We start from the raw sequence: 126,032 nt of genomic DNA on the forward strand, positions 1-126,032 counted from the left end.
TTTCTGATCATTATTGCTTGTAACAGTAGGCATGGGGCTTCCTAATTGTCCTGATGAGGCACGTTCTCTGCAGAAACTGGATATGACTGAACCATGTTTGCCATGGGGGCCTGTGAGGCCCCCCTCCCATGTTTCCCGACTGTATCAGGTTGCCTTGTCTATCTCTTGTAGACCTGCATTCATTCGTCCAATGTCTGCCTTTTCCACATCTTCTACATAAACCTGAAGGCTGAGTCCTCCTATTTCTGTTATTTCTAGAAGATGCATTATTATTATTATTTCTGAAAGATGCATTATTATTATTATTATTATTTCTGAAAATCCGTTGTCTACAATTCCTTTTCATGTGACCCATTTTGCCACAATTAAAACATTTGGTATTCTGGTGTCTCCTTTTACCATTGGAAATTGCTTCTTCTACCCATGCTTCAGTGCCATAATCAAATGTATCAACATTGAGTGTATGCAAGACCCATTCTTCCAAAGGCGCTGATCTGAGCTTTAAAGGCCCCAAAATCCTTTTGCATTCCACATTTGCATTTTCATAAGCCAAAGACTCAATCATTATACATCTTGCTTCTGGGTCAGATATCCCTATTTGTACAGCCTTAGTTAATCTTTGTAAAAAGTCACTAAAGGGTTCTCTCTGACCCGGTTTAACTCTGACAAATGATTCCATTCTCTGTCCTGGGTCTTGTACCCTGTCCCAAGCCCTTAAGGCTGCTGTAGTACACATGGAGAGTGTGTTTTCATCCAAATTAGCTTGTTCCTGAGGATCGGAAAAGGGCCCTTCACCTAGAATTTTATCTAGGGAAATGTCAATTCCCTTTGCTTTTTCCTGCTGTTCTAAGAGTCTAGCCTCTTGCCTGAATAAGCATTTCCATTTCAATTGCGGTCCACTCTCGAATACCGCAGAGCTCAGCTGGAGCCAGTCCGAGGGGGTTGCTCTGCTTGTCGTGGCCCAAGATCTTAGCATCTCTTTAAGAAAAGAGGCTTGCATCCCAAAAGTCATGACAGCCTGTTTAATTTCCTTGAGGTCATTGATATGGACAGGCTCCCATGTATCCTCCTTGATGACCCTAGGGTTTTTGGAACCAATCATCTTCTCTGTTGTTATTACTGGAAAGGCAGGTAGAGCTGTAGGTAGAGCTTTGTGGAAATTGTCCCGGAGAGACTTACCCACAGATGTAGTTAAAATTTGCCTTTCTACCCTTTCCTCTTCTTCATCAGAATTTAGAAATTCCTCAATCTTTTCAATTCTATTCACCATTGCCTTCTGCAATGTCTGAATCTCCTGTCCAGAATTATGTTCCAAAGCCTTCATTGAGGATTCTAAAGTATGAAGTTTGTCCGTTAGAGATAACATCTCATCTTTGGACATAATTTTTATGGCATAAACTGTGCCTTCTTGTATCGACAATCTTTCCGTCAATCTGTCATAAGCTTTAGACAAAATCTGATTGTCACATTCAGCAGTTTTGATTCTCTCAGTTAATGTTTCATTTCCTACAGAAAGGGACTGAATCTTATGGTCCAGATCAGCTGTTCCCTCTTCCATAGTAATGAATTTCTCCTTAATATCAGCCACTAATGTTTCAGTTCCTACAGAAAGGGACTGAACCTTACGATCCAGATCAGCTGTTCCCTCTTCCATAGTAATGAATTTCTCCTTAACATCAGCCTTGAGAACTTCAAACTGATTCTCGAGAAGATTGTTATCAGCCTGGAGAACTTCAAACTGATTCTCGAGAAGATTGTTATCAGTCTGGAGAACTTCAAACTGATTCTTGAGAAGATTGTTATCAGCCTGGAGAACTTCAAACTGATTCTTGAGAAGATTGTTATCAGCCTGGAGAACTTCAAACTGATTCTTGAGAAGATTGTTATCATTCTCAATTGTTTTTAAGCGTTCAATCTCTGCCTTAAGAATTCTGGATTCATCTCGTAAAGACTTTATCATATTTCTATTATCAAACCATTTGGTGCCAATGAAAACTACGAATCCCAGAAGGATCCATAGATGTGGGGTGATAGACACCTCTTGTAAAATCTCCCACATGGTACAATTAAAAAAACTGTTAAATTCTTGAACAGTAATGTGTTCAGACATTTTATTTATAAAAGAAATTTTTTTTTACCTGCAATGATCGGTTCCTGCCAGTGGTGGTTTCTGTGTTTTTTGGAGCCTGTCCTAGAACTAGCTCTTGTAGACCAGGCTGGCCTCGAACTCACAGAGATCCGCCTGTCTCTGCCTTCCAAGTGCTGGGATTAAAGGCGTGCACTACCACGGCCTGAAAGGCCTCAAACTCACAGAGATCCGCCTGCCTCTGCCTCCCAAGTGCTGGGATTAAAGGCGTGCACTACCACTGCCTGGCCGGCCTCAAACTCACAGAGATCTGCCTGCCCTTGCCTCCCAAGTGCTGGTATCAAAAGCGTGCGCCACCACTGCCCGGCCAAGTCACTTTATATCAGCAAAATCTGATGCTGTGGCAGCTTTTGTTGCAAAACCGCAGGTACTTGAGCTTCTGCTAATTCAGGCAGTGGGGTTCCGCTGCAAAACTTAGCCAAGGCAGGCAGAATGGGCCTGTGTAGCTGAGTATGTCTAGGACTCGGCACTGGGGCCGGAGTCACGAACTGAAAAACAGCACCCGGGAGCGTGCTGTGTTAGCTAGCAGGCTATGCGCTTGAGTCGGGGGCAAAACAGCCCAACGTTGGCCGCCAAAATGTAGTGGCGTAAACGAATGCAGACAGATTGTAAAGATATATACAGTTTTAATGTAGAAATAGACTTACAGAACCACGGTTCCCATGGAGACCAGGAAAGCAGAAGAGACGGCTGGGAGCATGCTCGCCCAATTTATAGGCAGACATTAGCCCGAGGTAAACACGCCCCCCAAGGGGCGGGACTGATCCCTACACATGGACAGGTGTATTCAGGGTAGATGGTGGTGGTGAGAGCTGTCACTGTTTTCTTAACTCCAGAAACTTAGAAGTTATAACTCTAAAAGTCTTGAAGTCCAGTAAATATATGGATTTTTTATTATATTCTTTCTTTCTTTCTTTCTTTCTTTCTTTCTTTCTTTCTTTTTGTTACAAGGCCTGACTTTTAGCTCTACCTGGCCTGGGACTTGATTTGTGTAGACAAGGATGTCCTTCAACTCACAGAATTCCCCCTGTCCATGTCTCCAAAGTGTTGGGATCAGAGGTGTGTGTATTGCTGTTCTCAGTTTATGGATGCTTTTACTAGGGTATAAAAAACGAGAGCTTCCACACATTTAGTAACTTAAAAAACATTGATGGATTAGGTTCAGTCCCAGCTCCAGCATTAAAAGAGAAAGCTCAGTTTAAATACATCTCAGAAGGAAGTCAAAAATAGAACCAAAAGTATTGATTCTGAAGTGATTTTCTAGCATAAACTTAGTGTTGATGAGATTGTTACTTATCTCTGTCTTTGTTGCTTCATTCTTTCCATCGCCAAACTTAGAGTCATAACCTGCTCAGTCCATACATGTCATGACCAATGTCTAAAGCCCTTTTGGGAATTCCTTTTTTTGTTTTGACAATCATAATATTTATTTACTCATAAGTGGCTTTTAGACATAAAGCAAATAAAACCAACCTACAGGCCACAACCCCAGATAAACTAGACCACAAAGAGGACCCTAAGAGAGACATACATGGATATACATAGGAAGGAGAAAAAGACAAGATCTCCAGAGTAAATTGAGAGTGTGTGAGGTCATGGGAAAAGATAGAAGTGGAGAGGGGAGGAAGAAATGGGAGTGGAGAAAAATGTATAGCTCAATAAAAAACTTAAAAAAATAAAACCTAAAAAATAAATCCGTCTGAATTAAATTTCTTAGACATCACAGGGAAAATCTATTGAGATGTTTTCAGTCCATGAACTTCCTCAGCTTCCATAGCAATCTCTCAGACGTGGGTCTGCAGGGTTTGCTGCCAAATCTTCTTTCTATTTATTTATTTATATATCTATTTATTTAACCATTCAATTATTTACAATTCCTTCCCTTCTCCCAATCCCCTCCCACTCCCCCATACCCTCTCTTTCCTCTCCAGCTCTGCTTGAAGGAGGGCCTGGAATCCTGCCCTGTGGGATGTCCAAGGCCCTCCCCCCTACATCCAGGCCTAGGGAGCTGGGCATCCATATAGACTAGGGTCCCAAAATGCCATAACATTCCATCAAAACAAGTCCCAGTACCTTTATCAATGGCTTCTCAGTCCGCCCCCATTGTCAGCCCCAATCAGAGAGTTTAGTTTGATCACATGCTCATTCAGACCCAGTCCAGCTGGTTTTGGTGAGCTCCCATTAGAGCAGGCACACTGCCTCAGTTGGTGGATCAACCCCTCGCGGTCCTAACTTCCTTGCTCATCTTCTCCCCCCTTTCAATTGGACCTTGGGAGCTCAGTCCTTGCTCTGATGAGGGTCTCTGTCTCTCTCCATCCATAGCTGGACGAAGATTTTATGGTGATATTAGAGATAATCATCAACGTGATAGTGGGACAAGGACAATTCAGGCACGCTCTCCTATGCTGTCCAAGCATCTATCTGGGGACATCCCCGTGGACAGCTGGAATCCCCTCTAGAGCCAAGTCTCTTGCCAACCCTAAAATGGATCCCTTATTGTAGGTAATCCTTGAGACTTGGACTCACTTCTTTTTTTTCTCAGTTGGTAATTTTTTTTAAATCTGAGACATCTGTCAAAGAAGCCTCTAAGGTCTTGCACATGCCAGGAAAACCCTGCACTATCCATCCATATACCCTGCCAAGCTTTGTTAGCATTTGATTACAAGTAGGAGAGCAGCGAATGGCTGCTTAATTTAATGAACATGAGTGTATCCATGGGTTGAATGCATTAGATATTGGGAATCTTTTGCATTGAAACAACTATCCTAGTAGTAAGACACACATGCCTGTCTTAAAGTTTGAGTTAACTGAAAGGTCATTTGTGTTTCAAAAATGTACAAGTAGGAGAAGAGTGGTTTATATACTAAAAGCCTGGTCTGTGACTGGATTGAAAATGTTGTGAAGAACTGTGGGCGGCGTTCCCGCCTGGATCCCGGCTAGCTTACCCCTGAAATAATTATACGGAATCTGTATTCTTTTAAACACTGCTTGGCCCATTAGTTCTAGCCTCTTATTGGCTAATTCTCACATCTTGATTAACCCATTTCTAATAATCTGTGTAGCACCACGAGCTGGTGGCTTACCAGGGAGATTCTGAACTTGCGTCTGCCTCAGAGAGGAGAATCATGGCAACTGCCTTCCTTGGCTTCTTTCTCCCAGCATTCTGTCTGTCTACTCCGCCTACCTAATTTTCTGTTGTATTAAAGGACAAGGCAGTTTCTTTATTAACCAATGAAATCAACACAAAACAGAAGACTCTCCCACATCATGAAAAGATCACTTGAAGCTTGAGTTGTGTCCTTTCTTTTATGCTTAGAAAATTCTGTGCAATAACTGCATATTCTCCCTCCTACGTTCTATTTATTTATATAAAAGCCTTGGAGACCCTGCTTATTCAGCCATGTAATCTTATCTTTAGAAACTCCTCTTCCAGGATTATTGATGGAATTTGTATAGCACAAGCTCTCACTTTTACTTGTGTGTGTGTGTACGTGTGTCTGTGTTTGCATGTGTTTGTGTGTGTCTCGAAAACAAAAAAAAATAACAACAAATAAAAAAACAAAGGATTCACCTCACTGAGCAGGTTTTATATTCATACCAAAGTTCATGGTAAACCTTCATCTCTCTATCTCATGTTCCTGTTATTTATTTTAGTTTGTTTTTTCAAAACAGTTTTTCTCTGTGTAACAGCCCTGGCTATCCTGCTGTAAATAGCTATCTCTGGCCTCAATCTTAGGAGGCCCCATCGCTGTGCTCCTTGCACCTTGGGACCTCCCCCAGTAGGGTCAAGATAGCCCCACATACCTTGACACTTCCCAATGAGGAGGATCAAGATAGCCACCAAACCTTGACCCCTCCCCAGAGGAGGTCAGGACCCCTTAAGCAGTCTAGTTAACTGCTCCCTGAAAAGTGTCTTCGTGGTCCTGTGATCACGTTGGCGGCTTTCTGGCTCCCATCCGGGCCACCCAAGAGCACAGGAGTCCTTTTAAACCTGGATATGTTTTAATTAGGCATTTTTTGATTTGGCATTTTTGTGTCGACAGTGAGAAAATATTTCTAACACATGCAACTGGAATTGTAGGTCATACTGGCCTTGAATGCACATAAAAACGTCTGCCTTTGACTCTGCAGTGTTGGGTTTAAAGTTGTGAGTCACCATGCCTCGCTTTCCAGTGTTCTGTTTAGAGATAAATAATTCTAGTGTTTTACCCAGAAGTCCCAGAAGTATGAGCTTGTACCTTGCATTTTTCTGTGCGTTTCTGTCGTAAAATTAAGAGAATCGTTGCTCTTTCCTTCCTTACTGTCAAAGGGGTGAGCTCCTTTCTGTACCCCACCTTATCACTTCCTGTCTCGACCTCTCAAGCACTGGGATTAAAGTTGTGGATTAAACGCGAGGAATGCTGGGAGTAAAGGCATGGGCGGGGCCACAAGGAGGTATTAAATCCCAGAAGCTAGGCCTTTCCCGGAGAACAGAAATCTTGCTTAGTCGTCTTGAAGCTTGTCAAGGCTTTTTGTCATGATGGAAAGTTGTAGCAATGTTTGGGAGACCACCGAGATGCGAGAAACCCGGAGAAGAACTGTCTGGCAGGCCAGACAAAAGGAGACTCTGATAGCAGCTTTCTCAAGGAACCCTTACCCAACATTCAGGGAAAGAGAGGAACTTGCCAGGCAAATGGGGCTGCCTGAGTCCCGTGTCCGGGTGTGGTTTCAGAACCACCGCAGTCGCACAGGGTTGGTGAGGTCTCTGCAGAGACCTGAAGAGCATGTTGTGATGGCAGAAGCTAGAAGCACACTCACAGGTCGCACAAGGCCCCGCACACAAATCAGCTCGTTCCAGTTGACGATCCTGCACCAAGCTTTCGAGAAGGACCCATTTCCGAAACTTGCTGCCAGGGAGGACCTTGCCAGAAGGACCGGTTTACCTGAAGACACTATCCACATATGGTTCCAGAACAGAAGAGCCCGCCACCATGTTGGTGGCAGGGGCAGAGTTCGAGGACAACACTCTCAGGCATCATCTGTGCTGAAGGGACGAATGTGTGACAGTGAGACTGGGCTTGCCCAGGACAGCATGATTCCCGAAGGGAGCCTGTTTACTCTGGCTGCTGCAGGAGGTGGGGACATCCACCAGTCTGTGACCCACACCACCTCAACAAGTTCCTCCAGAGTCTCATTGCCTGCAGCACCACAGACCTCTGAAGCAGACCACCCAGAGCTCCAGGAAGACGCATGGAACATGTGCCCTGAGGAATTAATCCACAGAGTGCTGACAGAAATCACAGATAACCAGCTGGCATTCGCCACTCTGGACCCTGATGACCAAGGGGAGGAGAGAGACGAAACACCTGAGTACCTTCTGGAGGAAGAGGAATATCAGAAACTGCTGAATCTGTTGAAGAATTAATAAACTCATCTTGCCTGGAGGCCAAGCCCTTTAGAGAAACCAGCTACTGGGGACGATATGATCCCCGATTTGTGTATGATGGCCATTGAGAGAAATGTTCCGGCTGTAAAACATAGCTCCCTTGACTCCCCAACTGCGCAAATCTTCAGTAAGGCATGGAAGACTTCTAGGTTGCGTGTGTAACCTTTCAGAGAGCCCCAGGATTAGGAAATTCCCTGGAAGGTGTCTTCATGAGGCTAGAGTGAAATTTCACCTGTGATAGTTCAGCTGCATGCCGGACTGAGTAAAACCTCAACAGACACCAAACCAGGAGTCTGCCTGACCTGAATTCCACAAGATCTCTCAGGGAAACATTTCAGTTCTAGACTGCTTAGGCCACTACAGATTGCTGAGGAGGAGAAAGTCACTCTCACATGGGAAGTAAGGTCCTCTTTGCTTCTCAATACCTAGTGTTGACATCTGAACTCACAAACAAGTCATTCCGTAGGAATAATCAACTTCATATCGATAAACAACAATCATGGGATCGCTAAAACAACACTGTTAAATGAAGAAACTTCGGCAGACATCACCATCCTTGCCTTCAAGCTCTGCTACGGAGTTAAAGTAATAAAAAGAGCTTTGTACTGGCATTAAAAACAGAGAGGTTGGAGCCGGGCATTGGTTGTACACGCCTTTAATCCCAGCACTTGGGAGGCAGAGGCAGGCTGATCTCTGTGAGTTTGAGACCCGCCTGGTCTACAAGAGCTAGTTTCAGGACCAGCTCCAAAGACGCAGAAAAACCCAGTCTCGAAAAACCAAAAAAAAAAAACCCAAAACAAACAAACAAACAAAAAAAACCAGAGAGGTTGACCAATGGAATCAAATAGAAACCCCAGATATTAACTTATACACCGATGAATACCTGCTTTATGACAAAATGTTAAAATTTTACAATGGAAAAAAGAAAATCAAATGGTTCTGCCGTAACTGAATGTCAACATGTAGAATAATGAAAATAGATCTATATCTATCCCCATGCACAAAAGTCAAGGCCAAACAAATTAAAGACCTCGGTATAAATCTAGCCACACTGAACCTGATAGAAAAGAATGTGGGAAGTAGCCGTCAATGCACTGGTGCAGGAGAGAACGTCCTAAGTATAACCCCAGTAGCACAGATACTGAGAGCAACAATAAATAGATGGAATCTCCAGAAACTGCGAAGCTTCTGTAAAGCAAAGGACACACTCAATAAGACAAAAAGCAGCCTATTGAATATAGTAATACAGGACAATAAAATTCCACTGTCATTCAATGACAACATAAAGATTAATTCATTTTTGTAATTTTGTGCCTTTTCTTTTGTTGGCTGTTTGCTGTTGTCATTTGGGTGTGTGTGTGTGTGTGTGTGTGTGTGTGTGCATGTATGCTTCTCTCTCTCTCTCTCTCTCTCTCTCTCTCTCTCTGTGTGTGTGTGTGTGTGTGTGTGTGACTATGCTTGGAAACAAATCTCAGAAGGAGCTTACTAGGTAGATCATCCTGTGCTGGAACACAAGGCTCCACCTGCCTCTGTGAAGCATGATTAATGAAGGCCCAGAGACTGATATTGGGGTTCAACCCGAAGACCAGAAAAATAAGCTGAGAGGCCCTGGCTCTTGCCATGACTTCAGTCTGAAAATGATGATCCTAACTCCAGGAATCTGAGAGTGAGATCTAGTGAAGTCTCTGAGCTTTAATTAATCTTGCATCTATTTGCGCCGAAAGTTAGGGGCATGAGTTTATGAAAAATTCATTTCTCTGAGGCTTTTTATCCACCAGCCCAGGTCAGAGCTGGGATTGGAATTCCAGCTCTAGGAACTGGGGCACAAACCTGACCATGTGGGTTCAGGAAAGGCACTAGTGCTCCCTGGTTTGCTTCCTCTCCTGTGGTGACTATCCTTGCTGCCACACCACAGGGTACCCACACAGCTTTCCCAGGACTTCATCAGCCTTCCTGTGGCTCCAGCCATCCACTACTTGCCTCCAGCCTCATGTCTCACACATGTTTACCTCAGCTTCCCCATCCCTGCAACTCATGTACAACTGCATCACAGTTGCTATGACCAGCATCTCTTCAACAAAAGTCTGCTTAGCTTGGTTGGTTTTGAGTTCTGCTTAGAAAATGTGCAGGTTTTTTTTTTGGACCACATCATTATTGCAACTTAAAAGTCTCACCTAAACTAGAACATTAACAGAAGGAAGTCATTTGCTAACTATTTTTCTTTTTTTTTTTGCAATTTGTAATTCACGTGTGAGATACTCACAGATGATATCCCCATGCAAGAATTCAATAACCTTTTCATTTTTATTGTAGATGGAAACATGTGTGATCTGCTTGGGATTTGTACATTCTTAGCCATAACTGTTATCAGCTTGATAATTCCTATTGTATCTTGTTGAGGAACAATTCTATATTCTGTCAATTAGGTTTTAAATAAATGCTGATTGGCCGGTAGCCAGGCAGCAAGTTTAGGCAGGAAAACCAGACAGGAAGTAGAGGTGGCGCAATGAACACAGGAGTATTCTGGGAAGAAGGAAGCTCTTTCCCCTGTCCTGTCCAGACCATGGGAGAAGCAAGATGTGACCTGCCCCGCTGAAAAGGGTACTGAGACATGTGGCTAACATAGATAAAAATAATGTGTTAATATATGTTCTAAGAAGTCTGAGCTAATGGTCAATCGGTTTACAGCTTATGGAGACCTCTGGATGGTTTTCTTTGGGACTTGCTGGCTGTGGGAACTTGGCAGGACAGAAAGTCCCACAAGCAGGCCATCATGTTACAGAATGGTGCCACCATGCGGACAACTGCATCCACATAAAACCTCAGAGAGCTTGGTAAGTAATTCTGGGCAGAAAAGAATAGATTAAGCATGGCTTCTTGGTAGCAGCAGTTTCTCGGATCTGCTCTGCTTGCTACAGGCAAGCAAGTGCTTTAATTTAAGAGAGGCTTCCGTGTGGGTCTCTGTCTCCGTCTCCTTTCATCGCCTGATGAAGGTTAATATTCCTGAGGATGCCTATGTGTTTGTCTTTGGATTCACTTTATTTAGCTTCTCTAGGAACATGAATTATAGGCTCAATGTCCTTTATTTATGTCTAGAAACCAAATATGAGTGAGTACATCCCATGTTCCTCTTTTTGGGTCTGGCTTACCTCACTCAGGATAGTGTTTTCTATTTCCATCCATTTGTATGCAAAATTCAAGAAGTCCTTGTTTTTTACTGCTGAGTAATACTCTAATATGTATATATTCCATACTTTCTTCATCCATTCTTCCGTTGAAGGGCATCTAGGTAGCACACGGGAGCACCGGACAGAAATCTCAAGGTCCAAATCAGGAGCAGAAGGAGACGGAGCACGAGCAAGGAACTCAGGACCACGAGGGGTGCACCCACACACTAAGACAATGGGGATGTTCTATTGGGATCTCACCAAGGCCAGCTGGCCTAGGTCTGAAAAAGCATGGGATAAATCCGGACTAGCTGAACATAGCGGACAATGAGGAATACTGAGATTTCAAGAACAATTGCAGTGGGTTTTTGATCCTACTGCACGTACTGGCTTTGTGGGAGCCTAGGCAGTTTGAATGCTCACCTTACGAGACCTGGATAGAGGTGGGCAGTCCTTGGGCTTCCCACAGGTCAGGGAACCCTGATTGCTCTTCGAGCAGATGAGGGGGGGGGGAATTGATCGGGGGAGGGGGAGGGAAATGGGAAGCGGTTGTGGGGACGCGGCAGAAATCCTTAATAAATAAATAAATTAAAAAAAAATTTAAGAGAGGCTTCCTGACTCAGCTTTAGCTGCAAAACCCTCAGGTCTTTAAGAGTTCTTGCCAAGAAGCACTGAAAAGTTGTCAATAAAAGCTGACTGCATGCCTTGTGGTTTTCAGCGATAGCAGGAAAAAAGCTGCTCCGTTTTTCAGTGCTGGCTTTCTAGGCCATCCGGCCAGGGCAAATGACTTTTTCAGGCAGGTGGTCCTACTATGGAGCATTGATTATGGTTTCTGAGTGCACTTCTGCAGTTTGCTTGCTGGCAGTGTTATTGAATCACTGTAGAGTGCGGGCAGTGAATGTGGCTGTGGCTGGTACCTCCACCAAGAGCCTGGAATTTCAGAAAGCTAAGGAATGGGCTGGATCCAAGCATCAAGGCCACAACTTAATTCTAGCCATAGTGCTTAGCAAATTCAAGACACGTGTGCTCAGAAAAAGAGAGAGAGATATACAGTAAAGAGAAATTCAAAGATGAAGTAAACCTCTAAATGTTGTAAAAATATATGTTTTAGAATATATGTGTGTTAAAAATATGTGCAGGCTAAAGGTTGAAGTCCTTAAAATAAAAAAAGATAGAAAGAGAGAGGAGTTGGGTGTGGTGGTACACAGCTTTAATCCCAATGCTTGGGAGGCAGAGGTAGACAGATCTCTGTGAGTTCAAGGTGTGGTAGCACACACCTTTAATCCCAGCACATGAGGCAGAGGCAGGTGGATCTCTGTGAGTTCAAAGACAGCCTGGTCTACAGAGTGAGGTCCACGCCAGAGATACACAGAAACCCTGTCTCAAAAAGCCAAAAGTTAAAAAGAACAGAAATAGAGGTTGGTGTAGGAGGGTCTTCTGTTTATGTGTTACTCTCATTTGTTAAATAAAGAAGCTGCCTTGGCCTTTTGATAGGCCAGCCCTTAGGTGGGTGGAGTAGACAGAACAGAATGCTGGGAGAAAGAAAGCAGAGTCAGGAAGACGCCATGGGTCTTCTTTCTGAGAAGGATGCTGGTTAGACTCATGCCAGTAAGCCATGCTCAAGTGGTGATACAGATTATTAGAAATGGATTGAATAATTCAATATGTGAGAGTTAGCCAATAAGAAGGTAGAACTTGTTATTTTCTTAGTCATTCTGACATGGGAAAGAAATTGGAAAGTATTGCTAATTTCATTTAATAATTGTTACATTCTCAGCCGGGCAGTGGTGGCGCACTCCTTTAATCCCAGCACTCGGGAGGCAGATGCAGGCGGATCTCTTTGAGTTCGAGACCAACCTGGTCTACAAGAGCTAGTTACAGGACAGGCTCCAAAACCTCAGAGAAACCCTGTCTCGAAAAACCAAAAAAAAAAAAAAAAAAAATAAAAAAAAAATAAATAATTCTCAGACTTATTTATATCATCTTTTGAGATTTCTGTTTTGGTTTAGAACCCAGTTTTAATGACAGTGGGCATTTTTGTTTTTGTTTGTTTGTTTGTTTATCTGTTTGGATGTATAGCTTTTTAGTTCTAGGTATGTTCCAGAATCTCTTTTACATGTTAAGCTGGTAATGTTATTTTACTAATGTTAAACTTTGTCTTTTTTCAGACGTTATTAGACTCTTATGTGTGAATGACATGTAGTTTTATAATGTCACATTTATCACTACTTCATCGTAAATGCTATGGATCTTCTCCTTTCCCAACTGTAAACTGTTTGTTTGTCCTGTCTTTATAAGAGAATATTGTAAAAACCAACCTTCATTTCTTTGTATTTTCCTCACAATTAATTTATCTTTTGTAACCTAAGCTAATGCATAGCTGATTTTAATTAACTTCTTCCAGAATAATTGCTAAATACAGTATAAAATATACAAAGTCGTGCAATGACGTTTGTAGTACTGTCTGTTATTGATATCATGTTTGCTCACTTTGGATTAAGGACTAAGCTTTGTGAAATTATTTTAAAATTTCTTAACAGTATTGCTCAACCTTTTTTTTTCCCGGATGCTCCTTGAGCTGTTCAGTAAGAGAAACAGAATAAAGATTTTGTTAGGGACAGACAGACACAAGACACAAAGATAATTCAATAAGACAGTCTTCAGGAAGGCATAGATTCAGATTCATACAAAAGACAGATGGAATAAAATGAATGACACCAGGTGAGTGAATTAGACTATTTAGACTTTATTTTTGCAGACCTGGAGGTCAAACCGAGGGCCTGGCACAGGGTAGACATGCACTCTACTGCTGAGCTGTGCCCTCAGGGCCAGCCTCTTTCATCTGAACAGCTGTTTAGCCTCTGTAAGCCACCATTGCTTTACCTGCAAGCACAACCATGTTTACCTTGCATTTCTCTATGAGGACTAGGTATTATACATTGACCTCAGATGGAAAGGCCCTGGCATGGACAGGTGTTTTCAGGGTAGATGGTGGTGGTGAGAGCTGTCACTGTTTTCTTAACTCTAGAAACACAGAAGTTATAACTCTAAAAGTCTTGAAGTCCGGTAAATATATGGATTTTTTATTATATTTATTCTTTCTTTCTTTCTTTCTTTGTTTCTTCCTTTGTTTCTTTCTTTGTTTCTTCCTTTCTTTCTTTCTTTTTGTTACAAGGCCTTACTTTTAGCTCTACCTGGCCTGGGACTTGATTTGTGTAGACAAGGATGTCCTTCAACTCACAGAATTCCCCCGTCCATGTCTCCAAAGTGGTGGGATCAGAGGCGTGTGTATTGCCGTTCTCAGTTTATGGATGCTTTTACTGGGGTCTAAAAAACGAGACCTTCCACACATTTAGTAACTTAAAAAACATTGATGGATTAGGTTCAGTCCCAGCTCCAGCATTAAAAGAGAAAGCTCAGTTTAAATACATCTCAGAAGGAAGTCAAAAATAGAACCAAAAGTATTGATTCTGAAGTGATTTTCTAGCATAAACTTAGTGTTGATGAGATTGTTACTTATCTCTGTCTTTGTTGCTTCATTCTTTCCATCTCCAAACTTAGAGTCATAACCTGCTCAGTCCATACATGTCATGACCAATGTCTAAAGCCCTTTTGGAAATTCTTTTTTTTTTGTTTTCACAATCATAATATTTATTTACTCATAAGTGGCTTTTAGACATAAAGCAAATAAAACCAACCTACAGGCCACAACCCCAGATAAACTAGACCACAAAGAGGACCCTAAGAGAGACATACATGGATATACATAGGAAGGAGAAAAAGACAAGATCTCCAGAGTAAATTGAGAGTGTGTGAGGTCATGGGAAAAGATAGAAGTGGAGAGGGGAGGAAGAAATGGGAGTGGAGAAAAATGTATAGCTCAATAAAAAACTTAAAAAAATAAAACCTAAAAAATAAATCCGTCTGAATTAAATTTCTTAGACATCACAGGGAAAATCTATTGAGATGTTTTCAGTCCATGAACTTCCTCAGCTTCCATAGCAATCTCTCAGACGTGGGTCTGCAGGGTTTGCTGCCAAATCTTCTTTCTATTTATTTATTTATTTATTTATCTATCTATTTATCTATTTATTTAACCATTCAATTATTTACAATTCCTTCCCTTCTCCCAATCCCCTTCCGCTCCCCCATACCCCCTCTTTCCTCTCCAGCCCTGCTTGAAGGAGGGCCTGGAATCCTGCCCTGTTGTATGTCCAAGGCCCTCCCCCTTACATCCAGGCCTAGGGAGCTGGGCATCCATATAGACTAGGGTCCCCAAATGCCATAACATCCCGTCAAAACAAGTCCCAGTACCTTTATCAATGGCTTCTCAGTCCGCCCCCATTGTCAGCCACAATCAGAGAGTTTAGTTTGATCACATGCTCATTCAGACCCGGTCCAGCTGGTTTTGGTGAGCTCCCATTAGAGCAGGCACACTGCCTCAGTTGGTGGATCAACCCCTTGCGGTCCTAACTTCCTTGCTCATCTTCTCCCTCCTTTCAATTGGACCTCGGGAGCTCAGTCCTTGCTCTGATGAGGGTCTCTGTCCCTATCTCCATCCATCGCTGGACGAAGATTTTATGGTGATATTAGAGATAATCATCAACGTGATAGTGGGACAAGGACAGTTCAGGCACGCTCTCCTATGCTGTCCAAGCATCTATCTGGGGACATCCCCGTGGACAGCTGGAATCCCCTCTAGAGCCAAGTCTCTTGCCAACCCTAAAATGGATCCCTTACTGTAGGTAATCCTTGAGACTTGGACTCACTTCTTTTTTTTCTCAGTTGGTAATTTTTTTTTTTTAGTCTGAGACATCTGTCAAAGAAGCCTCTAAGGTCTTGCACATGCCAGGAAAACCCTTCACTATCCATCCATATCCCCTGCCAAGCGTTGTTAGCATTTGATTACAAGTAGGAGAGCAGCGAATGGCTGCTTAATTTAATGAACATGAGTGTATCCATGGGTTGAATGCATTAGATATTGGGAATCTTTTGCATTGAAACAACTATCCTAGTAGTAAGACACACATGCCTGTCTTAAAGTTTGAGTTAACTGAAAGGTCATTTGTGTTTCAAAAATGTACAAGTAGGAGAAGAGTGGTTTATATACTAAAAGCCTGGTCTGTGACTGGATTGAAAATGTTGTGAAGAACTGTGGGCGGCGTTCCCGCCTGGATCCCGGGTAGCTTACCCCTGAAATAATTATACGGAATCTGTATTCTTTTAAACACTGCTTGGCCCATTAGTTCTAGCCTCTTATTGGCTAATTCTCACATCTTGATTAACCCATTTCTAATAATCTGTGTAGCACCACAAGCTAGTGGCTTACCAGGGAGATTCTGAACTTGCGTCTGCCTCAGAGAGGAGAATCATGGCGACTGCCTTACCTGGCTTCTTTCTCCCAGCATTCTGTCTGTCTACTCTGTCTACCTAATTTTCTGTCGTATTAAAGGCCAAGGCAGTTTCTTTATTAACCAATGAAATCAACATAAAACAGAAGACTCTCCCACATCATGAAAAGATCACTTGAAGCTTGAGTTGTGTCCTTTCTTTTATGCTTAGAAAATTCTGTGCAATAACTGCATATTCTCCCTCTTACATTCTATTTATTTATATAAAAGCCTTGGAGACCCTGCTTATGCAGCCATGTAATCTTATCTTTAGAAACTCCTCTTCCAGGATTATTGATGGAATTTGTATAGCACAAGCTCTCGCTTGTACTTGTGTGTGTGTACGTGTGTGTGTCTGTGTTTGTGTGTGTCTCGAAAACAAAAAAAATAACAGCAAATAAAAAAAAAAAACAAACGATTCACCTCACTGACCAGGTTTTATATTCATACCAAAGTTCTTGGTAAACCTTCTTCTCTCTATCTCATGTTCCTGTTATTTATTTTATTTTGTTTTTTTAAAACAGTTTTTCTCTGTGTGACAGCCCTGGCTATCCTGCTGTAAATAGCCATCTCTGGCCTCAATCTTAGGAGGCCCCATTGCTGTGCTCCTTGCACCTTGGTACCTCCCCCAGTAGGGTCAAGATAGTCCCGCATACCTTGACACCTCCCAATGAGGAGGGTCAAGATAGCCATCAAACCTTGACTCCACCCTAGAGGAAGGTCAAGATAGCCATCAAACCTTGACCCCTCCCCAGAGGAGGTCAGGACCCCTTAAGCAGTCTAATTAACTGTTCCCTGAAAAGTGTCTTCGTGGTCCTGTGATCACGTTGGCGGCTTTCTGGCTCCCATCCGGGCTACCCGAGAGCCCAGGAGTCCTATTAAACCTGGATATGTTTTAATTAGGCATTTTTTGATTTGGCACTTTTGTGTCGACAGCGAGAAACTATTTCTAACACATGCAACTGGAATTGTAGGTCACACTGGCCTTGAATGCACATGAAAACGTCTGCCTCTGACTCTGCAGTGTTGGCTTTAAAGTTGTGAGTCACCATGGCTCGCTTTCCAGGGTTCAGTTTAGAGATAAATAATTCTAGTGTTTTACCCAGAAGTCCCAGAAGTATGAGCTTGTACCTTGCATTTTTCTGTTCGTTTCTGTCGTAAAATTAACAGAATCGTTGCTCTTTGCTTCCTTACTGTCAAAGGGGTGAGCTCCTTTCTGTACCCCACCTTATCACTTCCTGTCTGGACCACTCAAGCACTGGGATTAAAGTTGTGGATTAAACGCGAGGAATGCTGGGAGTAAAGGCATGGGCGGGGCCACAAGGAGGTATTAAATCCCAGAAGCTAGGCCTTTCCCGGAGAACAGAAATCTTGCTTAGTCGTCTTGAAGCTTGTCAAGGCTTTTTGTCATGATGGAAAATTGTAGCAATGTTTGGGAGACCACCGAGATGCGAGAAACCCGGAGAAGAACTGTCTGGCAGGCCAGACAAAAGGAGACTCTGATAGCAGCTTTCTCAAGGAACCCTTACCCAACATTCAGGGAAAGAGAGGAACTTGCCAGGCAAATGGGGCTGCCTGAGTCCCGTGTCCGGGTGTGGTTTCAGAACCACCGCAGTCGCACAGGGTTGGTGAGGTCTCTGCAGAGACCTGAAGAGCATGTTGTGAAGGCAGAAGCTGGAAGCACACTCACAGGTCGCACAAGGCCCCGCACACAAATCAGCACCTTCCAGTTGACTATCCTGCACCAATCTATCGAGAAGGACCCATTCCCGAAACTTGCTGCCAGGGAGGACCTTGCCAGAAGGACCGGTTTACCTGAAGACACTATCCACATATGGTTCCAGAACAGAAGAGCCCGCCACCATGTTGGTGGCAGGGGCAGAGTTCGAGGACAACACTCTCAGGCATCATCTGTGCTGAAGGGACGAATGTGTGACAGTGAGACTGGGCTTGCCCAGGACAGCTTGCTTCCCCAAGAGAGCCTGTTTACTCTGGCTGCTGCAGGAGGTGGGGACATCCACCAGTCTGTGACCCACACCACCTCAACAAGTTCCTCCAGAGTCTCATTGCCTGCAGCACCACAGACCTCTGAAGCAGACCACCCAGAGCTCCAGGAAGACGCATGGAACATGTGCCCTGAGGAGTTTATGCACAGAGTGCTGACTGAAATCACAGATAACCAGTTGGCATTCGCCACTCTGGACCCTGATGACCAAGGGGAGGAGAGAGACGAAACACCTGAGTACCTACTGGAGGAAGAGGAATATCAGAAACTGCTGGATCTGTTGAAGAATTAATAAACTCATCTTGCCTGGAGGCCAAGACCTTTAGAGAAACTACCTACTAGGGATGATATGATCCCCGATTTGTGTATGATGGCCATTGAGAGAAATGTTCCGGCTGTAAAACATAGCTCCCTTGACTCCCCAACTGTGCAAATCTTCAGTAAGGCATGGAAGACTTCTAGGATGCGTGTGTAACCTTTCAGAGAGCCCCAGGATGAGGAAATTCCCTGGAAGTGTCTTCTTGAGACTAGAGTGAAATTTCACCTGTGATAGCTCAGCTGCATGCCAGACTGAGTAAAACCTCAACAGACACCAAACCAGGAGTCTGCCTGACGTGAATTCCACACAATCTCTCAGGGAAACATTTCAGTTCTAGACTGCTTAGGCCACTACATGATGCTCAGGAGGAGAAAGTCACTCTCACATGGGAAGTAACCACTTCTTTGCTTCTCAATACCTAGTGTTGATATCTGAACTCACGACAGAGGCGCAGCGGCGGCGGCGCCAGACGCACAGAGGCGCAGCGGCGGCGGCGCCAGACGCACAGAGGCGCAGCGGCGGCGGCGCCAGACGCACAGAGGCGCAGCGGCGGCGGCGCCAGACGCACAGAGGCGCAGCGGCGGCGGCGCCAGAGGCACAGAGGCGCAGCGGCGGCGGCGCCAGACGCACAGAGGCGCAGCGGCGGCGGCGCCAGACGCACAGAGGCGCAGCGGCGGCGGCGCCAGACGCACAGAGGCGCAGCGGCGGCGGCGCCAGACGCACAGAGGCGCAGCGGCGGCGGCGCCAGACGCACAGAGGCGCAGCGGCGGCGGCGCCAGACGCACAGAGGCGCAGCGGCCGCAGCGGCGGCGGCGCCAGACGCGGCGCAGCGGCGGCGGCGCCAGACGCACAGAGGCGCAGCGGCGGCGGCGCCAGACGCGGCTGAGCGGTGGCCAGACCCAAGCAGCTGGGACAGGCTGCAATAAGGAGAGCAGATCGCCCTACTACAATTGAATCAAAGAGGTAGGCCTTTGGTTGGCCAGGTCACTGGCACAAGGGGAGCCTGGTCCTGTCCTGAAGATCCTTCGGAGGGGTGAGAGGGTTCTTGGCCTGCAGCAGGAACCACAAAAGAGAGTGAGGGCATTTTGTAAGCGGAGCCCTTGGCCAGCAGGGAAACCTGATCCGGTTTCTAAAGGATCCATTGGATAGGATCAATAGGAGGAGATGGGCAGGCGCCAAGGCAAGAACTCACCCAATAATCCGAAAAACAACATGAAAACATCAGAACCCAATGATCTTACAACAGAAGTATTTGAACAACCTAACACAGAAGAAGTGGAAAAAATCGACTTTATGAAGATAATAGAGTCCCTTAAACAACATGTAAAAAATGCCCTTATAGAAATGGATGAGAAGTACAACAAAAAGTTTGAAGAAATGAGTAAATACGTACATGATACCCTGGGAAACCAAGAAAAAACCATCAAACAGGTAATGGAAACAGTTCAAGAATTGAAAACTGAAATGAAGGCAAAGAAGAAAATACAAACTGAGGACCAGCTGGATATGGAAAATCTAGGCCAACGAGCTGAGTCTACAGAAACAAGCATAATCAATAGAATCCAAGAGCTAGAAGAAAGACTCTCAGATGCTGAGGACACCATAGAGAAAATAAACGAACAGATCAAAGAAAACAGCAAAGCCAACAAATTCTCAACACAAAACATTCAGGAACTATGGGACACAATAAAAAAACCAAACCTAAGAATAATAGGAATAGAAGAAGGAGAAGAGTCACAGCTCAAAGGCTCAGAAAATATTTTCAACAAAATTATGGAAGAAAACTTTCCCAACTTAAAGAAAGATATTCATTTAAATATTCAAGAAGCATACAGAACACCAAACAGACTGGATCAAAGAAAAACATCTCCTCGCCATATAATAATCAAAACACAAAATATACAGGTTAAAGAAAAAATATTAAGAGCTGCAAAAGAAAAAGGGCAAGTAACTTATAAAGGTAAACCGATCAGACTTACACCTGACTTCTCGATGGAAACTATGAAAGCCAGAAGGTCCTGGATAGAGGTTCTGCAGAAGCTAAGAGACCATGGATGCAAACCCAGACTACTATACCCAGCCAAGCTATCGTTCACTATCAACGGAGAAAACAAGACATTCCAGGATAAGAACAAATTTAAACAATACGTAGCCACTAATCCGGCCCTACAGAAAGTAATAGAAGGAAAATCGAAACCCCAGGAATCCAACACTGCCAAAACTGCCTACAATAACCCAGGCATCTAATGACCCTTCACGAGCACATCTCAAAGAAAGGAGACACACAATCTCTACTACCAAAAGCAATAAGAATAACCGGAGTAAACAACCACTGGTCATTAATATCACTTAATATTAATGGGCTCAATTCACCTATAAAAAGGCACAGGCTAAAAGATTGGATACGAAAACAGGATCCAACATTCTGCTGTTTGCAAGAAACACATCTCAACCACAAAGACAGGCACCTACTCAGAGTAAAGGGTTGGGAAAAGGTGTTTCAAGCAAATGGTCCTAAGAAAAAAGCAGGTGTGGCCATACTAATTTCTAACAAAACTGACTTCAAACTAAAATCAATCAGAAGAGACCGAGACGGTCACTTTATACTCATAACAGGAACAATTCATCAGGAGGAGGTCTCAATCCTGAATATATACGCCCCCAATATAAAAGCACCTACTTATGTAAAAGAAATATTACTAGAACTCAAGGCAGACATCAAACCACACACACTAGTAGTAGGAGACTTCAACACACCTCTCTCTCCAAGGGACAGGTCAATCAGACAGAAACCTAATAGAGAATTAAGAGAATTATTGGAGGTAATGAAGCAAATGGACTTAACAGACATCTATAGAACATTCCACCCAAATAGGAAAGAATATACCTTCTTCTCTGCAGCTCATGGAACCTTCTCAAAAATTGACCACATACTCGGAAACAAAGGAAACCTCCACAGATACAAAAAAATCTCAGTGTCCACCTGTGTCTTATCAGATCATCACGGATTAAAGTTAGAAGGCAACAACCACGCTGCCCCCAAAAAACCGACAAACTCATGGAAACTGAACAGTCAACTACTGAACCACGCCTGGGTCAAGGAAGAAATCAAGAAAGAAATTAAAGTCTTCCTTGAATTTAATGAAAATAAAGGGACAACATACTCAAACCTATGGGACACAATGAAAGCAGTGCTAAGAGGAAAGTTCATAGCACTAAGTGCCCACTTAAAGAAAACGGAGAATGCATACATTGGGGACTTAAAAACACACCTGAAAGCTCTAGAAAAAAAAGAAGCAGACGCGCCCAGGAGAAGTAGAAGACTGGAAATAATAAAACTGAGGGCTGAAATCAACAAAATAGAAACACAGAAAACAGTCCAAAGAATCAATGAAACAAAAAGCTGGTTCTTGGAGAAAATCAACAAGATCGACAAACCCCTATCCAAACTAATTAAACGACAGAGAGAGAACACGCAAATAAATAAGATCAGAAATGAAAAGGGGGACATAACCACAGACACAGAGGAAATTCAGAGAATCATTAGATCTTACTACAAAAGCCTGTATGCCACAAAACTGGAAAATACAAAAGAAATGGACATTTTTTTAAATAAGTATCATATACCAAAGCTAAACCAAGACCAGGTGAATGATCTAAATAGACCGGTTTCTCGCGAAGAATTAGAAATGGTTATCAAAAATCTCCCTTCGAAAAAAAGCCCAGGACCAGATGGTTTCAATGCAGAATTCTACCAGAACTTCCAAGAAGAATTAATACCTATACTCCTTAAGGTATTTCACAATATAGAATCAGAAGAGTCATTGCCAAATTCCTTTTATGAAGCTACAGTTACCCTGATACCAAAACCACAAAAAGACCCAACCAAGAAAGAGAATTACAGACCGATCTCACTCATGAACATCGACGCAAAAATCTTCAATAAAATAATGGCAAACCGAATCCAAGAACACATAAGAAAAATTATCCATTATGATCAAGTAGGCTTCATCCCAGAGATGCAGGGCTGGTTCAACATACGCAAATCTATCAATGTAATCCACCATATAAATAAACTGAAAGAAAAAAACCATATGATCATTTCACTAGATGCGGAAAAAGCATTCGACAAAATTCAACACCCCTTTATGATAAAGGTCTTGGAGAGAATAGGGATACAAGGGTCCTACCTAAATATAATAAAAGCTATTTACAGCAAGCCAACAGCTAACATTAAATTGAACGGAGAAAAACTCAAAGCCATCCCACTAAAATCAGGAACACGACAAGGATGTCCACTCTCGCCATACCTCTTCAATATAGTGCTTGAAATTCTAGCAATAGCAATAAGACAACATAAGGAGATCAAGGGGATTCGTATTGGAAAGGAAGAAGTTAAGCTTTCGTTATTTGCAGATGATATGATAGTGTACATAAGCGACCCCAAAAATTCTACCAAAGAACTCCTACAGCTGATAAACAGCTTTAGTAACGTGGCAGGATACAAGATCAACTCCAAAAAATCAGTTGCCTTCCTATACACCAAGGATAAGGAAGCAGAGAGGGAAATCAGAGAAGCATCACCTTTCACGATAGCCACAAATAGCATAAAATACCTTGGGGTAACCCTGACCAAGGAAGTGAAAGATCTACTTGACAAGAACTATAAGTCTTTGAAGAAAGAAATTGAAGAAGACACCAGAAAATGGAAAGACCTCCCTTGCTCTTGGATTGGGAGGACCAACATAGTAAAAATGGCAATTCTACCAAAAGCAATCTATAGATTCAATGCAATCCCCATCAAAATCCCATCAAAATTCTTCACAGATCTGGAGAAGACAATAATCAACTTTATATGGAAAAACAAAAAACCCATGATATCTGAACTCACAAACAAGTCATCCTGTAGGAATAATCAACTTCATATCGAAAAACAACTATCATGGGATAGTTAAAACAACACTGTAGAATGAAGGAACTTCGACAGACATCATCATCCTTGACTTCAAGCTCTGCTACGGAGTTAGAGTAATAAAAAGAGCTTTGTACTGGCATTAAAAACAGAGAGGTTGGAGCCGGGCGGTGGTGGCACACGCCTTTAATGCCAGCACTTGGGAGGCAGAGGCAGGCGGATCTCTGTGAGTTTGAGACCCGCCTGGTCTACAAGAGCTAGTTTAAGGACAGGCTCCAAAGACGCAGAAAAACCCAGTCTAGAAATACCAAAGTAAAATAGAAAAAAACCAAAAAAAAAAAAAACCAAACCAAAAAAACCAAAACAAACAAACAAAAAAAAAACAGAGAGGTTGACCAATGGAATCAAATAGATACCGCAGATATTAATTTACACACGTATGAATACCTGCTTTATGACAAAAAGCTAAAATTATACAATGGAAAAAAGAAAAACAAATGGTGTTGCCATAACTGAATGTCAACATGTAGAATAATGAAAATAGATCTATAACTATCCCCATGCACAAAAGTCAAGGCCAAACAAGTTATAGACCTCGGTATAAATCTAGCCACACTGAACCTGATGGAAGAGAAAGTGGGAAGTAGCCTTCAATGCACTGGTGCAGGAGAGAACGTCCTAAATATAACCCCAGTAGCACAGATACTGAGAGCGACAATAAATACATGGAATCTCCAGAAACTGAGAAGTTTCTGTAAAGCAAAGGACACACTCAATAAGACAAAAAAGCAGCCTATTGAATGTAGTAATACAGAACAATAAAATTCCACTGTCATTCAATGACAACATAAAGTTTAATATATTTTTGTAGTTTTGTGCCTTTTCTTTTGGTTGACTGTTTGCTGTTGTTAATTGGGTATGTGTGTGTGTGCATGTGCGCTTCTGTCTCTCTCTCTCTCTTTCTCTCTCTCTCTCTCTGTGTGTGTGTGTGTGTGTGTGTGTGTGTGTCTGTGACTATGCTTGGAATCAAATCTCAGAAGGAGCTTACTAGGTAGATCATCCTGGGCTGGAACACAAGGCTCCACCTGCCTCTGTGAAGCATGATTAATGAAAGCTCAGAGACTGATATTTGGGTTCAACCCGAAGACCGGAAAAATAAGCTGCTAGGCCCTGGCTCTTGCCATGACCTCAGTCTGAAAATGATGATCCTAACTCCAGGAATCTGAGAGTGAGATCTAGTGAAGTCTCTGAGCTTTAATTAATCTTGCTTCTATTTGCGCCGAAAGTTAGGGGCATGAGTTTATGAAAAAATCATTTCTCCGAGGCTTTTTATCCACCAGCCCAGGTCAGAGCTGGGATTGGAATTCCAGCTCTAGGAACTGGGGCACAAACCTGACCATGTGGGTTCAGGAAAGGCACTAGTGCTCCCTGGTTTGCTTCCTCTCCTGTGGTGACTATCCTTGCTGCCACACCACAGGGTACCCACACAGCTTTCCCAGGACTTCATCAGCCTTCCTGTGGCTCCAGCCATGCACTACTTGCCTCCAGCCTCATGTCTCACACATGTTTACCTCAGCTTCCCCATCCCTGCAACTCATGTACAACTGCATCACAGTTGCTATGACCAGCATCTCTTCAACAAAAGTCCGCTTAGCTTGGTTGGTTGTGAGTTCTGCTTAGAAAATTTGCAGGTTTTTTTTGGACCACATCATTATTGCAACTTAAAAGTCTCACCTAAACTAGAACATTAACAGAAGTAAGTCATCTGCTAACTAATTTTTTTTTTTTGCAATTTCTAAATCACTTCTGAGATACTCACAGATGATATCCCCATGCAAGAATTCAATAACCTTTTCATTTTTATTGTAGATGGAGACATGTGTGATCTGCCTGGGATTTGTACATTCTTAGCCATAGCTGTTATCAGCTTGATAATTCCTATTGTATCTTGTTGAGGAACAATTCTATATTCTGTCAATTAGGTTTTAAATAAATGTTGATTGGCTGGTAGCCAGGCAGGAAGTATAGGCAGGAAAACCAGACAGGAAGTAGAGGTGGTGCAATGAACACAGGAGTATTCTGGGAAGAAGGAAGCTCTTTCCCCTGTCCTGTCCAGACCATGGGAGAAGCAAGATGTGACCTGCCCCACTGAAAAGGGTACTGAGACATGTGGCTAACATAGATAAAAATAATGTGTTAATATAAGTTCTAAGAAGTAATACGAAGTCTGAGCTAATGGGTCAATCGGTTTACAGCTTATGGAGACCTCTGGATGATTTTCTTTGGGACTTGCTGGCTGTGGAAACTTGGCAGGACAGGAAGTCCCACAAGCAGACCCTCATGTTACAGAATGGAGCCTCCATGTGAACAACTGCATCCACATAAAGCCTCAGAGAGCTTGGTAAGTAATTCTGGGTAGAAAAGAATAGAATAAGCATGGCTTCTTGGTAGCAGCAGTTTCTCGGATCTGCTCTGCTTGCTACAGGCAAGCAAGTGCTCTAATTTAAGAGAGGCTTCCTCTTTTTAGCTGCAAAACCCTCAGGTCTTTTAGAGGTCTTGCCAAGAAACACTGAAAAGGTATTGATAAAAGCTGACTGCATGCCTTGTGGTTTTCAGCGATAGCAGAAAAAAGCTGCTCCATTTTTAAGTGGTGTCTTTCTAGGCCGTCTGGCCAGGGCGAATGACTTTTTCAGGCAGGCGGTCCTACTACGGAGCGTTGATTATGGTTTCTGACTGCATTTCTGCAGTTTGCTTGCTGGCAGGGTCATTGAAACACTGTAGAGTGGTGGCAGTGAATGTGGCTGTGGCTGGTACCTCCACCAAGAGCCTGGAATTTCAGAAAGCTAAGGAATGGGCTGGATCCAAGCATCAAGGCCACAACTTTAATCCTAGCCATAGTGCTTTGCAAATTCAAGACTCGTGTGGTCAGAAAAAGAGAGATATACAGTAAAGAGAAATTCAAAGATGAAGTAAACCTCTAAATGTTGTAAAAATATATGTTTTAGAATATATGTGTGTTAAAAATATGTGCAGGCTAAAGGTTGAAGTCCTTAAAATAAAAAAGATAGAAAGTGCCCAGCACTTGAGGCAGAGGCAGTTGGATCTCTGTGAGTTCAAAGACAGCCTGGTCTACAGAGTGAGGTCCACGACAGAGATACACAGAAACCCTGTCTCAAAAAGCCAAAAATTAAAAAGAACAGAAATAGACATTGGTGTAGGAGGGTTTTCTGTTTATGTGTTACTTTCATTTGTTAAATAAAGAAGCTGCCTTGTGTAAACCTCCTGAAAACACATCAAGAATGCATTCTTAATTACTGGGTGTTCTTCTCTACCTATCCCCACAATTTATATATAGTTTTCGTTGACACCTTTTTGTCTAAGAAAAACATCACCTTCCTAGATAAGGACGGAGGTGGGAGGTCCTAGGTCTTACCACAGGGCAGAAAACCCTGACTGGTCTTTGGACTGGAGAGGGAGGGGGAAAGGAGTGGGGGGAGGGGGAGAAGGGTGGGAGGAGGGGGCGTAGGGTGGGAGGAGGCGGAGGGAAATGGGAGGCTGGGAGGAGGTGGAAACTTGTTTTTTTTTTTCTCCTTTTCTCAATAAAAAAACATAATGCAAAAAAAAAAAAAGAAAAACATTGTTCCTCACATTAGAAACCTCATTGGAATTATGGTAAGCACAATATCTTCTTTTGATTTGAATCAGCATATATAAGTCAATATAACTATATCATAACATACTGTGATAATACAACATGCTTAGTGGAAAAAAAATCTAGTGTTAATGTATTTTTAACTCTACTCTTTTTATTGAAGGAAACCACAAATTTCTGTAGTTCTCTCTAAATCTCAAAGTCCTAAATAAATGCATTTTCATATGAACAATAACAGGTAAACATAGTTTTAGCAATGTGAGACTTAAAGTTTTCCAAACACTTCTCAGCCCAGGTTGTCAAGCAGGATCTGATGCTAACTAAAGAAATTACTTTCAGTTTTGTTTCATTCCACAACATCCACTTGTGAACTTTGACACTAAAAACCAGGTGAATACCATGATCCGCTTATTAGGATTTTTATCTACAGTTGAATTCAGCTTTCTTTCCCCCATTTCTGCTTTGCCTTGGTTGAGTATTATAGGGTAATATAGCCCAAGCTCTCAGCGCATAACTTGACAGCTGAGTAGATCACTTGAACTAAACACGGGAGAAACAGCATTTTCATCTCTCCCATATCCATGAACATCTGTGTAATCTAGCCAGGAGTAAATACATTCTTGATTCCTGAGACTGTGCAGACGGTTAGTGTGATTTTTCTCAGGTGAATTGTGTTTGATGATACTTTTAATGCAAATCCTGAAGAGCGATTCCAGGCGATCAAGGGATACAAGCTTTTCCGTCAGTAGAAGCTCAGAAGAGATGGCTGCTTCTGCAGTAAGTACGTCTCTGCTCAGCAGTTATGCCCAATTTCTATTATCCAATTTATTAACCTATATTGCACATCTTTACCTCTTGGTTCTCATAGTCCTGCCTAAGAAGTTTATCTCTGGTGAAATTTCTTGGCTGTAGTTCTTGTGAGAGTTATGGCTGAGTCTTTAAATGTATATGGTTTACACAGCGTGGAGTTCCCTCCATTTTTTTTCTTGCCTGCTAATTATTATCTTGACTTGTATTCTGAATGAAATGATGATGTTCATCATTGAGGATTTCCTTGTAATAGATGAATGTTGTAACTTGCTAATGTTCATTTCCTCCGGAGATCATTTCATATTTTCATAGAAAGACAGAAAATAAAAAATTAAAAATGAAAAGAGAGGAAATGCAAATGTATGGCATGACCTCCATCTGATAGTTTAGCTGGTTTACTGGCTTATTAAATTGCACATACAATTGTTGAATGATGTGGGTCAAAAAATCCCATGCTAACTACAATATAGTCCAGTTATGTCTTCTTTATTTATGGGGCAAATTCGTGAAACAGAAACTAGAATTCCAACCTCAGTTTTGTAGTGTGAGAACCACAGAGAGAGAGAGCAAACCTTGCACAGGCAGGCCTTTTTCTCTGGGTACCCAAAATATCATTCCCTAGCCTCGGCTCACCTCTTAAAGATCATTGGCTGACAGAGATTCCCCATCATACAATCACATGGAAGACTTTAGCAAGAATAACCCATTCACTTACAAAAAGAAGTATTAAAATGGCATATTATAGAAAGCAAAAGTACACAAACAGAATTCTACTTGACAATCTAGAATGTGGCAGATATATCTAGCTTCTACTTATATAAAACTGATGCTGTATCATTCAGTTTATTGTCTCCTTGCTTTCTTTCTTGGACAGTGACTATCACAACAATAATGCTGTGACTGTTTTTGAAAACCTGTAATCAATTAATCTTACTGTATTGATGTTGACTTCATTCACCTGTGTTTGGTTCTCTGTGACAATGTTTACCATTTCAGACATATTTTTTTTTGGTTTTTGTATTCTTGCATTCATATACAGTGTTTTATTCTGTAGCCAAAATATTTTGGATTCAGCAATAATTATTTTGAAGCATTGGCAAGTGATGTGTATAAAGTACAATATATTATTCAGGAACTAAAGTTTTCCCTAATGATTTTAATGTGTAGCCTAGAATTGGAAACTACCTTGCATGGTATCTCCCAACATTTTCTCCCATAAACACAATTGTTTCCTTGGGAAGCTTTCAGAAAAATAGGCATGCATTTATACCTTTCTATTTATTTATTTTTCCTTTTATGGAAAATAGATGTCATTCTCACATAATAGTTCCTTAATATTGTTTTCTCCCACTCCACTACAAAGTTTTCACAGCATCCTATAGAAATATCAAATATAATGCTGTAGAATTAACCAGAGCATAAAATTAAAAAGACATAAACAAAAGGTCGTAAATTAGGAAATGAAGAAGTCAATCTGCCCTGTGTTGGAGAAAATGTCATTCACTTTAAGACCAGAGCTCTCCACCAGAATAAATAACACTAAAGCTCACAAAATAATCAAAGGGCTAGAGGTGATATGATAATCAAAAAGGTACAACAAGCACGTGGTTCATAGACACAAATTCAGGCAAACCACTAATACAAATAAAATGAAAATAGTAAAAATAGATGACTCTTTTCAATCTTGCATCAAAGGATGTGATAGAGTGAAGAGACAGTTTCAGGGTTAACAGAAAATATTTACAAACTGTATATCACAAGAGTTAATGTCTAGAGCACAAATAAAAACACTTCCAATGAAATAACAAAAAGACAAGTAAAAATGAGCAAATACTTGTATAAATGTTTATCCAAAGGTAAGCCAATGGCTAATAAACATATGGAAAAAGCTGCCCAATGTTACCTATCTTGGAGAAATGAACTCAAAAGTGCAACGAAATATGACTCTGCATCTATTAGAATGACTATGACAGAATTCTATGAGATTTTTAAACAAGACAATACAATCTTCAAATTGTTCCTATTAAGAGAAAGAGAAGGAATATTGAAAATTCATTTTATAAGACCATATTAACCCTGAGTAACTTACTGTGATGTAGTCCTCATACTTTTCTGTTCTTGAAGCAGTGATGGAACCCTGTACTTTTAGGGGTGAGTAAGTTTTGGATGAAACCTGATCTAAGCCATGGATGAGTAACCCAATCTACTGCCATCACTTTCCTTTATTAATTTGCCCACAGTGTTTTTAGCACTTTTTCAGGTCTTAAAAGTCAATCTCTATCCAGTTACCACACACGGTTGTCAGATCTTCCATGGTCTTTCTCACTGATCTAATTGAACCCAATTGACATAAGAATCTCTTCATCCTTCTTGGGTATAGCAGTTCTACCTCTTACTCCACACCTGACATGGGGCAAATATTCAGTTGACAACAGTGTAGTCATGCCTTGTGTCATCGTTATAACTCATGTTTCTCCAGCCACTGGCTTGTACAACAATGATTTGCCATGAGGGTAGAGGCTCTTGACTGATGATTCACAGTATCATTGTCTGGAACTGGAATGAAATATCTTCTTCCCACTCTCATACCTTATTTCAGCCTGTGAATTTACAGCTGAAATTTGTCCTGGTTCATTTGGTCTGCCATGCTTCCTCACACAGATTTTTAGTATAGATTGTAATTTAGAGTATGTCTTTCAGAATAATGCTAATCAAGAACAAACCAAGTTTTATGATGATCTTATGTATTCTTAAAATACATAAGGAACTTTGTACCTGGGCACTTGATAAAACATCTTCTTTCATGACAGGAAATCTTGACATTTGAGGATGTGTCAATAGACTTCTCTCAAGATGAGTGGGATTGTCTGGACTTTTCTCAGAGGGCTTTGTACAGAGATGTCATGTTGGAGACCTACAGTAATATGGTCTCTGTGGGTGAGACTTTTCTTTTATGATTCCTTTTTAATCATAATTGTTTCATACAAGTATATTTTAAAACTATGCCTGAATTGTTTCCCTGACTTTGACATGGTGATTTAATAAAAATCTTGGAGTTCATCATGTCGAACTCAATAGTATCTGTAACTTTATTTTGTCAATATTTTTCTGATTCCTGGGGTTGACACTGATCATTCAAACTTTTATGATATGTTTTACTTTCAGACACATCAAATATTATATAGATTTTTAATTTATGACTCATTAGATTCAATAGAAATCTCAAAAAGAACTCTGGGTATAGAATATTAATAAAAATGATTTTGAATATTTTGAAATATTAGAAGAGAACATTTAGGAAATTATTTACTGAATTTTATACTATTTGTCTTCTTATGTAACCACTATGGCATTGTATTAGAAACTCGTGCATTTTACAATTATCCCATGATAAGGTCATATGTATGTTTCAACATGCAGGTATTTCAATGTCAAAACCAAACCTGATCAGTTGTCTTGAACAGAGCAAAGAGCCCTGGAATGTGAACATTAGAGAACAAGAAGGCAATGAACAAGGTAAGCTAGAAGGAAGCATTGGCACTTGTGGGAATCCCAAGACTTGGAGAAATTCACCAATGCAGTGGGGTTTGCAAAGATCTTTAATGAAAATGATATAAAAATTCACATAGGAAATTATCACAAAATATTTTCTAAGTCTTCTTCACATAAAAATGTAAAATTTAACTTTGAATAGTTAACTCAAATTATGGTCCAAAGAGAAAGAAAGATGCTTTGTTGCCATATTCTTGACTGTCATCAGGCTTTGAAATGAACGAAACTGAAAGGAAAAAAATCACATTAAAATAAAACTTCACAGTATATGAAAGAGTATTTCTCTGTACCACTGCAAACCTTCTTGAATGCTCTCATGATAGTATTACATGGTTTTTTTTGTTGTGTAAAATCACACGAAATCAGAAAATATAACTTTTTTAGTGGTACTCATTTTGGAAGATGGCAATATTCTTTGTTTGTTTTAAATTCTACAGAATTTAAGTGTAACATTATCTATATCTGTAAAAGAATACATTTTGAATCATTAATTGTTTAGAGAGATACATATTATTAATTTATTTTAAAATTATCTAGAATTTCTTAATATTAAAATTTATAATATGTTAATTTGCATATAAAACTTGTGTATTCTCTTGTTTTCCTTTGTGATTTATTCTGCAGTTCATTTTCTTTGGAGAAGAAAATTTGTGTATATATAATATATTATTTGCAATACTTGTATTAATTATTTTACAATATCCTACAATATCATTTGATCACATTCAATCCTGAAACACCTCCTACATAACATTTATTATTGTTCTGTCCTGAATGAGCTCTGCACGTTCTAGGGAACAGGTTTGATATAAATATTCTATTTTGATCTGATGTTTTAATTGATTTTTATTGAGCTCTACATTTTTTCTGCTCTCCTTCTTTTTTCCTCTCCTATCCCAACCCATCTCAAGGTCCCCATACTCCCAATTTACTCAGGAGATTTCGTCTTTTTCTACTTCCCATGTAGATTAGAATGTTTTCTTATTTTCTGTACCATGACAACTTGTGGGTCACCTTTTAGATGTAAAGTTCTATGAGAAGCTATAGAAATGAAGTCTTAGAGATGCAAGATTTTGTGTAAAAACAATTAGACATCATGCATAATTTTGATACTACTTTCAAGCATTAGAATTGTGGTAGTTGGTATTACTTGCTATCTTTCAACAATTCTTCTTCAATTAGCATGAATACTGTTCATACCATTCTACAAAGTAAAAGCAGCAGATCACTGTGAAATTCTTTTTATAAGGAGAGTGACACTGATACCTGAACCACTTATATGCTCAAAAAGTACATGAATGATATGACAAGTTCCTCATGAACATATATACAAAAATCCTCAATAAAATATTAGAAAACTGAATCTATGAACACATCAAAATATCATTTACCATAGGATTTAAACAAAACATACAGGGGTGGATCAACATATGAGAACCAATGAATGTAATCTACCAGATAAAATAACTAAAAATCACATTTTAGATGTTCATCACCTGAGATGTAGAAAAGCCTTTGAGAAATATCAACCACCCTTCTTGATAAAAGTCCTGGAAAAACTAGTGAAATGGGATGAACTTCAAAATAAAAGATGCAATTTATAGCAATCCTGTTATTTTTTGATATTCATTGTATTATTTTATTGTTATTCTTTACATGCCTATTTGTTTCTAAAGAAATGACAGAGAGTGGTTAAATTCAGACCTGATTGAATATGGGGAGATCCATAGGAAATTTGAGGGAAGAAAAGTCATAATTAGAATGTATTTTATGAAACCATCTATTTTATATGTAAGAAAAAGAGAAAAATATGATTACAATGATATGATCAATATTTTAGTATTTCTGATGTCTGAAAAGTGGTATAAATGGTTGTCTGAGAACCAGTTAGTAATAATTGTTTCCTGCTGTTCATGTCTTCTTTCTTTATTAATTAATAATCTGTCTTCTTTAAATATTATTCTGTTTGGTTACGTCAAGTGTTTGAAGAGATGAGATTTTTCTATAAAAATACAATTTCATAACAAATATTATTTTTTATACTTGGACTTTGTAATAGTTACTTTTCAATTGCTGTCATAAAACACCATGATAAAGACAATGCACAGAAAAAAGATCAATGCTGATGAATCAGAAGGAGTAGTTTACAGGGAGCTGGAACAGCAGTGAGAGGTCCCATATAGAAGTACCATATGAAGCAGAGTCCTTATTAGTGGCAGCAGAAGGCTTTAGTGATCTCAAATCAAGACTCTAGGAATGTAGACTTTCCATTAAGTTGATACCTCTTATTCCTACCCATAAATATACACCATCTTCAGGCCATGTATTCAGATGTCTGAATATATGGGGTCATTTTACTCAAAACAGTATAGTCTTATTTATTATTCTGAAAATTATGTTTGAAAAGCTTGAGGTAATATAATTTCAACCCTGCCATTTTATATATTCCTTATTCTTTCTTTCTTTCTTCCTTTCTTTCTTTTTTATTAAAAATTTCTGCCTCCTCCCCACCTCCCATGTCCTCCCCCCTCCCCCCACTCCTCTCCCCTTCCCTCTCCAGTCCAAAGAGCAGTCAGGGTTCCCTGCCCTGTGGGAAGTCCAAGGTCCTTCCCATTCCATCCAGGTTTAGGAAGGTGAGCATCAAGGTAATATATTTTCAATCCTGCCACTTTATTTATTCTTTAGTGTATGTTATGAAAGATGTTATATCATTTGCCTTGAGAATATTGTTTCATAAGAATAAATAATAATCATGAGATTTTTATGCCACATAGTATAATTAAATATTTCCTATTTTCCAGGTCTATATTCCCATCAAACACAAGACCTATTTGCACAGGAGAATACACAGGATTCAGTCCTGAAGCTGGTATCTGGAATATCGGTAAGTTTTAACCTAGAAACCTTGTACTTAAGAATATTTTAAAACTTTGGTGATTGTAGGGATAAGTCCTGCCCCTTAGGGGGCGTGTTCGCCTCGGGCTAATGTCTGCCTATAAATTTGGCGAGCATGCTCTGAGCTGTCTCTTCTGCTTTCCTGGTCTCCGCGGGAACGGTGGTTCTGTAAGTCTATTTCTACATTAAAACTATATATATTTTTACAATCTGTCTGCATTCGTTTATGCCGCTACATTTTGGCGTCCAACGTCTGGCTATTTTGCCCCCGACTCAAGCGGGTAGCCCGCTAGCTAACACAGCAAGCTCCCAGGTGCTGTTTTACAGTTCATGACTCCGGCCCCAGTGCCAAGTCCGAGGCATACTCGGCTACACAGGCCCATTCTGCCTGCCTTGGCTAAGTTTTGCAGTGGAACCCCACTGCCTGAATTAGCAGAAGCTCAAGTACCTGCGGTTTTGCAACAAAAGCTGCCACAGCGTCAGATTTGGTCTGATACGAAGTGACTTGGCCAGGCAGTGGTGGCACACGCTTTTGATACCAGCACTTGGGAGGCAAGGGCAGGCGGATCTCTGTGAGTTTGAGACCGGCCAGGCAGTGGTAGTGCACGCCTTTAATCCCAGCACTTGGGAGGCAGAGACAGGCGGATCTCTGTGAGTTCGAGGCCAGCCTGGTCTACAAGAGCTAGTTCTAGGACAGGCTCCAAAAACACAGAAACCACCACTGGCAGGAACCGATCATTGCAGGTAAAATTTTTTCTTTTATAAATAAAATGTCTGAACACATTACTGTTCAAGAATTTAACAGTTTTTTTTTAATTGTACCATGTGGGCGATTTTACAAGAGGTGTCTATCACCCCACATCTATGGATCCTTCTGGGATTCATAGTTTTCATTGGCACCAAATGGTTTGATAATAGAAATATGATAAAGTCTTTACGAGATGAATCCAGGATTCTTAAGGCAGAGATTGAACGCTTAAAAACAATTGAGAATGATAACAATCTTCTCAAGAATCAGTTTGAAGTTCTCCAGGCTGATGTTAAGGAGAAATTCATTACTATGGAAGAGGGAACAGCTGATCTGGATCGTAAGGTTCAGTCCCTTTCTGTAGGAACTGAAACATTAGTGGCTGATATTAAGAAGAAATTCATTACTATGGAAGAGGGAACAGCTGATCTGGACCATAAGATTCAGTCCCTTTCTGTAGGAAATTGATGGAGGAAGGTCATTGGCTAATAAAGGCACTGCCCTGGCCCATTTGATTGGTTAGAAGATAGGTGGGAAGAGAAAACAGAATAGGACGCTGGGAGGAAGAGGAAGTGAGCGCAGAGACTCCACAGCTCTCTCGGGAGCAGATGCCTCAGAGAGAGACGCCATGCCCCGCTCCCGGGATGAAGCTCCGACCCAGGATGGACTAGGCTGGAATCTCCCCGGTAAGCGCACCTTGGGGTGCTACATACAGGTGATTAGAGGTGGGCTAAATTAATATGTGAGAATTAGCCTAGAAGTGAATGGGCCACCCCAGCCGCCTGCTAGTTTATGGCCGAAATAACAACACAGAAACTGTATTCATTTAATTACTGCTTGGCCCTTTAGCTCTAGCACTTACAGGCTAATTCTCACATCCCGATCAACCCATCTCTAATAATCTGTGAGAACCGGTCTTACCAGGAAAGTTCAGCATGTCTAACCTGGCGGCTTGCTTCATGGCATCTGCTCAGGCATCTGCTCCCAGGAGGAGAGCAGAGCTGTGGAGTCTGAGCTCACTTCCTCTTCCTCCCGGTATTTTGTTCTGTTTACTCCTCCCACCTATCCTCTAACCAATAAAATGGGCCAGGACAGTGCCTTTATTAGCCAATGACCTTCCTCCATCAGGAAATGAAACATTAACTGAGAGAATCAAAACTGCTGAATGTGACAATCGGATTTTGTCTAAAGCTTATGACAGATTGACGGAAAGATTGTCGATACAAGAAGGCACGGTTTATGCCATAAAAATTATGTCCAAAGATGAGATGTTATCTCTAACGGACAAACTTCATACTTTAGAATCCTCAATGAAGGCTTTGGAACATAATTCTGGACAGGAGATTCAGACATTGCAGAAGGCAATGGTGAATAGAATTGAAAAGATTGAGGAATTTCTAAATTCTGATGAAGAAGAGCAAAGGGTAGAAAGGCAAATTTTAACTACATCTGTGGGTAAATCTCTCCGGGACAATTTCCACAAAGCTCTACCTACAGCTCTACCTGCCTTTCCAGTAATAACAACAGAGAAGGTGATTGGTTCCAGAAACCCTAGGGTCATCAAGGAGGATACATGGGAACCTGTCCGTATGAATGACCTCAAGGAAATTAAACAGGCTGTCATGACTTTTGGAATGCAAGCCTCTTTTGTTAAAGAGATGCTAAGATCTTGGGCCACGACAAGCAGAGCAACCCCCTCGGACTGGCTCCAGCTGAGCTCTGCAGTACTTGAGAGTGGACCGCAATTGAAAAGGCAATGCTTATTCAGGCAAGAGGCTAGACTCTTAGAACAGCAGGAAAAAGCAAAGGGAATTGACATTTCCCTAGATAAAATTCTAGGTAAAGGGCTCTTTTCCGACCCTCAGGAACAAGCTAATTTGGATGAAAACACACTCTCCATGTGTACTACATCAGCCTTAAGGGCTTGGGACAGGGTACAAGACCCAGGACAGAGAATGGAATCATTTGTCAGTGTTAAACAGGGTCAGAGAGAACCCTTTAGTGACTTTTTACAAAGATTAACTAAGGCTGTACAAATAGGGATATCTGACCCAGAAGCAAGACGTATAATGATTGAGTCTTTGGCTTATGAAAATGCAAATGTGGAATGCAAAAGGATTTTAGGGCCTTTAAAGCTCAGATCAGTGCCTTTGGAAGAATGGGTCTTGCATACACTCAATGTTGATACATTTGAATATGGCACTGAAGCATGGGTAGAAGAAGCAATTTCCAATGGTAAAAGGAGACACCAGAATACCAAATGTTTTATTTTTTTTATTATTATTATTTTTTTTTTGGTTTTTCGAGACAGGGTTTCTCTGTGGCTTTGGAGCCTGTCTTGGAACTAGCTCTTGTAGACCAGGCTGGTCTCGAACTCACAGAGATCCACCTGCCTCTGCCTCCCAAGTGCTGGGATTAAAGGCGTGCACCACCACCGCCCGGCAATTTTTATTTCAAATGTTTTAATTGTGGCAAAATGGGTCATATGAAAAGGAATTGTAGACAGCGGATTTTCAGAAATAATAATAATAATAATAATAATGATGATGCATCGTTCAGAAATAATAATAATAATAATGATGCATCTTCTAGAAATAACAGAAATAGGAGGACTCAGCCTTCAGGTTTATGTAGAAGATGTGGAAAAAGCAGACATTGGACGAATGAATGCAGGTCTACAAGAGATAGACAAGGCAACCTGATATAGTCAGGAAACGTGAGAGGGGGGGCCTCACAGGCCCCCATGGCAAACATGGTTCAGTCATATCCAGTTTCTGCAGAGAACGTGCCTCATCAGGACAATTAGGAAGCCCCATGCCTACTGTTACAAGCAATAATGATCAGAAAGATAAGTGACGTGTGTTTTGGCAAACTTCTATAAATGATCAAAGACCTAAACTGAGAGTGTGTGTAAATGGCATTTTTATTACTGGCCTGCTGGACACAGGTGCTGATGTAAGTATCATTACCCCAGAATCTTGGCATCCGTATTGGCCTCTTCAGAATGTAAATGTTCAGCTCCTGGGAATTGGAACCCTATCTCGAGTAAGGCAGAGCACGAGATGGGTTGAATGTATAGGGCCAGAGGGACAAATAGCAAAATTAAAGCCATATGTAGCCAATATCGCAATGAATTTATGGGGTCGTGACCTATTACAACAATGGAATACCGAAATTAACATTCCTGCTAAATCTAGAGCCTATATTTCTGAGAATAATATTAAAAGATATTATAAACGGAGAAAACCGGCCATTCGGGCTGTGCAAGAACAAGCAATTGATGTCCCTTCAGAGATACCAAGAGCCTTGCCTCTAAAATGGTTGACTGAGAAACCAATATGGACAAAGCAATGGCCTTTAGCTGAGGAAAAGTTACAGGCTTTAGAACAGCTGGTACAAGAACAATTAGATGCTGGGCATATAGAAGAATCTACCAGCCCTTGGAATTCTCCTGTATTTGTGGTTAAGAAAAAATCAGGTAAATGGAGAATGGTGACAGATCTCAGGGCCATCAACAAGGTTATTCAACCTATGGGCCCTCTGCAATCTGGAATTCCTTTGTCCTCTTTATTACCAAAAGGATGGCCTCTCATAGTTATTGATTTAAAGGATTGTTTTTTCGCTATACCTTTGCAAAAAGAAGATAGAGAAAAAATTGCCTTCACAGTGCCTGCTTATAACAGTTCTCAACCTTCGAGGAGGTACCACTGGACTGTTCTCCCCCAGGGTATGTTAAATAGCCCCTCCCTGTGCCAATATTTTGTGAACCAACCATTGCAAATAATACGCAAGAAATTTCCCAAATCTATAGTATACCATTACATGGACGACATCTTGTTATCCGATTCAAACATGGATACCTTGAACAGACTGTTTGAAGAAATAAAGATACTTTTACCTAAATGGGGATTGCAAATCGCTCCTGAAAAGATTCAGAAGGGAGATTCTGTTAATTATTTAGGTTATAAAATAGGTTTGCAAAATATTAAGACACAAAAAGCACAAATTAGGAGAGATTGACTACGGACTCTTAATGACTTTCAAAGACTGTTAGGAGACATTTCCAGTCTACGACCAGCTATTGGAATAACACCTGATCTAATAATTCATTTGAACAAAACCTTGGATGGTGATAAAGATTTAAACAGTCCCAGAGAATTAACAGCTGAAGCAGAAAAGGAACTGACAATGATTGAGGAAAAATTACAACAGGCACATGTGGACAGGGATGAATGTTTAGCAAAGCTTTTGTTCTCAATATTGTTTGTTATATTTATTATTTGTTGTTATTGTAGGTAGTTGTATTTGGTTTAGTTCTGTCTTATTTAGACTAAAAGGGGAGATGTAGGGATAAGTCCCGCCCCTTAGGGGGCGTGTTCGCCTCGGGCTAATGTCTGCCTATAAATTTGGCGAGCATGCTCCGAGCTGTCTCTTCTGCTTTCCTGGTCTCCGCGGGAACAGTGGTTCTGTAAGTCTATTTCTACATTAAAACTATATATATTTTTACAATCTGTCTGCATTCGTTTACGCCACTACAGGTGATGAGAGTAAAAAGAAAGGTTTATGTTATACTTGAAATAATTTTTACTCACCAGCCATCCTGGATAAATTTGCCAAAATAGGTCAGGAATCTCTAACTTATTTTGGATGTTGTCACATTAGATCTCATACATTTACAGAAGTTTCTTTTCTAAACAAATGCACTTAAAGCCTTAATATATGTTTTTTTTATCTGCAAAGAAAGTTGAAAAATCTGAAAACTGAATGATACGTGTTATATCAAGCATTCTCTAGATTTCCCACAAATATTAATTACAGTTGTGACATAGTAAGCAATTTAGATCCACATGAGAAGGTTTTTCTCAATAAAACCAGACTGAAAATACAGCATAGATAGCTGTTTTAGTTGGGAAAATTCTTACACAGGTACTGATGCTATCAAGCTGTTTTCTAAGAGTTTTAGGAAGAATAGGTACCAGAACCCTCAGTTGACCGAAAAAAATGCCAAAAACACTACATCACAGTACATATTTTCTCAGTATTTAAATACATAGTAGAAGGGTATTATTCCTGAGAAGTGTACAGAGACTTTTTATTATAACACACACCATTTTTTTGTTCCAGTATGACCAGAAACAAGAGAAGCATTATATAAACAATCAAAATGAAGAGAGACAATGCAACTATAAGGAGTGTGGGAAGAGCTTCAACAGATATACCTGCCTCACTAGTTATAAGAGAATTAATTCCAAAGAGAAGGCATATAAATTTGAAAACTGTGATAAATCATTTTCTTATCATGCAAGTCCTCAAGCTCTCCAAAGAATCCCTTTTGGTGACAAACCTTACAGTTGTAAAGAATGTGGGAATTCCTTTGCCAGTGTCTCAACAGTGAAAAAACATCACAGAATCCATACTGGTGAGAAACCTTACAGATGTCAAGAATGTGGCAAATCTTTTACTCGTCATGCACATCTTCAAGATCACCACAGGATCCACACTGGTGAGAAACCTTACAGATGTCAAGAATGTGGCAAGTCCTTTAGCCATGCCTCAACACTTCACAGACATCACAGACTTCATACTGGTGAGAAACCTTACAGATGTCAAGAATGTGGCAAGTCCTTTACTTGTGGTGCAAATCTTCAAACTCACCAAAGAATTCACACTGGTGAGAAACCTTACAGATGTCAAGAATGTGGCAAGTCATTTACTCGTCTTGCAAATCTTCAAGCTCACCACAGACTTCATACTGGTGAGAAACCTTACAGATGTCATGAATGTGGCAAGTCCTTTAGCCATGCCTCAACACTTCACAGACATCACAGAGTTCATACTGGTGAAAAACCTTACAGATGTCAAGAATGTGGCAAGTCCTTTACTTGTCGTGCAAATCTTCAAACTCACCACAGAATTCATACTGGTGAGAAACCTTACAAATGTCAAGAATGTGGCAAGTCCTTTAACCAGGTGTCAAGTCTTTACAAACATTGCAGAATCCATACTGTTGAGAAACCTTACAGATGTCAAGAATGTGGCAAGTCCTTTAACGATGTCTCAACATTTTCCAGACATCACAGTATCCATATTGGTGAGAAACTTTACACATGTCAGGAATGTGGCAAGTCCTTTACTACATGCTCAAGTCTTAGAAGGCATCAGAAAATTCATGTAATGCGCACACTTCTTAAAAGTTCTTAGTTTAACTCACACTAATACAGTTTACCTGTCCTGATATACTGAACAAATTATTTCAAAGACTCAAATCCTTAAATTACTTTCAAAGCTTAGTCAGTAATTATCTGGCACTACAGTTCTAATAAATTTAAAAACATTGTGTCCAGGTTTAAATATTAGAATCATGAAACATTCATAATAAATTTAATTAATTATGCACTATTTTGGGAGATGTAACCATTCAAATATAAAATATTATCAATAAGTAAATATCTGCAGTAGGAATGAATTAAGCAATAACATTCCTTGACTGTATATCAAGGTAATGTGTTAAAGAACCAGACAAAATCACACTATTCCAAATTTTGATGCATATTTTAGTTCTTGGAATATGGTTGTTTAGGTAATGTGATTATATTCTACATAAACATTATTTTCCTGTAATTATTTGTGATTTCATATAAATAACTGCTCATTTTTAACTTCATGTATTTTCCTTCTTTGCAATAAAAATGTTAAATATTTTAGACATTTTTCATCTTTTTGTTTTGATAGTTTTAACTTTAATTGCATGATAACATTAATGTGAGCTGTTCTGTAGATAATAGTAACAATATCAATATGTCATAACAGAGAAGTATATTTTTCCTGGGACATGTATATACTGTGAACATGTATTACTGTGCTGACATAATAGGAAGTAAATGGACAAAAGCTAAGTAGGAGATATATTCAGGTCTTGCAAGTAGATAGTGGAAGTAGGAGGAGGAATTGGGGACGGCATGTTGCCACTAGAAATGGAGGAAGCTGGATGTGTGGTAGGTTTTAGAACAAAGCATAAAAATACATGGATTAATTAAACTTATGAGAGCTAGTTGGAAAGGAACCTGGAATTTTGATCTGGCTTGCCCTTGCTCAGTTCTCATGAATCACTGAGTTCCTAATTACACATTTCTCAGTGTGTGCTGAAAACAGTGCTTCTTTATAGTCCTACATCACCTTTGACTCTTTACATCTCTCATAATTCTGTTCTGAACTATCCTTTCAATTGCAGGGAGGGGATGATATTGAAAGGACACTTAAAGCTGAACATATTCTTATTGTCTGAACTATGACTGCAGGTGGGTCTCTCTTTTAGCAGTAAACATATGCAGGTAATTTCTGTGATGGAGGCTTAGCAATGCAGTAGTTGGTGGTAAAAGATAAGAAATGAGGAATAATTTTAAGCCTTAAGCTTGTAGCAGAATAATAGTAGCAGGTGGCACTTTCTAACTTTGGTAATTCTTCTAGAACAAACATGAATTCTCCTCAAATAATTGTACAAACTAGAAGCAGAAGGAACAGTGTGACATTCTTTTCATGAGAACACTTACCTTAATACCTAAGCCACATAAAATTTAGCAAAAAGTGATTGATATAACACTTTTAGATTTTGAGGCAATTCCACATTGATTTCATTCCGCATCATCAAAATGTTAACTCTCTAATATTTGAATAAATTATTATCTTTTCTTCAGATATACATCAATATTTGTGATCCTTTATCAATATTGTTATTTTTCTTAGTCATTCTGATATGGGGAAGAGATTTCAAAGGATAATTAATTTGCATTTCTCTGATTGCTAAGCTTGTTGAACTTTAGAAAATACCTCTCAAACAGATTTATAATTTTTTGAGATTTCTGTTTAGGTTTATGTCTAGTTTTAATGCTAGTGTCATTTTTGTTTTTGTTTGCTTCTTTGATACTCTCTCTGTTTTGGTGTATAATCATATAGTTCTAGGTATGTTCTACAATCAATATCAGATGTTAGCTTGTAATGTTGTTTTCCTAATCTTAACACAGTCACTTTTTTTGAAAATTAGTAATCTGCTATCTATGAATGGCAGTTAATTTTATGAAGTCTTATTTGTCACTACTTGGTCTTAAACACTATGATCTAAGGATCTTTGCAAGAAAGTTCTCTCCTTTGCTTACTGTGAACTCCGTGATTATTCTGTCTTTATAAGAGAACATTGTAAAAACCAACTTTACTTTCTTTGAATGTTTTACATCATTAAATTATTTTTGTAAACTAAGCTAATGCATACATGAGATTTAAATTAACCTCTTCGACAATAAATGCTAAATACAGTAGAGAGATAAAACATGATATGCAATGGTGTTTTTAGTACTGACTGTTATTGGTAGTGTCAAGGGGGTTCATTGACAAGTGCTTGTGAAATTATTTAACGACTTCAAGACAGTATCCCCAAACCTTTCCCTTCTCATGCTCCTTGTTCTGATGTTCCTTGTTTTCTTCAATAAAATGACAGAATAACGACCTTGATGAGGACAAATACATTGACAGGCACAACGACAATTTTATAAGACAACCTTCAGGAAGGCATAGATTAAGACTCACATAAAGGACAGATATTATAAAATGGATGACATCAGGTCAGGGAATTAGACTATTTAAATCTGGGGTTGCTACTGGCCAAAGGACAAAAGGGAGAAGAGATTACCTGTTTTGGTCTATAACATACCAATACTTGAGTCTGAGTATAGTATTAATATATTTAAACTGGAATATTTTGGTGTCCTATGTGAGGATTCTCAATTTCAATAAATATTTCTAGTAAAGATAAGGCATCTCCATAGAAGAGAGTTTGGCAAGAAAGTATGAGCCAGAATTTGAGGGTTAATATATCGAAATCTTCTTTAAGATATGACATGCATTCATACATCCACTTCCGCATGTTGCTGCAAATATGTATATATATGTAATTATGTATATATATACATGGGATTATAAAAAATAAATAAAAACTACAACAATTAGTATCTTACAGGCTGTTGCCCTGAACTGATCACTAGCTAACAGTTAATCTTAAAAATCACCTGCATCTTTCAAGCTTGTGCAGATATTTTGCAAGCCTACTGAAAACACATTAAAAAAATTATTTTTAGCTACTTGGTGTCTTTCGTTACCTGTCCCAACATCTTTCACATATAGCTTTTCTTTGTCACTTATGTTTAAGTAAAAAGATGGTTCCTAAAAATAGAATCCTCATGGGAATTATGATATGCACAATATATACTCTTGATACATATCAGAATATATGGATTCATATGAATGGATCAAAACATACAGTGAAAATATTCTACAAACATAATGAATAAAATCTAGTGGTGATGTGTTTTGTACTCTACTGCTTCCATTAAAAAAGCCAAAAAATTCTATAGTTCATTCTAAATCTCAAAGTCCCAAAAACTGCATTATAAGATGGACAATAAGTGGTTTAGATACATTTTACAATGTGAGAGTTAATGTTTCCCAAACCCTTCTAAGTGTAGACTGTTAATTAGGGACCCAACACAAACTGTTGAAATTACTTTTACTTGTGCTTCATTCCTCAGCTTCTATTTATTATTCTAAGAAGGAACCGCCACGTCTTTGTGAACTTTGGCACTAAAAATCATGTGCATTTTGTGATCAGCTTTATAGGATTTTGATCTACAGTTGAGTTCAGCTTTCATTGCCAATTTCTGCTTTGCCATTGTTGAGTAGAACAGGCCAGTATAGTCCAAACTCTCATTGAATATCATGTCTGCTGAGCAGACTGCTTCATCTCAGCAAGGGAGATTTCATGAGTATTTTTATAACTAAGACAGGAGAGGATATTCTACTGATTTTGAGATTCTGCAGATGGTGCATTTGCTTTTAGCATGTTAATGATGTTTGATGATAATTTTAATATAAATTGGACAGAGATATGCCGGAACTACAAGGGCATATGATTTGACCACTTCCTCTATATCAATTCACATAGTTCTTGACATTCTAGATATAGCAATAAAACAACAAAAGGAGATCAAAGGAATTCAAATTGAAAAGGGAGAAGTCAAAGTTTCGTTATTTGTAGAATATATGATAGTATATATAAGTGACTCCAAAAACTCTACCAGAGAACTAATACAGCTGATAAACACCTTTAGTAATGTGGTGGTATACAAGATCAACTCAATAAAATTCAGTAGCCCCCAATATACAAATGATAAAGGAATAACAAGGTGAATCCTGAGAAAAACATATAGATCCACTTGGAAAGTCAAAATAGACAATATTGCCTGACAAAATTGGTAAAATAGGGGTGGTGAGAATAGAAATAGTGGAAAGGGAAGAAAAAGGAGAAGGTGAGGGATGAGGTTCACTTTAGGGAAAGAGATATTGGAGATGGAGAAAGGACGGAGATGAGAGCAAGGAAAGAAATATTTTGATTGAGGGAGTCATTATGGTGTTAGCAAAACACTTGGTTGTGGAGAAATTCCCAGGAATCCACAAGGATTAATACAGCTAAGACACTAAGCAGTAGATAAGAGGGTGCCCAAACTGACCTTGCTATGTAGTTAGACTAATGAATACTTTAAATATCAACATCGAGCCTTCATCCAGCAACTGATGCCAACAGAGGCTGAGACCAGCACCAGAGCATGGGAATGATCTGCCAAACTCCATTTGAAGAGTGGGACGAATGAGAATTGGAGCAAAGAGGTCAAGACCATGATGGGTTCACCCACTGAAATAATCTGCCTGAGCTAATGGGAGCTCACCAACAACAGCCAGACTGTGAAGGAGAAGTATAGGACCAAACTAGACCCTCCGAATCTGGTTGACAGTGGCATGGCTAAGGCAGACTGAGTGGCCACTGACAGTGACATCAGGAATTATACCTACAGCTTTTACTGGCATTTTGGGATCCTATTCTCTTTGGAATGATACCGTGCTCATCCTGGACATAGTAGGGAGGGCCTTGTACTTTCCCCAAAGATATGTGCCTCACCCTTTCAGAGGAATGGATGGGGGTGGATAAGGGGAGCAAGTGGAAAAAATGGGAGGAGAGTAGGAAGTGAGAAAAAATGAAGAAAGATAGTTTGTTTTCTTTCTTAATAAGAAAAAATTAAAAATAAATAAATAAAATGAAAAAAGAGAGGAAAGGGCAATGTATGGCTGACCTCCACCTGACAGTTATGCTGCTTTCCTAGCTTATGAAAATACATATTCAATCCCATGGAATACTTTGCCTTTTCATAACACATTCACTTGTTCAAAATAGAATTAGAAATGGCATACCATGTAAACAGAAACTACATATGTAGAATGCTACTTCATGATCTAGAATGCAGCCTATACACGTGGCTTTTACTTAGCATAAAACTGATGCTGTTTCATTCAGATTATCGGTTCCTTACTTCTTTTTCATGGACAATGACTCCCAGTTTCCTCTGTTCTACCATTGAATTCTATATATCCTCCTAAATGTCCACTTATTTCAGTCTTCCCTCCACATAACTCTCTGTCTTCTTCCCTTCCTCCCTCACATGATCTATCAGTTTCATCTGTTCTGCCATAGAATTTTATATTTCCTCCTAAATGCCCACTTATTTAAGTCTTCCCTCCACATAACTCTCTGTCTCCTTCCCTTCCTCCCTCACATGATCCCTTCTGTTCCTATCCACCCATAAATTATACTCATTTTCCATTCCCAGAAGATGTGCCCATCAGTACTAGAATTCTGCACTTCATTTAACCTCTCTGGGTCTGTGTATTAGAGTTGGGTTATCCTTTACTAAATAGGTAATATCTACTCATAAGTGAATAAATATCATATGTCTTTCTAGGCTTGAGGTGCATTGCACAGGATAATGTTTTTGTTCCACCCATTTTTCTACACATATCATGATGGCTTTTTAAAAACATCTGTGTAAATGTACCATGTGGAAAGGTGCTTAAAAGAAATTCCACACTAGCATAGAATTGACAAATAGATGGTTATTTATTTAGGGGTAGACTCACAAATCAGAATTCTTTGCTTGAACAGAGATCAGAAACTGAATCCTGTAACCAGAAAAAGAGACTGGATGCATGCTCTTCATTGGCATATATGGTTTATGAGGCCACACCCCAGTGGGTGGGTAACAATTTTCTGTAAGAGTTCCTCTAGCACCTCTCCCTTTTGTTTAAATAAGAGAGTTCGAAGCCTAATACAAAGGTATAAACAATAAGAACAAATATATTAAATAGTTATCCTATCCTAATTAGTTTAGTATTATATAATAAATAACTAGGCCAAGTCATGAAAGGAAAGTAACTACAACTATCTAGTCTTCAACCCCATCACAGATCTGAGAATGAAAATAACATTCCCTGAGTCTGCAGGAACCAAGTAACTTCCAAAATGTGCAACAAGTTACAAAGACAACTGGATAACTTGGCAATCACCCAAAGTCTCATTTTAAATGTTGGAGCAACCAACTTTGGCTAAGGCTTAGAATAACTGACATACCATTTTCAGAGGCAGGAAATTTTTCAAAACTCTTAGCCTGTCTTGGCAAGATGTGACAGACCTGCTTATCTATTTCCGGATACCATGTGTCTTGTCAGTGGTTGAGGCATGGACATTTCTTTGCCCAAATGCCAGTTTTGTCAAGAAGAAAACAAACTCCAAGCGGAATGTCTTCAGTGTTCAACATTCTTTTGGGAATAGAATGGTGCTGCTAGGAGCAGTCGTGTCTCACTTCAATAGAATCTTAAGTTATTGAAATGCCATATTCTACAGGTCTTTGAAGTGGTTAAATAATACCTATTCATGCAGAATACAATTTCTATTTTTCTAAAGAACCTTATTAGTCTAACTATAAAGATGACAAACATAGTTGACTATTGATCTATAATTCTTAATACCTATATAACTTAAAGACTAAGACCATATTAGAATATTATACAATAAACAAATGCGCAACAATTGAGGACAATGACCTCAAAATACGAAAAATTTATAAGGTTCTTGATCAGAGGTAGAAATGTACATTGCAATATGATAAATAAATATCAATATATAAGAATGTTTTAAGCAGAGGTAGAAGCAAGCATGCATACAACATTCAATATCTTTTAAATTTGTATCAATATGAAAGGATTTATACCAATGTAATTGCATATAAATAATAACTAACAAGTATTCACTCTATTACTCACTATTATTATTAGTTTGCGTAATCTCAAGTTAATCTATTTTCCTATTCAATTTTCCCTGTTTTTCAAAGAGATCCCTGAGCCAATAAAATTCCTCCTGACCCCCAAACTCATACCAATTGTAATCATCGTCCTAAATGATGTCTCTAACCCTGAGAACAAACTTTGTTGGGCAAGAGGACGTCATCTTCTGAATTACTTCTGGCTGCCTGGGGGCAATGTTTTTTTCTATGGGATCCTGTGAAAGTAAAATGATGGTTAAATTCCAAGATTACTGTCAGGTATAATTGCAAATAATCTATGAATATTTGTTAGGGTTTTTCTGAGGTTCCTATTTGGAGTCTGGCCACAATATTGTAAAAATTGGCACCATCTCAGCTAACCAAGTTAGAACCATCTTGAGAGGCTGGTACCTAAAACAGGTCTTGTAGTAGTTCTATCAGCATCATAATGTCATATCAACCAGATGGAGTCATTTTTGTGGGGCCTCATCTTATTCCTGGAAACTTCAAAGATTATTGCAGAAAAATTCCTAGTTCATTGTGGAAAACTTAAACATTATTTATATAGACATGTACAGACATATATATTCAATGAAAGAGTCATAAAAAAGATATGAAGAAGAGTAAATTTTTTTCTAAATTCATTTTTCTTTCTATCCCAGACAAAATGGCCCTTGACATGAGACAGAAATTCAGAATTTTTCTTTTAACAACACCTTTGTATTTAGAGAAGGACAAAGCCATTGTCCAACTCCAAAACCAGCTCTGTATATTCATAAATATAAATATATATGTATGTTTAAATATATGCATATCATTTATCTCACATCAAAAATTGTGATCCCTTTTTTTGATGATACCTAGTGGATAATTATTTTTCCATTTGTCAGTATTCAAACATCCAGTGTCTCTTGAATTTTTTATATTAGTGTTTTCTTGCAAAGATTAGAACAAAACCCTGCCCCAACACTTATGAGGTTTCCTTACCATAAGTATGGTTGTCACCATTGTGGATGAGCTGTCATTTTTCTTTTTCAAGATGTTTCTCCTTTTCAAACCAGATCTTTATTAATTTTGATGGTTTCTCTTCTCTTGTGGACACATAAGCAAAAAACTTTCCCCAACATAGCACATCTCCTGGCTTCCATTGTGAGGTCAACAGATCCTTGAAATAAACCAGTTGATTTAATTCAGAAAACCTTTGTATTATCCAATGTCTCTCTGCTGCTGTTGTCCCTTTCTCATTAGGGTTAAGAAAATTTAGGGTTAATAAAACATTATAATATTTATTTCTTGGGCATTTCCACCCCTTTCTGTTTGTTTAACATATCCTTTATAGTTTGATTTTTATCTTTTTACAACTGCCTGACCTGTAGGATTGTGTGGTATACCTGTATTATGCTTAATATTATAAGAAGAGAAATAGTTTCATTTTCCTAGAAATGAATAAGCTGGACCATTATCTGTGTTTATTTGTGCAGGTCATAATTTTAATAATTGTGTGATTACTGAATCAGCCTTTTCTGAGCTTAAAGCAGTTGCCCACTGAAAACCTGAATAAGTGCCAATGTATGGTGTACATATTTTAATTGTCCAAATTCTGCAAAGTGAAACACATCCATCTGCCAAATTTCCTTCCTTTGCATGCCCTTTGGGTTATTCCATGCAGGTAGCAGTGTTTGTTTATAGAAAGAGCAAGTAGAGCATCTCTTTAAAATCTCCGTAGCTTGTTCCCATGTAAGAGAAAACTCTTTCTTTAACCCTTTACTATTGACATGATATTTCTTTATGAAATTCTGAGACCTGCAACATGCTTCCAATCAAAATTGATCAATTTCTGCATTACCTTGAGCTAGAGGACCTGGCAGACATATGGGATCTAATGTGTGTTATGTATGTAGGACAAAGCCTATTCCTGATTATGTCTTGCACCTGGATAAATAATGAAGTCAATTCTGTATCATCTGGTATAAATTCAGCAGTTTCAATATGCAAGTTAACTCTTTCTGCATATTGTGAATTAGTAACTATATTAAGTGGTTCTTTAAAATTTTTAGCCCCATGAGAATAGCATATAATTCTGAATTCTGGGAAGAATTATAAGAGCTTTGATCCACCTTACTTAATTCTTCTAAATTGTAACCTGATATCCCTGATTTATTTGCATCAGTATTAAATGTACAGGCTCTAGTTATTGGAATATCACGTACAATTCAAGGATGAATCCAAGAAGTCCTCTTTATAAGGTTAATTCTATCACTTTTGGATAATTGCTACTAATTTCTCCCAGTAAATTAGCAAACACTCCTTTCCATGCTTCATTGTCTTCCCATTACTTTTTTTCTTATTTCATCAGGAGTGAAAGGTTCTATAATCTCTATGGGTTTATAACCGCTAGTTTATGAAATCTCAGTTTTCCTTTTATAGGATCCAAGTAGTTCTCTTTATAAGGTTAAGTCTACCGATTTTGGAATAATTGCTATTAATTTCTTCCAAATTTGTACAAGCCCTTTTCCACAATCATTATTTGCCATAATTTTATTTTTTCTTTAGCATTAAAAGACATCATAATCTCTGCTAGATCTATACCTGCTTATTGATGAAGTCTCAATTTACCTTTTATAATTAATTCTGAGAATTTTTCCATATATCTTTTCAATTTTTCCTTGATTTATGTGGTAAAAAAATCCATTCTAAGATAACATTGTCCCTCTGCATTAAATTCCTGTAGGAGAAATTCTGGAAGGCAATATGAGTAGAATACAATTAAGATTTGGATTCACCCTATCCACACGTGACTTCTCTAATTTCTCCTCAACAATTGTGAGTTCTTCTTCTGCTTTAGCTCTTAATTCATGTCTATCACCATCTAAAGTTTTGTTTAAATGAATTCTAGATAACGTTTTATTAAAACAGCCTGTTGTAGATTGGAAATGTCTCCTAAATATCTTTGAAATTCATTAAGGTTCCACAACTAGTCTCTCCTAATGTGTTTCTTTGTGCCCTAATTTTCTGCAAGCTTATGAACATCGACACAAAAATTCGCAATAACATACTGGGAAACCGAATCCAAGAACACATTAGAAAAATCATCCTTTATGATCAAGTAGGCTTCATCTCAGAGATGCAGGGCTGGTTTGACATATGCAAATCTATCAATATAATCCGTCATATAAATAAACTGAAAGAAAAAAACCATATGATCATTTAATTAGATGCTGAAAATGCATTTGACAAAATTCAAGACCCCTTTATGATAAAGGTCTTGGAGAGATTAGGGATACAAGGGTCATACCTAAACTTAATAAAAGATATATACAGCAAGCCAGCAGCTAACATCAAATTAAATGGAGAGAAAATCAAAGCCATCCCACTAAAATCAGGAACACATCAAGTCTGTCCACTCTCTCCATACCTCTTCAATATAGTTCTTGAAGTTCTAGCGATAGCAATAAGACTGCATAAGGGGATCAAGGGGATTCAGATTGGAAAGGAAGAAGTTAAACTTTCATTATTTGCAGATGATATGATAGTTTACACAAGCGACCCCAAAAGTGGTACCAACGAACTTTTACAGCTGATAAACACCTTTAGCAATGCGGCAGGATACAATATCAACTCCAAAAAATCAGTTGCCCTTCTATACACAAAGGATAAAGAAGCAGAGAGGGAAATCAGAGAAGCATTACCTTTCACGATAGCCACAAATAGCAAAAAATATCTTGGGGTAACTCTAAACAAATAAGTGAAAGATCTTTTTGACAAGAACTTTAAGTCTTTGAAGAAAGAAATTGAAGAAGATTCCAGAAAATGGAAGGATCTCCCTTGCTCTTAAATTGGGAGGATCAACATAGTAAAAATGGCAATTCTACCAAAAGCAATCTATAGAGTCAATGCAATCCCCATCAAAATCCCATCAAAATTCTTCACAGACCTTGAGAGAACAATAATCAGATTTATATGGAAAAAAACCCAGGATAGTCAAAACAATCTTATACAATAAAGGAACTTCTGGAGGCATTACCATCCCTGACTTCAAACTCTATTACAGAGCTACAGTATTGAAAACAGCTTGGTATTGGCATAAAAAAAAACTGGTATTGTAAGTGGAAAAGATTGCCAGGCAAAAATTGGGTGCACAGGGGTAGGGGTGGGTTGGGGGTAAAGGGAGTTGGGGATACAGAAGGGAGAAGAGGAGGATTGGGGAGAGCTTGGGGGAGTGGGATAGAGGGAGGGTAGATATGGGAGCAGGGAAGTTGATATCTTAAGTAAGGGAGCCAACTAAGGGTTGGCAAGAGACTTGACTCTAGAGGGCTTCCCAAATCCAAGGTGATGTCCCCAGCTTGGTCCTTGGGCAGCAGGAAGAGGGTGCCTGAACTGACCTAGTCCCATAGCCACACTGATGAATATCTTGCATATCACCATAGAACCTTCATCTGGCAATGGATGTAGATACAGAGACCCACATTGGAGCACTGAACTGAGCTCCCAAGGTCCAAATGAGGAACAGAAGGAGGGAGAACATGAGCAATGAAGTCAGGGCCGTGAGGGGTGCATCCAAACACTTAGATGGTGTGACGGATCTAATGGGAGCTCACCAAGGCCAGTTGGACTGGGACTGATGGAGCATGTCATCAAACCTGACTCTTGAATGTGGCTGTCAGTGAGGGCTGACTGAGAAGCCATGGACAATGGCAGAGGGTTTTGATTCTACTGCATAGACTGGCTTTGTGGAAGCCTGGTTGTTGGATACTCACATTTCTAGACCTGGATGGAGGGGAGAGGACCTTGAACTTCCCACGGGTCAGGGAACCCTGACTGCTCTTTGGACTGGAGAGGGAAGGGGAGGGAGTGTGTGGGGATTTGGAAGTAAAAGGGAGGTGGGCAGGAGGTTGAAATTTTTAATAAAAAAATAAAAAAATTACAGAGAGGAGATTCTGTCAATTACCTCGGTTATAGAATAGGTTTACAGAAAATGAGACACAAAGGGTGCAAGGTAGGAGAGACGTTGTGGGCTATAAATGACTTTCAAAGACTGTTTCTAGATATTTCCAATCTACAACAGGCTGCAGGGATAACACCTGATTTAATAATTCATGATAACGATTTGAATAGTCCCAGAGATTTAACAGTTGAAGCAGAAAATGGCTTGACAATTGATGAGAAAAAAATTACAAGAGGGATATGTGGATAGGGTGAATCCAAATTTTAATTGTGTTCTAGTCATATTGCCTTCTAGAATTTCTGTTACAGGAATTTTAATGTAGAGGGATGATATTATCTTAGAATGGATCTTTTTTTTATTTTGCGATGATTTACTCTCTTTTTATTATAGACAACATTGGTAGTCCATCACTGATTCAAATCTACAATTATCAGTTTAAAGTATACAGGTTTATATGGAAATTAAAAATTACTTCTCCATTTTTATGCTATTGTGTCTTATCCATTCCTGCTCAATAAGGAAACCTGTACCAAGCTTTTATTTTGGTTGTTTCTGTATGCTGTCCTGTGCAGTAGTATAGATAAGTTCTTTGTCATACAAAGATGTTAAGTAGATTTTAAAATTGGCATGGATAGGCTCGAGGAGTTATGTCATAGATTTTTTTATATATTAATATTTGCCCAAGTTTTAGATTTCCTGTGAATGAGTGTATCGGTCCTTATTTTAGTGGAAATATTTGGAAATTCTCCATCATTACAATAATATTACCTGAAAAGTTTATTACACCCAGGCTTTAATATGTTGAACCTTGATGATGGAAGTCAAAAAATAATCCCACACCAGTTTAGAATTATGAATAAAAGGGTTATTAATTTAAGGGATAAAACTTACAGATCACTGTCCTAGATAACAGTTCTCTGTGTGAACAGGAACAGAGTCTATCATCCAGAAGCAAGAGAGTGAGCACAGGCTTTATGGCTGCTTTTTTACAGTATCAGAGACTGAACCCAAGTGGGCTAAAGCCTATTGACTGAAGGGGAAGAATGTGCTCCCACAGCACCTCCCCCTTTTGATTAAATAAGAGAGTGCCAAACCCAATACAAAACTATGTGACTAGAAACAGATATCAAGTATAATTAGAGTAATAAGCAGCATAAACAATATTAAACAAGAAGCATATGGTAAATGTTTTAATAATCCTTCTATCCTAAGGACTCTAACTCTTGTATAGGAAATGGCTTGGCTAGATAATAAATGTGCAGTAACTATGACTATCTAATCTTCAACCCCATCAAAGGCCTGGGAAGGGAGATAATATTACTTGAGAAGGCAGGAAATACAATCAAGCAGCTTCCAAAGCAAGAAATATATGACTGAGACAATTAGCTACCTGAGCAATCACCCAAAGTCTCATTTTGCAATGTTGAAGCAAGCAGTTTTGGCTAAGGCCTAGCATAACTGACAGACCATTTTCAGAGTCAGGAAATTTTTCAGAACTATCTTACCCAGTCTTGGCAAGATTTGACAGTGTTTTTCTTTGTGTCCTGCATATACATTTCCAATACCATGTACTTTGTTAGTGGTTGAGGTATGGGCAGTTTCTTGCCCAAAGGCCAACTGTGTCAAGAATAAAACAAACTCCCAGTGGAGTGTTTTCAGTGTTCAACATTCTCTCAGGAATGGATTGGTGCTGTCAGGAGCAACCATGTCTTATGTCAATAGAATCCTAAGTTATTTAAATGCCATGTGTTACAGATGCTTGAAGTAGTTTAAGATTACCTATCCAAACAGAATGCAATCTCTATATATTTAAAAAGCCTAATTTATCTGACTGAATGTACAGCAAGCATGAACAATTATTGTCCTATAGTATTTAATACCTGTATAACTTAAAGACTAAAGCTTCATGTCAGAATATTAAATAATTTGTAAACAAATGTGCAATAACTGAGGACAATGACCTCAAAATGTAAACAATGTATAAGTATTTTGATCAGAGGTAGTGGTAATATATGATGCAATATAAAAATACATCCTAAAAGTTGTATCAGTATACAAAATGTCCTAAACAGATGTAGAAACATCCATATATACAATCTGATAGAATAACTTCCATAGGTGTACAAATAATGTAAACAAAAATAACATATGATTAACTTTGTATTGATTGTATTTTATATTAATTGATAATTTTGTATCAATGTACAAAAAGTATAACAATGTAAATTATCCATAAATAATTGCTCACAAGTATTTACTCTAATACCCACTATTATTATTCCTTCTTTTTTTTTAACAAACATAGTTTTCACCCCAACCTTCTATCTAGTAGAAGTAATAATCAAGAACCCATAAACATTGTTTCTAATCCTATGAACAAACTTTTTTGGGATGGAAGCATCATCTTCTAGAATTGCTTCCCACTGTCATGAGGGCGATGCTCTCTTAATGAGATCCTACAAAAGTAAAGGGATGGTTAAGTTTCAAAATTACTGTCTAGTATAGTTGCCAAAAATTTCTGAGTAGTCGATAGTTTTTTTTTCAATGTTCTTATTTGGAGTTCAGGCCAGAATGTCATAAGAAGGTGCACCATTTCGGTAGCTGGTACCCAAAAACTGCTCTTATAGTAGTGTAGTCAGCATCATGATGTCATCTCAAGTAGGTGGAGTTGTTGCTGTGGGGTCCTATCTTCTTCTGGGAAACTTCAAAGATTATTGTAGGAAAATCTATTGTTCATTGTGAAAAGCTTAAACATCATTCATATAAACATACATTCAATGAAGAATATGATATATACCAAATAGAGACAGAGAAAGTAAAATTTTTCCTTCCTAAAGTCTTCCTTCTGTCCCATACCAGATGGCTCCTGACATGAGACAGAAATTCTGAATGTTCTTTATAGAGACAAACTTGGATTTAGAGAAGTGCAGAGCCAATTTACAACTCCAAACCCAGCTCTATATATTCTTAAAGATATATATATATATATGTATATATATATTACAGATAGATAAATATGAATATATGTATGTATGCATGTTTGTATGTATGTATGTGTGTATGTAAACGTATAGGCCTTGGTCACCTGCCCTAACAAGTCAAATTCCTTTTTCTTTTTTTTTTTTTTTTTTTTTTAAATTTATTTATTTATTAAGGATTTCTGCCTCGTCCCCACAACCGCTTCCCATTTCCCTCCCCCTCCCCCGATCAATTCCCCCTCCCTCATCTGCTCGAAGAGCAATCAGGGTTCCCTGACCTGTGGGAAGCCCAAGGACTGCCCACCTCTATCCAGGTCTAGTAAGGTGAGCATCCAAACTGCCTAGGCTCCCACAAAGCCAGTACGTGCAGTAGGATCAAAAACCCACTGCAATTGTTCTTGAATTCTCAGTATTCCTCATTGTCCGCTATGTTCAGCTAGTCCGGATTTATCCCATGTTTTTTCAGACCTAGGCCAGCTGGCCTTGGTGAGATCCCAATAGAACATCCCCATTGTCTTAGTGTGTGGGTGCACCCCTCGTGGTCCTGAGTTCCTTGCTCGTGCTCCGTCTCCTTCTGCTCCTGATTTGGACCTTGAGATTTCTGTCCGGTGCTCCCGTGTGGGTCTCTGTCTCTGTCTCCTTTCATCGCCTGATGAAGGTTAATATTCCTGAGGATGCCTATGTGTTTGTCTTTGGATTCACCTTCTTATTTAGCTTCTCTAGGAACATGAATTATAAGCTCAATGTCCTTTATTTATGGCTAGAAACCAAATATGAGTGAGTACATCCCATGTTCCTCTTTTTGGGTCTGGCTTACCTCACTCAGGATAGTGTTTTCTATTTCCATCCATTTGTATGCAAAATTCAAGAAGTCCTTGTTTTTTACTGCTGAGTAATACTCTAATATGTATATATTCCATATTTTCTTCATCCATTCTTCCGTTGAAGGGCATCTAGGTTGTTTCCAGGTTCTGGCTATTACAAACAATGCTGCCATGAACATAGTTGAGCATATACTTTTGTTGTATGATAGGGCCTCTCTTGGGTATATTCCCAAGAGTGGTATTGCTGGATCCAGGGGTAGGTTGATCCCGAATTTCCTGAGAAACCGAAACACTGCTTTCCAGAGTGGTTGCACAAGTTTGCATTCCCACCAGCAATGGGTGAGTGTACCCCTTTCTCCACAACCTCTCCAGCAAAGGCTATCATTGGTGTTTTTTATTTTCGCCATTCTGACAGGTGTAAGGTGGTATCTTAAAGTTGTCTTGATTTGCATTTCCCTGATCGCTAAGGAAGTTGAGCATGACCTTAAGTGTCTTTTGGCCATTTGAAGTTCTTCTGTTGAGAATTCTCTGTTCAGATCAGTGCCCCACTTTATAATTGGGTTGATTAGCCTTTTACGGTCTAGTTTCTTGAGTTCTTTATATATTTTGGAGATCAAACCTTTGTCAGTAGCAGGGTTGGTGAAGATCTTCTCCCAGTCAGTGGGTTGTCTTTTTGTCTTAGTGACAGTGTCCTTTGCTTTACAGAAGCTTCTCAGCCTCAGGGAGTCCCATTTATTCAATGATGCCCTTAGTGTCTGTGCTGCTGGGGTTATACATAGGAAGTGGTCTCCTGTGCCCATGTGCTGTAGAGTACTTCCCACTTTCTCTTCTATCAGGTTCAGTGTGTTCGGACTGATATTGAGGTCTTTAATCCATTTGGATTTGAGTTTTGTGCATGGTGATAGATATGGATCTATTTTCATTCTTCTACAGATTGACATCCAGTTTTGCCAGCACCATTTGTTGAAGATGCTCTCTTTTTTCCATTGTATACTTTTAGCTCCTTTATCGAAGATCAGGTGTTCATAGGTTTGTGGGTTAATGTCAGGGTCTTCTATTCGATTCCATTGGTCGACTTCTCTGTTTTTATGCCAATACCAAGCTGTTTTCAATACTGTAGCTCTGTAATAGAGTTTGAAGTCAGGGATGGTAATGCCTCCAGACAATCCTTTATTGTATAAGATTGTTTTGGCTATCCTGGGTTTTTTGTTTTTCCATATAAAGTTGATTATTGTCTTCTCCAGGTCTGTGAAGAATTTTGATGGGATTTTGATGGGGATTGCATTGAATCTATAGATTGCTTTTGGTAGAATTGCCATTTTTACTATGTTGATCCTCCCAATCCAAGAGCAAGGGAGGTCTTTCCATTTTCTGGTGACTTCTTCAATTTCTTTCTTCAAAGACTTATAGTTCTTGTCAAGTAGATCTTTCACTTCCTTGGTCAGGGTTACCCCAAGGTATTTTATGCTATTTGTGGCTATCGTGAAAGGTGATGCTTCTCTGATTTCCCTCTCTGCTTCCTTATCCTTAGTGTATAGGAAGGCAACTGATTTTTTGGAGTTGATCTTGTATCCTGCCACATTACTAAAGCTGTTTATCAGCTGTAGGAGTTCTTTGGTAGAATTTTTGGGGTCGCTTATGTACACTATCATATCATCTGCAAATAACGAAAGCTTAACTTCTTCCTTTCCAATACGAATCCCCTTGATCTCCTTATGTTGTCTTATTGCTATTACTAGAATTTCAAGCACTATATTGAAGAGGTATGGAGAGAGTGGACATCCTTGTCGTGTTCCTGATTTAAGTGGGATGGCTTTGAGTTTTTCTCCGTTTAATTTAATGTTAGCTGTTGGCTTGCTGTAAATAGCTTTTATTATATTTAGGTAGGACCCTTGTATCCCTATTCTCTCCAAGACCTTTATCATAAAGGGGTGTTGAATTTTGTCGAATGCTTTTTCAGCATCTAGTGAAATGATCATATGGTTTTTTTCTTTCAGTTTATTTATATGGTGGATTACATTGATAGATTTGCGTATGTTGAACCAGCCCTGCATCTCTGGGATGAAGCCTACTTGATCATAATGGATAATTTTTCTTATGTGTTCTTGGATTCGGTTTGCCAGTATTTTATTGAAAATTTTTGCGTCGATGTTCATGAGTGAGATCGGTCTGTAATTCTCTTTCTTGGTTGGGTCTTTTTGTGGTTTTGGTATCAGGGTAACTGTAGCTTCATAAAAGGAATTTGGCAATGACTCTTCTGATTCTATATTGTGAAATACATTAAGGAGTATCGGTATTAGTTCTTCTTGGAAGTTCTGGTAGAATTCTGCATTGAAACCATCTGGTCCTGGGCTTTTTTTCGAAGGGAGATTTTTGATAACCATTTCTAATTCTTCGCGAGAAACCGGTCTATTTAGATCATTCACCTGGTCTTGGTTTAGCTTTGGTATGTGGTACTTATTTAAAAAAATGTCCATTTCTTTTGTATTTTCCAGTTTTGTGGCATACAGGCTTTTGTAGTAAGATCTAATGATTCTCTGAATTTCCTCTGTGTCTGTGGTTATGTCCCCCTTTTCATTTCTGATCTTATTTATTTGCGTGTTCTCTCTCTGTCGTTTAATTAGTTTGGATAGGGGTTTGTCGATCTTGTTGATTTTCTCCAAGAACCAGCTTTTTGTTTCATTGATTCTTTGGACTGTTTTCTGTGTTTCTATTTTGTTGATTTCAGCCCTCAGTTTTATTATTTCCAGTCTTCTACTTCTACTGGGCGCGTCTGCTTCTTTTTTTTCTAGAGCTTTCAGGTGTGTTGTTAAGTCCCCAATGTATGCATTCTCCGTTTTCTTTAAGTGGGCACTTAGTGCTATGAACTTTCCTCTTAGCACTGCTTTCATTGTGTCCCATAGGTTTGAGTATGTTGTCCCTTTATTTTCATTAAATTCAAGGAAGACTTTAATTTCTTTCTTGATTTCTTCCTTGACCCAGGTGTGGTTCAGTAGTTGACTGTTCAGTTTCCATGAGTTTGTCGGTTTTTTGGGGGCAGCGTGGTTGTTGCCTTCTAATTTTAATCCGTGATGATCTGATAAGACACAGGTGGACACTGATATTTTTTTGTATCTGTGGAGGTTTCCTTTGTTTCCGAGTATGTGGTCAATTTTTGAGAAGGTTCCATGAGCTGCAGAGAAGAAGGTATATTCTTTCCTATTTGGGTGGAATGTTCTATAGATGTCTGTTAAGTCCATTTGCTTCATTACCTCCAATAATTCTCTTAATTCTCTATTAGGTTTCTGTCTGATTGACCTGTCCCTTGGAGAGAGAGGTGTGTTGAAGTCTCCTACTACTAGTGTGTGTGGTTTGATGTCTGCCTTGAGTTCTAGTAATATTTCTTTTACATAAGTAGGTGCTTTTATATTGGGGGCGTATATATTCAGGATTGAGACCTCCTCCTGATGAATTGTTCCTGTTATGAGTATAAAGTGACCGTCTCGGTCTCTTCTGATTGATTTTAGTTTGAAGTCAGTTTTGTTAGAAATTAGTATGGCCACACCTGCTTTTTTCTTAGGACCATTTGCTTGAAACACCTTTTCCCAACCCTTTACTCTGAGTAGGTGCCTGTCTTTGTGGTTGAGATGTGTTTCTTGCAAACAGCAGAATGTTGGATCCTGTTTTCGTATCCAATCTTTTAGCCTGTGCCTTTTTATAGGTGAATTGAGCCCATTAATATTAAGTGATATTAATGACCAGTGGTTGTTTACTCCGGTTATTCTTATTGCTTTTGGTAGTAGAGATTGTCTCCCTTCTTTGAGATGTGCTCGTGAAGGGTCATTAGATGCCTGGGTTATTGTAGGCAGTGTTGGCAGTGTTGGATTCCTTGGGTTGCGATTTTCCTTCTATTACTTTCTGTAGGGCTGGATTTGTGGCTACGTATTGTTTAAATTTGTTCTTATCCTGGAATGTTTTGTTTTCTCCATTGATAATGAATGATAGCTTGGCTGGGTATAGTAGTTTGGGTTTGCATCCATGGTCTCTTAGCTTCTGCAGAACCTCTATCCAGGACCTTCTGGCTTTCATAGTTTCCATCGAGAAGTCAGGTGTAAGTCTGATCGGTTTACCTTTATAAGTTACTTGCCCTTTTTCTTTTGCAGCTCTTAATATTTTTTCTTTAACCTGTATATTTTGTGTTTTGATTATTATATGGCGAGGAGATGTTTTTCTTTGATCCAGTCTGTTTGGTGTTCTGTATGCTTCTTGAATATTTAAGTGAATATCTTTCTTTAAGTTGGGAAAGTTTTCTTCCATAATTTTGTTGAAAATATTTTCTGGGCCTTTGAGCTGTGACTCTTCTCCTTCTTCTATTCCTATTATTCTTAGGTTTGGTTTTTTTATTGTGTCCCATAGTTCCTGAATGTTTTGTGTTGAGAATTTGTTGGCTTTGCTGTTTTCTTTGATCTGTTCGTTTATTTTCTCTATGGTGTCCTCAGCATCTGAGAGTCTTTCTTCTAGCTCTTGTATTCTATTGATTATGCTTGTTTCTGTAGACTCTGCTCGTTGGCCTAGATTTTCCATATCCAGCTGGTCCTCAGTTTGTATTTTCTTCTTTGCCTTCATTTCAGTTTTCAATTCTTGAACTGTTTCCATTACCTGTTTGATGGTTTTTTCTTGGTTTCCCAGGGTATCATGTACGTATTTACTCATTTCTTCAAACTTTTTGTTATACTTCTCATCCATTTCTATAAGGGCATTTTTTACATGTTGTTTAAGGGACTCTATTATCTTCATAAAGTCGATTTTTTCCATTTCTTCTGTGTTAGGTTGTTCAAATACTTCTGTTGTAAGATCATTGGGTTCTGATGTTTTCATGTTGTTTTTCGGATTATTGGGAGAATTCTTGCCTTGGCGCCTGCCCATCTCCTCCTATTGATCCTATCCAATGGGTCCTTTAAAAACCGGATCAGGTTTCCCTGCTGGCCAAGGGCTCCGCTTACAAAATGCCCTCACTCTCTTTCGTGGTTCCTGCTGCAGGCCAAGAACCCTCTCACCCCTCTGAAGGATCTTCAGGACAGGACCAGGCTCCCCTTGTGCCAGTGACCTGGCCAACCAAAGGCCTACCTCTTTGATTCGATTGTAGTAGGGCGATCTGCTCTCCTTATTGCACGCCTGTTCCCGCCGCTTGGGTCTGCCTCTGCGCCGGTCCCCGAAAGCCTCTTCCTGTATGCGGTGTCGCTCCGCCGCGTCTGGCCGCCGCCGCTCCGCCGCGTCTGGCCGCCGCCGCTCCGCCGCGTCTGGCCGCCGCCGCTCCGCCGCGTCTGAAATTCCTTTTTCTTGATGATCCTTATTGGATAGTTATTTTTACCTCTGTCAGCGTCCAAACATCCAGGGTCTCTTGAATTTTTGAAGATGTGTATTTTTCTGTAAAGACAAGAGCAGAACCCAGCCCCAAGCCTTATGAGGTTTTCTTACCACCTGCATGATTGTCACCTCTGTGGATAAGCTGTCATTTCTCTTTTCAGGAGGTTTCTCCTTTTCAAAGCGAATCCTTATTAATTTTAATGGTATCCATAATTTTTCTTCTTCTGTGGAAACAAGAGCAAAACCCCTTTCCCAACATAACACATCTCCTGGTTTCCATTGTGAGGTCAACACATCCTTGAAGTATACTGGTTGATTCAATTCAGAAGTTTTTTCCATTATCTCATGCCTCTCTTCTCTACTGTCGTTTCTTCCTCGTTAGCATTAAGAAAATTCAAGGTTAATAAAGCATTATGAAATCTATGTCTAGGTATATTTTCATCCCTTTCTGTTTGTTTAGCATATCCTTTTAGTATGATTTGAACTTTCTATACTTGCCTGACCTGTAGGATTATTTGGTATACCTGTAATGTGCCTTATATTTTAATAGGCAAAAACTGTTTCTTTTTTAGATACATATGCTGGACCATTGTCTGTCTTTCTGTAGGAATGCCCATGATGGCCATAACTTCTAATAAATGCATGGTTACTGAATCAACCATTTCTGACCTCAAGTAGGTTGCCCATTGAAAACCTGAATACTTGTCTATAGTGTGGTGTACATATTTTAATTTACAAAATTCTGCAAAGTGTAACACATCCATCTACCAGATTTCATTCCTCTGAGTACCTTTTGGGTTACTTCCTGCAGAAAACACAGTTTGATTCTAGAAAGAGCAAGTAGGACATCTCTTTATAAACTCCTTAGCTTGTTGCCATGTAATAGAAAACTCTTTCTTTAAACCTTTGTTATTTTTTATTTTATTTATTTTTTTATTGAGAAAAGGAAATAAAAGTATCCGCTTCCTCCCAGCCTCCCATTTCCCTCCCCCTCCTCCCACCCTTCTCCCCCTCCTCCCACCTTTCTCCCCCTCCCCCCACTCCTCTCCCCATCCCTCTCCAGTCCAAAGACCAGTCAGGGTTCCCTGCCCTGTGGTAAGTCCTAGGTCCTCCCCTCTCCATCCATTTCTAGGAAGGTGAACATCCAAACTGGCTAGGCTCCCACAAAGCCATCACATTACGTAGGTTCAAAACCCCGTGCCATTGTCCTTGGCTTCTCATCAGCCCTCATTGTTCGCCATGTTCAGAGAGTCCTGTTTTATCCCATGCTTTTTCAGTCACAGTCCAGCTGGCCTTGGTGAGCTCCCAATAGATCAGCTCCACTGTCTCAATGGGTGGGTGCATGCCTCGTGGTCCCGACTTTCTTGCTCATCTTCTCCCTCCTCTACTCCTCATTGGGACCTTGGGAGCTCAGACCAGTGCTCCAGTGTGGGTCTCTGTCTCTATCTCCATCCATCACCAGATGAAGGTTCTATGGTGGTATGCAAGATATTTGTCAGTATTGCTATAGGATAGGGTCATTTCAGGTTCCCTATCCTCAGCTGCCCAAGGGACTAACAGGGAACATCACCATGGGTTCCTGGGAGCCACTCTAGGGTCAAGTCTCTTGTCAACCCTAAAGTGGTTCCCTTACCTAAGAATTGTGGTTCCGTGCTCCCCTGTCCAACCTTCCTTTATCCTAATCCTCCTGTTTCCCCAAGTCCCCCCTCCTTCCCTTCTAACTTATCTCTCCCCATCTCCCCTTACCCCCATCCCAACCCACCCCCAAGATCCCAATTTTCTCCCCGGCAATTTTCTCTACTTCCCATAGCCAAAAGGATAACTATATGTTTTTCCTTGGGTTCACCTTCTTATTTAGTTTCTTTAGGTTCACCAATTGTAGACTCCGTGGCCCTTATTTATGGCTAGAAACCAATTATGAGTGAGTACATCCCATGTTCATCTTTTTGGGTCTGGGATACCTCACTCAGGATAGTGTTTTCTATTTCCATCCATTTGCATGAAAAATTTGAGAAGTCATTGTTTTTTACCAGAGCGTAGTACTCTAATGTGTATATATTCCATACTTTCTTCATCCATTCTTCCATTGAAGGACATCTAGGTTGTTTCCAGGTTCTGGCTATTACAAATAATACTGCTATGAACATAGTTGAACAAATGTTTTTGTCATATGATAGGGCATCTCTTGGGTATATTCCCAAGAGTGGTATTGCTGCGTCCAGGGGTAGGTTGATCCCGAATTTCCTGAGAAACTGAAACACCGATTTCCACAGTGGTTGTACAAGACTGCATTCCCACCAGCAATGGATGAGGGTACCCCTTCCTCCACAGCCTCTCCAGCAAAGGCTATCCTTGGTGGTTTTGACTTTAGCCATTCTGACAGGTGTAAGATGATATCTCATAGTTGTTTTGATTTGCATTTCCCTGATTGCTAAGGAGGTTGAGCATGACCTTAAGTGTCTTTTGGCCATTTGAACTTCTTCTGTTGAGAATTCTCTGTTCAGATCAGTGCCCCATTTTTTAATTGGGTTAATTACATTTTAAAGTCTGGTTTCTTGAGTTCTCTATATATTTTGGAGATCAGACCTTTGTCTGTTGCGGGGTTGGTGAAGATCTTCTCCCAGTCAGTAGGTTGCCTTTTTGTCTTAGTGACAATGTCCTTTGCTTTACAGAAGCTTCTCAGTTTTAGTAGGTCCCATTTATTCAATGTTGCCCTTAATGTCTGTGCTGCTGGGGTTATACATAGGAAGCGATTTCCTGTGCCCATATGTTGTTGGGTACTTCCCACTTTCTCTTCTATCAGGTTTAGTGTGTCCGGGCTGATATTGAGGTCTTTAATCCATATGGATTTGAGTTTTGTGCATAGTGATAGATATGGATCTATTTTCATTCTTCTACAGGTTGAGTTTGAAGTCAGGGATGGTAATGTCTCCAGAAGATCGTTTATTGTATAGGATTGTTTTGGCTATCCTGGGTTTTTTGTTTTTCTAAATAAAGTTGACTATTGTCCTCTCCAGGTCTGTGAAGAATTTTGATGGGATCTTGATGGGGATTGCATTGAATCTATAAACTGCCTTTGGTAGAATTGCCATTTTTACTATGTTGATCCTCCCAATCCAAGAACAAGGGAGGTCCATCCATTTTTTGGTATCCTCTTCAATTTCATTCTTCAATACCTTAAAGTTCTTGTCAAATAGATCTTTCACTTCCTTGGTTAGATTTACCCCATGATATTTTATGCTCTTTGTGGCTATTGTGAATGGTGAAGCTTCTCTGATTTCCCTCTCTGCTTCCATATCCTTTGTGTATAAGAGGGCGACTGATTTTTTGGAGTTGATCTTGTATCCTGACACATTATTAAAGCTGTTTATCAGCTGTAAAAGTTCTTTGGTGGAGTTTTGGGGGTTGCTTATGTACACTATCATATCATCTGCAAATAACGAAAGTTGAACTTCTTCCTTTCCAATTCGAATCCCCTTAATCCCATTATGTTGTCTTATTGCTATTGCTGGAACTTCAAGCACTATATTGAAGATATATGGCAAGAGTGGACAGCCTTGTCGTGTTCCTGAGTTTAGTGGGATGGCTTTGAGTTTCTCTCTGTTTAATTTGATGTTAGCTATGGCTTGCTGTATATAGCTTTTATTATATTTAGGTATAGCCCTTGTATCCCTAATCTCTCCAAGACTTTTATCATAAAGGGATGTTGAATTTTGTCAAATGCTTTTTCAGCATCTAATGAAATGATCATATGGTTTTTTTCTTTCAGTTTATTTATATGCTGGATTACATTGATAGATTTTCGTATGTTGAACCAGCCCTGCATCTCTTGAATGAAGCCTACTTGATCATAATGGATAATTTTTCTAATGTGTTCTTGGATTCTGTTTGCCAGTATTTTGTTGAGGATTTTTGAGTCGATGTTCATGAGTGAGATTGGCCTGTAATTCTCTTTCCTGGTTGAGTCTTTGTGTGGTTTTGGTATCAGAGTAACTGTAGCTTCATAAAAGGAATTTGGTAATGACCCTTCTGTTTCTATATTGTGGAATACATTAAGGAGTATAGGGATTAGGTCTTCTTTTTTTTATTTTTTTATTGAGAAAAGAAGAAAAAAAACATAAACAAAAATCAAGTTTCCACCTCCTCCCAGCCTCCCATTTCCTTCCCCCTCCTCCCACCCTTCTCCCCCTCCTCCCACCCTTCTCCCCCTCCCCCCACTCCTCTCCCCCTCCCTCTCCAGTCCACAGAGCAGTCCGGGTTCCCTGCCCTGTGGTAAGTCCTAGGTCCTCCCCCCTCCGTCCATATCTAGGAAGGTGAACACCCAAACTGGCTAGGCTCCCACAAAGCCAGCACATTAAGTAGGATCAAAACCCCATGCCATTGTCCTTGGCATCTCATCAGCCCTCATTTTTCGCCATGTTCAGAGAGTCCGGTTTTATCCCATGCTTTTTCGGTCACAGTCCAGCTGGCCTTGGTGAGCTCCCAATAGATCAGCTCCACTGTCTCAATGGGTGGGTGCATGCCTCGTTGTCCCGACTTCTTTGCTCATGTTCTCCCTCCTTCTGCTCCTCATTGGGACCTTGGGAGTTCAGTCCAGTGCTCCTGTGTGGATCTCTGTCTCTTTCTCTATCCATCACCAGATGAAGGTTCTATGATGATATGCAAGATATTCTTGTCAGTATTGCTATAGGATAGGGTCATTTCAGGTTCCCAATCCTCAGCTGCCCAAGGAACTAACTGGGAACCTCATCTTGGGCACTTGGGAGCCGCTCTAGGGTCAAGTCTCTTGCCCACCCTAAAGTGGCTCCCTTAACTAAGAATTGTGGTTCCGTGCTCTCCTAATCACCTTTCCTTTATCCCAATTCTCCTGTTTCCCCAAGTCCCCCCTCCTTCCCTTCTACCTTTTCTCTTCCCATCTCCCCTTACCCCCATCCGCCCCACCCCCAAGATCCCAATTTTCTCCCCAGCAATTTTGTCTACTTCCCTTAGCCAAGAGGATAACTATATGTTTTTCCTTGGGTTCACCTTCTAATTTAGCTTCTTTAGGTTCACCTATTGTAGACTCCGTGGCCCTTATTTATGGCTAGAAACCAATAATGAGTGAGTACATCCCATGTTCATCTTTTTGGGTCTGGGACACCTCACTCAGGATAGTGTTTTCTATTTCCATCCATTTGCATACAAAATTCGAGAAGTCATTGTTTTTTACCGCAGCATAGTACTCTAGCGTGTATATAATCCATACTTTCTTCATCCATTCTTCCATTGAAGGGCATCTAGGTTGTTTCCAGGTTCTGGCTATTACAAATAGTACTGCTATGAACATAGTTGAACAAAAGCTTTTGTCATATGATAGAGAATCTCTTGGGTATATTCCCAGGAGTGGTATTGCTGGGTCCAAGGGTAAGTTTATCCCGAATTTCCTGAGAAAGCGAAACACAGACTTCCACAGTGGTTGCACAAGATTGCATTCCCACCAGCAGTGGATGAGGGTACCCCTTCTTCCACAGCCTCTCCAGCACAGGTTATCCTTGGTGTTTTTGACTTTAGTCATTCTGACAGATGTAAGATGATATCTCAAAGTTGTTTTGATTTGCATTTCCCTCATTGCTAAGGAAGTTGAGCACGACCTTAAGTGTCTTTTGGCCATTTGAACTTCTTCTGTTGAGAATTCTCTGTTCTGTTCAGTGCCCCATTTTTTAATTGGGTTAATTAGCATTTTAAAGTCTAGTTTCTTGAGTTCTCTATATATTTTGGAGATCAGACCTTTGTCTGTTGCGGGGTTGGTGAAGATCTTCTCCCAGTCAGTGGGTTGCCTTTTTGTCTTAGTGACAATGTCCTTTGCTTTACAAAAGCTTCTCGGTTTAAGTAGGTCCCATTTATTCAATGTTGCCCTTAATGTCTGTGCTTCTGGGGTTATACATAGGAAGCGATCTCCTGTGCCCATCTGTTGTAGGGTATTTCCCACTTTCTCTTCTATCAGGTTCAGTGTGTTCAGGCTGATATTGAGGTCTTTAATCCATTTGGACTTGAGTTTTGTGCACGGTGAGAGATATGGGTCTATTTTCATTCTTCTACAGGATGACATCCAGTTGTGCCAGCACCATTTGTTGAAGATGCTTTCTTTCTTCCATTGTATACTTTTAGCTCCTTTATCAAAAATGAGGTGTTCATAGGTTTGTGGGATAAAATCCGGGTCTTCTATACAATTCCATTGGTCGACTTCTCTGTTTTTATGCCAGTACCACACTGTTTTCATTACTGTAGCTCTGTAATAGAGTTTGAAGTCAGGGATGGTAATGCCTCCAGAAGATCCTTTATTGTATAGGATTGTTTTCCCTATCCTGGGTTTTTTGTTTTTCCATATAAAGTTGATTATTGTCCTCTCCAGATCTGTGAAGAATTTTGATGGGATCTTGATGGGGATTGCATTGAATCTATAAATTGCCTTAGATAGAATTGCCATTTTTACTATGTTGATCCTCCCAATCCAAGAGCAAGGGAGGTCCATCCATTTTTTGGTATCCTCTTCAATTTCTTTCTTCAATACCTTAAAGTTCTTGTCAAATAGATCTTTCACTTCCTTGGTTAGATTTACCCCAAGATATTTTATGCTGTTTGTGGCTATTGTTAATGGTGAAGCTTCTCTGATTTCCCTCTCTGCTTCCATATCCTTTGTGTATAAGAAGGCGACTGATTTTTTGGAGTTGATCTTGTATCCTGCCACATTATTAAAGCTGTTTATCAGCTGTAAAAGTTCTTTGGTGGAGTTTTGGGGGTCGCTTAAGTACACTGTCATATCATCTGCAAATAATGAAAGTTTAACTTCTTCCTTTCCAATTCGAATCCCCTTGATCCCATTATATTTTCTTATTGCTATTGCTAGAACTTCAAGCACTATATTGAAGAGGTATGGCGAGAGTGGACAGCCTTGTCGTGTTCCTGAGTTAAGTGGGATGGCTTTGTGTTTCTCTCTGTTTAATTTGATGTTAGCTATGGCTTGCTGTATATAGCTTTTATTATATTTAGGTATGGCCCTTGTATCCCTAATCTCTCCAAGACTTTTAACATAAGTGGATGTTGAATTTTGTCAAATGCTTTTTCAGCATCTAATGAAATGATCATATGGTTTTTTTCTTTCAGTTTATTTATATGCTGGATTACATTGATAGATTTTCGTATGTTGAACCAGCCCTGCATCTCTTGAATGAAGCCTATTTGATCATAATGGATAATTTTTCGGATGTTTTCTTGGATTCGGTTTGCCAGTATTTTGTTGAGGATTTTTGAGTCGATATTCATGAGTGAGATTGGCCTGTAGTTCTCCTTCCTGGTTGAGTCTTTGAGTGGTATTGGTATCAGAGTAATTGTGGCTTCATAAAAGGAATTTGGTAAAGACCCTTCTGTTTCTATATTGTGGAATACATTAAGGAGTATAGGTATTAGGTCTTCTTGGAAGTTCTGGTAGAATTCTGCATTGAAACCATCTGGTCCTGGGCTTTTTTTTTGTAGGGAGGTTTTTGATAACAGCTTCTAATTCTTCGCGACTGACAGGTCTTTTTAGATTGTTCACCTGGTCCTGGTTTAGTATTGGTAAATGGTATTTATCTAAAAACGTGTCCATTTCTTTTACATTTTCCAGTTTTGTGGCATACAGGCTTTTGTAGTAAGATCTAATGACTCTCTGAATTTCCTCTGTGTCTGTGGTTATGTCCCCTTTTTCATTTCTGATCTTATTAATTTGCGTGTTCTCTCTCTGCCGTTTGATTAATTTGGATAGGGGTTTATCAATCTTGTTGATTTTCTCCAGGAACCAGCTTTTTGTTTCATTGATTCTTTGTATTGTTTTCTGTGTTTCTATTTTGTTGATTTCAGCCCTCAGTTTTTTTATTTCCAGTCTTCTACTCCTCCTAGGTGATTCTGCTTCTTTTTTTTCTAGAGCTTTCAAGTGGGCTGTTAAGTCTCCAATATGTGCTTTCTCTGTTTTCTTTAGGTGGGCACTTAGTGCTATGAACTTTCCTCTCAGGACTGCTTTCATAGTGTCCCATAAGTTCGAGTATGTTGTTTCTTTATTTTCATTGAATTCAATGAAGACTTTAATTTATTTCTTAATTTCTTCCTTAATCCAGGTATGGTTCAGTAGTTGACTGTTCAGTTTCCATGAGTTTGTAGGCTTTCTGGGGGTAGCATTGTTGTTGAATTCTAACTTTAATCCATGGTGATCTGATAAGACACAGGTGGTTATTAATATTTTTTTGTAACTGTGTAAGTTAGCTTTGTTACCAAGTATGTGGTCAATTTTCGAGAAGGTTCCATGAGCTGCAGAGAAGAAGGTATATTCTTTCCTCTTTGGGTGGAATAATCTATAGATGTCTGTCAAGTCCATTTGCTTCAATACCCCCATTAATTCTCTAATTTCTCTGTTTGGTTTCTGTCTGATTGACCTGTCCATTGGTGAGAGAGGAGTGTTGAAGTCTCCTACTATTAGTGTGTGCGGTTTGATGGCTGCCTTGAGTTTTAGTAATGTTTCTTTTACATACGTGGGTGCTTTTATATTAGGGGCGTAGATATTCAGGATTGAGACTTCATTCTGATGAATTGTTCCTGTTATGAGTATAAAATGTCCCTCTCCATCTCTTCTGATTGATTTGAGTTTGAAGTCAACTTTGTTAGAAATTAGTATGGCCACACCTGTTTGTTTCTTAGGTCCATTTGCTTGATAAGCCTTTTCCCAGCCCTTTACTCTGAGTAGGTGCCTGTCTTTCTGGTTGAGGTGTGTTTCTTGTAGACAGCAGAATGTTGAATCCTGTTTTTGTATCCAATCTCTTAGCCTGTGCCTTTTTATAGGTGAGTTGAGCCCATTGATATTAAGTGATATTAATGACCAGTGGTTGTTAACTCCGGTCACTTTTTTAGTAGTAGGGTTTGTGTGTTTCCCTTCTTTGATTTGCGCTGGTGAAGGGTCTCTAGGTGTCTGAGTTATTGTGGTCATTGTTGGACTCCTTGGTTAGTGATTTTCCTTCTATTATTTTCTGTAAGGCTGGATTTGTGACTATGTATTGTTTAAATTTGTTTTTATCCTGGAAAATTTTGTTTTCTCCATTTATAGTGAACGAAAGTTTGGCTGGATATAGTAGTCTGGGCTTGCATCCGTGGTCTCTTAGTTTTTGGAGTACATCTATCCAGGACCTTCTGGCTTTCATGGTTTCCATAGAGAAGTCAGGTGTAAGTCTGATAGGTTTACCTTTATAAGTAACTTGATTCTGTAGTCTCTATTCGTTTACCTAGATTTTCCATGTCCAGCCGGCCCTCTGTTTGTGTTTTCTTCTTTGCCTCCATTTCAGTTTTCAAGTCATGAACTGTTTCCATTATCTACTTGATTGTTTTTCCTTGGTTTCCTAGGGTATCATTCACTGATTTACTCAATTCCTCGAACTTTCTGTTATACTTTCATCCATTTCTATAAGGGCATTTTTTATATGCTGTTTAAGGGTGTCAATCACTTTCTTGAAGTCAGTTTTTTCTACTTCTTCTTTATTAAGCTGTTCGTGTCCTCCTGTTGTGAGGTCACTGGCTTCTGGTGGTTTCGTGTTGTTTTTCAGATTGTTGGGAGAATTCCTGCATTGGCGTCTGCCCATCTCTTCCTCCCAATACTCCCCTTTAGATCTTCTTTTACAGGATCAGGTCTTCTTGCCCACTGATGTACTTTCCCAGTGATGTCACTCCCCAGAGATGTTTCTCCACAATGATGTTTCACTTGGGGCCCAGATCGAAACTCCACTGCTTGGTTAGCTCACAAACAAAGGGCCCACCCTGCTCGCTGTGGGCAGGCTATGGGAACAAAGGAGCTGCAGGCCACCCCTTTGTCCTCCCGGTTCTGGTTGGGTCCCAGCGCCCTAGCAGGCTGCGCAGGGAGGCCGGGATTAGGTCTTCTTGGAAGTTCTGGTAGAATTCCGCATTGAAACCATCTGGTCCTGGGCTTTTTTTGGTAGGGAGGTTTTTGATAACAGCTTCTAATTCTTCGCGACCAACAGGTCTGTTTAGATTGTTCACCAGGTCCTGGTTTAACTTTGGTATATGGTATTTATCTAAAAAAGTGTCCATTTCTTTTACATTTTCCAGTTTTGTGTTATACAGGCTTTTGTAGTAAGATCTAATGACTCTCTGAATTTCCTCTGTGTCTGTGGTTATGTCCCCCTTTTCATTTCTGATCTTATTAATTTGCGTATTCTCTCTCTGCTGTTTGATTAGTTTGGATAGGGGTTTATCAATCTTGTTGATTTTTTCCAGGAACCAGCTTTTTGTTTCATTGATTCTTTGTATTGTTTTCTGTGTTTCTATTTTGTTGATTTCAGCCCTCAGTTTGATTATTTCCAGTCTTCTAATCCTCCTCGGTGTGTCTGCTTCTTTTTTTCAAGAGCTTTTAGGTGGGCTGTTAAGTCTCCAATATGTGCTTTCTGTTTTCCTTAAGTGGGCACTTAGTGTGATGAACTTTCCTCTTAGGACTGCTTTCATAGTGTCCCATAAGTTCGAGTATGTTGTTTCTTTATTTTCATTGAATTCAATGAAGACTTTAATTTATTTCTTAATTTCTTCCTTAATCCAGGTATGGTTCAGTAGTTGACTGTTCAGTTTCCATGAGTTTGTAGGCTTTCTGGGGGTAGCATTGTTGTTGAATTCTAACTTTAATCCATGGTGATCTGATAAGACACAGGTGGTTATTAATATTTTTTTGTAACTGTGTAAGTTAGCTTTGCTATCGAGTATGTGATCAATTTTCGAGAAGGTTCCATGAGCTGCAGAGAAGAAGGTATATTCTTTCCTATTTGGGTAGAATAATCTATAGATGTCTGTTAAGCCCATTAGCTTCATTACCTCCACTAATTCTCTAATTTCTCTGTTTGGTTTCTGTCTGATTGACCTGTCCATTGGTGAGAGAGGAGTGTTGAAGTCTCCTACTATTAGTGTGTGCGGTTTGATGGCTGCCTTGAGTTTTAGTAATGTTTCTTTTACATACGTGGGTGCTTTTATATTTTGGACGTAGATATTCAGGATTGAGACTTCATTCTGATGAATTGTTCCTGTTATGAGTATAAAATATCCCTCTCCATCTCTTCTGATTGATTTGAGTTTGAAGTCAACATTGTTAGAAATTAGTATGGCCACACCTCCTTGTTTCTTAGGTCCATTTGCTTGATAAGCCTTTTCCCAGCCCTTTACTCTGAGTAGGTGCCTGTCTTTCTGGTTGAGGTGTGTTTCTTGTAGACAGCAGAATGTTGGATCCTGTTTTTGTATCCAATCTCTTAGCCTGTGCCTTTTTATAGGTGAGTTGAGCCCATTAACATTACGTGATATTAATGACCAGTGGTTCTTAACTCCGGTCACTTTTTTAGTAGTAGGGTTTGTGTGTTTCCCTTCTTTGATTTGCGCTGGTGAAGGGTCTCTAGGTGTCTGAGTTATTGTGGTCATTGTTGGACTCCTTGGTTAGTGATTTTCCTTCTATTATTTTCTGTAAGGCTGGATTTGTGGCTACGTATTGTTTAAATTTGTTTTTATCCTGGAAAATTTTGTTTTCTCCATTTATAGTGAACGAAAGCTTGGCTGGGTATAGTAGTCTTGGCTTGCATCCATGGTCTCTTAGTTTTTGCAGTACATCTATCCAGGACCTTCTGGCTTTCATGGTTTCCATAGAGAAGTCAGGTGTAAGTCTGATAGGTTTACTTTTATAAGTAACTTGGCCTTTTTCCTTTGCGGCTCTTAATATTCTCTTTATTCTGTATATTTTGTGTTTTGATTATTATATGGTGAGGGGATGTTTTCTTTTGATCCAGCCTATTTGGTGTTCTGTGTGCTTCTTGAACCTTCATAGGTACATCTTTCTTCAGGTTGGGAAACTTTTCTTCTATTATTTTATTAAGTATATTTTCTGTACCATTGAGCTGCTCTTCTTCTACTTCTTCTACTCCAATTATTCTTAGGTTTGGTCTTTTTATTGTGTCCCATATTTCCTGAATGTTTTGTGATGAGAGGTTGTTGGACTTGCTGTTGTCTTTGATCAGAGCGTTTATTTTCTCTATGTTATCTTCAGAATCTGAGATTCTTTCTTCTATCTCTTGTATTCTGCTGGTTACGCTTGTTTCTGTAGTCTCTATTCGTTTACTTAGATTTTTCCATGTCCAGCTGGCCCTCTGTTTGTGTTTTCTTCTTTGCCTCCATTTCAGTTTTCAAGTCATGAACTGTTTCCATTATCTGCTTGATTGTTTTTCCTTGGTTTCCTAGGGTATCATTCACTGATTTACTCAATTCCTCAAACTTTCTGTTATACTTTCATCCATTTCTTTAAGGGCGTTTTTTATATGCTGTTTAAGGGCCTCTATCACTTTCATAAAGTCAGTTTTTTCTACTTCTTCTTGATTAAGGTGTTCATGTCCTCCTGTTGTGAGGTTGCTGGGTTCTGGTGGTTTCATGTTGTTTTTCAGATTGTTGGGTGAATTCTTGCCTTGTCGCCTGCCCATCTTTTCCTCCAAATGCTCCCCTAGGGATCTTCTTTTACAGGATCAGGACTTCTTGCCCACTGATATACCTTCCCAGTGATGTCACTCACTCCTCAGTGATGTTTCTCCTGATGTCCAGATCGGATCTCGGTGCTGCTTGGTTAGCTCGCAAACAAAGGGCCCAAGCAGGCTGAGCTGAAGTATGGTCAAATTATAAAGGCCTCATTCTTTTTTTCCCCTTTATTTATTTATTTATTTATTTATTTATTTATATTTAAAAATTTCCCCTCCTCCCCTCCTCCCATTACCCTCCCCCTCCTCTCTTCCCCTCCCCCTCCCTCTCCAGTCCAAAGAGCAGTCAGGGTTTCCTGCCCTGTGGGAAGTAAAAGGTCTGGGAAGGTGAGCATCCTAACAGACTAGGCTCCCACAAATACAGTACATTCAGTAGGATCAAAACCCAGTGCTATTGTCCTTGGCTTCTCAGTCAGCCCTCCTTGTTCTACACTTTCAGAGAGTCCGGTTTGATCACATGATCCATCAGTCCCAGTCCAACTGGCCTTGGTGAGCTCCCAATAGATCAGCCCCACTGTCTCAGTGGGTGGGTGCACCCCTTGAAGTCCCGACTTCCTTGTTCATGTTCTCCCTCTTTCTGATCCTCAGTTGGACCTTGGGAGCTCAGTCCAGTGCTCCAATGTGGGTCTCTGTCTCTATCTCTATCCATCACCAGATGAAGGTTCTATGGCAATATGCAAGATATTCATCACTATGGCTTTAGGATAGGGCCATTTCAGGTTCCCTATCCTTAGCTGCCCAAGGATCTAGCTGGGGACATCTCCATGGACACCCGGGGACACCTCTAGATTCAAGTCTCTTGCCAACCCTAAATTGGCTCCATTAATTAAGATATATATCCTTGCTCCCATATACACCCATCATTCATTCCAACTGTCCCATTCCCCCAAGCTCTCCCCAAGCTCTCTTAAAACTGAGCTCGTTCTCCTTTTCCAAGCAGCTTTCAGATGTTAAGAGCACCTCAGCAAGTGGTGTGACTCCATGTTTCCCCACTTTCATCCTGAGATTTTGATCTGACTTGCACTTGCTCATGTGTTATACATGATATCACGATCATGTGAGTTCACATGTGCAAACCTCCCACTGTGTTGAAAACACTGCTTCCTTATAGTCGTCTAGCATTTTTGAACTTTAGCATCTTTCATCATTCTGGCCTGAACCATCCCAGAGCATTGCCCAGAGGGGTTAATATTGACATGACACTTACAGCTGAGCACTTTCTTAGTATCTGAACTGTGAGCACGGGTGTGTCTTTCTTTGGCTATAAAGTTACACAGGACATTTTTGTTTTGGGGGCTTCAAGATGCAAAAGTAGGTGGGTAAAACAATAAAACACCAAGAATAATTTTAAAACTTTAACCCTGTAACAGAATAATAGTAGTAGGCGATACTTTCTAAATTATTATTATTCTAGAATATAGAGGATTTCTCTTGAAGTAATTGTACAAATCAGAAGCATAAGAAACAGTGTCCAATTCTTTTAATGAGGACAGATACCTTGATCTCTATGCCATAGAAGTGCAACAAAAGAAAGTGAATGATATAACAATTTTAGGTTTTTGAAGAAATTCCACATTGTTTTCATCTTCTTCACCTGTGGGTACTCTCAACAAACGTGTATAGATTAAGTCCCTTTTACCACTCAATCAACATTTTTTGTTATCCGTTTATTATTTTTGTTTTTTTTTCTTAGTAATTCTGACATGGGAAAGAAATTAGAAAGTATTGCTAATTTCAATTTATTGATTGTTATGCATGTTGAAGATTAAAAATTAATACTCAGACTTATTTATTGCATCTCTTGAGATTTCTGTTTAGGTGTTCAACACAGTTTTAGTGACAGTGGGCATTTTTGTTTTTGTTTGCTTCTTTGTTTCTCTTTTTAGATGTAGAGCTTTTAGTTCTAGGTATGTTCTAGAATCTCTTTCAGATGTTTAGCTGGGAATGTTATTTTTCTAATGTTAACACTTTTTCTATTTTTAAAAGTTATTAGTCTCCTATGTGTGGAGAAGATGTAGGTTTATGATGTTACATTTATCACTACTTAGTCTTAAATGCTATGGATCTTCTCCTTTCCCTACTGTAAACTGTTTGTTTATTCTGTCTTTATAAGAGAACATTGTAAAAACCAACCTTATTTTCTTTGTAGAAATTTTCTTTTGTAACCTAAGATAATGCATAGCTGAAACTTAAATTACCTTCTTCCAAAATAAATTCTAAATACAGTATAGAAATGTACAATGACACGCAATGATGCTTGTAGTACTGTCAGTTTTTGATATCATGTGTAGTCAAGTGGGATCCCTGACTAACCCTTGTGAAATTATTTAAAAATTTCTTGACAGTATCCTTCAATACTTCCTCTTCTGATGCTCCCTCTGCTATTAAGTAAGAGAAACCAAATAAAGCTTTCATTAGGGACAGACATACAGAGGCACAATGAAAGTTACATAAAACTGTTTTCAGGAAGCCATAGATTCAGGCTCATATAAAAGACAACATAAAATGAATGATACGAGGTGAGTGATTTAGACTATTTAAAATTAGGGTTGCTACGGGCCAAAGGAGAAAAAGAAGTTATTTCCTGATTTCAGTCTGCCATGCACCCATGCATTACAGGTGCCTCTGATTACAGTATTAATGTTTTTAATCTGACACGTTTTAGTGTCCTATGTGAGAAATCTCAAATTCATTAAATATTTGTAATAAAGTAAGGATATCTTCATAAAGAGATTTTGACAAGAAAGTATGCCCCTAAAGTTGGGGGTGAACATCATGAACTTTTCTTTATGACATGATATGGATATTGCACACACACATGCGTACATATGGATAGAAAGATGTGCATATATGTATATGTGGAAATATAAAAATACATAAAACAAACTACTGATAACAGTTAACCTCATGCATGCTACTGCCGTGAACTGATCACTAGCTAAACATTCAACACAAATCACCTCTGTTTTTCAAGCTTGACCAGATATTGTGTATGCCTCCTTAAAAGACATCAAAAATTCATTCTGAATTATTTGGTGTTCTTCTTTATTTATCCCCACATTTGACATATAGCTCTTCTTTGACACCTTATGACTAAGAAAAAGATGATTCCTACCATTAGAAGCCTCATGGGAATTATGGTAAGAACAAGATCTTCTTTTGATATGAATCAGAATATATATCAATATAAGTGTATCGTAGCATATTGTAATAATGCTTACTACATGCTTAATGAACAAAATCTAGTGTTGATACATTTTTAAATCTACTTTTTCTATTAAAAATGTCAAATATATTTGTAGTTCTCTCTAAATCTCAAAGTCCGAAATAACTGCATTTTAATATGAACAGTAAAAGGTATACATAGTTTTAGCAATGTGAGAGTTAATGTTTTCCAAACACTTTTCAGCCCAGGTTGTCAATGAGGATCCGATGCCAACTGAAGAAATTATTCTCAGTCTTGTTTCATTCCACAACGTCGACTTGTTAATCTAAGCAGCAAGCCCAACATCTTTGTGAACTTTGACACTAAAAACCAGGTGAATACCACGATCAGCTTATTAGGATTTTGATCTACAGCTGAATTCAGCTTTCTTTTCCCCATTTCTGATTTGCTTTGGGTGAGTATTACAGGGTAATATAGTCCATGTTCTCAGTGCATAACTTGACAGCTGGGCAGATCACTTGAACTCAAGAAGGGAGAAACAGCATTTTCATCTCTCCCATACCCATGAATATCTGTGTATCAAGCCAGGTGTAACTACTTTCTTGATTTCTGAGAGACTCTGCAGATGGTTAATGTGATTTTTCTCAGGTGAATGGTGTTTGATGATACTTTTAATGCAAATCCTGAAGAGAGATTCCAGGAGCTAAAGAGACACAAACTTTTCCTTCAGACAGAAGCTCAGAAGAGATGGCTGCTTCTGCAGTAAGTATGTCTCTGCTCAACAGTTATGCCCAATTTATAAACTATATTGCACATCTTTACCTCTCTGGTTCTCATAGTCTTGCCTAAGAAGTTTACCTCGACTGAAATTTACTTGGCTTTAGTTCTTGTGAGAGTTATGATTGAGTCTTTAAATGTATATTGTTTACACAGCGTGGACTTCCCTCCATTTTGTTCTTGCCTGCTCATTTTTCTCTTGACATATATCCTGAATGAAATGATGCTGTTCATCATTGAGGATTTCCTTGTGATAGATGAATATTGTAACTTTCCAAAGTCCAATTCCTCCAGAGATCATTTCATATCTTATAGAAAGACAGAAAATAAAAAAGAAAATATGAAGAAAAGAGAAAAGAAAGGAAATGCAAATGTATGGCATGATCTCCATCTGACAGTGTTGCTGGTTTACTGGCTTATGAAAATGCATCTACAATTGTTGATTGATGTGTGTCAAAAAATCCCATCCTAACTACAATATAGTCTAATTATATCTTCTTTATTTATGGCGCAAATTCGTGAAACAGGAAGTAGAATGCCACCTCAATTGTTTAGCGCGGAAACCACAAAGAGAGCAAACCCTGAACAGTCAGGCCTTTTTCACTGGATAGCCAAAAGATGACTCCCTAGCCTCACCTCACCTCTTAAAGATCATTGGCTGACAGAGATTCCCCATCATAAAATCACATGAAATACGTCACCAAGAATAATACATTCAGTTACAAAAAGAAGTGTTAGAAATGGCATATTATGGAAAGCAAGAGTACATACACAGAATTCTACTTGACAGTCTAGAATGTGGCAGATATATCTAGCTTGTACTTAGCTTAAAACTGATGCTATATCATTCATATTTTAGTTTCCTTGCTTTCTTTCTTGGACAGTGACTATCACAACAGTAATGCTGTGACTGTTTTTGAAAACCTCTAATCAGTTTAGCTTAATGTATTGATCTTGACTTCATTCACCTGTGTTTGGTTCTCTTTGACAATGTTTACTATTTCAGAATTAATTATTTGGGTTTTGTATTCTTGAATTTATACGCAGTGTTTTATTCTGTAGCCAAGATATGTTGGATTCAGCAATAATTATTTTGAAGCATTGGCAAGTGTTGTATATAAACTATAATATATTATTTAGGAACTAATGTTTTCCCTAATCATTTTAATGTGTAGCCTAGAATTGGAGACTACCTTGCATGATATCTCCCAACATTTACTCCCACAAACACAATTGTTTTCTTGGGAAGCTTTCAGAAAAATAGGCATGGATTTATATTTTTAAATTTACTTATTATTTCTGTTATGGAACATACATGTCTTTCCTCACAAAATATTTCCTTAATATGGTTTTCTCCCCTTCCACTACTCCCACCAACTCCCACTCTTTTTTCCAATCCAGATCCCGCCCATTTCTCTCTCTCTCATTAGAAACCAGACTGGTTTCTAAGGTAGAATAATAACTCAAAATATACTAAGATATAATTAGGCAAAAGAAAATTAACAAAAATAATAGAACAAAACCAAATATCAGAAGAAATACCCAAGTTAAATCACATAAAACATATAGATGCAGATATCTGCCAATATTCTCAGTCACTAATCTCTAAAAATTCTATACTGGGAACTCTAATATATATATAAAAGTGAACCATAGTTTAAACGGTGATAAGAATAAATATAAACACCAAGTATAAGGAAAAAAGGAAAGTTCAGAGATGCTATTATGAGACAAAAACATTCCAAATATGCTGTTGAGTTTACTGAGGTTTGGCATTCTGCCTACCTACCTTTGAGAGTAATTTCTTACCCCAGTGTCAGACACTTACCTGAAGAAATAAAATTTTCATTTGTTAGTGGTTATCAATCAGTGATTTCTTCTGAGTTACAGATATGGGCATTTGTAGACTTCTTATTTCAGTTCTAGGACCAAATCTGGTGCAGAAATTGAACAACCTGTGTATGCTTCCTCAGTTTCTTCTAGTTCATATGTGCTTCAATCCAGTGAGGTAGAGGGCTGTCTGTTTGTGGCCAGGCAGACATTATGGGTATTTGTATTCTCCAACTTCTTTGACTCTTATACCCTTTCTTTCTCCTCTTTTTCAGGGCTCACAGAGCCTGAAAAAGAGGATTGATGGAGGCTTCTCATTCAGTGGTGTTCCAATGTTTCTCATTCTCTGCATATTGTCTGCCTCTAAGGCTGTCTGTTTGTTCTCTCCAACTTTTCCAGGAGGAATATAATCTTTTGATGACCGAATAAGGCTTTCATCCATGAGTATCTACATATACTAGAAGATCACTTAGGAGCAATTTTATTTCTATTATTTAACAGTAGTGTTTGATATTATCCCAGATCACTGGGATAACTAGTTCTGTTTCTGTCATTCAAGCAGTGTGGCATATGATTTCATCTCATGGAGTTATTCTAAAGTTCAATCAGATTTTGGCTTGTTACTCACACAAGCTTTGTTACACCATTATGCTAACATACCTTATGGACAGGAAAACAATGTAGGTTTGCAACTGATTTGATGTTTATATTTCTCCTTGGTAGTATGTAGACTACCTTCCTGCACCAAAGATTCAGACAGTGTTAAAGGTGCTACATAGGTAATAGCTCCATTTCCATGTGTTCTGTGAGTTGTGTAGGTGTTGTCTTATGTTTTGTGCGGGTTTATATTTATAATCAACACACGCAGCATGGTCAATAGTATATTTAATTAAAAATTTTAAATGGTCCCCTAGTAACATGTTTTCATAAACTAAACATTTATAGCACAAACAAGAAAAGAAATGTATGAAACAAAATATTTAAAAGAAAGTTTTCTAAATATTAAATCATATTTTTATCTGAATCATGCTTTCTCTGTTGCAAGTTTTGGAAAATGAATGAAATGGCTCTGTAACTATTTTGCAATGAATTACTCTTTTAGTTATAGAGAAATGTTGTAATCTATCACTGCCTTGAGTCCAGAGTCATCAGTTCTATAAATAATGGATTATATGCAAATAAAAACTTCTTTCCCCTTTTTGTGCTGTTCTCTTCTATTCATTCTAGTACAGTAAGGAAACCTGTTTGAACTTTGTTTTTCATTTATTATCTCTGTATGTTGTCCTCTGCAGTAGTGTAGGTAAATTATTTGTCATGCAAATATCTTAATGGATGTTTTTAAACCTTGTGCATGTAAACCGAATAGACTCAAATAATTATGTCATAGATTTGTTATGTAATAAGCTTGCAAAATTACAGAAGTGCATACTTATTTACATGAAACACATTGAGTTTGTTATTGTTGGTCATTCATAGAAAACTAAAATGCTTTCAGCTTTATTTCATCCAAGAATGATCCCTTCTGTAATGTTTTTTTTTTTTACTTTCAAGGGTATTACATTTATACACAAGACCTGTCATAACCACAGTGCTTAGCAGATATTTATAACTGAGCCACAATGTATCATTTAACTATATCCACACATTTGGTTATACATATTAAGGGATAAGAACTATATTTCTTCTTCATCATGAAATTTTCACTTTCTCTCAATAAACCTCAATTCATGCCAGTTACCATTTGAGAATCCAAAGATATGTTACAAATTATTCTCATCAAATTTGAAATATAGGTTTAATCTACAGAAAGGATAAAACCCTGTAAACTGATATACACTGAAAGTCATGCAAATCTTTCCCATATTTTGTGTGCATTTAAACAGTCCTTCAAACATTTCAGAAGGAAGACAGTAAAAAGTACAGTAAACCATTTTTCATGTCAGTAGTGTGATGTATACTTGGCACAAAATTTATCAGTCAATTCCAATTTGTGAAAAGTTCTGCAACTAAGATCAATATAAAAATATTTTATAAATCAATGAAATCATGGTATAAATATATGTGGAACCCCAATAAAAGTAATGAAACTAGTTAAGTCTTTAATGAGTATTTTCTATTAAACACCTCCCAGAATATGTACTCTGTTAGGAGATGTATCAAAATTGCTTATGAACTGGAATAAAATTCTCATATAAGTACTTATTTTCTATAAAAATTCTCATGGAAGTACTTATTTTCTTAAGATCCACTACGAATTTGATAAATATAAGATGACTTTGATAAAGCATCACACTGTTATTCTCTACGCAGAAAAAGCTGCATTCAAATAATCACCATGAACAAATTTTAAATGAGACACCATAATGCAGACAATAGAGGAGAACTAGCAGCACAGGAAAGCAAACTATTTATATAGTGTCTTTGTCTATAAACTTGATATATTCCTAACTTACGACATTTTATTATCATATCACCTCTAGCCCTTTGATTATTTTGTGAGCTTTAGGTATTTTTTTTTCTGATGGAGAGCTTTGGACTTAGAGTGGATCAAATTTTTTCCAACACAGGGCAGATTGACTCCTTCATTTCCTAATTGATGACCTTTTGCTTTACATTTTTTTAATTTTATTCCCTGGTTAATTCTACAGCAATATATTTGATATTTTTATAGGTTGATGTGAAAACTTTGTATTATTCCTTATTTTTTGGCAATTCTTTGAAATTCTCCTTCATGATGATCATCATACAACCTGAATTATTTATTATACTCAGCATGAAGTATGTTGAGCCTTGTTATTCAGGATTTGTACTAACAAGGAATATTTAATTGGTCAAAAGCGTTTCTTACACATCGCTTTTTTATTTATTAAATGTTTAAAAAATTCCAATCCAAGTACCACTCCCATCCCTCCTTCCATTCCCTTCACACACCCTCCCACCACATCCCCATCCAATCCTCAGAGAGGGTAAGATACATTGCTTTTTGGAAGGTCCATGGATATCCCTATTATATCTAGGTTGAACAAGGTATCCATCCAAAGAGAATAGGATTCCAAAAAGCCAGTATATGCAGTAGGGATAAATCCTGATGCAATGCCAGTGGTCCCTCAGTCTGGCCCAGCAATTCAACTGCCACATACATTCAGAGGGACTAATTTGGTCCTATGCTTGTTCCTTCTCAGTCCGACTGGAGTTGGTGAATTCCTATTAGCTCAGGTGTACTATTTCAGTGGGTGAACCCATCATGGTCTTGACCTCATTGCTCTTATTCTCATTACTTCCACTCTTCACCTGGACTTTGAGAGCTCAATCCAGTGCTCCAATGTGTGTCTCTCCCTTTGTTTCCATCAGTTGCTGGAGGAAGGCTCTATGGTTATACTTAAGATAATCATCAGTCTGTCTACAGGGCAAGTCAACATCAGGCCCCCTTTCCCCTAATGCTTAGGGTCTAAGCTGGGTTAATCCTTGTGCGTTCCTGGGAATTTCTCTAGAGCCAGGATTTTGCCAACCCTATAATGGCTCCCTCAATCAAGATAGCTTTTTCCTTGCTCTCATCTCTGTCCTCCCTCCATCTCGACTATTCCCTTCCCTCAAGTTCTCCTCAAGCCTCCTCTTCTTCCCTCCTGTTCCCCCTCTATTCCTTTCTCCACCCACCAGATGCTCCCAATTTTATCAGGTGATGTTGTCTGTTTCCAGTTTTCAGGTGGATTTACATATGTTTTTCTTTGGGTTCACCTTAGTACTTAGCTTATTTAGGATCATAAACTACAGGTTCAATGTCGTTTGTTTATAGCTGGTATCCACTTATTAGTGAGTACATACCATATTCATCCTTTTGGGTCTGGGTTACTTCACTCAGGATAGTGTTTTATAATTCTGTCCATTTGCATGCAGAATTCAAGATATTATTGTTTTTATGATCGAGTAGTACTCTAACATGCAAATATGCAATATTTTTAATCCATTTTTTGGTTGGGGGGCATCTTGGTTTTTTCCAGGTTCTGACTATTAAAATAATGATGCTATGAATATAATTGAATGAATGCTTTTGTAGTATGATTGAGCATCTTTTCAGTATATGCCCAAGAGTGTTTTGTTGGATCTCAAGGTAGGTTGAATCCCAACTTTCTGAGAAACTGCCATACCGATTTCCAATGTGGTTGTACAAATTTGCATTCCCATCTTACTCCGCATCCTCTCCAGCATATACTCTTGTTGTTTTCAACACCAATGGTCTTAGCCATTTTGACATGTGTAAGATGGCATTTCAGAGTTGTTTTGATTTGCATTTCCCTGATGGCTAAGGATGTTGAACATTTCCTTAAGTATCTTTTGGCCATTTCAGATACTTCTGTTGAAAATTCCCTATATAGCTCAGTACCCCATTTTAAAATATTTTTATATGTTATTTATATATTTTTAATATCAGCCCTCTGTCTGATGTGGGGTTGGTAAAGATTATTTCCCATTCAGTAGGCTGTCCTTTTGTCTTCTTGACTGTGTCCTTTCCTTTTCAGAAGCTTCTCAGTTTCAGGAGGTCCCATTTATTTATTGCTTCTCTGAGTGTTTGTGCTACTAGGGTTATATTTAGAAAGTGCTCTCCTATGCCCCTGCATTGAAGAATACTTCCCACTTTCTCTTCCATCAGGTTAAGTGTGGTAGGATTTATATTGAGGTCTTTAATCGATTTGGAATTGAGTTTTTTGCATGATGATAGATATGGATCTATTTTCATTCTTCTACAGGATGACATCTGTTATGCCAGCACAATTTGTTGAAGATCCTTTCTTTTTTTCATTGTTTAATTTTAGCATCTTTGTCAAAAATCAAATATTCATATGTGTGTGGATTAATATCTGGGTTCTCTATTCAATTCCATTGATCAACCTCTAGGTTTTTATGCCAAAAACAAGCTGTTTTCATTACTGTAGCTCTTAATAAAGCTTGATGTCTGGAATAGAGATGCCTGTGGAAGTTCCTTTATTGTATAGGATTGTACTGGCTGTCCTGGGTTTTTTGTTTTTCCATATGAAGTTGATTATTGTTCTTTCAAGGTCTGCAAAGAATTGTGTTGGGATTTTGATGGGGATTGAACTGAATGTATACATTGCTTTTCGTAGGACTGACATTTTTTACTCTGTTCATCCTACTTATCCAAGAGCATGGGAGATCTTTCCATTTTCTGGTATGTTCTTCTATTTCTTTCTTCAGACACTTAAAGTTGTTGGCAAGATCTTTCACTTCTTTGGTTAGTGTTACCGCAAGATATTTTCTATTTGTGGCTATTGTGAAAAGTGATGTTTCTTTGATTTCCCTCTCAGCTTCTTTAACATTTGTGTATAGGAGAGCTACTGATTTTTTGAGTTAATCTTGTATCCTGCCACATCACATCACTGAAGGTATTTATCAGCTGTGGGAATCCTCTGGTAGAGTTTTTGGGTTCACTTATATATACTCTCATATCATCTGCAAATAACAAAAGTTTGACGTCTTCTTTTCCAATTTGAATCCCGTTGATCAACTCCAAAAACTATGTTGAAGAGATATGGAAACAGTAGACAGCCTTGATTTGGACCTGATTTTAGTGGGACTGATTTGAGTTTCTCTTCATTTAATTTGATATTAAATATCTCCTTGCTGCACATTGCTTTGATTATATTTAGATATGTTTTTTTCTTTTCCTGATCTTTACAAGACCTTTAGCATGAAGGGGTGGTGGATTTTGTCAAATGCTTTTTTCAGCATCTAATGAAATGATCATTTGGTTTTATTCTTCCAATTTCTTTATATGTTGGATAATTTTGATTGATTTTCTTTTTTTTATTGCGAAAAGAAGAAAAAAAACATAAAAAACGAGTTTCCACCTCCTCCCAGCCTCCCATTTCCCTTCCCCTCCTCCCACCCTTCTCCCCCTCCTGCCACCCTTCTCCCCCTCCTCCTACCCTTCTCCCCCTCCCCCCACTCCTCTCTCCCTCCCTCTCCAGTCCACAGAGCAGTCCGGGTTCCCTGCCCTGTGGTAAGTCCTAGGTCCTCCCCCCTCCGTCCATATCTAGGAAGGTGAACATCCAAACTGGCTAGGCTCCCACAAAGCCAGCACATTAAGTAGGATCAAAACCCCCTGCCATTGTCCTTGGTGTCTCATCAGCCCTCATTGTTCGCCATGTTCAGAGAGTCCGGTTTTATCCCATGCTTTTTCGGTCACAGTCCAGCTGGCCTTGGTGAGCTCCCCGTAGATCAGCTCCACTGTCTCAGTGGGTGGATGCACGCCTCGTGGTCCCGAATTCTTTGCTCATGTTCTCCCTCCTTCTGCTCCTCCTTGGGACCTTGGGAGCTCAGTCCAGTGCTCCTGTGTGGGTCTCTGTCTCTATCTCTATCCATCACCAGATGAAGATTCTATGATGATATGCAAGATATTCGTCAGTATTGCTCTAGGATAGGGTCATTTCAGGTTCCCAATCCTCAGCTGCCCAAGGAGCTAACTGGGAACCTCATCTTGGTCACTAGGGAGCCCCTCTAGGGTCAAGTCTCTTGCCCACCCTAAAGTGGCTCCCTTAACTAAGAATTGTGGTTCCGTGCTCTCCTATCCACCTTTCCTTTATCCCAATTCTCCTGTTTCCCCAGGTCCCCCCTCCTTCCCTTCTACCGTTTCTCTCCCCATCTCCCCTTACCCCCATCCCACCCCACCCCCAAGATCCCATTTTCTTCCCGGAAATTTGGTCTACTTCCCTTAGCCAAGAGGACAACTATATGTTTTTCCTTGGGTTCACCTTCTTACTTAGCTTCTTTAGGTTCACCTATTGTAGACTCCGTGGTCCTTATTTATGGCTAGAAACCAATTATGAGTGAGTACATCCCATATTCATCTTTTTGGGTCTGGGACACCTCACTCAGGATAGTGTTTTCTATTTCCATCCATTTGAATGCAAAATTCGAGAAGTCATTGTTTTTTACCGCAGCATAGTACTCTAGCGTGTATATATTCCATACTTTCTTCATCCATTCTTCCATTGAAGGGCATCTAGGTTGTTTCCAGGTTTTGGCTATAGAAGAGAAAGTGGGAAATACCCTACAACAGATGGACACAGGAGATCGCTTCCTATGTATAACCCCAGAAGCACAGACATTAAGGGCAACATTGAATAAATGGGACCTACTTAAACTGAGAAGCTTCTGTAAAGCAAAGGACATGGTCACTAAGACACAAAGGCAACCTACTGACTGGGAGAAGATCTTCACCAACCCCGCAACAGACAAAGGTCTGATCTCCATATATATAGAGAACTCAAGAAACTAGACTTTAAAATGCTAATTAACCCAATTAAAAAATGGGGCACTGAACTGAACAGAGAATTCTCAACAGAAGAAGTTCAAATGGCCAAAAGACACTTAAGGTCGTGCTCAACTTCCTTAGCAATGAGGGAAATGCAAATCAAAACAACTTTGAGATATCATCTTACACCTGTCAGAATGGCTAAAGTCAAAAACACCAAGGATAACCTTTGCTGGAGAGGCTGTGGAGGAACGGGTACCCTCATCCATTGCTGGTGGGAATGCAATCTTGTGCAACCACTGTGGAAGTCAGTGTTTCGGTTTCTCAGGAAATTCGGGATCAACTTACCCCTGGACCCAGCAATACCACTCTTGGGAATATACCCAAGAGATGCTCTATCAAATGACAAAAGCATTTGTTCAACTATGTTCATAGCAGTATTATTTGTAATTTTGATTGATTATCATACGTTGAACCAGCCTTGCATCTCTGGGATTGAGCCAACTTAAATATGATGGATGATTTTCTTGAAAATTGCATTTGGTTTGCCAGTATTTGATTCTGTTGTAATAAGAGCGGTGGGCTACGTTCCTGGAACCCGGCCACCCACACGGATAGCTTTATACCTGAAATTATTACATGGACACTTTATTCTTTTAAACACTGCCTGGCCTATTAGTTCCAGCCTCTTATTGGCTAGCTCTTACATATTGATCTAACCCACTTCTAATAATCTGTATAATACCACAAGTGGCTTATCAGGAAAGATCTTAACCTGCATCTTTCTGAAGTGGGAGAATCATGGCAACTGCCTGACCTGGCTTCTTTCTCCCAACATTCTGTTCTGTTTACTCCACCTACCTAATTTTCTGCCCTATCAAAGATCAAGCAGTTTCTTTATTAATTAACCAATGAAAGCAACAGATAGATAAAGACACTCCCACATCATGATTCAGTATTTTTGCATCCATGTTCATGAGTGAGAATGGTGTGTAATTCTCTTTCTTGGTTGAGTTTTTGTGTGGTTTCAGTATCAATGTAATTGTTGCCTCAGAAAAAGAGTTTGGCAATGTCCCTTCTGTTTTTATTATGTGATACACTTTGAGAAGTATAGGTTAAATTAGCTCTTCTTGGACGTTCTGGTAGAATTCTTCACTCACACCATCCTGCCCTGGGCTTTTTTGAGTTGGGAGGTATTTTATGACAGCTTCTATTTCCTTGCAGTTTATAGGTCTATTTAAATTGCTCACCTGGTCTTGTTTTAATTTGTGTATATGGTATCTATCTAAAAAATTGTCCATTTCTTTTACATTTTCCAATTTTGTGGAGTATAGGACTTTGTAGTAAGACACAATAACTCTCTGAATTTCCTCAGCTTCTGTTGTTATTTTCCCCTTTTCATTTCTGATTTTGTTAATTTGGATATTCTCCCTCTGTCTTTTGATTAGGTATGATTGGGGGTTTTCTATCTTGTTGATTTTTCTCAAAATACCAGCTCTTTGTTTCATCGATTCTTTGTATTGTTGTCCCTGTTTCTATTTTGTTGATTTCCCCCTCAATTTGATTATTTCCTGTCTTATATCCCTCCTGGGTGAGTATGTTTCTTTATATTTTAGAGTTCTCAGGTTTCCTAGTAAGTCACTAATGTGAGATTTCTCTGTTTTTTTTTTTTTAATGTGGGCTCTTAGTGCTATAAACTTTCCTCTTAGCACTGCTTTCATAGTGTCCCATAGGTTTGGATATTATGTGCCTTCATTTTTGTTGAATTGAAGGAAGACTTTAATTTCCTTCTTTATTTCTTCCTTGACCCCAGGGTGGTTTAGTAGTTGACTGTTCAATTTCCATGACTTTGTAGGATTTCTGAGAGTAGTATTGTTGTTAAATAGATAAGACATAGGGGGTTATGACAAATCTTTCGCATCTGTGGAGGCCTTCTTTGTTATCAAGTGTATGGTTAATTTTTAGAGACAATTCCATGACGTGCTTTGAAGAAGGTATATTCTTTTGTGTTTGGGTAGAATGTTCTATAGATGTTAAGTCCATTTGATACATGACATTTCTTAGTTCTCTTATTTCTCTGTTAAGTTTGTGTCTAGTTAACCTGTCCATTGGTGAAAGTGGAGTGTTGAAGTCTCCTTTTATTGGTGTGTCGGGTTTGGTGTGCGATGTAAATTTTAATACTGTTTCTTTTACATAAGTAAGTGCTCTTGTATTAGGAGCATAGTTGTTCAGGATTGAGACTTCATTTTGATGGATTGTTCTTCTTATGAGTATAGTGTGTCCTTCTCTATCTCTTCTGACTGATTTTAGTTTGAAATCAATTTTGTCAGATATTAGGAGAGTTACACCCACTTGTTTGTTAGTTCCTTTTGATTGGAAAACCTTATCCTAATACTATACTCTGAGGTTATACCTGTCTTTGAGGTTGAGGTCTGTTTCTTGTATACAGCAGAAGACTGGAACTTTTTTGTATCCATTCTCTTAGCCTGTGTCTTTTTATAGGCAAATTGAATCCATTGATAGTAAGTGATATTAATGACCAGTATTTGTTAATTCTGGTTATTTTTTAGTACTAGTGTTTGTGTATTTCCCTTTTTTGGTTATGCTGTTAGGGGGATATCAGATGCCTGTGTTTTTGTGGGTACATTTAACTTCCTTGAGTTGGAGTTTTGCTTGTAGTCTTCCTGTAGGGCTTGGTTTGTAGATACATATTGTTTAAAGCTTTTTTTGTCATGAAATATCTTGCTTTCTCCCTCAATGGTGATACAAATCTTTGCTGGGTTTAGTGGTCTATGCTTGCATACATGGTCTCTTAGTGTCTGCAGCACATCTATTGATGATCTTCTGGCTTTCATGGTTTCTATTGATATGTCAGGTGTAATTCTGGTAGGTTTTACCTTTATATATTACTTGACCATTCTCCTCTGCAGCTCTTAATATTCTTTTTTTCTGTATATTTGTGCTCTAATTATTATATGGCTATGGAATTTTTTAATCTAGTCTATACGTTGTTTTGTAAGCTTTTTGTACCTTCATAGGGATATCCTTTAGATTGGAAAAATTTTCTTTTATGATTTTATTTAACGTATTTTCTGTGCCATTGATCTAGAGTTCTCCTTCTTCTACCCCTGTTGTTCTTAGGTTTGGTCTTTTCATGGTGGCCCAGATTTTCTGGATGTTTTCTGTAAAGAATTTGTTCTATTTAATGTTTTTTACGACAAATGAGTACTTTTCCTTTATAGTTTCTTCAGCACACGAGGCTCTTTTTACTATCTTTTGTTTTCTATTGGTTATACTTGTCTCTGTAGTTCGTTTTCGTTTACCCCAATTTTCCACATCCAAAATCCCTCAATTTGTCTTTACTTTATTACCCTTTATTCAGTCTTCAAGTCTTGAAATATTTGCTTTAACTGTTTGATTGTTTTTTTATGGTGTTCTTGTATTTATTTGAAGGATTTATTAATTTCCTCCAATTTTTTGCTTGTCTTTTTATCCATTTCATTAAGGGATTGTTTCATTTCCCTTTAGAGGTTTCCATCATTTTCACAAATTACATTAAAATTGGTTTCTTCTACTTCTTTTGGGTTAGGATGACCAAGTCTTTTTGTTGTGTGCAGTGGGTTCTGGTATTTCCATGTTGCTTTTTATGTTGTTGGAGGAATTCTTTCATTGGCACCACTCTTCCTTCAAATGAGGCCAGCAGTTTCTTTGTGTCTTGGTCCAGTACTTGTAGTGGCTTTCAGAGTGTTTGAAAATGTTTCTTGGTCTAATCTGTACTGTCAATGTCTGTCTCAGAAAGCCTCTGAGGTCTCTATAAGCCTGCTTTGCTGGTCTTCTCTCCTGGTTTGCTCTCTGGGTGCTCTCTGTTAATCCCCTCAGTGTTGTAGCAAGCTCTTGGTCCCCTCAGTATTTTAGCAAGCTCTCAGCACTTAGGCAGGGTGTGGCTAGAGTTATCATGTGTTCCTGGGTTGGTCTGGGTTTTTGCTGAGCCTACCTGTGGGAAACTCCCTGTTGTGTGGCTTGAAAAGCCTAGGGAGTAGGGGGAGGGGCCCGGGGTATTTTCCTACTGTGGGGGTTCTACAGCATGGGGTGTCCTGCCATGTGGCTGTTCACTCACCTTTTAAGTACCCTCAGTATTGGAGCAAGGGATTCAGAGTTCCACCGAGGTTGCAGGAAGATGGTTCTTATACCTCTTAAATGATTTTGTGAAATCTCTCTTTATATCCATAGATGTGAAGTATCACCTACATTGTTTTGAGGATGGTGAACCTTGAATATCACTGTTTGGCTGGGTTTTGGACGTGTTATCATATTGAATGATCATTTTATGTCATGATAGAATTGCTTTATAAACGTAATATGAAATGTTATATATATGAGTTATATAAAATACATTATTTTATGATTTTCAGCCTCCAATGTAAAGTTTTCGTGATACTTCTTTGAGGAATAATTAATTTGTAGAGCAGATATTCAGTTTGGACTTCTAACTCTAAATTTTGTTTCATTATGCTTCTCTAAAATGAAGCTTTCTGAGAATTTTTCATACTATTAACCATAGTTTGTTCACTGTTTTTCAATCTAAGCAACAAGCAATTAGTGTTCTATTTTCTTCACACCCCCTCCACATTTGTTATCAGTCCTGTACCTTTCTGACTGGGGTACAATGAAATTTCCAGGTTATTACATATGCAAAAACCTAATTGGAAGAGACTATGAACATGTTTCAGTTATTTCTTATCAATTTTCTCTTCCTTCCAATATTCTGTGCTAAATCAGTGTCCTACTTTGAATATAGAGGTAAAGATTTCTTCCATTCTGTGGGATTCCTGTTTGGTTAACATTTTGCTAGCTGTTTAGACATTTTTTCAGCTGTATCAAGACCCACTTGTCAGTTTTTGACTTAATACATGGAAAAGCAGAGCCCTATTTGAAAGACCTTACTAGATCCACATTCTCGAGGGAAAAAAATTAGCTTTTTTCTAGCAACTTTAGTTTCTTTTTTTTTCTTTTTAACTATAAGGAATTACTGTTAAAATGAAAGAATAATGTACAAGGTGATGGGAGATGGTTCACCGATTAAAAGATACTGCTCTTGAAACAGACCTAGGTTCAAGTCCCAGCAACCACATTACTCTCTGTGACTGCAGTTTTAGGCGATCCAATACCATCTTCTGGTTTTGCTGGGTACTACAAGTACATGGTTCAAAGACACAAATGCAGGGAATCCACTAATACAAATTAAATGAAAATAGTAAAAATAGATGACTCTCTTCAGTGATGCATCGAAAGATGTGATAAAGAAAAGCGACAGTCTCTAGGTTAACAGAAAATATTTAGAAACTGTATATCACAAGAGTTAATGTCTAGAGCACAAATAAAAACACTTCCAGTAAAATAACAAAAAGACAAGTAAAAATGAGCAAATGATTTCTATAAATGTTTTCCCAAAGGTAAACAATGACTAATAACATACCGATAAAGCTGCCCAATATCTTGTAGAAATGAACTCAAAAGTACAAAGAAATATGACTCTGCCTCCATTAGAATGACTATGACAGAAGTCTATGAGATTTTTAAACAAGAAAATATACTCTTCAAATTGTTCCTATTAAGAGAAATAGAAGGAACAGGTGAAAATTCATTTTATAAGACCATATTATCTCTGAGTAACATATTGTGATATAGTCCTCATACTCTTCCTGTGATCTCGAAGCAGTGGTGGATCCCTGTACTTTTAGGGGTGAGTAAGTTTATGATGAAAACTGATCTAAGCCATGGATGAGCAACCCAATCTACTGCCTTCATTTGTTCTTTATTAATTTGCCCACAGTGTTTTCAGAACCTTTTCAGGTCTTAGAAGTCAGTCTCTATCCAGTCACTACACACGGTTGTCAGCTGTTTCATGGTCTTTCCCACTGATGTAATTGGATGCATTTGCCATAAGAATCTCTGCATCCTTCTTGGTTATAGCAGTTCTACCTCTTACTACACACCTGACATGGGGCAAATATTCAGTTGACAACAGTGTAGACATGCCTAATGTCATTGTCTGATGGAGGTGGGACTTGTATCTAATCTGTTGCTTTCATTGGTTAGTTAATAAAGAAACTGCTTGGCCCTCTGATAGGGTAGAAATTAGATAGGCAGAGTAAACAGAACAAAATGCTGGGAGAAAGAAGCTGAGTCAGGGAGTCGCCATGATTCTCCCACTCCAGACAGACACAGGTTAAGATCTTCCCTGGTAAGCCACTTCATGGGCTACACAAAATATTAGAAATGAGTTAGATCAATATGTAAGAGCTAGCCAATAAGAGGCTGGAACTAATGGGCCAAGCAGTGTTTAAATGAATACAGTTTCCATGTAATTATTTCGGGTAAAGCTAGCTGGGTGGCAGAAAGTGGCCCGCCGCCCTTATTACAACAATTGTCATGACTCATGTTCTCCAGCCACTGTCTTGTACAACAATGATTTCCCATGAGGGTAAAGGCTCTTGACTGATGATTCACACTATAATTGGAACTGCACATGAAATATCTGCCTCCCGCTCACATACCTTATTTCAGCCTGTTAATTTACAGCTTAAATTTGTCCTAGTTCACTTTGTCTGTCATGCTTCCTCACACAGATTTTAGTATAGACTGTAATTTAGAGTATGTCTTTTAGAATAATGCTATTCAAGAACAAACCATGTTTTATGATGATTTGATGTATTCTTAGAATACATAAAGAACTTTGTACCTTATCACTTGATAAACTGTTTTCTGTTTTCTTACATGATAGGACATCTTGACATTTGAGGATGTGTCAATAGACTTCTCTCAAGATGAGTGGGATTGCCTGGACTTTGCTCAGAGGGCTTTGTACAGGGATGTCATGTTGGAGACCTACAGTAATATGCTCTCTGTCGGTGAGACTTTTATTTTATGATTCCTTTTTATTCATAATTGTTTCATATAAGTGTGTTTTACAACTATGCCAAATTATCTCCCTGACTTTGACATGCTTATTTAATAAAATTTGAAGTTTATCATATAGAACAGAATGCTTTTTAAAACTTTACTTTGTTAATATTTGTCTGATTCTTGGAGATGACACTGATCATTCAAACTATTACAATATATTTTACTTTCAGATATACCATAGATTATATAGATTAGCAAATTTATGACTCACTAGTTTCAGTAGAAATCTCAAAAAGAATACAGGGTATAAAATATTAATAAAAATGAGTTTGAATATTTTAAAATTTTAGAAGAGAACATTTAGAAAATTATATGGTGAATTTTACATTATTTGTCTTCTTATATAATCACTCTGATGATGTACTAGAAACCCATGTGTTTTACTGTTATCCCATGATAAGGTCATATGTCTGTTACAACATGCAGGTATTTCAGTGTCAAAACCAAACCTGATCTGTTGTCTTGAACAAAGCAAAGAGCCCTGGAATGTGAACATTAGAGAAAAAGAAGGCATTGAACAAGGTAAGCTAAAAAGAATCATTGGCATTTGTGGGGATCCTAAGACTTGGAGAAATTCTCCACTGCAGTGGGGTTTGCAAAAATCTTTAATGAAAATATATAAAAATTCACATAGAATAATTATCACAAATTATTTTCTAGGTGTTTTTTATATAAAAATGTAAAAATAAACTCAAATTATGGTACAAAGAGAAACAAAAATGATTTGTTGCCATATTCTTAACTGTCATCAGGCCATGAAATGAACAATACTGAAAGGAAAAAAAATCATTATAATAAAATAAAACTTTCACAGTGTATGAAAGAGTATTTCTCTGTACTGGTTCAAATCTACTTGTATGCTCTCAAGATAGTATTACATGGTTTTCATTGTTGTGTAATATAACACAAAATCAGAAAATATAACTTTTATAGTGGTACTCATTTTGGAAGTAAGCATTATTTTTTCTTTGCTTTAAATTCTACAGGACTTAAAAGTAACTTCATCTATTTTTGTAAAAGTATCATTTAGAATCATGAATTGTTTAGAAACATACATATTATTCATCTATTTTAAAATAATCTACAATCTCTGTATATTAAAATTTATATGTTAATTTCCATATAAAACTTGTGTATTCTCTTATTTTCCTTTGTGATTTATTCTGCAATTCATTTTCTTTAGAGAAGAAAATTTGTGTCTAGATAATCTTTTATTTTCAATATTTGTATTAATTATTTTGGAATACCTTACAATGTCATTTGATTATATTCAATCCTCAAACACTTCCTACATTCCCTTTTTCCAGACATCTTTGCTGTTTTTCTCTTTTTCTTTTATACTCAAAGGGCTTTGAGCCTGGCCTACAATATAATCAAACTTTCAGGAGGTGAACATCCTTAAAACAAAATTTATTCCTTTTCTCTAAGCATCTATCAGGTGATATAAGCATCTCACAAAGGAGTGGGTCTCCATGTCCTTTCACCCTTTCTTCACTGGAGTTTTATCTAGCTTGAGCTTTTTCATGTCTGATGCATTCTATCCTAATCCCTTGAGCTCACATGTACAGCTTTCATGTTGTGTGAAGGAAGCATGGTTTTCGTGTAGTAATTTATCACTTTTTTCCTTTAACATTTATAATTGTTCTGTCCTGAATAAGCTCTGCACGTTATATGGAACAGGTTTGATATAAACATCCTACTTAGATCTAATTTTTCAATTGATTTTTACATAGCTCTACATTTTTCTCTGCTCCCCTCCTTTCCTCTCCCCTCCAATTCAAACCATTCCCAAGGTCCCCATACTCCCAAATTTCTCAGGTGATCTTGTCTTTTTCTACTTCCCACATAGATTAGAATGTTTTCTTGTTTTCTGCAGCATGACAACTTGTGGGTCACCTTTCAGATGTCAAGTTCTATGAGAAGCTATAGAAATGAAAGTGTAGACATGCAATCGTTAGTTTAAAAGCAATTAGACATCAAGTATTATTTTGATAGTACATTCAAGCATTAGAATTGTGGAAGTTGGTGTTACTTGGTATCTTTCAACAATTCTTCAGTTAGCATGAATACTGTTCATACCATTCTACAAAGTAAAAGCAGCAGATCACTGTAAAATTCTTCTCAAGAGGAAAGTGACACTGATACCTAAACCACTTATATGCTCAAAAAGTACATGAATGATATGACAATTTCCTCCTGAACATATATACAAAAATCCTCAAGAAAATATTTGAAAACTGAATCTAAAGCCGGGCGATGGTGGCGCATGCCTTTAATCTTAGCACTAGGGAGGCAGAGGCAGGTGGATCTCTGTGAGTTTGAGACCAGCCTGGTCTACAAGAGCTAGTTCCAGGATAGGCTCCAAAGCTACAGAGAAACCCTGTCTCCAAAAACCTAAAAACAAACAAACAAAAAAAAATGAAAAAAAACCCAACTGAATCTAAGAACATGTCAAAATATCATTTATCATTTACCATAGGATTTACATAAAAAATATAGGGATGTATCAACAAATGAGAGCCAATGAATGTAATCTACCAGATAAAGAAATTAAAAATCAAATTTTAGATGTTCATCATGAGAAATATTAACCACCCTTCATGATAAAAGTTCTGAAGAAACAAGTGAAATGGGACAAACTCAAAATAAAACATGCAATTTATAGCAATCCTATGAACCAAATCAAACTAACTTGTGGGAAATTCAAATCTTTCCAGTAAAATAGGGAACAATAAAGGATATTTGAATTCTTAATATGTATTTAATAGAGTATTTGAAATTTTCATGAAACATAATAAAATTATGTTGATCAAAAGGTGATTAATAGGAAAGAATAAAAGCAAACAAAATTTATATGCAGATGATATGATTTTATAAATAAAAGACAAAGAATCCCACAAGAAAAATTCTACAACTGAGAAACATTCCAATCAAATTGAGGCAGTTTAAAATAAAATAACAGATATAAGAGAACATACGGAGATCGAGGGGATTTGAATCGGAAAGGAAGCAGTCAAACTTTCGTTATTTACAGATGATATGATAGTGTACATTAGTGACCCCTAAAACTCTACAAAAGAACTCTTTCAGCTGATAAACACCTTCAGTGATGTGACAGGTTACAAGATCAACTCAAAAAAAATCAGTAGCCCTCCTATACACAAAGGATAGGGAAGCAGAGAGGGAAATCAGAGAAACATCACCTTTTACGATAGCCACAAATAGCACAAAGTGTGTGGGGATAACTCTAACAAAGGAAGTGAAAGATCTATTTGACAAGAACTTTAAGGCATTGAGAAAGAAATAGAAGAGGAAATCAGATAATGGAAGGATCTCCCATGCTCTTGGATGGGTAGGATCAGCTTAGTAAAAATGGCAATTCTGCCAAAGGCAATCTATAAATTCAATGCAATCCCGATTAAAATCCCAACAAAATTCATCACAGACCTCGAGAGGACAATGATCAATTTTATATGGATATTTAAATGACCCAGGATAGCCAAAACAATCTTATACAATAAAGGAACTTCTGGAGGCAATACATTCCCTGACTTCAAACTCTATTACAGAGCTACAGTAATGAAAACAGCTTGGTACGGGCATAAAAGCAGAGAAGTTGACCAATGGAATAGAATAGAAAACCCAGATATTAACCTACAACTTATGAACACCTGATTTTTGACAAAGGAGCTAAAACTATACAATGGAAGAAAGAAAGCATCTTCATCAAATGGTGCTGGCATAACTGGATGTCAACCTGTAGAAGAATGAAAATAGATCCATAGCATTCACCATGCAGAAAATTCAAGTTCAAATGGATTTAAGACCTCAATATTAATTTGAACACTCTGAACCTGATAGAAGAGAAAGTAGGAAGTAGTCTACAACACATGGGTACAGGAAACCACTTCCTACGTATAACCCCAGTAGCACAGACATTAAGAGAAACATTGAATAAATGGGACCTCCTAAAACTGAGAAGCTTCTGTAAAGCAAAGGACACTGTCATCAAGACAAAAAGGCAACCTACTGATTGGGAGAAGAACTTCACCAACCCTGCAACAAACATAGGTCTTATCTCCAAAATATATAAAGAACTAAAGAAACTAGACTTTAATATGTGTGAGAAAAAGAGAAAAATATGATTACAATGATATGATCATTTTTAAGAATTTCTGATGTTTGAAAAGTTATTAATCCCTTCAAATGGTATACATGGTTGTCTGGGAACCAATTAGTAATAACTGTCTCCTGCTGTTCATGTCTTCTTTCTTTATTAATTAATAATCTGTCTTCTTTAAATATTATTCTGTTTGCTCACGTCAAGTGTTTGAAGAGATGAGATTTTTCTATAAAAATACAATTTCATAACAAATATTATTTTTTATACTTGGGCTTTGTAATAGTTACTTTTCAATTGCTGTGATAAAACACCATGATAAGACAATGCACAGAAGGAAGATCAATGATGATGAATCAGAAGGAATAGTTTACAGGGAGCTGGAACAGCAGTGTGAGGTCCCATATAGAAGCACCATATGAATCAGAGACCATATTAGAGGCAGCAGAAGGCTTTAGAGTTCTCAAATGAAGACTCTAGGAATGTAGACTTTCCATTAAGTTGATATATCTTAATCCTCCCCATAAGTATACACCATCTTCAGGCCATGTATTCAGATGTCTGAATATATGGGATCATTTTACTCAAACCAGTATAGTTTTATTTATTATTCTAAAAATTATGTTTGAAAAACTCGAGGTAATATAATTTAAATCCTGCCATTTAATATATTCTTTCTTTCTTTCTTTCTTTCTTTCTTTCTTTCTTTCTTATTAAAAATTTCTGCCTCCTCCCTACCTCCCATTTCCTTCCTCCTCCCCCCACTCCTCTCCCCTTTCCTCTCCATTCCAAAGAGCAGTCAGGGTTCCCTGCCCTGTGGGAAGTCCAAGGTCCTTTCCCTTCCATCCAGGTCTAGGAAGGTGAGCATCCAAACAGGCTCAAGGTAATATATCCTGCCACTTTATTTATTCTTTAGTGTATGTTATGAAAGATGTTATATCATTTGCCTTGAGAATATTGTTTCATAAGAATAAATAATAATCATGAGATTTTTATGCCACATAGTATAATTAAATATTTCCTATTTTCCAGGTCTATATTCCCATCAAACAGAAGACATATTTGCACAGGAGAATACTCAGGATTCAGTCCTGAAGCTGGTATCTGGAATATCGGTAAGTTTTAACCTAGAAACCTTGTACTTAAGAATATTTTAAAAATTTGGTGATGAGAGTAAAAAGAAAATTTTATGTTATACTTGAAATAATTTTTACTCACCAGCCATCCTGGATAAATTTGCCAATAGGTCAAGAATCTCTACCTTATTGTGGATGTTGTCACATTAGATCTCATACATTTACAGAAGTTTCTTTTCTAAACAAATGCACTTAAAGCCTTAACATATGTTTTTTTTATCTGCAAAGAAAGTTGAAAAATCTGAAAACTGAATGATACGTGTTATGTCAAGCATTCTCTAGATTTCCCACAAATATTAATTACAGTTGTGACATAGTAAGCAATTTAGATCCACATGAGAAGGTTTTTCTCAAAAAAATCAGACTGAAAATACATCATAGATAGCTGTTTTACTTGGGAAAATTCTTACACAGATACTGATGCTATTAAACTGTTTTCTAACATCATAGATAGCTGTTTTTGTTGGGAAAATTCTTACACAGGTACTGATGCTATTAAGCTGTTTTCTAAGAGTTGTAGGAAGAATAGGTACCAGAACCCTCAGTTGACCCAAAAAAAAATGCCAAAAACACTATTTCACAGTACATATTTTCTCAGTATTTAAATACATAGTATAAGGGTATTATTCCTGAGAAGTGTACAGAGACTTTTTATTATAACATACACCATTTTTTTTGTTCCAGTATGACCAGAAACAAGAGAAGCATTATATAAACAAGCAAAATGAAGAGAGACAACACAACTATAAGGAGTGTGGGAAGAGCTTCAACAGATATTCCTGCCTCACTAATTATAAGAGTATTAATTCCAAAGAGAAGTCTTACAAATTTGAAAACTGTGATAAATCATTTTCCTATCATGCAAGTCCTCAAGCTCTCCAACGAATCCCTCTTGGTGAGAAACCTTTCAGATGTAAAGAATGTGGGAATTCCTTTACCCGTGTCTCAACACTGAAACAACATCACAGAATCCATACTGGTGAGAAACCTTACAGATGTCAAGAATGTGGCAAATCATTTACTCGTCATGCACATCTTCAAGCTCACCACAGGATCCACACTGGTGAGAAACCTTACAGATGTCCAGAATGTGGTAAGTGTTTTACCACTGCCTCAACCCTACACACCCATCACATAATTCATACTGCTGAGAAACCTTACAGATGTCATGAATGTGTCAAGTCCTTTACTTGTCGTGCAAATCTTCAAACTCACCACAGAATCCATACTGGTGAGAAACCTTACAGATGTCATGAATGTGGCAAGTCCTTTACTTGTCGTGCAAATCTTCAAACTCACCACAGAATCCATACTGGTGAGAAACCTTACAGATGTCATGAATGTGGCAAGTCCTTTACTTGTCGTGCAAATCTTCAAACTCACCACAGAATCCACACTGGTGAGAAACCTTACAGATGTCAAGAATGTAGCAAGTCCTTTACTTGTCGTGCAAATCTTCAATCTCACCACAGAATCCATACTGGTGAGAAACCTTACAGATGTCAAGAATGTGGCAAGTCCTTTACTTGTCGTGCAAATCTTCAAACTCACCAAAGAATTCACACTGGTGAGAAACCTTACAGATGTCAAGAATGTGGCAAGTCCTTTAACCAGGTGTCAAATCTTTACAAACATTGCAGAATCCATACTGTTGAGAAACCTTACAGATGTTAAGAATGTGGCAAGTCCTTTAACGATGTCTCAGCACTTTCCAGACATCACAGAATCCATACCGGTGAGAAACCATCCAGATGTCAAGAATGTGGCAAATCCTTTACTTGTCGTGCAAATCTTCAAACTCACCACAGAATCCATACTGGTGGGAAACCTTATAGATGTCAAGAATGTGGCAAGTTCTTTACCCGTGTCTCAACACTTCATAGACATCACAGACTTCATACTGGTGAGAAACTTAACACATGTCAGGATTGTGGCAAGTCCCTTACTGCATTCTCAAGTCTTTGAAGGCATCAGAAAATTCATGTAATGGGCACACTTCTTAAAACTTCATAGTTTAACTCACACTAATACGGTTTACCTGTCTTTATATACTGAACAAATTACTTCCCAGACTCAAATCCTTAAATTACTTTCCAAACTTAGTCAGTAATTATCTGGCACTACAGTTCTAATAAATTTAAAAACATTGTGTCCAGTATTAAATATTATAATCATGAAACATTCATAATAAAATTAATTAATTATGTACTATTTTGGGAGATGTAACCATTCAAACATAAAATATTATCAATAAGTAAATATCTCTAGTAGGAATGAATTAAGCAATAACATTCCTTGACTGTATATCAAGGTAATGTGTTAAAGAACCAGCCAAAATCACACTATTCCAGATTTTGATGCATATTTTAGATCTTGGAATATGGTTGTTTAGGTAATGTGATTATATTCTACATAAACATTATTTTCCTGTAGTATTTGTTATTTATATAAATAACTGCTTATCTTGAACTTCACATATTTTCCTTCTTTGCAATAAAATGTTAAATATTTTAGACATTTTTCATCTCTTTGTTTTGAGAGTTTATACTTTAATGGCACGATACTATTAATGTGAGCTGTTCTGTAGATAATAATAACAATATAAATATGTCATAACAAAGAAGTATATTTTTCCTGGGATATGTATATACTGTGAACATGTATTACTGTGATTGACATAATAGGAAGTAAATGGACAAAAGTTAAGCAGGAGATATTAGCAGGACTTGCAGGGAGATAGTGGAAGCAGGAGGAGGAATTGAGGCATGCAAGTTGCCACCAGAGATAGAGGAAGCTGGATGTCTGGTGGGTTTTAGAACATAGCATAAAAATACATGGATTAATTAAACTCATGATAGCTAGTTGGAAAGAAGCCTGGTATTTTGATCTGGCTTGCCCTTGCTCAGTTCTCATGAATCACTGAGTTCCTAATTACACATTTCCCAGTGTGTGCTGAAAACAGTGCTTCTTTATAGTCCTACATCACCTTTGACTCTTTACATCTCTCATAATTCTGTTCTGAACTATCCTTTCAATTGCAGGGAGGGGATGATATTGAAAGGACACTTAAAGCTGAACATATTCTTATTGTCTGAACTATGACTGCAGGTGGGTCTCTCTTTTAGCAGTAAACATATGCAGGTAATTTCTGTGATGGAGGCTTAGCGATGCAGTAGTTGCTGATAAAAGATAGGAAATGAGGAATAATTTTAAACCTTAAGCTTGTATCAGAATAATAGTAGCAGGTGGCACTTTATAACTTTTGGTAATTCTTCTAGAACAAACATGAATTCTCCTCAAATAATTGTACAAACTAGAAGCAGAAGGAACAGTGTGACATTCTTTTCATGAGAACACTTATCTTAATACCTAAGCCACATAAAATTTAGCAAAAAGTGTTTGATATAACACTTTTAGCTTTTTGAGGCAATTCCACATTGATTTCATTCTGCGTCATCAAAATGTGAACTCTCAAATATATGAATAAATTATTATCTTTTCTTCAGATATACATCAATATTTGTTATCCTTTATTAATATTGTTATTTTTCTTAGTCATTCTGATATGGGGAAGAGAGTTCAAAGGATAGTTAATTTGCATTTCTGTGATTGCTAAGCATGTTGAACTTTAGAAAATATCTCTCAAACAGATTTATAATTTTTTTTGAGATTTCTGTTTAGGTTTATGTCTAGTTTTAATGCTAGTGTCATTTTTGTTTTTGTTTGCTTCTTTGATACTCTCTCTTTTTTGGTGTATAACCATATAGTTCTAGGTATGTTCTACAATCAATATCAGACGTTTAGCTTGTAATGTTGTTTTCCTAATCTTAACACAGTCTCTTTTTTTGAAAGTTAGTAATCTGCTATCTATGAATGGCAGTTAATTTTATGAAGAATTATTTGTCACTACTTGGTCTTAAACGCTATGGTCTAAGGATCTTTGCAAGAAAGTCCTCTCCTTTGCTTACTGTCAACTCCGTGATTATTCTGTCTTTATAAGAGAACATTGTATAAACCAACTTTACTTTCTTTGAATTTTCAACATAATTAAATAATTTTTGTAACCTAAGCTAATGCATACATGAGATTTAAATTAACCTCTTTGACAATAAATGCTAAATACAGTAGAGAGATAAAACATGATATGCACTGGTGTTTGTAGTACTGTCTGTTATTGGTAGTGTCAAGGGGGTTCATTGACAAGTCCTTGTGAAATTATTTAACGACTTCAAGACAGTATCCCCCAAACCTTTCCCTTCTGATGCTCCTTGTTCTGATGTTCCTTCTTTTCTTCAATAAAATGACAGAATAAAGACCTTTATAAGGACCAATACATTGACAGGCACAATGACAATTTTATAAGACAACCTTCAGGAAGGCATAGATTAAGACTCATATAAAGGACAGATATTATAAAATGGATGACATCAGGTGAGTGAATTAGACTATTTAAGTCTGGGGTTGCTACTGGCCAAAGGACAAAAGGGAGAAGTGATTACCTGTTTTGGTCTATAAGATACCAATAGGTGAGTCTGAGTATAGTATTAATATATTTAAACTGGAATATTTTGGTGTCCTATGTGAGGATTCTCAATTTCAATAAATAATTCTAGTAAAGATATGGCATCTTCATAGAAGAGTTTGGCAAAAAACTATGAGCCAGAATGTGGGGGTTAATATATCGAAATCTTCTTTAAGATATGACATGCATAAATACATCCACTTCTACATGTTTCTGTAAATATGTATATATGTAACTATGTATATATACACATGGGATTATGAAAAATACCTAAAAACTACAACGATTAGTATCTTACAGGCTATTGCCCTGAACTGATCACTAGCTAACGGTTAATCTTAAAAATCACCTGCATTTTTCATGCTTGTGCAGATATTTTGCAAGCCTACTGAAAACACATTAAAAAATTATTTTTAGCTGCTTGGTGTCCTTCGTTACCTGTTCCAACATCTTTCACATATAGCTTTTCTTTGTCACTCATGTTTAAGTAAAAATAGAATCCTCATGGGAATTATGATATGCACAATATATACTCTTGATACATATCAGAATATATGGATTCATATCAATGGATTATAACATACAGTGATAATATTATACAAACATAATGAATGAAATCTAGTGGTGATGTGTTTTGTATTCTACTGCTTCTATTAGAAAAGCCAAAAAATTCTATAGTTCATTCTAAATTCAAAGTCCCAAAAACTGCACTATAACATGGACAATAAGTGGTTTAGGTACATTTTACAATGTGAGAGTTAATGTTTCCCAAACCTTTCTAGTGCAGACTGTTAATTAGGAACCCAACGCCTTACAAAGCTTCTCAGTCTCAGGAGGTCCTATTTATTCAATGATGCCCTTAGTGTCTGTGCTGCTGGGGTTATACGTAGGAAGTGGTCTCCTGTGCCCATGTGCTGTAGATTACTTCCCACTTTCTCTTCTATCAGTTTCAGTGTGTTCGGACTGATATTGAGGTCTTTAATCCATTTGGACTGGAGGCGGGGAGGAGGCAGAAATCCGTAATAAATAAATAAATTAAAAAAAAAGGAACCTAACGCCAACTGTTGAAATTACTTTTACTTGTGCTTCATTCCTCAGCTTCTATTTATTATTCTAAGAAGGTACCGCCACATCTTTGTGAACTTTGGCACTAAAAACCATGTGCATTTTGTGATCAGCTTTATAGGATTTTGATCTACAGTTGAGTTCAGCTTTCATTGCCAATTTCTGCTTTGCCATTGTTGAGTAGAACAGGCCAGTATAGTCCAAACTCTCATTGAATATCATGTCTGCTGAGCAGACTGCTTCATCTCAGCAAGGGAGATTTCAAGAGTATTTTTATAACTAAGACAGGAGAGGATATTCTACTGATTTTTGAGATTCTGTAGATGGTGCATTTGCTTTTAGCATGTTAATGATGTTTGATGATAATTTTAATATAAATTGGCCGGAGATATTTTAATATAAAAGGGCACATGATTTGACCACTTCCTCTATATGAATTCAATATAGTTCTTGACATTCTAGATATAGCAATAAAACAACAAAAGGAGATCAAAGGAATTCAAATTGAAAAGGGAGAAGTCAAAGTTTCGTTATTTGTAGATTATATGATAGTATATATAAGTGACTCCAAAAACTCTACCAGAGAACTAATACAGCTGATAAACACCTTTAGTAATGTGATGGTATACAAGATCAACTCAATAAAATTCAGTAGCCCCCAATATATAAATGATAAAGGAGTAACAAGGTGAATCCTGAGAAAAACATATAGATCCACTTGGAAAGTCAAAATAGACAATATTGCCTGACAAAATTGGTAAAATAGGGGTGGTGAGAATAGAAATAGTGGAAAAGGAAGAAAAAGGAGAAGGTGAGGGATGAGGTTCACTTTAGGGAAAGAGATATTGGAGATGGAGAAAGGACGGAGATGAGAGCAAGGAAAGAAATATCTTGATTGAGGGAGTCATTATGGTGTTAGCAAAACACTTGGTTGTGGAGAAATTCCCAGGAACCCACAAGGATTAATCTAGCTAAGACCCTAAGCAATAGAAAAGAGGGTGCCCAAATTGACCTTGCTGTGTAGTTAGACTAATGGATACTTTAAATATCAACATAGATCCTTCATCTAGCAACTGATGCCAACAGAGGCTGAGACCAGCACCAGAGCATGGGAATGATCTGCCAAAGTCCAGTTGAAGAGTGGGAGGAATGAGAATTTGAGCAAAGAGGTCAAGACCATGATGGGTTCACCCACTGAAATAATCTGCCTGAGCTAATGGGAGCTCACCAACAACAGCCAGACTGTGAAGGAGAAGTATAGGACCAAACTAGACCCTCCGAATCTGGTTGACAGTGGCATGGCTAAGGCACACTGAGTGGCCACTGACAGTGACATCAGGAATTATACCTACAGCTTTTACTGGCATTTTGGGATCCTATTCTCTTTGGAATGATACCGTGCTCATCCTGGACATAGTAGGGAGGGCCTTGTACTTTCCCCAAAGATATGTGCCTTACCCTTTGAAAGGAATGGGTGGGGGTGGATAAGGGGAGCAAGTGGAAAAAATGGGAGGAGAGTAGGAAGTGAGAAAAAATGAAGAAAGATAGCTTGTTTTCTTTCTTAATAAGAAAAAATTAAAAACAAATAAATAAAATGAAAAAAGAGAGGAAAGGGCAATGTATGGCTGACCTCCACCTGACAGTTATGCTGCTTTCCTGGCTTATGAAAATACATATTCAATCCCATGGAATGCTTTGCCTTTTCATAACACATTCACTTGTGATGGAGGAAGGTCATTGGCCAATAAAGAAACTGCTTGGCCCTGTGGGTGGAGTAAACAGATCAGAACACTGGGAGGAAGAGGAAGTGAGGTCAGAGACTCCACAGCTCTGCTCTCCTCCTGGGAGCAGATGCCTGAGAGAGACGCCATGCTGCGCTCCTGGGCAGACACACGCCATGAAGCAAGCCGCCAGGTTAGACATGCTGAACCTTTCCTGGTAAGACCGGTGCTCACTGATTATTAGAGATGGGTTGATCGGGATAACAGAATTAGCCAGTAAGGGCTAGAGCTAAAGGGCCAAGCAGTGCTTAAAAGAATACAGTTTCCGTGTAATTATTTTGGGGCATAAGCTAGCCGCTGAGCAGGCAGCCGGGGTGCTGGGGACGCAGCCCCGCTGCCCCTACTACTTCACACTTGTTCAAAATAGCATTAGAAATGGCATACCATGTAAACAGAAACTACATTATGTAGAATGCTACTTCATGATCTAGAATGCAGCCTATACACGTGGCTTATACTTAGCATAAAACTGATGCTGTTTCATTCAGATTATCGGTTCCTTACTTCTTTTTCATGGACAATGACTACCATTTTCATCTGTTCTGCAGTAGAATTTCATATTTCCTCCTAAATGCCCACTTATTTCAGTCTTCCCTCCACATAACTCTCTGTCTCCTTCCCTTCCTCCCTCACATGATCTATCAGTCTCATCTGTTCTGCAGTAGAATTTTATATTTCCTCCTAAATGCCCACTTATTTCAGTCTTCCCTCCACATAACTCTCTGTCTCCTTCCCTTCCTCCTTCACATGATCCCTTCTGTTCTTATCCACCCATAAATTATACTCATTTCCCATTCCCAGGAGATTTTCCCATCAGTGCTAGAATTCTGCACTTCATTTAACCTCTCTGGGTCTGTGTATTAGAGTTGGGTTATCCTTTACTAAATATGTAATATGTACTTATAAGTGAATAAATATCATACGTCTTTCTAGGCCTGAGGTGCATTGCACAGGATAATATTTTTAGTTCCACCCATTTTTCTACACATATCATGATGGCTTTTTTTTATTTATTTTTTTCATGATGGCTTTTTAAAACATCTTTGTAAATATACCATATGGAAGGGTGCTTAAAAGAAATCCCACACTAGCATAGACTTGACAGATGGTTATTTATTTAGGGTTAGACTCACAAATCAAAATCCTCCGCCTGAACAGAGATCGGAAACCGAATCCTGTAACTGGAAAAAGAGGCTGAAAAAGAGGCCGGCTGCATGCTCTTCATTGGCATATATATTCTAAAAAGCTACGCCCTACAGTGGGTGGGTAACCACTGGCTATAAGAGTTCCTCTAGCACCTCTCCCTTTTGTTTAAATAAGAGAGTTCTAAGCCTAATACAAAGGTATATACAATAAGAACAAATATATTAAATAATTATCCTATCCTAATTAGTTTGGTCTTATATAATAAATAACTAGACCAGTCATGAGAGGAAAGTAACTACAACTATCTAGTCTTCATCCCCATCGCAGATCTGAGAATGAAAATAACATTACCTGAGTAAGCAGGAACAAAGTAACTTCCAAAATGTGCAATAAATTACAGAGACAACTGGATACCTGGGCAATCACCCAAAGTCTCATTTTCATTGTTAGAGCAACCAAATTTGGCTAAGGCTTAGAATAACTGACATACCATTTTCAGAGGCAGGAAATTTTTAAAACTGTCTTACCCTGTCTTGGCAAGATTTGACAGACCTGCTTATCTATTTCCGGATACCATGTGTCTTGTCAGTGGTTGAGGCATGGACATTTCTTTGCCCAAGTACCAGTTTTGTCAAGAAGAAAACAAACTCCAAGTGGAGTGTCTTCAGTGTTCAACATTCTCTTGGGAATAGAATGGTGCTGCAGGGGGAGTGGTGTCTCACTTCAATAGAACCTTAAGTTATTGAAATGCCATATTCTATAGGTCTTTGAAGTGGTTGAATAATACCTATCTATGCAGAATATAATTTCTGTTTTTCTACAGAACCTGATTAGTCTAACTATAAAGATGACAAATATAGTTGACTATTGATCTATAATTCTTAATACCTATATAACTTGAAGACTAAGACCATATTAGAATATTATAAATAAAAAATGTGCAACAAGTGAGAACAATGACCTCAAAATATGAAAAATGTATAAGATTCTTGATCAGAGGTAGAAATGTACATTGCAATATGATAAATATCAATATATAAAATGTCTTAAGCAGAGGTAGAAGCAAACATGCATACAACATTCAATATATTTTAACTTTGTATCAATATAAAAGGATTTATACCAATGTAATTGCCTATAAATAATAACTAACAAGTATTCACTCTATTAGTTGTTATTGTTTTTAGTTTGCGTAAGCTCAAGTTAATCTATTATCCTATTCAATTTTCCCTGTTTTTCCCCTGAGCCAATAAAATTTCCCCCAACCCCTACCCTATACCAATTGTAATCATCGTCCTAAATGATGTCCCTAACCCTGAGAACAAACTTTGTTGGGCAAGGGGACGTTGTCTTTTGGAATTAATTCAGGCTGTCATGGGGGCATTATTTTTTCTATGGGATCCTGTGAAAGTAAAATGATGGTTAAATACCAAGATTACTGTCTGGTATAATTGCAAATAGTCTATGAATATTTGTTAGGGTTTTTCTGAGGTTCCTATTTGGAGGTCTGGCCACAATATTGTAAAAATTGGCACCATCTCAGCTAACCAAGTTAGAACCATCTTGAGAGGCTGGTACCTAAAACAGGTCTTGTAGTAGTTCTATCAGCATCATAATGTCATATCAACCAGATGGAGTCATTTTTGTGGGGCCTCATCTTCTTCCTGGAAACTTCAAAGATTATTGCAGGAGAATTCCTAATTCATTGTGGAAAACGTAAACATTATTTATATAGACATGTACAGACATATATATTCAATGGAAGAGTCATGAATGAGATATGAAGAAGAGTAAATTTTCTCTAAATTAATTTTTCTTTCTGTCCCATACCAAATGGCTCTTGACATGAGACAGAAACTCTGAATTTTTCTTTTAACAACATCTTTGTATTTAGAGAAGGACCGAGCCATTGTCCAACTCCAAAACCAGCTCTTTATATTCATAAATAAAAACATATATGTATGTTTAAATATATGCATTTCATTTACCTCACAACAAAAATTGTGATATCTTTTCTCGATGATACCTAGTGGATAATTATTTTTCCATTTGCCAGCATTCAAACATCCACGGTCTCTTGAATTTTTTAAGATTAGTGTTTTCTTGCAAAGATAAGAAGAAAACCCTGCCCCAACACTTATGATGTTTCCTTACAATAAGTATGGTTGTCACCATTGTGTATGAGCTGTCATTTTTCTTTTTCAAGATGTTTCTCCTTTTCAAACCGAATCTTTATTTATTTATTATTTATTTATTTTTAATTTTTTTTAAACAAAAAAAATTTCTGCCTCCTCCAAGCCTCCCTTTTCCCTCCCCCTCCTCCTACTCCTCTCCTCTTCCCTCCTCAGTCAGAAGAGCAGTCAGGGTTCCCTGCCCTGTGGAAAGTCCAAGGTCCTCCCTGCTCCATCCAGGACTAGGAAGGTGAGCATCCAAACTGGCTAGGTTCCCAGAAATCCCGTACATGCAGTAGGATCAAAACCCAGTGCCATTGTCCTTGGCTTCTCAGCAGCCCTCATTGTCCGCCATGTTCAGAGAGTCCGGTTTTATTCCATGCTTTTTCAGTCCCAGTCCAGCTAGCCTTGGTGAGCTCCCAATAGATCAGCCCCACTGTCTCAGTGAGTGGGTGCACCCCTCGCAGTCCTGACTTCCTTGCTCATGTTCTCCCTCCTTCTGCTCCTCATTGGGACCTTGGGAGCTCATTCTGGTGCTCCAATGTGGGTCTCTGTCTCTATCTCTATCCATTGCCAGATGTAGGTTCTAGGGTGTTATGTAAGATATTCATCAGTATGGCTTTAGGATAGGGCCATTTCTGGTTCCCTATCCTCAGCTGCCCAAGGAACTAACGGGACATCGCCCTGGGCACCTGGGCACCTCTAGGTTCAAGTCTCTTGCCAACCCTAAGATGGCTTCCTTAATTAAGATTTATACTTTCCTGCTCCCATATCCACCCTTCCTTTATCCCAACCATCCCATTTCCCCAAGTTCCCCCCATCCTCCACTTCTTACTTTTCTCTCCCCATCTCTCCTTACCCCCATCCCACCCCACCCCCAAGATCCCAATTTTTTGCCATGCAGTCTTGTCGCCTTCCAATATCCAGGAGGATAAGTATATGTTTTTCTTTGGGTTCACCTTCTTATTTAGCTTCTTTAGGAATCTTTATTAATTTTGATGGTATCCATAGTTTCTCTTCTCTTGTGGACACATAAGCAAAAAACCTTCCCCAACAGAACACATCTCCTGGCTTCCATTGTAAGGTCAACACATCTTTGAAATAAACCAGTTGATTTAATTCAGAAGACTTTTGTATTTTCCAATGTCTCTCTGCTGCTGTTGTCCCTTTCTCATTAGGGTTAAGAAAATTTAAGGTTAATTAAGCATTATAATATTTATTTCTGGGGGCATTTTCCACCCCTTTCTGTTTGTTTAACATATGCTTTATAGTTTGATTTTATCTTTTTACCACTGCCTGACCTGTAGGATTGTGTGGTATACCTGTAATATGCTTAAAATTGTTTCATTTTCCTAGGGACATAATCTGGGCCATTATCTGTGTTTATTTGTGTAGGCCATAACTTCTAATAATTGTGTGATTACTGAATCAGCCTTTTCTGAGCTTAAAGCAGTTGCCCACTGAAAATCCGAATAAGTGTCAATGGTATGGTGTACATATTTTAACTGTCCAAATTCTGCAAAGTGAAACACATCCATCTGCCAGATTTCCTTCCTTAGCATGCTCTTTAGGTTATTCCATGCAGGTAGCAGTGTTTGTTTATAGAAAGAGCAAGTAGAGCATCTCTTTAAAGTCTCCTTAGCTCATTTCCATGTAAGAGAAAACTCTTTCTTTAACCCTTTACTATTGACATGATATTTCTTTATGAAATTCTGAGACCTGCAACATGCTTCCAATCAAAATTGATCAATTTCTGCATTACCTTGAGCTAGAGGACCTGGCAGACACATATGGGATCAGATTGTGTTATGTATGAAGGACAAAGCCTATTCCTGATTATGTCTTGCACCTGGATAAATAATGAAGTCAATTCTGTATCATCTGGTATAAATTCAGCAGTTTCAATATGCAATATAACTCTTTCTGCATATTGTGAATTAGTAACTATATTAAGTGATTCTTTAAAATCCTATAGCCCCATGAGAATAGCATATAATTCTGTCTTCTGGGAAGAATTATAAGAGCTTTGTTCTACATCCAGGCCTAGGGAGCTGGGCATCCATATAGACTAGGGTCCCAAAATGCCATAACATCTCTTCAAAACAAGTCCCAGTACCTTTATCAATGGCTTCTCAGTCCGCCCCCATTGTCAGCCACAATCAGAGAGTTTAGTTTGATCACATGCTCATTCAGACCCAGTCCAGCTGGTTTTGGTGAGCTCCCATTAGAGCAGGCACACTGCCTCAGTTGGTGGATCAAGCCCTCACGGTCCTAACTTCCTTGCTCATCTTCTCCCTCCTTTCAATTGGACCTTGGGAGCTCAGTCCTTGCTCTGATGAGGGTCTCTGTCTCTATCTCCATCCATCGCTGGACGAAGATTTTATGGTGATATTTGAGATAATCATCAACATGAGAGTGGGACAAGGACAGTTCAGGCACGCTCTCCTATGCTGTCCAAGCATATATCTGGGGACATCCCCATGGACAGCTGGAATCCCCTCTAGAGCCAAGTCTCTTGCCAACCCTAAAATGGATCCCTTACTGCAGGTAACCCTTGAGACTTGGATTCACTTCTTTTTTTTAATTTTTTATTTTTATTGAGGAAAGAAGAAAAAAAAACATAAACAAAAAACAAGTTTCCACCTCCTCCCAGCCTCCCACCTCCCACCCCCTCCTCCCAACCCCTCCCCCTCCTCCCACCCCCTCCCCCTCCCCCACCCCTCCCCCCTTCCCCTCCAGTCCACAGAGCACTCCGGGTTCCCTGCCCTGTGGTAAGTCCCAGGTCCTTCCCCCTCCGTCCATATCTAGGAAGGTGAACATCCAAACTGGCTAGGCTCCCACAAAGCCAGCACATTAAGCAGGATCAAAACCCCGTGCCATTGTCCTTGGCATCTCATCAGCCCTCATTGTTCGCCATGTTCAGAGAGTCCGGATTTATCCCATGCTTTTTTGGTCACAGTCCAGCTGGCTTTGGTGAGCTCCCCGTAGATCAGCTCCACTGTCTCAGTGGGTGGGTGCACGCCTCGCGATCCCGACCTCCCCGCTCATGTTCTCCCTCCTTCTGCTCCTCAATGGGACCTTGGGAACTCAGTCCAGTGCTCCTGTGTGGGTCTCTGTCTCTATCTCTATCCATCACTAGATGAAGATTCTATGATGATATGCAAGATATTTGTCAGTATTGCTCTAGGGTAGGGTCATTTCAGGTTCCCAATCCTCAGCTGCCCAAGGAACTAACTGGGAACCTCATCTTGGGCACTTGGGAGCCCCTCTAGGGTCAAGTCTCTTGCCCACCCTAAAGTGGCTCCCTTAACCAAGAATTGTGGTTCCGTGCTCCCCTATCCACCTTTCCTTTATCCCAATTCTCCTGTTTCCCCAGGTCCCCCCTCCTTCCCTTCTACCTTTTCTCTTCCCATCTCCCCTTACCCCCATCCCACCCCACCCCCAAGATCCCATTTTCTCCCCGGCAATTTGGTCTACTTCCCTTAGCCAAGAGGATAACTATATGTTTTTCCTTGGGTTCACCTTCTTACTTAGCTTCTTTAGGTTCACCTATTGTAGACTCCGTGGCCCTTATTTATGGCTAGAAACCAATTATGAGTGAGTACATCCCATATTCATCTTTTTGGGTCTGGGACACCTCACTCAGGATAGTGTTTTCTATTTCCATCCATTTGCATGCAAAATTCAAGAAGTCATTGTTTTTTACCGCAGCGTAGTACTCTAGCGTGTATATATTCCATACTTTCTTCATCCATTCTTCCATTGAAGGGCATCTAGGTTGTTTCCAGGTTCTGGCTATTACAAATAATACTGCTATGAACATAGTTGAACAAATGCTTTTGTCATATGATAGAAGTCAGAAGAAGTAGAAAAAAACTGACTTCACTTCTTTTTTATTTCTCAGTTGGTAATTTATTTTTTAATCTGAGACATCTGTCAAAGAAGCCTCTAAGGTCTTGCACATGCCAGGAAAACCCTTCACTATCCATTCATATCCCCTGCCAAGCTTTGTTAGCATTTGATTACAAGTAGGAGAGCAGCGAATGGCTGCTTAATTTAATGAACATGAGTGTATCCATGGGTTGAATGCATTAGATATTGGGAATCTTTTGCATTGAAACAACTATCCTAGTAGTAAGACACACATGCCTATCTTAAAGTTTGAGTTAACTGAAAGGTCATCTGTGTTTCAAAAATGTACAAGTAGGAGAAGAGTGGTTTATATACTAAAAGCCTGGTCTATGACTGGATTGAAAATGTTGTGAAGAATGGTGGGCCGCGTTCCCGCCTGGATCCTGGCTAACTTCCCCCTGAAATAATTATACGGAATCTGTATTCTTTTAAACACTGCTTGGCCCATTAGTTCTAGCCTCTTATTGGCTAATTCTCACATCTTGATTAATCCATTTCTAATAATCTGTGTAGCACCACGAGCTGGTGGCTTACCAGGGAGATTCTGAACTTGCGTCTGCCTCAGAGAGGAGAATCATGGCGACTGCCTTACTTGGCTTCTTTCTCCCAGCATTCTGTCTGTCTACTCCGCCTACCTAATTTTCTGTCGTATTAAAGGACAAGGCAGTTTCTTTATTAACCAATGAAATCAACACAAAACAGAAGACTCTCCCACATCATGAAAAGATCACTTAAAGCTTGAGTTGTGTCCTTTCTTTTATGCTTAGAAAATTCTGTGCAATAACTGCATATTCTCCCTCTTACATTCTATTTATTTATATAAAAGCCTTGGAGACCCTGCTTATGCAGCCATGTAATCTTATCTTTAGAAACTCCTCTTCCAGGATTATTGATGGAATTTGTATAGCACAAGCTCTCGCTTGTACTTGTGTGTGTGTACGTGTGTGTGTCTGTGTTTTCCTGTGTCTCGAAAACAAAAAAAAATAACAACAAATAAAAAAACAAACGATTCACCTCACTGACCAGGTTTTATATTCATAGCAAAGTTCTTGGTAAACCTTCATCTCTCTATCTCATGTTCGTGTTATTTATTTTATTTTGTTTTTTCAAAACAGTTTTTCTCTGTGTAACAGCCCTGGCTATCCTGCTGTAAATAGCCATCTCTGGCCTCAATCTTAGGAGGCCCCATCACTGTGCTCCTTGCACCTTGGGACCTCCCCCAGTAGGGTCAAGATAGCCCCGCATACCTTGACACCTCCCAATGAGGAGGGTCAAGATCACCACCAAACCTTGACCCCTCCCCAGAGGAAGGTCAAGGTAGCCGCCAAACCTTGACCCCTCCCCAGAGGAGGTCAGGACCCCTTAAGCAGTTTAATTAACTGCTCCGTGAATAGTGTCTTCGTGGTCCTGTGATCACGTTGGCGGCTTTCTGGCTCCCATCCGGCCTCCCGAGAGCACAGGAGTCCTACTAAACCTGGATATGTTTTAATTAGGCATTTTCTGATTTGGCATTTTAGTGTCGACAGCGAGAAACTATTTCTAACACATGCAACTGGAATTGTAGGTCATACTGGCCTTGAATGCACATAAAAAGTCTGCCTCTGACTCTGGAGTGTTGGCTTTAAAGTTGTGAGTCAAAAATAGCTCGCTTTCCAGGGTTCAGTTTAGAGATAAATAATTCTAGTGTTTTACCCAGAAGTCCCAGAAGTATGAGCTTGTACCTTGCATTTTTCTGTGCGTTTCTGTCGTAAAATTAACAGAATCGTTCCTCTTTCCTTCCTTACTGTCAAAGCGGTGAGCTCCTTTCTGTACCCCACCTTATCACTTCCTGTCTGGACCTCTCAAGCACTGGGATTAAAGTTGTGGATTAAACGCGAGGAATGCTGGGAGTAAAGGCATGGGCGGGGCCACAAGGAAGTATTAAATCCCAGAAGCTAGGCCTTTCCCGGAGAACAGAAATCTTGCTTAGTCGTCTTGAAGCTTGTCAAGGCTTTCTGTCATGATGGAAAGTTGTAGCAATGTTTGGGAGACCTCCGAGATGCGAGAAACCCGGAGAAGAACTGTCTGGCAGGCCAGACAAAAGGAGACTCTGATAGCACCTTTCTCAAGGAACCCTTACCCAACATTCAGGGAAAGAGAGGAACTTGCCAGGCAAATGGGGCTGCCTGAGTCGCGTGTCCGGGTGTGGTTTCAGAACCACCGCAGTCGCACAGGGTTGGTGAGGTCTCTGCAGAGACCTGAAGAGCATGTTGTGAAGGCAGAAGCTAGAAGCACACTCACAGGACGCACAAGGCCCCGCACACAAATCAGCTCGTTCCAGTTGACGATCCTGCACCAAGCTTTCGAGAAGGACCCATTTCCGAAACTTGCTGCCAGGGAGGACCTTGCCAGAAGGACCGGTTTACCTGAAGACACTATCCACATATGGTTCCAGAACAGAAGAGCCCGCCACCATGTTGGTGGCAGGGGCAGAGTTCGAGGACAACACTCTCAGGCATCATCTGTGCTGAAGGGACGAATGTGTGACAGTGAGACTGGGCTTGCCCAGGACAGCATGATTCCCGAAGGGAGCCTGTTTACTCTGGCTGCTGCAGGAGGTGGGGACATCCACCAGTCTGTGACCCACACCACCTCAACAAGTTCCTCCAGAGTCTCATTGCCTGCAGCACCACAGACCTCTGAAGCAGACCACCCAGAGATCCAGGAAGATGCATGGAACATGTGCCCTGAGGAATTAATCCACAGAGTGCTGACAGAAATCACAGATAACCAGCTGGCATTCGCCACTCTGGACCCTGATGACCAAGGGGAGGAGAGAGACGAAACACCTGAGTACCTTCTGGAGGAAGAGGAATATCAGAAACTGCTGGATCTGTTGAAGAATTAATAAACTCATCTTGCCTGGAGGCCAAGCCCTTTAGAGAAACCAGCTACTGGGGACGATATGATCCCCGATTTGTGTATGATGGCCATTGAGAGAAATGTTCCGGCTGTAAAACATAGCTCCCTTGACTCCCCAACTGCGCAAATCTTCAGTAAGGCATGGAAGACTTCTAGGGTGCCTGTATAACCTTTCAGAGAGCCCCAGGATTAGGAAATTCCCTGGTGGTGTCTTCTTGAGACTAGAGTGAAATTTCACCTGTGATAGCTCAGCTGCATGCCAGACTGAGTAAAACCTCAACAGACACCAAACCAAGTGTCTGCCTGACGTGAATTCCACAAGATCTCTCAGGGAAACATTTCAGTTCTAGACTGCCTAGGCCACTACAGATTGCTGGGGAGGAGAAAGTCACTCTCGCTTGGGAAGTAACCTCTTCTTTGCTTCTCAATACCTAGTGTTGACATCTGAACTCACAAACAAGTCATTCCGTAGGAATAATCAACTTCATATCGATAAACAACAATCATGGGATAGCTAAAACAACAGTGTAGAATGAAGAAACTTTGGCAGACATCACCATCCTTGCCTTCAAGCTCTGCTACGGAGTTAGAGTAATAAAAAGAGCTTTGTACTGGCATTAAAAACAGAGAGGTTGGAGCCGGGCGGTGGTGGCACACGCCTTTAATCCCAGCACTTGGGAGGCAGAGGCAGGCTGATCTCTGTGAGTTTGAGACCCGCCTGGTCTACAAGAGCTAGTTTCAGGACCAGCTCCAAACATGCAGAAAAACCCAGTCTCGAAAAACCAAAAAACAAACAAACAAACAAACAAAAACAAAACCCCCAAAACAAACAAACAAACAATAAAATCAGAGAGGTTGACCAATGGAATCAAATAGAAATCCCAGATATTAATTTACACACCTATGAATACCTGCTTTATGACAAAATGCTGAAATTATACAATGGAAAAAAGAAAAACAAATGGTGCTGCCATTATTGAATGTCAACATGTAGAATAATGAAAATAGATCTATATCTATCCCCATGCACAAAAGTCAAGGCTAAACAAATTAAAGACCTCGGTATAAATCTAACCACACTGAAACTGATAGAAGAGAAAGGGGGAAGTAGCCTTCAATGCACTGGTACAAGAGAGCACGTCCTAAATATAACCCCAGTAGCACAGATACTGAGAGCAACAATAAATACATGGAATCTCCAGAAACTGAGAAGCTTCTGTAAAGCAAAGGACACACTCATTAAGACAAAAAAGCAGCCTATTGAATGTAGTAATACAGGACAATAAAATTCCACTGTCATTCAATGACAACATAAAGATTAATTCATTTTTGTAATTTTGTGCCTTTTCTTTTGGTTGGCTGTTTGCTGTTGTCATTTGGGTATGTGTGTGTGTGTGTGTATGTGTGCTTTCTCTCTCTCTCTCTCTCTCTCTCTCTCTCTCTCTTTGTGTGTGTGTGTGTGTGTGTGTGTGTGTGTGTGTCCGTGACTATGCTTGGAAACAAATCTCAGAAGGAACTTACTAGGTAGATCATCCTGGGCTGGAACACAAGGCTCCACCTGCCTCTGTGAAGCATGATTAATGAAAGCTCAGAGACTGATATTGGGGTTCAACCCGAAGACCAGAAAAATAAGCTGCGAGGCCCTGGCTATTGCCATGACTTCAGTCTGAAAATGATGATCCTAACTCCAGGAATCTGAGAGTGAGATCTAGTGAAGTCTCTGAGCTTTAATTAATCTTGCATCTATTTGCGCCGAAAGTTAGGGGCATGAGTTTATGAAAAATTCATTTCTCTGAGGCTTTTATCCACCAGCCCAGGTCAGAGCTGGGATTGGAATTCCAGCTCTAGGAACTGGGGCACAAACCTGACCATGTGGGTTCAGGAAAGGCACTAGTGCTCCCTGGTTTGCTTCCTCTCCTGTGGTGACTATCCTTGCTGCCACACCACAGGGTACCCACACAGCTTTCCCAGGACTCCATCAGCCTTCCTGTGGCTCCAGCCATGCACTACTTGCCTCCAGCCTCATGTCTCACACATGTTTACCTCAGCTTCCCCATCCCTGCAACTCATGTACAACTGCATCACAGTTGCTATGACCAGCATCTCTTCAACAAAAGTCCGCTTAGCTTGGTTGGTTTTGAGTTCTGCTTAGAAAATGTGCAGGTTTTTTTTGGACCACATCATTATTGCAACTTAAAAGTCTCACCTAAACTAGAACATTAACAGAAGTAAGTCATCTGCTAACTATTTTTTTCCAATTTGTAAATCACGTCTGAGATACTCACAGATGATATCCCCATGCAAGAATTCAATAACCTTTTCATTTTTATTGTAGATGGAGACATGTGTGATCTGTCTGGGATTTGTACATTCTTAGCCATAGCTGTTATCAGCTTGATAATTCCTATTGTATCTTGGTGAGGAACAATTCTATATTCTGTCAATTAGGTTTTAAATAAATGCTTTTTGGCCGGTAGCCAGGCAGGAAGTATAGGCAGGAAAACTAGACAGGAAGTAGAGGTGGTGCAATGAACACAGGAGTATTCTGGGAAGAAGGAAGCTCTTTCCCCTGTCCTGTCCAGACCATGGGAGAAGCAAGATGTGACCTGCCCTGCTGAAAAGGGTACTGAGACATGTGGCTAACATAGATAAAAATAATGTGTTAATATATGTTCTAAGAAGTAATACGAAGATTGAGCTAATGGGTCAATCGGTTTACAGCTTATGGAGACCTCTGGATGGTTTTCTTTGGGACTTGCTGGCTGTGGGAACTTGGCAGGACAGAAAGTCCCACAAGCAGGACATCATGTTACAGAATGGTGCCACCATGCGGACAACTGCATCCACATAAAACCTCCGAGAGCTTGGTAAGTAATTCTGGGCAGAAAAGAATAGATTAAGCATGGCTTCTTGGTAGCAGCAGTTTCTCGGATCTGCTCTGCTTGCTACAGGCAAGCAAGTGCTTTAATTTAAGAGAGGCTTCCTGACTCAGCTTTAGCTGCAAAACCCTCAGGTCTTTAAGAGTTCTTGCCAAGAAGCACTGAAAAGTTGTCAATAAAAGCTGACTGCATGCCTTGTGGTTTTCAGCGATAGCAGGAAAAAAGCTGCTCCGTTTTTCAGTGCTGGCTTTCTAGGCCATCCGGCCAGGACAAATGACTTTTTCAGGCAGGTGGTCCTACTATGGAGCATTGATTATGGTTTCTGAGTGCACTTCTGCAGTTTGCTTGCTGGCAGTGTCATTGAAACACTGTAGAGTGGGGGCAGTGAATGTGGCTGTGGCTGGTACCTCCACCAAGAGCCTGGAATTTCAGAAAGCTAAGGAATGGGCTGGATCCAACCATCAAGGCCACATCTTTAACCCTAATTGTGGAAAGTCTTTTGTTTTGTGTTATTTTCATTGGTTAAATAAAGATACTGCCTTGGCCCTTTAATTGGTCAGAAAATTAGTTAGGTGTAGTAGACAGAACAGAATGCTGGGAGAAAAAATCCGAGTCAGGCAGTCGCCACGATTCTCCCACCCGACAGAGATACAGATTAAGATATTACCGGTAAGCCACTACCTTCTGGTGGTACACACATTAGTAGAAATGGGTTAGATCACTATGTAAGAGCTAGCCAATAAGAGACTGGAACTATTGGGCCAGGCAGTATTTAAAATAATACAGTTTCCGTGTAAGTATTTCAGGCAAAGCCAGCTGGGTGCTGGGCAGTGGGAAGCGGCCTGCCTCTCCTACTACATAATCCTAGCCATAGTGCTTGGCAAATTATAGACTCATGAGGTCAAAAAAGAGAGAGATATACAGTAAAGAGAAATTCAAAGATGAAGAAAACCTCTAAATGTTGTAAAAATATATGTTTTAGAATATATGTGTGTTAAAAGTATGTTCAGGCTATAGGTTAAAGTACTTAAGATAAAAAAGATAGAAAGAGAGGAGTTGGGTGTGGTGGTACACAGCTTTAATCCCAATGCTTGGGAGGCAGAGGTAGACAGATCTCTGTGAGTTCAAGGTGTGGTAGCACACACCTTTAATCCCAGCACTTGAGGCAGAGGCAGGTGGATCTTTGTGAGTTCAAAGACTGTTTGGTCTACAGAGTGAGTTCCATGACAAAGATACACAGAAACCTTGTCTCAAAAAGCCAAAAATTAAAAAGAACAGAAATAGAGGTTGGTGTAGGAGGGTCTTCTGTTTATGTGTTACTCTCATTTGTTCAATAAAGAAGCTGCCTTGGCCTTTTAATAGGCCAGCGCTTAGGTGGGTGGAGCAGGCAGAACAGAATGCTGGGCGAAAGAAAGCAGAATCAAGAAGATGCCATAGCTCTTCTCTCTGAGAAGGACGGTGGTTTGACTCATGCCAGTAAGCCACAGTCAAGTTTTGATACAGATTATTAGAAATGTGTTGAATCATTATGTGGGAGTTAGCCAATAAGAGGCTAGAACTAATGGTCCAGTCCGTGTTTAAATGAATACGGTTTCTGTGTAATTATTTTGGTTGTAAACTAGCTGGGAGTTGGGTGGCAAGAAAGTGGTCCGCTGCTTCTCCTTTTACAACAAGAGGTTAAAATCAAGGCATGTAAAGATGAAAAATCACAGAGAATCTTCATATTCTATGTTATTATGTTCCCTTTGAATTGTTTGAATGCTGAGGAAGGAGTAACAGCTTCCAAAATATATTTGTTTATAAATGCTGCTGAACTAATCCAAGATAGGTATTTTGAAAAGGCCTTGACTTCAAAATTGAAGTACAAAAATATGTTACTTTGGAGAAGAGATTTTGCTTTTGTTTCCACAGGAAATGAGAGGCTTGGTTTTATTCTGAGTTAAGAAATATCAGGTTTGGTCAAGGATGACCACCTGAGAAATTTCTGGTAGGAACAGATGGCCCTGATGTCTCAAGTTCTACATCCAGAACAGATTTAAGACTGCTGCCTGAGATGATCAAGAATCACAGGATACTCTAGTCAGGACTTGATCATAATTCTTAATATTCTTTAGGTTCCCATAAGATTATCAGCACCCCCAACCAGCTGGAAGTAGCCCACATTCCCCAAATATGGACTATGGATGTTCTTGTGTTCTTAAAAAGAAAAAGAGGGGAAAATGATGGGAGACAATTCTATATTCTGTCAGTTATTTTTTTTAAGCTTATAGTGGTTTATTTTTGGGTTGTTTTCCAATATAACCTTTAGTAGAAGTTTGCCTAGACATCATATTTTCTTTTTCTTTTTGTACTTTATATATATATATTATTGAAAAAATTTCCGACTCCTCCCTGCCTCCCATTTCCCTCCCCCTCCCGCACTCCTCTTGCCCTCCCCCACTCTTCTCTTCTTCCTCCCTCTCTTCTCCCCCTCCCTCTCCAGTCTGAATAGCAGTCAGGTTTCCCTGCCCTGTGGGAAGTCCAAGTTCCTCCCAGCTCCATCCAGGTCTCGGAATGTGAGCATCCAAACAGTCTAGACTCCCACACAGCCAGTATATGCAGTAGGATCAAAACCCAGTGCCATTGTCCTTGGCTTCTCAGCAGCCCTCATTATCCACCATGTTCAGAGAGTCTGGTTTTATCCCACGCTTTTTCATTCCCAGTCCTGCTGGTCTTGGTGAGCTCCCAATAGATCAACTTCTCTGTCTCAGTGGGTGGGTGCACCCCTTGCGGTCCTGACTTCCTTGCTCATGTTCTCCCTCCTTCTGCTCCTCATTTGGACCTTGGGAGCTCAGTCCACTGCTCCAATGTGGGTCTCTGTCTCTATCTCCATCCATTGCCAGATGAAGTTTCTATAGTGATATGCAAGATATTAATCAGTATGGTTATAGGATAGGGCCATTTCAGGTTCCCTCTCCTCAGCTTCCTAAGCAACTAGCTGGGGACATCTCCCTGGACACCTGGGGACACCTCTAGATTCAAGTCTCTTGCCAACCCTAAGATGTCTCCCTTAATTAAGATATATACTTCCCTGCTTTCATATCCACCCTTCCTCTATCTCAACCATCCCATTCCCCCAGGCTCTCCCCATCCTCCCCTTCTCTCTTTTCTCTGCCCATTTCCCCTTATCCCCATCCCACCCCACCCCCTACTTCCCAATTTTTGCATGGCAATCTTGTCTATTTCCAATATCCAGGAGGATAACTATATGTTTTTCTTTGGGTTCACCTTCTTATTTAGCTTCTCTTGGATCACAAATTATAGGCTCAATGTCTTTTATTTATGGCTAGAAACCAATTATGGGTGAGTACATTACATGTTCATCTTTTTGGGTCTGGGTTACCTCACTCAGGATAGTGTTTGATATTTCCATCCACTTGCATGCAAAATTCAAGAAGTCATTTTTTTTTATGGCTGAGTAGTACTCTAATATGTATATATTCCACACTTTCTTCATCCATTCTTCCATTGAAGGGCATCTAGGTCATTTCCAGGTTCTGTCTATTACAAACAATGCCGCTATAAACACAGTTAAACAAATGCTTTTGTAATATGATAGGTTATCTTTTGGGTATACTCCCAAGAGTGGTATTGCTGGGTCCTGCGTTAGGTTGATCCCAAATGGATTAAAGACCTCAATATGAGTCTGAACACACGCAACCTGATAGAAGAGAAAGTGGGAAATACTCTACAACATATGGGCACAGGAAATTGCTTCCTATGTATAACCTCAGCAGCACAGACATTAAGGGCAACTTTGAATAAATGGGACTCCTGAAACTGAAAAGCTTCTGTAAAGCACAGGACACTGTTACTAAGACAAAAAGGCAACCTACTGACTGGGAGAAGATCTTCACCAACCCCACAACAGTCAAAGGTCTAATCTCCAAAATATATATAAAAAACTCAAGAAACTAGATTTTAAAATGCAATTAACCCAACTAAAAAATGGGGCACTGATTTGAACAGAGAATTCTCAGCAGAAGAAGTTCAAATGGCCAAAAGACACTTAAGTTCATGCTCAACCTCCTTAGGGAAATGCAAATCAAAACAACTTTGAGATACCTTCTTACACCTGACAGAATGGCTAAAATCAAAAACACCAATGATAGCCTATGCTGGAGAGGTTGTGGAGTAATGGGAACACTCATCCATTGCTGGTGGGAATGCAAACTTGTCAGTTATGTTTTAAATAATTGCTAATTGACCAGTAGCCATGCAGGAAATAGAGGTGGGGCAATGAGAACACGAGTATTCTGGGAAGAAGGAAGCTCTTTCCCCAGTCCTGTCCAGATCATGGAAGAAGCAGGATGTGACCTGCCCTGCTGAAAATGGCACTGATCCATGTGGCTAACATAGATAAGAATAATGTGTTATATAAGTTATAAGAGCTAATATGAAGCCTTAGCTAATGGGCCAAACAGATAATAACTTATGGAGACCTCTGTATGATTTTCTTTGGGATTTGCCAGCTGTGGGAATTGGGTAGGACAGAAACCCCCATAAGCAGGCCCTCATGTCACAGTATCTTTAAACAAATAGTTGGATAAGTGAGTCAAGAATGAGAAACTTTTAGAAATGATACAGACTTTACACACTAGTAATGTGAAATTAATCAAAAGGATTCATGACATTGATAATGAACTCTATAATTTGACAGGCAAAATTCAATTCATGTCAACAGGTTATGAAACCTTACAGAGGGTACTGAGAAATTATCTGAAAGGATTCACACTGTTGAAATAGACATTCAAAACCTGTTAAAAAGTTTATGAAAAGCTACCAGGTAGAATATCTCTCTTAAAAGGCAACACACACACCATTCAAATAATATCTAATGATGAGCAGATATCATTACTGGAAAAAAGTAAAAAACATGGAATCTCATGCAGAATGAGAACCAGAAATTAACTGATTTGATGAAATCATTAGAAATATTCACAGGTCCAGAGATTCGGGTTTTAAAAAAGACAGTGATAAAAAGAATTGACTTGATTGAGGAACTTGTCAGAACAGATAGGCAATTGAGGAGGTACAGACAAAAGACAATAGTAAAGACTGAGCATCACCAGTACCTCTCAGAGTCCGAGATGACTTACCAAGAGCTTTGGCTACTTATCTTGTTATTCAGAAAATACTCAATAGTCAAAAAAACATACATAATGGAAATGGCAACTTTTATGTATGAAATTTCTACAAGATGTTAAGCAAGCTGCATTCTTCATATGTGAGGGAGTTGGCAAAACATGAGCTTCAAAAAATAAGGTTACTCCACATGATTGGATTCAACTAGTCTGTGTTGTACTAGGCCATGATCCACAGCTTCAGTGGATGAGTTTTTGGAAAGAAAAGGCTAAGGCCCCTGAATATCAAGGTAGAATCAGAGGTTTTGAGCCCTCCCAAGATCAATTTCATGGTGAAGGCCCTTATGCTGATCCAGATAGTCAAGCAACATACAATAAACACATATTGTCC

General features: G+C 38.9%; 1 pseudogene; it reads left to right on the forward strand.

Annotated features, from left to right (window-relative positions):
* Nucleotides 1-25,714: 25,714 nt before the first annotated feature.
* LOC121449750 lies at nt 25,715-102,106 on the forward strand (annotated as a pseudogene).
* The last annotated feature ends 23,926 nt before the right edge of the window (nt 102,107-126,032 follow it).

This window comes from Microtus oregoni, unplaced genomic scaffold (assembly GCF_018167655.1).
Source record: "Microtus oregoni isolate MIOR12 unplaced genomic scaffold, Mior012 000006F_ref0000085, whole genome shotgun sequence".
In the NCBI taxonomy this organism is placed as follows: Eukaryota; Metazoa; Chordata; class Mammalia; order Rodentia; family Cricetidae; genus Microtus; species Microtus oregoni.